Source organism: Barbatula barbatula (genome assembly GCF_947034865.1).
Source record: "Barbatula barbatula genome assembly, chromosome: 16".
NCBI lineage: Eukaryota > Metazoa > Chordata > Actinopteri > Cypriniformes > Nemacheilidae > Barbatula > Barbatula barbatula.
In genome coordinates, this window is record NC_136779.1 from 14,678,014 (window position 1) to 14,810,231 (window position 132,218).

Genomic DNA, 132,218 nt, shown 5'->3' on the forward strand with positions numbered 1-132,218 from the left:
GTATTGTGTGGGGTTACAGTTAAAGGTACAACATGTAAGATTTTTGCATTTAAATGTCAACGACGCAGTGTTGTGTAATTTGTTTACTCATGTGATTCCAACAATGTTTAAATCTGAAGAAACTTGCAATTTAACCAGTGTAATGTTGCAAACCCATTTGCCTTTTTATTGATGTTAATACGCGACCTTTAGTGGTGAAAATTACATATTGCGCCTTTATGGCGTCAAACTGACATTTCTGTAAAATCGGCCGCAACTTCTCAGCTTCTAGATCGTTATTATAACTTTACCGTTGTGGTTAGGTAATGATGCAATCGATTACTGGTTTTTATTTTCATAGAGTTAAAAGTGTTCCGCGTGAAATAACATAAGTAAAATATAGTTTTATATAGCATACAGTTGAAAAAACAATACGCTAAACAATCTCTAATAATAAGAGTGATCTAAAAGATGGAAATTGTATGCTATGAATGTAGAATTGTATAAACAACATAAACAAGCATCACAAGAAAATAATTACAAATCAGGGCCAAAATAATGTAACTGTGAAATATAAATAGATGTATGCTTCATCTTCTCATTCACATAATGTGTGTGCAGCTCTACAAAGAAAAAAGATTCACACAACAATATATTCTCGGACAGATGCACGATCCTCACCGAAGACCAATCACATTGTCATGATTTTAACAGAATGAATCCAGACAGGCTCTTCGGACGCTTCTAAAAGTCTACAATTATTTAATGAACTAGTAAATGACAATTTAACAAGGAAAAGTAACATTGCCATAAAAATAAGTAGTAAAACAGCACAAAGTTAGTAAATTACGTGACCAAACAAGTGAAGAGAAACTGGCCGGTATAATTGTGCAATATCATATCAGTAAAGATATTAGGAGTTAAAAACACCAATGGATTACCAAACATTTAACATTCTGTGGGAATAATAATCTGCATATAATAATTCAAGAATTCCGGTGTAAAACAATCTATGAAATACAGGCTACACAAATAAGAAGAGTTCTAATGTCTTAGAATGCAGATGCTGGGCGAGATTTTTAATACGACACAGACGAACATTCTGTGCATCTCCAGCGCCATACACTCTATATATGTGATACCTCTCTTTCTCTTTCAGTGCAAAATTTAGCTCATTGGCAGACAGGTGAATAAAGTTTCTCTCTTTCTTTATCGTTGTCTTGACCTCCACATAGATCTCGCTAGTGGTGCCGGCTTTTGGACCCTTATTTGCAAAAGTAAGCTTGAAGTCACAAGGCTGGCCGCTCTCTCCTTTTTCGTTGAACCAGGTGATTTCAATGGGCCCATAACCATCTCCGTTCTCTTTCCAGTGAGTGAGGAAGGAGAAAACCAGCTGCTCACCCCACTGTCCAATACAGGCTGTATCGTCAAAGTCTTTCGAGATCACCAGAGTTTGGGGCAGGGTGCAGTCCAGATTCAGATCCTCTAGGACTGCCTCTGGAGCCATCGGTTTGGTCCACACCGCATTATCTAGAGACATAAGTGGTCGCTGTAGGGTTTCACCTCCCTGGAACTGGCTTGATACCATCTCTAGTACTTGAGTTGTATTATGGCCTCTGGAAATACAAGAATTTAAAAATTAAGGGGTAGAAAACAACAACATTAGAAACAAACAGCAATGATCATTAAGAATACATACGTTGGTGCGGGTGTCTTTGGTGTGTCTTGTTCGAATGCTGAAGGTGTTGGGTTGGTTTTGTGGTGGTGGGGAGTTTCTTCCAGTTCATCTGCGTTTGACTTCAAAGGTTGAGGATGAACATTAGTCTCGATGTCCTGCACAGTTGGCTCTTCCTTCATATCTGTGCGACCAAGCCTATCTGTAAATGGGGTTAAAATAATAAACATGATCAGATGATCTTTTTTTGTATAATTCAAAATTTCTCATGCGTGACTCAACTCCAGGCAAAAGTCTCAAAATCAAATGATATAGATAATGAGCATTAAAGTTTGATTTTAAGCATTCATTTCCCTGTGATTTCAATCTTTGACATGTCCTTACCCACTCAATATTAAAGACATCAATGTTAGATTACACAAAATGTTCTTTACATTATATAGGATGATTTAATCTTGGTTTTCACAGACTGGATTCACATGTATATTAAAGTAGTAATATTGTAAAGGAGCAACATGAAGATTGCAGCGGCATCTAGTGGTGAGGTTATGAATTGCAATCCTTTTCTAGCACTACCAACTATGTTGTTATGTTTTTGCTACTTTGCAATTACATTTTTATTTATATAGCGCTTTTCACAATGTGCATTGTTCCAAAGCAGCTTTAAAGGAGAAAATAAGAAAAACTGAAAAACACAACAAAGGTAAAACACAGCACGGTACATGGTGTTTATAGAACAAGCAAATAATGTATTACAAAACACGCTCTGTAGAGCAGTATGTCCGTTTAGGGCTACTGTAGTAACAACATGGTGATTTCAAGGCAAGGGGACCCGTGGTGTGTAGACAGAAATATTCCATTTTCGAAGGTAATAAAAACAACGATTCATTACGCAAGATCTTTATATATCTAAACACATAGTTATGTATATGATATTGCATTTCTGACAATAGATCTTCCAAAACATTAAACACTGGACATTTAAATTAATACTTTCATGTTTTTATGAATCCACTCATGTAATGTTTCATGTAAAATGTTCTGCATAAAAATATATTTACGTAGATATTGCCTAAATATGTGTGTTACATTGATGCATTTTATTTGGACTCGAGGCAAAATCGCTATGTCACGATGGTTTGCAATAATACAAATGATTTGATATGTTGTTTATATGCATGTTGGTTATATGGTTACATTTTCAGTTTTTAACTTGATTTTAATGAAATTTTAATATATTTTACACACTTTTACTATACGGTTCCCTCATGTTTTTGATAGGCGCAATTCCTGTAAATACTGTCGCTGCATAAGCTTCCCTGTGGGCAGTGCAATACACGTGAATTTATTTATTAAGCTGATGGAACCGGCAAATGCAGAAAAGTCCTTTGGAAACGATTTCACACTCTTCCAAAAGCAGGGGATGGGTGGGGCATTGAATACCGACCTGAAACATTATTGAGTGTGGTTGTAGCTGCTATGAGGCTGCTCCAGTTAAGAGTTGATCAAATACTGAGACATTATGTATTAGGTTGAAAAACTACATAGTGTTGCATTAAAGCATAGCATTATTTAGAAATCTCACATTTTCTTTAATATTATGCGACCCTGTGTTTTAGTTCTCTCATTCAACATTTTTATCAATAAATACAGTGGCTGCTGTTTCAAGATGACTCAATAAGTAACTCAAGATCAACTATATTTGAATGCATCAAAACATCACCGTTTTTATTTTTAGCCTTTAATAGGACAGGATAGTGGAGAGTTGACAGGAAAGTGTTGGGTAGAGATTGGGGGGCAGAAGGACCAGCAAAGGACCTTTGAGACGGGAATCGAACTCGGGTCACCATGTGTGCACTGCCGCTATATGTCCGCACACTAACCACGGGGCTGTATGTGCCGACACAATTCTTACTAATCCGAAACTGTGCTGACCTGTTGTGCGTGAGGTGCTTTCACTGGTCCTGGGACCCTGAATGTGTTGAGGTCTTAGATCTGCGTGCACTGGAGGTTCTCCAGTTCGTTGATAGATGTTCATGTTGGATGAGCTCCTCTCCAATCCAAAACCTGAATGACCTGTCACTATCACAGGAGCCGGTGAAGGAGCAGCAGGAGGAGGCCACATCTTCATCACATCATCGACAGCCTGGCTGGCTAAATTCACCAAATGTACATGCTTTAGGATCTTGATCATTGTCGACACTGACATTTGACCACATTCTAAGACAGACTGTGGCAAAGGACACTCAATATTCATATTAATCTGTTAATTTTCATACGCGACTAAATTTCCAAAACATTATCTATCAACAGCATAATTTTGGGTATATTCATGATTCTCCCGCTGTCATCTGTACCTGAACTGCCTCCACCCGTCTTAATGAGAGAGGCTTTGGGTGGCCAGCACACCAGCCTGTCATCTTTATTCTGATCTGTCTGCATTTCTTCCTCCTGTACATCTCCGGATGGATGGACCACAGGCACTGCAAACAAACGCACGGCAAATAAACCAAACTCTTACTAATGAATGCAGTTGCAAACGCAAACTGTACCAAATAAGTATATTATACCGAAACGGTCGATTTTATTGTGTGTGTGTTATAAGGTTATTACAGTAGTTTTAAAATTTGTCCTGACTGACATGCAGCTGAGCGAAGAGATTGTGTGTGTGTGTGTGTGTTTCTTTGTAGATAGAGAGAGAGAGAAAACTCTTCCCCTCGCCCTGGCAACAGCTGCGCTTTCATGTCAGCGAGCAGAGCGGCAAACAAACCTCAATTAGCATATGTGCCCTATGTATGTGGTACGTGCATGTGCGAGGGAAATGATGAAATGAGGGCAAGCGGCGCAGATTAAAGTGGAAAAAAAAGAGAAATCAAAGGGATTAACACAGCCGTTAATTTCGCAGCTGTGCTTTACATGAACCGCTGTGAGGAAGAGCAGGAGACTCATGGGAACTCATTGTCCTTTTGGCTCATGTCAGAGACGTGTGCTGGAGCCTCACCGATGGTTTCTTTTTTGACTTCCACTTGCTTGGGTGCCGGGACCTCCCACAGTTCCTCATCTGGAGGGAGTTCTTGGGCGTTCTCCCTGTCCAGGTACTTTCTCAAAGCAGGTTGGTCCTGGGTTAAACACAAGACGAAACACACGAGAAGTCACGTAGACTCATGAGCATAAATCATCCTCTTGTACATTTAAACGGCTTTAAATAGACAATAAAACACCAACAAGTGCCACATATGCAGTATGTTGCAATATGTACGCCTGGATCATTATTGTCTGTTTGTCTGTTCATTTGCATTTTAATTTAGGTTTTTCAGTTTTTCAAAGCATTAACTGGCAGCAAATATTTTACACTTGCTTAATTTGACATGGGAAGTCATACTGGAAAATCATTACATTTAACAAATAAGATTTTAAAGGTTTCAAATTTTATAAATGTAAAAAATAATTGTAAAAATAAAGTCCATATAAAAAATAAAGGTAATAGTTTTGTTTAAGCTAGTTTTTTTTTTATTTCTAACAATTATTTATTATTACTTATTAATAAAGATGCACAGATTTCTCAGCAAATGATCGGTATCAGCCAATTAAAGCAATTTTTCAGAGTTTAAAAACATCAGACAATCGGGGCAGATATATCCCGCATTTGTGAACCCTCAGGGCCCTCTGTCTAAGTTGAGTTATCACTCGGCTGCGCTTGAACCTGAGGCTTGTTTTTCTGGCAAATGACGCAGGCGTATTGTAAGTTCCGGTGACAAAGGTGGCATTTTTCCTTTTGTTCCATTAGGATACCATGTCCTCTGTGTGGGAGATTTCATCACCGTCATTTGCCAGATTCAAGCAATTACAGGCTCCTCTTTGAAAGAACACATCATTAGAATGACATGTTTTAACAAGGATGCTCTGATCGCCGTACTCACATTTATCCAGGGAATAAGGCCCAGCAGAAAGCTTTCCAGCACTTTCCCAAGCTTATTTTCTGTGGTGAACAATTTCACCAGCTCTCTGCAAAAACACAAACAGTGATGAATAATACTTATTATAATACTTATTGTATATCTCTGTCGCAAGAACATTCTATAGCGGACATCATGGGACATCTTAAAAAACCAGACACTACACAGTAACATACGAGCTGTGTACCTGCAGATGTCCAGTTTGGCTGAGAGATGATCTTTGTGGATGTATAGCTCTTTTTTATCTTCTAGAAAACATATCATATCTTCACTTTCAAAGACTGGGTCCCCCTCGGACACCTCAAGCCTATAATGAATATACAGCTTGCCCACCTATAAAAATCCAATTCATATTTTATAGCGCCTTTTAATACAGATAATAATACAGGATTGAATATGCGGTATATAATACATTTGATACATAACAAAACCAAAAAGTTCCCATTCTACTCCTCTCTGAAAGAATATGATGCAATAACCAGCAAGTATCTAGGTGCGACAGAAACAGACCCAGCTCTGGGTTTGCATTCACAAGAATATACATCAAGTAGGGGTGTGCGATATTGGCAAAAAAGGATTTCTAGATAAAGTCCATCCAAACCATTTAAGAGCTGACAGAGACATTGCTAACCGTGCTGTGAATGTGCACGCGCAGTGCTTGACTAAAGTATTTGTGAACACCGAGTGCTGTTTTAAGTGGAGCTTAAATAAAAAATGTGTCACACTCGATAACATGATTTTGCACATCTCTAAAACAAGATTTGCAATATTATCGCACAACATACCTGTCCAAAACTCAGCGAGTTAATCTGTTTAGCAATCCCAGCCTCTATCAGCTCACTGTAAACGTCTTCGAAATCCACATGATGGTAAATGAACCTCTGGATGTATGGGACAATCTGTCGCACCAGGCTCTGCACAGAAGGGCAAGGCCTGTACATCTCAGTCAGTGGTTTGCGAGAAACACACTGGGAGAGTCTTTTCACCCCGCAGATCTCCAGAAACAACTCTCGGTCTGCTTCGCTGAACGCCTCTTTCTCATGCAGTTTACCTGAGGACAAAAAAAACAAAAATGAAATGATGTTTTATTAACAAAGTTCAGGAGGAGCACGTGCACATCATTATGCAGCTGCCAGCCATTAGACATTTGGTCTTCCGTCATATCAAATCAAGAACAAACCCCATAGTTAAATCGGAGTACTTCCTTCATTCCACATTTTTGCAGTATCCATCCTCCACCCCGACTCGTCACTATCCACCCCTCCTTTTACCCAGGGGTGGGGGGCAGTGCTCCGAAACACAGAGATCGGAGCCCTCGCTCTGGGCTTAGGGAAAGAATACAGACCCCAGAGCCCCTTCCCTTGACAGCAAGCCAAATACGCATATAGATTCTTAACTAAACTACTGGCCATTTAATTATTTGCTGAGGCGAACTCAAGAAGTTCTGAATGATCCTGATCATTCACAACAATTGCACAAAAAACATTTGTTTGTTTTCCTTTGGCTTATTAATGCTTTACCTTGATGTTTGGATTTGTTGGCTGCTCTCTTCATGGCAGACGGTAGTTGGAGCAGGCAAATCTCACGATGCGATTTAAAGATTTTCTCCAACTGCGGGCTGTCCACTATCATGGGCTTGTGTGCTAACTCCACCCAGGCGTTACTCTTGGTGGGGAACACTCTTTTATGAGAAATCATTTCTGTAAAGATGATTAAAACGTTCTCTTTATACTCCGAAAACAAGGATTTGCCAAATAAAACCAAGGTACAACTAGCTGTTTTTAGTTGATCTGACCTTTGAGAGAGCAGCAATAGTTGGGGTTCAGTTGTGGCTCTTGATCTTGTTCTCCATGAACTTGCATTTTACATTTATCAGCTTTAGACAAATAAAGGTGTGTTAAATGGAAACAAATACCAGAGTCATAAATAATTAAACACGTAAGCAGTCATAAATTCTCTTACCAAGTCTGGCAAAGATGACAGAAACGTCTTTGACAACATCCCCTGTAGCAAGAGGTGATGACTCACAAACAGCTTCCAAAAGGGCAACATACTGCTTCATAGATGGATTGGGCTCCACATTGAGAGACTGTAATTATATCAAAGATTACTAAGAATAAAGGTATTCTTGAATTAGTATTCAAATGCTGCTTGTGTTACGGAAAAAGGAAAAACCTGAAACATGCTCTTCATTTCATGCAAGCCAGTATAAAATGGTGCCAGTAGTTTAGGCTCCTGTATCCCGCTGTCAGGCTTTCGAACCAGCTCCTTGTACCTTTGAAACATGCCTGTCGGATCATTCCAGCAAACCTCTTTCAGATGGTAGAACCGCCCAGAGCACCATTGCTCCTTTCTTTATGCAAGAATGAGAAAAAAAATCAAATCTCCGAAAGGAGGTCTTTTTAAAAACATTTTAATACATTTTATATAAAGTTGGCAATTTTTGCAACCTGTTGTCCAAATACAGTCCAAAAACCAATGTGTGATTTTGTTTAGCACCAAACATTGTATTTCCATTGAAATTTATATTTTACTATAGACTGTTTCAACTGACATGTGTGCCTGGACTGCAGTTAACTTCCGGTCTCTGTCTTTAATTAAATATAATATAACTATTTATATTTTATGTTAATATTAATTAATATTAGTATTTTATTGCATAACAATAGCATTAAATAAACGATTTATAAAATGTTGTTGTTCATTTGATTAAATAATTTAATAAAAACTAATCGATTTAGCCAAACAGTAAATCATGGTTGCATGCAAGATTTTATACTATAATAAATACTATAATTTTGTACAGCCGCAGAAAAAAATGTAGACCATTGAATTTTTTTCCCAGTTTTTCTGAATGTACTATTGATGGGTGTGTGTTTAGGGAAAATAATAATTTGTATTTAATTCTGTGAATTACTATAAAATATTTCTCCCACATTTTAAATAAAAATATTTGATTTTATTTGCTGATGTTTTTTCAGTAATGCAACAGTCCTACATGTATTTATTAAAAGTTCCAAAAATGTTTTGGTCTTGTCGTGCTGTCAACCTTTCACATTGTTGTTGGATTACTTTGTTACTCCTGAGGTTTGATTGTGTTAAAATTCAACACACACATGGAATGACCACAATACATCTAGAAATGATGATTAAATGAAAATTTGGAATGGTATCTTAATGTTTTCCACGGCTATAATGACAAATTAAAATATTGAACAGATTATGTCAAAACTATGACAATTGTATTCTGCAACAAAAAACATAAGATGTGCCTCTAATGCTAATCAAAGTTCAAATAGCTGATCTCTGTATGTTACATGTGTTCATCTGACCTGTTATACTCAATGAAGACAGCAGGTGAGTGTTGAAACAGGTCTCTAAACTTGATGGTCGGACACTGGTCACTCAGGTAAAGATACACTGCGTGCATGTGCTCGACGGTTGTGGTGAAGTCTGCTCCTTCAGGCTCGACTGAGACTTCCTCTGAAACCTTAGTGCACCAACACTTCAGATATCCGATCATGTCTTCCACCTGCACATTGTGTCTCATTCCTGCACAAAACATATTTCATGTCAATTACAACAATATGATGATTTTATTCGTCTTGAACTACTTGGGTTGGTAAAGGTTTGTATTAGATGTTAAAAAAGAAGGAGTTAAAAAAGGCCATGGTGATGTCAGCCAAAGACAAACATTATATTGTACAACATTGTACTGATCAACAATCCGTTTTGCTTAGAATGATGAAAACATTGATCAACAATCCGTTTTGCTTAGAATGATGAAAACATTGAAAGGAAAATCTCAACTGACTTTAAAATCCCTAAATCTAGTAACTGTACCTATGGCTCTCGTGAATTCACTGGGTTTCATGTGGACATAGTCAACGTGCGATCCAAGTAGTTGATGTACTTCAGTAGAGTAGATGTAGACGGATTTAGGCTGTAGGTAGTTTACGTTCTGTCCGTCTCCCCACGGCGGCCTGCGTGTTGGTAACCAGGGCAGCTGGGTGAGATTGTGGTAAAAAGAGGAATTGGCATTTCTGATGAAATGTCCCTGGCTGTCCAAAACCATCACTTTGAGGTACTGCGAGTACTTCTCTCTGTAACAGACCAAGACAGACTCTCAAGTAAAAAGATGTAGGGTGTGTTAAGGTTTTATATGAATAAATGATAGATTGTCTGGGTCCACATTATATCATACAGTACAACAAGCACAGCAGGGAAAGAAGTACATTTGAAGGCTGAGCAGGTGGACATCAGTTTGCTTATTAATAGAAATGGAGCATAAAACATGGTGCTGTGATGGTCCGAGGTACACAGACGGTTGACACAGACAGAGGCTGAATGACTCACGCTGCAGCTAAAGGCCGGGGAAGAGGGGGGATGTGTAATGTCAGGAAGCTTAATTAAAATACATGGAATTTCATAAGCGCATTTGAGGCCACTAAAGTCAACCTATAAAAAAACTCTTGCAGCACAGTTTTGGTGTGACTAACGTTATGCGTTTGTTGGAGAGAACTATAAACCAAAAATAGAAGGATGCATGCGAGTCTGAAAAAGCATGGCACACATGCTAAAAGAGGTGGTTTTAGCCCTCCAGATGCCCACTTAAAAATAAATAGATTTTTTAATGATTTAACCTGAAATACTGAATTAATTGAAATATATATTTTTTTTATGAAAATATAGTATATTTAAAGCCACAATATGTAGATGTGGACCACTAGGCGAAACTAAATGAGTGGAATTATGGGACATGAGGTTTGCACCATCCAGAGGCGTATGGAGATCGCCCATCATGTTCACGGACGAGGTAATTGATGAATTTCATTTGATGTTACCGTAATGAATAGCTTGCAAGATACGTGGAATGTTATACTACGTTAGCCCGCGAATGATATTGGACTTTGTCAATTGATTTGGCAGTGTAATGCTACGCAGCTTAACGTGTTTAAAACAATCACACAGTCGTCATTTAAAAAGTAAACTACTTTTTTGGGCTTCCATACTCGGCAAAGTGTAATCGTGATCCATAATAACAGAACAACAGATGTGTCCCAGATGCTGTATAACCACTTCCGCATTTGCATGTTTCCGTAGTTTCTCCAACCGGAAACTCAGAATATTGCGGAGCACCAGATATTAAGTCACTGGTATGCGACAAATACAGGGAGAAAAGGGACGGGCCATTATTTTAAATAGGATTTTCTCTGGATTTGCACGTTCTTGGGAACATTTGCGATAATGTAAGTACACAACTGCATTGAAATACATCACACTGTGCAAGTGATTTTTGGATATTTCATAGGAAGCACAGATAACAATAAAAATAAATCATAATAATTATTGCATTAATTATTGCATTAACGCTTAAAATCCTCCCAAATATTATTTAAATATTTCCTCCCAAACAAAGCACTTTAAGATCATGAGATCGGAAAGGATTTAAAAAACACACGGATGATGACCTTGCCTGCTAACATGCAAATCCGGATGCTTTGCAGGCGAGAGCCACATTAACAGTGGGTTTGAACAAATTGGAGATGTTAGTAAAGCTCAGTAAAAGCATAAGTAAAGTGAATTTCTCTACAAGCAACTGTGGATCAAATAGGGTTAAAAAATAGCTTGCTGGCAGATGCTTTGGTAACTGGGTGTCTACATTCATAATGTGGCTATGGAAACACAAGCGGAAATCTGAATTGAGTAAATCAGATGAATCATGTTGTCTTTACCCTGCGTCCCAGTTGTCATCCAGCAGCTTTATAAGGGCTTGTCTTTGCTGCAATTTGTCTTGAGCTGAGAGTTGGTCGGCAGTAAGCAAGGTATGAAACTCTGCACAGTGCTGATCTTCAATGATATACACCCCATCTGCAGGCTTAGACCACAATTGACTCTCTTGTGCCCATGAACTGGACACCTGCGAAACAGAGAGAGATTACATAGGTCACCCAGACTCATGTGACTGGTGTAGATCAATAAAAAGAATAGATGGAAAGACATATGCAATCATTGTTTTTAATATTATGTCGATATCGGTATATTGTGACAGCCCTACACCAAACACTAAACCAGTTATTATTTAAAATGACACCAAGATGTCTTTTGGTATTAAAATGATGAAATTGGGCTAAACTGGGCTTTAAAAAAAGTGGGCTTTAGATTTTTCAGTGACCTTCTTCCTGAACTTTAAGGTGTGGATGCGTGTGTTATGCTGAATAGTTTAGTGCAGGGATACTGTCTGGCATATATCATTTACAGAAACTTTGGTCAATGTTTTCTCAGTTTTTCACTGTCACGTAATAACTTGCGTCTGGAATGTGTTGGCTGCTCTCATTTTGAAGGAAACTGACTCATATTTATAGAATATGTGTGCAAGACCTTATTTAAACACAAAAATTAGGAGAGATGATGCCATAAATGACAGAGGTGGATGTTTGAATACAAGAAACTTTGATGCTAACTGGATGTTGTAAAAATTAAGATTAAATTGACACTTTTATTGGATGAAATTGTTCATGAAATGGAGAGCTTTGTGATTGGTTGAAAAATGTCATCGGTCAGACATTGGTCTGATGTCGGTGCTCTGGTGTCAAGATCACGTATTGTTCAACAACAGTATTCAGCCCTCCCCTTTGACCCAATCCACACATAACAAAAGCTAACACTGACATGTTTCATTAGTTCGGCTCCCGACACACTAGTCAATGTGATGTACACAAACACACATAGTAATCCCCCTGCATGCACTGCTAACCATGAGGCTTCTTGTGTATTCTGTAACTCTGATCCAAGACCAGACCGAGTCTCAAGTCGTCCCATCTTACCAGTTCAGAAGCCGTGAAGGTCCGCTTCTCCTTCTTAAAGATAAGATTGTCTCTCACTCCCAGATCGCTGAGGAGCTCTCTCCAACCGTCCACATCTCTGTCTGCCCGCAGATAGCAGGGGTCCAGCAGGATCCAGTCCACACCTGGGGAAGGAAAATAATTGGTTGAGACTTAAAGGGCAGCAAACTTCAGCTCTGTGAATCGCTGTGTACTGCAGCGTCAGGGTTTCCATTCCATGTTCACTCCATCCTGTCGCATAAGTCCCAGTGTTCCCTATTTCATGCTTTCCTAAGTCTCTACAAAAGCTCTCTAGTTCTACGGTTGCATAAAGGGGAAAGTCAATAACTTGGGACGTCCATTGTCTATCTACTGCAAACTTAAACACATCCTAAAAGCTCGGAAAACAAATCAGTCCTTATACAGTATGTGGATATTTTATTGTTTAATGAGACATTTTTGTCATAATCCGCACCCATTGGTTAACGTTGTCAATATTGATTTGCAAAAGGTCACAGTGTTTACCAGGGAGCTTGTTGGGAAGGTCGATGTTTCCATATTCTTGAGAAAACTGAATCTTGCTCTCGGCGGGGTAGAGGAAGCCCCTGTTGGTCAACACAGGGATGGCTGTGCCGAGGGTCCTGTAATCCCGATCCTGAGAGTGTAGTTTGATAAACACCAGGTAGCTGGCGATAATGTCATTGGGCTTTTTCTAGAGCGAGAGAGGTTTAAATAAGTTTGCCAGACAAACTCATAATAGATGACAGCGCATAATGCACACATGCTAAACATTCTGAACGGTCACGCTTTCATCTAAAAAACCTATTAGGGTTTTGAGTAACATCAAAGTAACATCAACATGCAACAAAGTAACATCAAAATAAGGACAATGCTACAAGAATGATACAAAAATCTGTCGTCGTTTACTCATCCTCATGCCGTTCAAAACCTGTATACGTCTCTTTCTTCCGTGGAACACAAAAGAAGATATTTTGAGAATTTGTGTCTATTCAATGGAAGTCAATGGGGGATGCAATGTTTTTCTGTTACAATCATCCTTCAAAATATCTTCTTTCGTGCTCTGCAGAAGAAAGCAAGCCGTACAGGTTTGCAACGACCTGAGGGTGAGTTAATGATGAAGGGAATTTTATTTTTGGGTGAACTCCAGGTTAAATTCCAAAGGGGGTCTACCTTGACTAAGCTATGGACAAAAGTCAAAAGATATAATAAAGTGCAGAGGATCTAACCTCCCAGGACTTGCTCCTCAGCACAGGGTAGATATGCTTGTGTAGAACCTCTTGGGGCTCAAGTTCATGGATGTTGAGTCTTCGGAGCAGCTCCCGCACCTGTGAGTTCCCCAGTTCATCCAGACACACCAGCAGCTGTGGCTCTACGATACGCAAATCCTGGTACAGAGCCTTCAGATCTACAAGACCAAATAAACCCAGAAAGTCTTAGGGTACGTTTATGTGGATATTTGACGCAGCACAACCAAGGAGCGCAGAGGCTGGCATTATTGTTTGGGGAATACTAGCGCATGCGCTTTTGTTTTTAGGCATTCATACCCCAACGATGAGTGAATGTGCAAATTCACTCCCTGACATAGATGGCGCTTAATGAAAAACAGAAATAACCCAGGACACAAGGTGGTGCTGTGCAACATTATGCTTCTGACAATGTGTGCTCTGTGTTGTGCTTGAGGGCTACCAAGTCATGTTTCACTGTAACTTCAGCAACTCCAGGCACGTGAACAAAACCACAAATCTCATTGACTGGCCAATTTTTAACGTGGCGCGTCAAACAAAAGAAACCAGCCTGAGGTGTTTTTTTTAAAAGGACGCTTTTACGGCTGCTGTTTTGCGCGTCACGACGAGCTTTTACACGTATGCGTATGACACCATCGTTTTTAGAAAACGCCGCCTTCAGAGTTTACACAGAAAGGATAATGCCTTAGTTTTAAAAAACTTGCACTTTAAGACCTGTTTTCAAAAGTATGCATTTTCAGTTCCCCTAAACGCTGTTGTCGTGTAAATGAACCGCCAAAACGCATAAAACATTTTTCGTTGAAAACGGTCTAGTATAAACAGCCTCTTAGTGCACCAGCTAATGCGTGACCTACTTCCTGTGACTCCCGCTGAGACTGTTCAGGCTCAAATCCTGATGTTTAATTAATCGCCTCCCTGCTTTTAGCTGATTTTATCTGACATGGAGAGTCAGTCTGGCATTTTTCATTCAACTAGAATTCAGAGTGTAACCACCCTGGCTGAGTCTAAATCTGTTACGACATTTCTGACAGCAACACAGAAAAACGACTCTTAATATGCGTTTAAAATAAAGCAGGGCGAATTTCTCATCTGTCATCTGGGTTTCATTCATAAAACCTTGTTCTCTTTTTACTGACTGCAGTGACTCTCTCGTGTGAGTCACCTCATTGATGATTCAGGTAATAAGGAGATGAAGATCATTCATTTTGAAGACAGGTCTAAAGAAATCTGCGCGCAATGACGCCTGTTACCTATGTGAGAAACTTCTGACTATTCATGAGGGCAAGTTGCATTGATGAATTACCTGTTTGAGCTTGCGTCACATCACTGAGAGGGAAAAATACGCCCTCCGCACTTAAAGAAACAACAGTGCCGTTGGCTAGAGGGATCATGGGAACCTCTTTGAGAGACTGGAGAAGGGCCTCCATATCGCCATACTCCATATCCAGCGCACGGAAGTTACACACTAACAGTTTGGCAAGCTTCTTTAGGTCTTGTTCTGAAAAGACAATAGAGAATATAATGAGGGAATGACAGATAGAAATACTAGATTTGGTTTAGAAGAACTTTTGCTTTAATTTGCCAACGACAGGACAACATTCGGTAAACATACTGTAAGCAGTAAGGAAATCAACGTTTTCTTTAAAGGCTTCTTTTAGTGATCATTTCTGTCCTCATTTACTAAACCTTCATGACATTTCAGACGTCTTCCGCAAAACACAAAAGAAGATGTTGGTAACTGAATAATGGAGGTACCCATTGACTTTGGCAGTGGTTTTGTGACCACACAATAGAAGTGAATAAGTACAGCCATTGTTACCAACATTCTTCAAAATATATTATTTTGTGTTCAACAAACAATTTAACACAGTGCAGAAAACATGTGTCGTGTGTACCTGATTTAAGATGGCCATGTTGCACTAGATCTCTGGCCATTGCGCAGGTGACCGTAAGGATTTCTGAGGTTCTGAGGCGATGGACGCCCAGCGCAGTCAGGAGGGAGCCAGAAAGGCTTGACTGCAGCGCAGGATGCAGGTACGAGAGACTCAGGGACCTACACAGATCCTCTCCTCCAATGACATCCTGAATCAAGCGGTCCTGACACACGGCTAGCTGAGACGGCTGTTTGAATTCAACTCTGCCCTCTGTTAAGAGAATCATATCTGTATCTGCACTCATTCATTACAGTGAAAAAACATACAAATACTTCAATTCAAGGGGATTTTATTAGATGGCTCCTTCAGGATCTTAAATCTAAATACCATACTTTGTAGAACTAGACAGCAGTGAACTAAACACTATACTATGACATTATCTTAACAGCAGATAAAACTCACTTCTGTTTTATTTGACCAAGACATTATGAAAAACTGTTGTTTTTACAAATGACAGATGTTTGATTCTTACACAATGAATAGAATACATTTTGATTTAGGGTTAGGCCGCGTGTTCACCAAAGCATTTTAACACGTCTGAAAACACCAGGCGCTTATTTGAAAATGCCGGCTGCGAGAGCATTACAATTTTTTTCAGCGGAGACACTTTGGTTGTTAATTTTTATGTTGCAAGTAGTTTCAAATTTATCCGGAAGTTTGTAAAAAGCTGGTGGATGTCATCTGGTACAGAAATGAATCGTCCGAGACAGAAATATGAACTCCAGCATTGTTCTAGTTTGTGTACATAAACATACATACATACTGTGCATACAAGTAAGATGTGCTGATTGGTTGGTGTGGTTTTTGTCCAACCCCCCTGAACTGTAATTAAACGGCTCAGTAAAAATGACATTGATGAGCTCAGAGTTTTATTTTAGAGGATAAAACCGTTGCTTGGTGTGAATTAAAAACACCAGCTGCTGTCCTTAGGGGAAAATGCTTTCGTGAACACACCCTTAAACATAAGGATTAACTCTTACCGTTGTCCTCTTTTGCTGGGAGACACGCTTTGCCCTTTAGTAGCTGGTTGATCTGATTGGCTACTGGATTAAAGAAGTCCAGTATCTCACATGGCTGAGGGATAAACTGCAAGAAGTAACACAGTCCTTCCAGCCCACTGAACTCTGGGTGTTGCTGTGGGATTAACAAGCATGCGCACACACACGCACGCACAAACACGGCTGTGAATGTTTACTCTCATAAATCACAAAGAGTTGTAACACCATGTACTGTAGTCTAAATACAGACTAGTATGACCCCTTAAAATCAAAGTTATGAAATGTGGTGTAGATGTTGGTCCGTGTCTGTTAGTTTCACACTGTTGCACGTGTTTGCAAAATTGTAACCCTAGACCACAAAACCAGTGTTGAGTAGAACCGGAATGTTGCAGTAATAGCCAAAACTATATTGTAAGGGTCAAAATTATCGATTTTTCATTGATGCTAAAAATAATAAGGATATTAAGTAAAGATCATGGTCCACAAAGATTGGTTTAAATTTTCCATCGTAAATATAATATAATAATACTAACTATTTAGGATGCAGTAAAATCGCTAACAAATATGCCTGGAAACACGGTGTCATGATTCTGCCTTGACTTGCCTTGCCTTGCCCTGCCTTGCCTTGCCCTGCCCTGCCCTGCCCTGCCCTGCCCTGCCCTGCCCTGCCCTGCCCTGCCCTGCCCTGCCCTGCCCTGCCCTGCCCTGCCCTGCCCTGCCCTGCCCTGCATGACATGAATCATGACAGAACCACGTGTTTTATGTGGAGAGAAACATATTATTGTCAATCAGGACATAATATGCGTTCTCTCCAGTCTCGTCATTTGGCCCCGCCGCTCTCGTTCCTAGTATAGCTTTCCTCCTGTGTCTCATTACCCACACCTGCCCATCGTCATCTCTTTTGTTAGTCTCCCTATTTAATGCCCTCTTGTCTATTGTCTTGCGCTTGTTCGTTTTGCATTCATGTGTCTGTATCTCGTGCCTGTGATTGCATCATATCTCTTAGACATTCCAAGAGCCTGAGTTAAAGTGAGTTTTAGTTATTGATTAGTCTGTTGTTGTTTGTCTAGTGTTGTTAAATCCCTGTTAGTTTAGTTAAGTCCTCCTCCTCCAGTTCTTGTATGTTCTTTTACCCCATTGTGGGCTTTTGTTTTGTTCCTGTTTTTATACATTAAATCCCTTGTTAACCCCTTCATCCCTGGGTCTGCCTGCACTTGGGTTCTCCCCTGAGATCTCTCCCTGAGATCGTGACACACGGCTACAAAAACATGTGGTGATCACTCGCTGCTGGCTGCTCTTTGAGACAACATCATTACAGCGGTAAGCCAATAGAGAGCTTTAAAACAAACCTACAGCGTCTCTGGTTAACAACTTTAAAGGCAATTTTCTTAATATTTTGATTTTTTTGCACCCTCAGATTCCAGACTTCTGCCAATTATCATCCTAACCAACCATATATCAATAGACAGCCTATGTATTCAGCATTCAGATGATGTAAAAATCTCAATTTCGAAAAATTGACCATTAAAACAGATTTGTTTGTCGAGGGTCAATTAATTTATAAAAATACACATTTATTCCAGAAATAGAGAGCTAAATATTTTAGCAATAAGATTGTTTCTTACTCTAATACTGACTAATAATCTCAAGTAGCAAATCATTCATGGCTGTGATGTAAACTTTTAATATGGCCAATCCTATTTTTCATTTTTAATACGAAATAAATCAATGTAGAAGAGAAAACGGTTCGACGATTTCTAACATATTTGAGATGACGTCAATCTCAGGCTTGAGTTGAAAAGCAAATCTAATGTACATATTATTAGATATATTTGCATGAATGTTGTCTTTCACTTCTCTCTTACATTGAAGACGTCCATGGCATGAACAAACAGCTGTGGGATCTCTGAGCGGAGCCACTGATTCCAGGAGCTGTCCCTGTCCACATCCTCTCTGGAAGACGGGATGTCAAAATCACCTGCAAAAAACATGACTTTGAAAAACGTGACATTCAACTATAGAAAAAACTAGGAGTTGCGTATACGATCCTGAACCTTGGATGATGAAACGGAAACCAAAGCTGCGAAGTGGAAGAAAGGCAAAGACGGGCTGTTTTTGAGGTATCGCGTCAGGCGAAGACGAGTCGCTGAGCTGGAATGCCAGGGCTAGTTCTGTTGACTCCACATCTTCTTTAATCTGTTACAAACACAGATCCAAAAAACACTTAGCTCACGTTAAAACTGTGTGACATCACAAACATTCTGCATTCTATAACATGCATTTTCACATCAGCAAGTGTAGTTTTAAAAATGAAGAGGCTCAGAAATGTCGGAAGCGAGTTAGCATTTAGGACTTCGCTACGGTTTTTCGAATGGGTTTTTTTATAGCGCTGAAATTAGGTCTGTGGTAAAAAACTTAAAACATAGAAGCAGATTTCTTCACGGAGTAATTACATTTTTAATAAAGTCTGAAAGAGTTGGTGGTGGTGACATAGATATCGAGCAACCTTAAGTGATGTCTGTTTTGTAGCGTCGTGTTAGCGTTTTACTTCTGCCGATTGTATTTCGGCTTCAAAAGTAACAAATGTTGTGTTTATTTGTAGAGATTATCTTTAACAAAGGTTTAAGATGTTTATACATTTTGTCTATAATCACAGCGCTTAGTTTTTGCAATCTTCCAAAAGTCTATGGGGAAACTGCATAGGCTTTGGTCGAGGGAAGCAGCGCAGCATTTACTTGCGAGTTAGCTTACAAAATGCGTAATCCCTGATCCTCTCCATTAAAAAAACTAAACTTAATACATTAGCACATATCCATCAGGATTTGATTAATTTTATGTTCTTGCTGTTGAAGGGGTGGGTGGGTTTTCATGCCCCTCGCTACAATCATTAAACCCTGGAAACACTGTCTAACCACTACACCAGATTGTGTTTCTCCAGTCAGTAGAAAAGTTATGATAAAAAACAAACGGAAAGATTGTGTTTGTGAATGGAGAGCACAGAAAGTGTCAATTGTCACTGCACAAACCCAGACAAAAGAACCACATTCACTGCACTTTGCTAACAAGGCTTCTTGCATAAAGTTTGAATGAGACGATATTGTAAAACACTTTTACTCACAGGGGTATAAAGCAGCAGAACACTTGCGTAACACCCTTATCACAGCAGCACATTTGGTTAAAGCTGCTTGTACATGCTTGTAAAAGCAAAGGCTTGCTGAATGCCAATTTAGAAAAGGTGAAACTGGGACTACACAAAAGTTACAACAGCATCATTTTACCTTTAATTCATTTGAACATATGCTAACAAGTGTGTATAAAGGATCCAAAACTTGCCTTTTCAGGGAAAAGCATTTTCTTGACCACAAGCCAGCGCTCGACTCCACCCGTGTGTGCCACCTCCAGAACATTATGGCTCAAATCTCGGCGGGTCATGGCCACCGAAAGCTTCTCCGTCTTGTAAAGACAAAACAAAAGTTGTCTTTTATCATTTGGATGGCTGGGCATTAGGCGGTCACTGAAAGGAGCATTTATTACCTCATTGAAAATGTTGATAGAACGAAGACGATGAAGGAAAAGAAGAAGAGAGGGATGCACATCATGGAAAAGGTTCTTCGTCTGGTAGCTCTCTGATCGCAGAGGGAGGTGGATCTTTGTGGTCCATCTGAAACAAAATCATTTTAATAAAATATATTTTAACATTTTTGTACATCCATGCAATTTATGAGTGCAGTTGCTATAGTGTTCGGAGTGCTTTGGAATGCGTTGCTATGTAGTTGCTAAGGAGTACAGTGTTGTTTCTAGGATAATCCAGATTTCTCATGTGTCATACTGCAATGCCATTTTCAATAAATTTATAGAAAATTCTATAAATCATCCACTTGTTGAAAATCAAAAATCTGATTGCTTGTGAAACTAACAGCACAACTGTTGACACGCTTCACAATTTGATGTATTCTACAGTGTAACTTTTTAACAATTCTGTGATGCTAATTATAGTGGTAATACACTATTTATTATTATTATTTAATATATTATTACAATGTTTTAGTGTATATTTACCTAAAGTAATTTTTTATGATATGTTGGTTCATTGCAAATAAAAAAAAACTGTACACATTTTATTTCCCCAAATGTCACTGTCAGAATATTCCTAGAAAGAGAGAACTACGTTTGCGACGTTCAGCTGTGTTTGTCTTGTAATTTCTGCGTACGAGTAATAATACCAAAATGTATAAATGTGTTTTTTTTTTGAGTATCATCAATAATATCAAATGTATGTGATTTTTGTATTCAGCAGGTTAAACTTAATCAAGAAACTTTTTTTAAAAATTAGCGAAACACTTTTATCATTTTGACAACGCTTTTATCAAGCATGCCAGAGTGGAATATCAAAGCTTTTTTTATGTAAACATCTTATGGTCGTGTGATTTTTTAACCTTTTTTCAGAAATCTCCTTGGCAACAGAGCTCACAGGTCTTTCCCGGTCAACCCAGTGTGGTAGAATGTATCCCATGGGGCTGCTGGTCTTGTCGAATTGAATGTGGAAGCCATTGGAGTGGATCTCAGGACAGTTGGTAACTTTAAAAACCGATTTAAAGCCAATGCCCTTTTGCCCTGTTTCACAAAGTTGAGAGGTGTTAGTAAAAACATGCTGTGTGAGCACAGAGACAAAAACACACATTTTACAACGCATACTGCAGCTTCAAGCGAACGCATTCATTTATTTCACGTACCAATGTAGCCATATTTATGTTTTCCCTTTGTGCTCCTGCCAACATCACAGATGGCACGAATGTTCTTCTCCTCGAACCCACACTCGTTGTTTAGGATGGTGATGCAGTCTCTCTCCACCACGAAGGTCAGAGCTGGGTGCTCTCCACCATCAGGATAACTGTTATCATCAGCGTTCTGCACACAAAACCAATTTATTTCATAATAGAGTTTTTGCATGTGGTTTGTTCTTTGAAAAGATTTGAGTAGGGACCTGTATGAGCTCTAGGACGAAGTGTGTGTCCTTGCTGTATAGCTCAGTGGAGAGACGTTCCAGGCTTCGGCCCAGTCGCGCCTGCTGCTTTCTCATTAAGTTCTGACCCTCCTCGTTGAGCTCGACACCGATGCCAAACTCTGTTTTCCTATAAAAACATGTGGTGACATTAATACTGACCATAACTGTAAAAGTTGTAGCAATGTAAAGAAAACATTTAAGCTTGATTATACAACAGGACTGGTTCTCAAATCTGATTGGCTGAGAGCCATGAAATATTTCACCAGTATCACCACGGTTTCTGATTTATCTAAACTAGATAGTGATAGTGCTCTTATATCAGCGGCTGTGATTGCCTGCAGCCTCGTGCCTCTAACCTAAGCCATGCTGATATAAGAGCACTGTCACACTCCTACTCGGACGATATTGCATTATTAAAACATTATTGCGACTCTACTGTAAGTTTGTCGGATTTAGTTATTCTAGGTGTTATCAAAAGTCCTGAGTTTTGAGATCTTAGAGAGCGTGATGGCTTGTAGTGTGATAAAAGCTCTGTGAGGTAGGTAGGGGCTAAACCCTTTAAGGCTTTATAAGTGATTAAAAGAATTTTAAAGTCAATACGATACCTAATGCACTGTTTGACACGGTCAATCACCAGATACTGCTAGCAACCCTGTCATCCTTAGGAATCTCAGGCTCCCCTCTCCGCTGGTTACAATCCTACCTCTCCGGCAGTTCATTCAAGGTGTCATGGAGGGGCTCGCTGTCCACTGCTCACCACATGTTCACTGGGGTCCCTCAGGGATCGGTGCTTGGACCGCTGCTCTTTTCCATATACATGACATTCTTAGGACCCATCATACGGGCACATGGCTTCTCGTATCACTGTTATGCTGACGACACCCAGATCTACATCTCATTTCACCCAGAGGATACCACTGTAGCAGCTCGCATAACAGCCTGCCTAGATGACATCTCAGCTTGGATGAAAGACCATCACCTCCAGCTGAACCTGGCCAAAACGGAACTACTCGTGTTTCCGGCATCCCCCACGGTGCAACATGATCTCACCATCCAACTTGGCAATTCCACAATCACTCCCTCCGAATCAGCCAGGAACCTCTGAGTCATATTTGATGAGCAGCTGTCCTTCAATGATCACATTGCAAAGACAACGCTATCCTGTCGATATGCCTTATTCAACATTCGAACACAACTCCTTGTCCAGGCCCTGGTAATCTCAAGGTTGGACTACTGCAATGCTCTCCTTGCTGGTCTTCCTGCAAAGGCTATCAAACCACTTCAGCTGGTTCAAAACGCAGCAGCACGCCTCATCTTCAAACAGCCCAAAAGGGCTCATGTGACACCCCTTTTCATCTCGCTCCACTGGCTACCGGTTGAAGCCCGTATTCAAGTCACTGATGTTTGCCTACAGGACTATCACTGGATCTGCACCGGCATACTTTCACACCCTACTGCACTCCTACACCCCATCAAGAACCCTGCGTTCAGCAAACGAGGGGAGCCTTGTAATGCCTTCTCATAAGGGCATTAAATCACTCTCCCGCTCATTCTCCGTCACAACTCCTTCCGGGTGGAACATTCTTCCTAACATGATCCGGTCAACCACATCTCTCACAACCTTCAAAAAACTACTTAACACACCTCTTCTGTGAATTCTTGACTAAATAAATTACTAATAAAAGAGTACACTAACCCTCTTCTCTTAACAGGTAATGGTCTAGCTTTTGTTGAAACTAGTAACTTTGTATTAGCACCTATTGTACTATTGCTCTTTTATGACATAAAAGGTCATAAAAGCTGGGTATCATCTGCATAGCAGTGGATGCTAATTCCATGTTTTCTAATAATGTTTCCAATGGGCAGCATGTATATGGCGAATAGCAAGGGTCCTAGAACCGATCCCTGAGGTAATCCATAATTGATTTGCGTTAGATTGGATGATTCCCCATTTAAATGCACAAATTGATGTCTGTCTGATAAGTAAGATCTGAACCATTGTAGTGCCTGTCCCTCAATACCGGTATAATTGTGTAAGCAAATAGAAGTATGTTATGGTCTACAGTATCGAACACAGCACTAAGGTCAAGCAGGACTAGGAGTGAGATGTTACCTTCATCTGATGCTATAAGCAGGTCGTTTGTAATTTTTACGAGCGCAGTTTCAGTACTATGATGCGGTCTAAAGCCTAACTGAAATTTTTCATGCATCTCATTATTTGTAAGAAAGAGCGGAGAGGGAGATTTGAAATCGGTCTATAATTTCCTAGTTTGTTTGGGACCAAGTTAGGTTTCTTTATAAGAGGCTTAATGATGGCCATCTTAAAGGGTCCTGGGACATGGCCTAGATTAATTGACGAGTTGATAATGTTATGAATGGGATTGCACAGGGTAGTAATTATTTTAATAATTTAGTTGGTATGGGGTCTAATAAGCAAGTTGTTGCTATAAGTTTAATAAATTCATCCTGATTTAGCATTATATCAGTACACCTAGATTGTCTCGTCCAATCAGATTCAAGCTTCGGAAATGCATCTTTCATACGTTGCATCGGATATAGTTCATCGCAAAATTTTAATTTTTGTCATGATTTACTCACCCACTTGATATTTCAAACCTGTATGGATTTCTTTCTTTTGCAGAACACAAAAGATTATTTCTTGAAAAAAATGCATCGACTTGCTTTGGTTTTGTCTCCATACAACCGCACTCAAAAGGGACCAACAGTTTTCTTTTACTGACATTTTTCTTAATATCTTCTTTTGTGTTTTGCAGAATAAAGAAATGTCTAAATAAGATGAGTAAATGACGACTGAATTTAATTTGGGGGTGAACTATCCCTTTAAGTAAAACTAAAAGCGGAGTGTACCTGATGTCTTCTATGATGGCTTTGTGCTCATTGTCCTCTGGTTGAGCAGATGTCATCTGATCTTCATCCTGAAGGTCTTGGTTCTCCTCTTCCCCCTGCACACAGCTGTCTGTGACTTCACCATGCTCAGATACCAGCTCATACATCTGCTCATCCTCATCATCGTCTGAATGAAGAAACGTGTGAAAATGCTTTAAAGGGCTCCTTTATGTTCAGTTTTAAATGAAAAAATATAGGTGAACCTTTTGAAGAGTAGGTAGTAGATGAATCTATGCATACTAGATGCATTTGTTTACTTATGTTTAAAAAACATGAGTTTTGTTTCTTCCCAAGGTTTCTTTCTAATCTGTTTAATATTTTAGGAAGACGATTTGGCTTACTGGGGGATTTGTAAGGGCGCTTTTCTTTATAACACAAATTTGGAACGATATGAATTCTGAAAAGCACAACTCGTATAATGAACTGAAAAAAGGGAGTTTAGATGAAGGCTCTGTCAGCAAAGCTTACCTTGCTGATGGGCTCCTCCAGGGCTGCTAGAAGTGCTGAGCACTGTTTCTTCTTCATTGTCCATTTCATTCAGACTCAATACAGATGACATGTCACTCATGGAGTCTTCCACCACAGACTGCAAGGAAAACATTCCCCATCATAACTAGGAATTTCCAGTATCTATCAGCATGCTCTAAATGTGATGAATCTGCATCTTCACAACAAAAATATGTATTCTGCACATTTTATAGTATTATATCTCATACAATCATTTTGTTTGTTTGTTATTATGTTGTTCTTGCTGAGTGCACACAAAACTCAAGCTAATACATTTCCTCATGTGTGCAATTTAATGATTCAATCAGCCATAACCATAGGTGAATCAATCACAAGAGTCATTTGTCCAAATCATTTAAACAACCCGCTTCGTCACAAATATAGATTGCTTACTCACTCAATGAACCTCAAATTATTTTATTTGACTATAATATGAAACAGTTCCTATGTTTTCACAATTGTATGCAAGTGAAACTACAACTGTGAAGTAACTAGTACTAGTGCATGCATTCAAAACTCTAGCTTGATTTTTATTGATATAATTATTTATATAGAAATCTGTTGAAGAATTTCATCGTTACTGCCGAACAAGTGGGTTCGTGGCGCTTTGCAATCTCGTAAGAAACATTAAAGTAATTTACTGAACCAGAAGTAAAAATCAAACCTGCGTGAGTAAGGGCACTTCAGGAGCAGCTGGCAGAACAAGTTTGTTGTTGAAGTCAGTTCTCCACTCGGTTATACCCAGAAGCAGCCCCATTTGATGAAGCTTGTTCAGGTAGCGTGTGTCTGAAAGAGCAGCGTCCAGGAGGAGCGTTTTAGATTTGGCTTGACCAAGGACTTTAGAGAGGGGCTCCAAGAACACCTGAGAAATTACATCAGAGTAAAATAACTATAAGCTGCGTATCGCTGTGCATTTCAGACAAAAGAAAAAGAGAAGATATGGATAAATATACAGTACATAACATGGGATACATGCTTTTTTTTCTATATGTGAGCTAGTCTGGGAAAACTCACTTCAGGTCATTTATTGAGCTTTACGGTTTCTACATAGAATCATGATATCTTTAAAGCTGACTGGTCCCCTAAAAAAGAAAATTCTGTCATCATTACTTGTGTACATTTCTTTGTTTTGAGGAACACAGAGAAATGTATTTGTTTGCTTAAAACCATACAGTTCTTGGCCACCATTGACAACCATAGTAGGGACAACGGTAGTCAAAAGTGCCCCAGAACAGTTTGATTTCCTACATTCTTCACAATATCTCTTAGACATTTTAAAGGAATTTTTCCTACTATGGTTGTCAATGGTGGCCAAAAACTGTTTGGTTTCAAGCATTCTTACAAATATATTTCTCTGTGTTCAACCAGAACAAAGAAATTCATACAGACTTGGAACAACCTGAGGGTGAGAAAATGACAGTATTTTCATATTTGGGTGAACTGTTCCTTTAATAGTAAGTAAGGACAAGACAAAAACGTAAACAATAGTCAAATGATTGGTTAAAATGACATGACATGAAACCGTTTGATTAAATGAATAACAAGTAATCTTATGATTTACTTGATTAAGTTATAAATCTAGACGGTTTTCTCAGACACATGACCTGGCCGAAATTAACATTGTGTCTCTGTTTGGTTATAATTTAACAATTTATTCTATATTTAATTCATATTCATATTTCATTGTATATTGATTGTATTAAATGAAATAAAAAATACTTCATAGTTATAGATTCTCTGCGGAGGTGTATCAGAAGTTAAGTTCGGGCCATGCAACATTTGTTTATGTTGTTGCAGCTGAAACCCTCTAAATTCGTTGTGTCGGTGTGTTTATGCATAGGATTATAAATGCACTGCATCTGAACTAAAACTACAGAAACTATAAAATACAATTTTACAAACATCTGACAGGTGTGGAAAACACTTCTAGTAATCTGATTCTATTAATTAGACAAATATCGTACGATTAATCGCCTTGGATGATGCACCAGCCTATTCCCTAATCATAAACCAAACATGCTCCAGGGAAAGTTAGATCTAACTTCTCTTTGAACTTGGTAAATATGGCTGTGTTAAAATGGGAATGAAAAAACAGCAGTACAGGCGTTAGAGACTAATGATCTGACAAAGGAGTGATCTTCTAACCCCCTGAAGAATGTGCCCTGCTAAATGACACTTGGCAATGGTTGTCATGACAACAACCTAGATATAGCACTTTTTCTCCCTTACGGGAGCTTTGCAACCCACCCACCTGCTGCCAAGACATCATCTCGTGTCAGTTTCCTGTGACCAGCAACAAAAGTTATGACAGCAAATTTTAACTCCCTATTAATCTTTGACTAATACTACTGATGTCTCAAAACCTGGTGGCTTTAAGAATTTTATGGGAGTAATGTGATGACATATTAATTTATTTTGCAACTGAAAAGGGCAGCATTGCTCGGTACCTGCTGCAGAAGCTCCTTGCAAATTCTTGTAGGCATCTGAGTGATGCATTCCAGCACAAATTTGGCCACAGCGCTGTACGAGTAGCCATCTTCCCCTGGTGTTATATCTGTGTCCAATTAAAAGCACCAACAATATATAACACTAACTCCAAAATGTGTTTATGGGGGAAAAAAACAAGTCTTGAGTGGGATAAACACACCAGTTTAGTTCAAAATGTGAAGGACAGTGACTAGAACATGACAAAGTGTTGCGACACTTGCGGTGTGAGAAGAGCACCTCCTACCTTCATGTGCAACTGCTACATTCAATGCACTCTCCATGTGATTGGCTAGGAGCGCCGTGGGGGTGTTCAGTATCCCATCAGCCACCACAATGGAGACCAAGTGGCCAGCTGTTCCAACTGGATCCAGAGCCAGAGCAGCCTTTGAGAAGAGTGCAGCACCCGTATCAGCAGTGACCCTCAGTAACACACCGGGAGACACCTCAAGAGCAAGCAGCTCTGTCTTACCTGGATAAAAAAGTCGTTGGTAGCCAAAACACTTTGAACCTCACTGACTTCCATTGTATTGACACAAAACATTTTCTTCTTATTTGTTCAGCAGAATTCATATGGAGGTTTTGAATGCATTTTTATTTAAGTTTCTAATGGTGACCTACCACAGTACTTGTCGATGAACTCTTTGAGAGAGCCATGGTTGGGCTGAAACACCAGCTCCCACTGGCTCCATTCCTCCAAGTCCTGCAGTAGAGGGGCTGATAGTAGACTCGCCAGTGCTTTATCACGGCTCACCTCTCCTAGCAGACCAACCATACTCGGCCCACACTCGCTAAAAAGACACATAAACATTTAGTGACCTGAATTACTTTACCTTTGTGATGAATGTACTGTATGTGCCTTTTGGATATTTTGCTTCATAGAAGATAATGTGATGGTGAATGTGATTTTAAAGGGATACTTCACCCAAAAATGAAAATTCTGTCATCATTTACTCACCTTCGAGTTGTTACAAATCTATATAAATGTCTTTGTTCTGATGAACACAGAGCAAGATATTTGGAAGAATGCTTGTGACCAAACAGATCTTGGTCCCCATTGACTCCCATAGTAGGAAAAGTATCCCATTACTATTAAGTGTTTTGTTTGTTCAACTGAAGAGAGGAAGTCATATACTGCACATCTGGGATGGCATAAGGGGGAGGCAATTCATTTAATGTTAAAAATGTATCTGTATACATTTATATTAACCAGAACAACAATCAAGTCCTACGCTAAGTATTCACTAATGGGCAATTCCAGTGTTATGGATGTGACATTTTCAAACCTTGAAAATTAAATTCTGTTTGTATTTGACTAAACCCCTGATGGTAGACTTCAGACATCATGAAAATATCGGGCCACAGAAATCTCAGTGGCTAACATTCTTCGAAATATATTTATTTGTGTTTAACCAAACAAATAAATGTATACAGGTTAGGAGCAACGTGAGGTGGAGTAATTCATGACAGAATTTTCATTTTTGGATGAACTATCCCATTAAGGTTGACATTTGCATTAAATTCCCTATTCTATGCTTATATACCAAGTGTTTTTCTTATTTGTTTTATTTTGTTGCATACCAAATAGAGTTTCTTTTTTGTTGGTATTTTATCATTCTAAAACCTAGAAAACAGTAAAAAATATTACAATACATAAGCATTCTGTTATGTTGTCCTCGTGTTTTGAATTGGTTTATTCCAACCAGTATAAGATATGTAAACCCAATTCTGGTCACAGATTTGAAGTTATGAGTACTGTTAAAGTACTTTAGATTGTGTGCATTCGCCGTCGCCTTACCCAGAATTAATGGGGAGCAGAGGACACTCGTAACGCACAACACTGGTGATGGCATCTCCGCTGAGTTCTTTTTGGCGCTGGGTGCAATCCACAAGAAAACTTAGGGGCCCGTGACCAAGCTCCCGACTGTCCTTTATCTGGTAATGGTTCCTCAGAGCAGCCTCCACGAATGCCAACTAATTCCCAACAAGAAAGAAAAAAGATGTCAATACCCACATCCATTCCAAGTATACCAAATATTCGGCCACCGAAAATGCACTTGAGCTAAATGCAATTTGTTTTTATGAGAGAACATTTCATTTTACAACCTTTCAGCAGGCAAGTAGGCCTGTACATTATTACTCAATGTACACATGAGTGGGGTCAAGTTAAACAATTTAGCTTGAATTTTATTTTATACTGTGCATTGTTGCAATGTGCTAAATACATATTTGCATAATTTGTAATTGATTTATTTTTTGAAACTTTAATATTAATTTATGCAATTGCAATGCTTTGATTTTAGTAAAGTTAGTACACAGTCATAGCCAGAAACCATAAATGGTATTAATAATTGGCATAATTTCTTTCGGTTTTTGGTTTCGGCCAAGAATTTTCATTTCGGTGCATCCGTAATTCCAAGTGTACATTTGTTGCTAAATCTGTTTAAAGATTAGTTATTCTTTGCATGCCACATAATTCTGTAAGCAGGAGCTTTTAACTGTCATGCAAACTGCACAAGTCATTTTGACACATAACACGCATTGAAAACTCACATCTCCCTCGCCGCACTGTTTGATGAATTCAAACACATCCTGTCTGGATGGTCTGAAGCAATACGTTCCAGGGACCTGGTTGTCAATGGAAAGAGCGTGTCCTGCTGTCTCCTGCAAAATCTGCGAAAGAAAGGAAACCGGGTTAGTTGTGACGTGCAAATTGAAAGAATCCTGATCCCCAATGAAAATGAGAGGAAAACAGGAAGCGCACACCTTTTTGTTTTTGACAATGTAATCCAAAAAGGTTCCTTGCTGTAGCTGACTGAAATCTTTGAACTTGAAGTGATCGACGATCTTCTTCTCCAGTGAACGAATGAAGGCCAGAGTAGGTGTGTCCTTGAAGTTGGATACACAATCCTGAAAGTATCTCTTCACTTCAGCTGTGTAAACAAGAATAGAACAAAATTGAACAAAGACATATGAAAATGATGTTATTGATTAAATCTGAACAGGTAGAATTAGACAACTGCCTAAATTGATACCTTCAGTGGGGAGGGATGTGGTTCTTTCTTCCATAGATTTCTTCTCTTCACCTTTTGTCTGAGTTTTCTCTTTAGCTACCAGGTCCTGTGGGGCTTCCAATGAGCCACAGCATATGGCAAGCTGAAATAAGGCTCTAGCTAACCTGTCTCTTTGTATACACGTCAGGAACGTCTGAACACTCTGAGGACAAAAAAAAGACAACCAGTTGCTCTCTACACATGTCAGTTGTTAGATTAGGGTTGGATTAGTATGACATTACATTAAAGTGATGAGAACTTCTAACGTATTATAGTCCATCACGTGCACTACGCTCTCAGGTGTCAGGTCAGTTGGTAATACCTAGAATTTCAAAATCAAGTGCAGGCGGCAGATCCTTTACCTATCTAGCGCCTAAACTTTGGAACAGTCTTCCCCGCACTGTCCAGGAGGCGGACACACTCTGTCAGTTTAAATCCAGACTAAAGACGCATCTTTTTAATCTTGCATACACTACACTATCATAATATATATATTTTAAAGATCTAGGCTGCACTAGTTAGATCAACCGGAACCAGGAACACTTCCAATAACAACTGATGCATTTGTTGCATCAAAGAGTGCAGAACAGTACTCTACTCTCAGCCAGTCTTGTCTCATTGTCCCAAGGTTACTAGAGCGGGCAGGATGCAGTCCAAGGTTACCGGAACGGGCAGGGCGCAATCCATTCCCAGACCTGACAAATGCTAGACGAAGGACGTGGCGACTCTACAAAACTTCAGTCGCTATTAGATTATTAATGATAATTTTAAATCTAACTTTTTTTATTTTGCCTTGTTGTGCAAGCACTGTCGAGCTTGTGCAGAGGCAGCAGTTTTTGCCAGAGGGGAACAGGAATCCCCTGGTTAGGCCTGGTTTCCCTGAGGTTTTTTTTCTCCTCCAATGGAGTTTTGGGTTCCTCGCCACCGTTTGCATACGGTTTTGCACTGTTTTGCCTGGCCGGGGGGGCTGCTAGAATTTGATAGTCTTATTTAATTAACACTGCATATAGGAATTTATTGTGTGTCTGATATTTGACCTGTGTTTTGACTTCCATAACCTTTTATGTTTTACTTATAGTCAATGTTTTCTTGTACAGCTGCTTTGTAACAATGAAAATTGTAAAAAGCGCTATATAAATAAAGCTGACTTGACTTGACTTGATAAAATGAAAAATCTGTCATCATTTACTCATCCTCTTGTCATTTCAAACCTATATGACTCTTTCTTCAGCAGAACACAAAAGAAGATATTGGGCAAAAAAGTTGGTAACCGAACAGCGCCGGCACCCATTCACTTCTATAGTATGGACAAAAAACAATTGCAAGTCAATGGGTGCAGGTTAACAAAATTCTTCAAAATATCTTCTTTTGTGTTCTGCAAAAGAAAGTCATACAAGACAGAAATAGCACAACACTTATCCATATAACTGTATCAAAGACAACATGAGTCTTTACACTTAGCTTGTTATGAATAGACTAGGCAACCATAAGTCTTATTTCAAAACTATGTTGCTCACCTTAGTCATACTCTTACTAAAGATGTCTTCCGAGTTGATGAAGACTTCAAAGACAGCATCAGAGGCGGTCATATTAACATATTTTTTCCTAAGCTCAAGGCAGCCCGTCTGTGAGAACAGCACTGGTCCTTGAGCTGGTTCCAGTAGACTCTTCTTGATCTTAAACAGTCTGGTTTCCACCTCTTCCTGAATTTCCTTCTGAATAGTTTCTTTGGCTCTATCCATGCAGCTGTGGTCAGTAGCAGACGCTCTGTTTAATGTCTACAAACACAGCATGGAAAAGTTCAGAGAGAAAGTTATTTTTCAAACGTACATTAGATCTCAGTCAAACAAGAAACATATACAATAATGAGAAACCTGACTAGACAGACATCAGCAAAATCATTTTCTGAAAAACAAATTTTTGTGACTAGTCTCTCGGACACGGACAGCAGTGCAATTGTGTCTTGAAACACTTTCCTTCTGGGAATACTTTTTTCTATATTAGGTTCTTTACTGGGGATAACTGGTATTGAACTTATTCTTTGTCGATCATTTTATGTATTTTGCACATGTCCCCTTTGTTTCAACTTAGTTAAATGCAAAAATGTAAAGCTGTATCTTTAAAAAAATGAAATTTTATAATATCTTGTGAAACATAAATAAAGTCAGGGAAAAAATGTAAGTCTGCAAACGTCTTTATGTGCACACAAATATTGAAAGGCAGGAAGAAACATACCGAAATGGGCAGTCCAAGACTCTGGATCCTGATGCCGAGTTCATATGGCGATTCACAGCTGTACTGGTCTGCAAGGTGCTTGAGAAATTCAGCAAGGTCAACTCTTTGTGCCCTGCATGTTCTCCTGAAAATCCGCAGACTCTACAGGAAGAAAAAGCAGATTGTTACATTAGTCAGAGCAAAAACTATGTCTGTAGATGTGCCAGTCAGTGGCCAGATTGACTCACCCTAAGAATGTCCACAGTTTCAATCTGATGAATATCGTCATCTTTAGTACTTCCATCTATTTTGAACATGCGGTGAATAATAGGGATCTTGCAGAGAGGGCCTAGGTGAAGCTCTTCAAAGCGCTTTTTGTTCTTCAGGTTGGCCACGGCCTGACCCAGTTCATACAGTGTGCACACTGAGGACACCGCCTCCACTGACTAACAAAGAAAAGCATCATTACGAATAGTTATTTAAAAAATATAGATATTTTAGCGTTTCTTTTAAGAGGACTATGGATACCACTTAAAAATAAATTAAAGAACCTCATTAATTACCCATTCAAACACATTTTAAATGGAAAAAATAAGACATATTTAAAAACGTTTTAAAATGTAGTAATAAAGAACAACCGATAAATATATTTTAAAATGATTTTGACTGATATTTGCTTTTTTATCAAAGAAATTGGTAAATGCTTTAAAAAATGTAATTTACACCGTTCAGGATATATTATCAAATTTTTATTGTTTTGTTTTTTAATCAACTAAACAGAATTTTATTTAATTTTTACATTTGTATTATTGTTCTATTTAACAACATAATAAAACACAATACAACTGAGTTATATTTGTCTATTAATTAGTCCATTTCAAAAGTGATTATTAACATTTTTATATTTTATTGTTTATATTCTTAGGGCTGTCAAACGATTAACTGCATCCAGAATAAAAGTTTGTGTTAACATCATATATGTCTGTGTACTGTGCATATTAATTGTGTATTCACAGACACACATACACACACGCTATTTTGCACGTATGTGAATGTGTTTATAAAATACAAAAAAACAGTGCACAGAGATATATCATGTAAACACAAACTTTTATTCTGGATTCGATTAATCACAATTTCTTTGACCAGAAAAGAAGAAAACAAACACTCCACCCTTCACTGTTTATAAGAAACAACAGCATAAAAAAACCTGCCAACGTGTGTATTCAGTACACATGTATTCAGGATGATTGTATAACTTGTCTTACCGCAAGGAACATGTTGATCTCCTTGAGGGTGCGCTGAAGTTCTTGCAAAACGGGGAGTGGACGGCGAAAGTCGATTTTTAAAGCGGAAAAGGAGGGCACTTGTAAAAGTGAACACATCTTGCTAATCACCTACAAAAGAAATTATAATAATTGTAAATACTGACAACAAGCCAATGTGGATTATTTAATAGTAAAGACAAAACACACACACCCTGTCCATAGTAACATGCTCTCCATCTGCTGCAAGGGCTCTTATGACATCCTGGGCCAAACTGTTCACTTCATCAGCGCTCATGTCCTGTCTCCGTCTTCCAGCACAATATTCCTGCAGAGCGTCTGCCGCCCTCATATTAGCACTATGTTCCTCCCTCAGCTGGCTGTAGAAGGACTCATAGAAAACTGGTCCCTTACTCTCTTTCAACTTCTCTTCTGCTTTGGACCCAAGAGCTGGAAATTCCAGGGTGGAAGTTAGGAGTGGGGCGTTACAGTTTCGCAGTAATGGAGATCCTGTCCTGGACCGGACCACTTGTTCATTTACACCAGCGGGGATGGCTGTTGGTTGTACCTTCTTTTCACCTCCATTGATGTTCTGTGGTGGTTCTACAAGAGCAACGTCGACAGGATTTTAGTTTGAAAACATGGTATGGTGCATTACAAAACAAAAGATACTAACCGTCGAGGAACTTTGCTCCGGCTTGTCTGGAGGTATCTGTAAGCGGACCAGAGGGAAGAACTTGTTTAGCTGTATGGTTGTCATTTAACGACATGTAGAGTTTCATTGGCAGTGTTGACCCGAACAGCAGAAAAAAGCCATTCTGTAGTTCGGCAATAGAATGGCTAGCAGCTGGAAACACTTTAATAACCTCTTTTACTTTATGTAGCAGCTCCTCATGGGTCATTTCAGTACCTTCGTGGCCGGAGTCCAGATTTTTCAATGTGACAGTTCTCGCAGGTTTCTGGTCTTTGTTCACGCGTGTAGAGACAGCAGCTGCTCTGTGATCCTTATGGTAGACTCGTTCTTTGTCTACCAAGAGCTCATCTCCCAAAGAATCAATAAACATTAGGATTGAATCGAAACCAAGTTCTGAAACTGACAGGTTACGTCGATACTTTTGGCTAAAGAAATTAGACAGCTTTCTAAGAGGGATGCCATGTGGATTCTCCTGAACAAGCTCCACCACATCCTTAAAAACCCCACTGATACTCATGGCTGTTGTGAAAAAGAAAAGAAAATAGAATTAAAAGTCATGACGAAATATTTGTGACAAATTTGTTTTGTGGATAACATTACTTGTCAATACCTGTGGGTGTTGAAGGTTCAGGCTTAACGCATCCGTAGTATACCTGACCTCTGTTTACATGCAGCTGTTTGCTGAGAGAGTCAATGAAAGCTGCTATTGATGAGAAGCCTAATTCTTTCTTTTTTAAAGGTCTGTCATACGCCTGTCTGAAAACAACTGCTATTTTAGAAACAGGAATACCCTCAGAGTGTCTTTTTACCAACTCCACAACATCATTGCATGTTTTTTCATAGTCCGCACCTGAAAAATATGACAAATATGCCTTTGAGAAAATATCGGAAACACCTCTGATAATGCAAGATAAGTATTAGATTAAATCATATTGTAAATGACGCTAGATTTACAGTGCAGTAAGAAAATCATTTAGCACTGAATGGGAGTTTGAAGATGTCAAACATGATTTTCTTAAAAACACTCACATCAACAAAGTTTCTTTTCACCCGTTCAAAATAAGGACATGTTTAAAGACATTAACGTAGAAACTTTCACCGACATTTTAACACCATTTTGAAAAGATTTGTTCTTTACAAAAAAGGCCTTTATAATTCTTACTACCGTAACCATTTAAAAACTTTCCATCCCATAGCATGTATACTAAAAAAAGCAAAGCTATGCTGACTAAGCAAATTGTGATTAATCATGCATAATACAGGCATGTTATCAGCCAAGGACAAAAAAGAAGGAAGACTGCACTCACCCTCGCCCAACCTCAATCCCTAGTCTTTAATGTTACTAATTCAATGTTACATGATTAAAAACAGGCAACTGTTTGCCAAAAATAGTTATTATACACTTAGCAACATTAATACAAACTATTATAACTAACCAATTCTGGAGAATTTAGGAGATATAAGTTAAAATCTTTATTTGTTTAACACCTAAACAATATTTAATGAAATAGGTTGATGCTTTGTGCAAATATCTTATGTTTATGTCAAATAAGATGGTATTAACAAATGGCATCCCAGTTTATAAGAGGCCTACTTTTAATTTTATTGTAATCAGCAATGATTCATTCAACAATAATTAAACACAAGAAGTAGGGCTGCTCTATTATGAAATAAATTATCATCACGATTATTCTGGCCAATGTTGAGATCACAATTATTAAACACGACTGCTCACTAACTTTTAAAACAACATAGAACATTTTAAAACTTGGCTTTAAAAACTGTGAAGTGAACTGAAACATTTATGTAAGGAAACAGCACAGCTGAACCACTGTAAAGAAAAGGGGTGCACTGTGGATTTATACCACAAGAAAAGAGAGGATGCTTGCTAAATGGAATGCAGCAGTATACATGTTTTACCTCCATTATTCAGTTTTTGTAATTGTTGAAGGTCAAAATTGACGATTACGATACATTTTCGATTAATTGCACAGCCCTAACAAAAAGTGAAGAATACTGTGAGAATACAAGAGATATTTGGAAGAATGCTAATGACCAGACAGATTTTGCCCCCCATTGACTCCCGTTAGTAGGAAAATTACAATGGTAGTCAAAAGTGCCCCAGAACTGTTTGATGTCCTACATTCTTCAAAATGCCTTTGTCTGTGTTCAACAGAACAAAAAACAATTATAAAGTATTTTCCTACTATGGGAGTCAATGGGGGGCAAGATCTGTCTAGTAATTATTCTTCCACATATATTTCTCTGTGTTCATCAGATTTGGAACAAATAGAAGGCATTTAAATTATGACAGAATATTTATTTTTGGGTGGCTATGTGTAGGTTTATATTATTTATTTGAATGAATTTTATGTAGTTTTAGGTTGATATAGGATAAAAAAAGTCATTAGTAATAAGTCATTAAAACACTTTTTTTGGAGAGAGTCATTTACAGTTATCTAACTACGCTACTGAATATATAATTAGTAACTAGTTAATTACTTTTTGATTAATTACTTTTATACTGAAGAGGATGAGATGTCATGAATGCTTATTTTTTTCACTATTTCTTCATTTTTATTATACATGAATATATATTATGCATACATTTTCCTTTGAAGTCTTTACCTGTCAGCCTCAGCACTACGTTCTTCTTATGAAAGATCATGCCATCTTCCACCACCAGTTCCTCAAGAGATGCCACAAAAGTCTCCAATGATGGGAAACCAAGTTCAGCTGGCAAAAGCTTCTGTTTGAACCTCTCAGCAAAGACCTTCGCTAACTTATCAAGGGCAATTCCTCTAGGGTGCTTTTTCACAGTCTTGACAACTTTCTGACAAATTGCCCTCTTAGGAGAATCATCCACATAGATATCTGAAAATATACACAGTACGAACATTGAGTAAAATCTGAAACACGTAATAATCCCACCAAAGTTTTAAAATTGGCCTTTACAGCCATTAACAACAAAACCATCACTGAATAAAGACACTTTTAATGCATTAGCTAACATGAACTAACCACGAAAAATACTTTTTTACCTTAGTTCATGTTCATTTCTGCATTTACTGTATACTACATACAGCGGGTAAGATAAATATTGAACATGTCACCATTTTTCTCAGCAAATATATTTCTCAAGAAAAAATATTTTGGGAAATACATGCACATACTTAGCAACACAATGTATAGGATAATGCTTTGGATAAAAGCGTCTGCCAAATGCATTACTGTAAATATAAACAGACATTGGGAGGACAAACCTTGGGGGCCATAGGTATGGGTGGGACAGGAGGAGGGGACTTGAGGAGCGGGGCAAGACCGGCCGGGATCTACAAAAACCGGACGAGACTGGCAGGGAGTTGAGGAACGGGCGAGACTGGCTGTACCTACAAAAACCGGACGAGACCAGCGTGGACTTTGAAAAGACCGGACGAGAGCGGTGGGGACTTGGAAGAGCTAGGGAAAGGAAACAACAATGTTCCGGGGGATAGGAGTCCGTGTACCCGGGCGAGAAGAATTCTCTGCTCGGGAGAATGTAGGACGAGGGCAGGCAGCCCAAGACGGGTGGGTAGCGGGGTTGGGCTGAGACCCTGGGCTCCAGTCGGTTGGCGTTGCGCCGCCACACAACGTCAAAGTCCAGCAATCTCAACGACCCCATCTATCCCTCCCCAACTATCATCTCTCAGTGGGGGTCACCTGTGGCTTAGTGGTTAGAGGGCTGGGCTTGTGATCAGAAGGTTGCCGGTTCGAATCTCAGTGCCAGCAGGACTGAAGTGCCCTTGAGCCTTGAGCAAGGCACCTTACCCCTTATTGCTCTACAGTAATGTGACACTGTATAAAACTACTTGTAAGTCGCTTTGGATAAAAGCGTCTGCCAAATGAATAAATGTAGGTCTGTGTTCCCTTGGCGAATGCCGCAGAGGAGACAAGGCTGACAGGACCGTGCAGCAGTCATCGCTGCCTGCTGGGTTCGGTTTTGGTAGGTTTGTTCTGTCACGGTTGGATGGCGCAGGCAGGAAACGGTTAACAATTTTTTTTATTTAAACACAAACAAAAACTCACGATGGGGAAAAAACAGGAAATACTACGACTAAAAACAAAAACTCTTCCCACGAGATGGGGAACAAACTGAGCAAACAAATAAACCAAAGCAAAGAATAAACTAGAGGAAACTATAAACTTCAGGACCATGCAAACAATTCAACATGAACTGGAAGACAACAAACCTACAAGAGAGACAGAGTGCAAAGGGGCATTCATTAAGGGACAACTAACGAAGGATAATTACAAAAGGCAGGTGACAGATTACTGGAGTCAGGAGGGCTGGGATAAGAGACATGACAGGACATGTGGCGCCAAGTGACAACAAAAGCCACGTGTCTCCAAACATAACACAACAGAAACTTGAATGACGTGGTAATGTCATGACTCATGAAAGGAAGGACAGAGTCCTGACATCTTGAAGCTGTCATTACCAACAAAGGCTTTTGTGCAAAGTATTACATACATTTCAGCAAGCGTGTTCAATACTTTTTCCCTGTCTCATCCCATTTTATTACATATACTTCATTTTTGAACGTATTTTTTTTGTTTTCTTTGTATGTATGAATTATTATACAAAAAATACACACATTTTCAAATCAACAGCACATTGAGAAATATATTTGAGAAAAATGATGACGTGTTCAATATATATTTTAAAATATATAACACTGCACTGCATTTTTACTGAATACATTAGAAATAACAATCAGTTTCCAACCCATTTTGTTAAATATGTATATATAAACATGAACATACAAATCTATAAATCTATGAAGCTGTTTCCCTATAAACTAAGCAATTTCCTGTAACGTGAACATTATAATGTACATGGTGACTAGTTAAATTAAACTCTTTCAAACTCATTTTTAAATATATATAGAAAAAGACATAATAAAAGCATCTCACCCTGTGTCTATAAATCCACTCAATGAAAACCGTCCAAACTGAATGACAAATAAAACTCAGCTCTTTTATAGCATTCTCCTCCCTTCCTCATAAACCATTATACATCCATTGCATAATAAATGGAAACCGAAACAAAACATTCCAGCTATTGAGTCATTTATTTCTAGGAAACAGGGAATCTCTAATAAAACTCTAACAAAAAAGCTGAAATCAAACCCTATCTGTTTGTACCGACAAAATTAGAAAAGGTTTAAAATACCAGAGTCCATTGCAGCAATATGAGCAGCGCAGGAAGCATGTTGTGCGTTTTGTTTTAGTCAATATCTGAAGAGGGAATGAGCTACACTCTTAGGTTTCATTTTCCTGCTCACTCTCTCAGCTGATCTAATGCTTTTGTGTGACGAGAAGTCATGTGACTGAGTCTGTTCGGCATCAAGCTGGAGCCTGGGATGACACACTTGCATTTCCTGAAACATGATACTTTATAACAGCTGCTTGCTCTGACACACTACGCAATTGTTGATAAAAGGCTAGGGACAGTTTTTTACCTACTAAATCGCAATTATATACTTTACATAAAAATGAATACGTACTAAATTGTCAATTGGCTGAATCCATTTATCTTAAGCAACATTCATTAAAATAAGTGGTCAATCCATATGGTTTTACGTAACAATATGGGGATGCACACACATTTCCACAAAATTATAAAATAGTATTATGTGATCAGATGGGCAGGTTGCTTCCAAAATGACCATGGGGGCACTACACTCCCATTACATCGCAGGTACCGTAGAGATGTCAATGATGGGCGCAATGCATGTGTGACTTCCTCGTTTCATGGTCAGAAGAACCAGTTTCCAGTTGGGGAGACTCAAATAAGAGAAATGGAATATACACACAGCAGCGGTATATTGAAGTGCCGTATTTGAATGTTAAAGCAAAATGTTAACTATTAAATTATTTTCTAATGTTTCCATTTCTCTCTATTGAAGTCTCCTGAACAGTAAATGAGAAGCATACTGTAAATGAAAACCCAAACATAGTCTGTGGCGTAGAGGCTATGACGTAGGTCCGTTGCAGAAGTAAAAATTGGGCTTTAGACTAGTCTCCCACTAAAATAAATGCGTGACCTGTCTTAACTGAATATAACTTGCCCTGAAATCTCTTAAAATATATCAGTTCCATTGTTTTGTCTATTTATTCAAAGCAGTAATGTATTCTCCAAAGGCATTTTTATAAAAACGACAGAAGTATCTTAATTCAACTAAGGCAAGGTCCTGGCATGAGCGAAGTCGTGTCTGTGAAACCGGCCCAAAGTATGCTTATATTAAGGATAATGAAACTAAACAAAATGCATTACTTAAAGGGACAGGTCCCCAAAAAAATTTATTTCATCAAATGGAAGGGAATGATATCCTGGAACTGAAAATGACTAACATTCTTCCAAATATCTCTCTCTATGTTTTTATACAGATAACATGAGGGTGAGTAACGGATGACAGAATTTTTGGGTGATCTATAAATGCAAAAACAGAAGCACACGCACACCTTTACTATAAAGTGACATCAATTAATGCAAGCGTATATATTTTTAGTTCATACCTTGCAGGTTTCTGTGAACTGACACTAAGGATCTGATCATATTTTTATTGTAAATCCTTTCCACACAGATTCGGTCACCAAGCTGTTCAAAGAGGTCCTGAAGGCCTGCCAAACCATAACTGTTCAAAGGTCCAAATCTCTTGCCATAGACCCTCCTGTACATATAAGTCAATCTAGACACCTCAACACCCTCTGGAAAGCTCTGGATCAAGTTGACCACTTCCCTGTTCAGTTCTTCCATTGAGTTGCCTAAAAAAGCAACTAATTATATTACAAACACCTTTTGTCTGAACCAAACTGCATTTTTAGGCTCATTAAATGTAGAAATATATTTCTTTAGCCTCAAAGTTCACAACAAATACCAGCTTGTTTTATGGAGGTCATAGCTATGGTAACAAACTTAGGCTTAAAGTTCACAATAAAGGCCAGTTTGTTTTATGGAGGTCATTGCTATGGTAACAAACTGGAGCCGAACATTTTATGCTGTTACTATAGTTATCTATGTATCCAAATTATTTTTAAATATTTTTTAAAGAAGTTAAATAATATACCTTGTCATATTTAGTCAACTGGATCAAAGTCTAACAAAAAAAATGAAATGTAAAATACTTTGATTTGTTCCTGATGTGGAGGGCATTTCTTCATCATACAGGTGGGAAAAAGACTTCACGGAGGTCCGTTGACCTCTTTCAGGTCCACTTCTCATACCATGTCTGTCTGCCATTGTGCCCGAACGTTTATTTCTCAACTAGGGCAACTCACAACTGCGGTTTAAAAAAACACAGTTTAGATTATTTGACACAATTCTCCCATGATATGTTTGACACCTAAATGACTAAACTATCCCAAAAAGTAGCGTTATATAGCTATTCGCGAAGCAAAGAACAGACATTAAATGTCTCTACAACCAGACTGGAGTGAATGTCGACTAACGCTTAATAACTTGTGCGTTATATGAAATCACGATATGTCTCTTAAAAGCATAATGTGTTCTTTTAAATGCAGGCACACAAAATGAGAATGCAAGCGAAAATATTGCAAGCCCGTATTGTTTTGTAGGTAAAAGGAATACCTTAAAGAACATTGCATTTATCGACAAATTGGATTTAAAACGTAAACATAAATCAAGCAATAGCCCCTGCAGAGCGCGAGACGATTCCAAGCATGTTCTTCCCTCAACGTATTCTGATGTATTTGATATCGGAGCAGAATCACCGCCCTCTAGCGTTGTGGAGCCGTTCATAGTTCATAATTTTTGGACAGTTTTCTGGTCTCTCCGTTTTTCAAAAGTAGACTAAACGAAGCATATTATTAAGCTTATACATATAGACCTATTAAACCCTCAGTTTATATTAATAAAAGTTCATTTGAGTTTAAAAATGTGTATGTATGCTAACCTAGTGCCTAAAGAATTTATTGTAGGCTATTATCATTTTATGAGTATTGAAATGGTTTTCTGTAATTGTTTTACATTATTAGTTTAACATTAAATAGTTCACATTACTATGTATTCATAATGGAGTTTAAGAAAAAAATGTGGACATGATGCTTAAATAAATGAAAACACAGTCACGTAAAAAACAATCAGAAATATGAGTGAAGATCAAAGACACACCTAGATGATAGATTTATTGAATTTAGCTATTTTAGTCCCACACAAATTTAAAATTCACGTCTTTCGTTTTGTCTTTGTACACAGAGTTGAATCGCTGCTCTTGGGCTTCGGTGAAATGATTCTTCCAGTCACCAGCGATTCCTGACAAAAACACAAGAAAACCATAACTTTAATGAACGCTTCAATATTGGACACAAAGCAAATTATTTTTCTTTATAACAATCCTGCACATGTCAGTTGAATGATATTGGAGGATGTGTAAGGCATATTTTACCTTTCCTCAAAAATTCTGACTTTCTTTGGTTCATGAACTCTTCTGGAACCAGAGAATAGTTGGACATCTTGTTCTGCTTCATGTTCTTGAAAACACAGTGGTCAGCTATTTTCTCGATCAAATCTGGACTCAGAGACTTTCCGAGATACTGGGCGATTTTCTCCACAGATCCCTTCAAATTCTGTTCAAGGTTGTACAAAATATGCATAAACTTTATATATTACAGTGACAGGTATTATGAATAAAATAACCAAACTTTAATGTAGTAGGACTTGTGCTGTGTGAAAACCTACTTACAGCTATCATCTCTTCATAAAACACATACAATACGTGTTCTTCAGCGTTCAGCCAACCTTTCACATGATCGAACCAGGAACCAAACATGACTGTGGAAAAAGGAAATCATAACCCAAAATAGCCTTTTAAGGGTTTGGTCTAATAACTTCAAGGCAACTTCAAGGACAGAAGACACTGCTTTTGTTTGCGAGTAATTCTAGGTTGTAGACGTAGAGTCTTAAAGTGACAGTTCACCCAAAATGAAAATTCTGCATCATTTACTTACCCTCCTGTCATTTCAAATCTGTATGACTTTATTGCTACCACAGTACACAAAAGATATTTTGAAGAATGTTGTTAACTGGCCCCCATACACTTGGATTGGTTTTGTGTCTGTTCGCTTACCAACTTTCTTCAAAATATCTTGTCTTGTGTTCTGCAGAAGAAAGTCATACAGGTTTGAAATGACAAGAGGGTGAGTAAACGATGACAGAATATTTGTTTTTGACTTAACTCGTGAAAGACAAGTTGACTAGACTAAAAATCCACATCTTCATTGTGTGTTCATACGATACACTACAGATTTGCATATTGTCGCAAATATCAAAGAGCCAAAAAAAACAATGGAGTAAGATTGTCTTACTGTTGGAAAGATAAGGGGCTGGTAAAATAGTACCAGTATCACTTATAAGGATTATCACAACATTTGGATACTGTAACTACACGTTGTTGATCAACTGTAGAGGCCACATGTAAGACAAACATTAAATATTCGATCTAATCAATTACATGAATGTCATGTTAATAAGATATTAAAGTCATTGTGATTTAACATAGAATTTGTTCCACATAAACTCTTGGACCATGATGTTGAGTAAATGATGACTTAATACAGTGGATACCTTTTCCATCAAGGAATTTCTCCATGAACTCATCTTGGGTTCCTGGGTTCACCAAGAATGAGGCCATTTCATAGTAGGGAAATGAAGATGTGAACACGTCTTTTGGATTCCTCATAACATAAAGGACCTGAGGACAAGATGCATTTTTATTCATATAAACTGAATATATTATATATATATATATATATATATATATATATGCCTTTATATAACATTCATGACATTTTACCCTTGGCTTGACTTTGAAATAAGACTCATTCATCATCTGGCGATGATAGTGAGTTGCAAAGATGCGTGGACAGGGTCTTTGCCCCAGATTGAGCGTTATCGCCCTGTGTTCCTCCAGCCATGGTGCTCTGTCCCAGTTTGGAACAGTCATTACAGTAGTGAAATCTCCCTCACTGACTATCAGAGGCACTATCTCCTGCATCCATGTCGTACCTGTGAGAAAACAATGAATTACAAGTGGATTGTTTTTTTCAAGTTGTTTGAAAACATGCATCTTCATGATTTTATTATTATGTCTATTGTTTTTCAATACAACATCATATTGTATTTTCAATCAAAATGTGTTCACCATGACTTATTATTGTTTAAGAACAACAGAATACAATAGAACAATAAAATACAATGAAACAGAATTATCTAAAAGAATACAACAGAATTATAAAAGTTAACATTATTAAACATAATTTTAAAGTCTGGGAAATGTACCTGATTTAGGATAAGTGACTATCAGGATGTCATCGGGACGGAAAGTAAAGTCCTCATAGTATGTCAGACTCTCAGCAGGGTGCAAGTGCGATGGAAGGAACACTCCTTTATATACGGTGTACAACTCGGCTTCTGTCATTTTTCTAAACCACAAAAAATGCTATTTTGTTATACGTCTAACACTAGTTCATTAAATCCTCAATCCTAGATTTTGGGCTGAATAGCTTTACTCGGGCTCTTTACTCAGTACAACGGATAGCAAGAAACCCCTCCTCTATTGTCCTTGTACATTGACATAACTTGCAGTCAGTGCCAAAGTTCATTTAATGCTCTTCAAAGAGACAGGTAATGTATACATCGGTTATGAATGTACCTATGGTTATAGATTAGACAAAGTATTGCTATCAAAATTGATGTTTTTGAAGTTTGGAAAAGGATCAAGTGAATTTCTTCCTTAATCAGTGAACTGATCTTCCCCAAAAAGTAAAAGTTGTATGAAATACGAATGTCAGAACGACTTCATAAAAGTAAATCATTTACTCACCCCCATGTCTTTCCGAACGTAAACCTGTATGTCTTTCTCCTGCAAAACACAAAAGAAGAAATTTTGAAGAATGTTGGCAACCAAACAATTGCTCACACTGATTTTCCTTGTATGAACACATATCCCCCTTTTGTGTTCCACATAAGAATGAATCACCTTGTATTTCGTGTTTTTTATTTTTGCCATAAATCATCATTATTAGTCACCCTTTATGCTTTTCACTAGGTCTTGCAAGTATTTAACCCATAAAAGTACTAAACAGGGCTTGTAAACTTTTCACTTAAAAAGAACAGTGCTGTTTTTCAGGAAATGGAAAAAACAAATTTGGGTGTTCAAGGTTTTGTGAGGAAAAAAGATGTGGAAAAAATGCTATATGACAATAAAAATGGCGCTCACAAAAAAAAAAAAATCTCTTTTCAGAAATGTATTATAACTTGTAAACATAACTGTATACTCAAAATTACTAGAATGTTTTTCTTTTATTTATCTCTTACATGTCTGGATTTTTCTACTAATAAAAAGGTATTTAGTAGTAATTGTAAATATAAAGTTAGCTTTGAATAACAACCATTTTCTCTGCACATCAGCGATCAGTTCCAAAGTCCCTTTAAGGCCCTGGGAGAAACACAGGTTCAGATCAAAAGTCAACAGAAGGAAGGGCCTCAGATAAAATGTTATCAGACAAAACAGCATCAGACCAAAATGCATCAGATAAAACAACCACAAACCTCAGAAATATGTTACGTCATTTCTTATCGAAAACATAAGTGCAAGTTTTAGATGACGTTTTTTCATGAAACTTGATTGAATGTATTGGATTGTCAATCAGGACATAATATGTGATCTCTCCAGTTTCATCATTGGCCCCGCCCCTCTCGTTCCTAGTATGGCTTTCCACCTGTGTCTCGTTACCCACACCTGCCCATCGTCATCTCCTTTTTTAGTTGCTTGTTTGTTGTTCTAGATGCCTTGTTTGTTGTGCCCTTGTCATGATAGCAGCCGTGTTAAGTATATTCCAGTCTATGTGAGTGGTCGGTTTTAGTCTTGGTGTTTTGTAGTGAGAGTTCTTGTTTTGTTACCCCCTCGTGGGGTTTTCTTATTAAAGTCCTTGTGTTAACCCCTTCACCACCGCTGCCTGCACTTGGGTTCTTCCTCCACCAGGGGCCTGTACCATGAATGTAGCTGAACAAACTCAGGGTAGTTGGATTAGTTTTGGGTTGACAAAACCAAACCAACGTGATCAAGCTTTGTTGGTACTATCGAGGTGGAACTACAAGTGGTCCGTGTCCTTGCGTGCAACTTTTTTATGTAAGGCATGGGTACAGAAATATTGCAACAAATGTTCATTGAAGCTCCCGCATATTTCAATTTTAACCTGCGCGCGGACAAAAAAACATCCATTCAGGCAGCAGGAGCAAGAAAGTTAACCTTACATCTGCTTCATCATTTCCCTTCCGAGTACACATGAGAGGAGTCGCGTGCAAATAAAGTTCATTCTCATGTATTTCTGAACTTCTGTACAAATTTGTTAAAGCTGCAAACGGCTAATTTCACAGGCAAATGACACGCACCGCTTCTGCATTGTAAACTCTGACATCTTACGTGTTTAAAATCAATAAATGCACCGTGTACTGATGGTTCATGTCAAACAAGTTGCCCAAAAAATAACGCGGACTGCTGCATGTTGGTCTCCTTTTAGTCTGATATGATAAAAACTAGTTTTTTTCTCGCATTTCATGTGAGTGTAAGGGAAAGCCAGCAAATCTGTAAAATCTGATTTTACCTATATAGTAAACAATATTTGATTTTATATTTGTAATAGATATTTTTATATTAGTATTTTTGTTTGATTAAACCGTATAAAAAATAACTAGCCATTCTAACACGCACTGTGAGTCAGTTACGTTTCTTTGCTCACAGCTGATTGGTCAAACTTCAGTCTGAGATCTCGAATCCAGAACATAGCCTGCCCCGGAGCAGGTTAGCCGTGCAGCGTAAGATACCATGGCGACGAACACCGAAGAAAGCCGAGCTACTCTCATGGTACCTAAAACCCAAGGTTGGCACAAACTAAACTGAAACATAGCTGGCTAGCCACCTAAACCAGCTTCATGGTACAGGTCCCAGGTTCATGACACCACCCCTACTGCAGTCAATGCTTCAAGAACCACTACGCACAGACGTATGCAAGTCATGGGTTTCAGCTGTCACATTCCTTGTGTCAAGCCACTCTTGAACAACAGACAGCGTCAGAAGCGTCTCGCCTGGGCTAAAGACAAAAAGGACTGGACTGCTACTGAGTGGGCCAAAGCTATGTTCTCTGATGAAAGAAAATTTTGCATTTCCTTGGGAAATCAGGGTCCCAGAGCACACAATCCACTTTGCTTGAGGTCCAGTGTAAAGTTTCCACAGTCAGTGATGGTTTGGGGTGCCATGTCAATTGCTGGTGTTGGTCCACTGTGTTTTCTGAGGTCCAAGGTCTACGCAGCCATATACCAGGAAGTTTTAGAGCACGTCATGCTTCCTGCTGCTGACCAACTTTATGGAGATGCAGATTTCATTTTCCAACAGGACTTCAAATAAATCAACTTTTTGATAATATTCTAATTATATGACCAGCACCTGTATTTTACAGTTAGTTGCCCCGATAGACACAATCCTACATTTCATGGCAACACATTTGTTTCATTGTATTTGACATCAATTACCTCATACTTAATACATATATATTTTTAGAAAATATTATCTGATAACCATCTGTTTAAGTAATTTGATTCATTACCAAGAGCCAGCTAAACAACCTTAGTTGTTCAGAGAGTTCATTCATATGCACATTAAAAAGGAAGGTATCCCACTTTACTTCATGAAGACTATCCTGTATACATTGAAGGTTGCACAAAAGAACTGGTAAGATAGGTTGAAAACAATAAGCTTATTATTGGAATGTAGAAATAAGTTGTTTATTTCGCAGACCAGCTCTTTAAGTGATTAAATGACGGATTTCTCTATCAACCAGCCAACCCCTTTTATTATTTACCTGAAGTACTCCCTTAGATTAAGTAAAAATTATATATTTTAGTTTTATTTTAAAAAAAAATTGTTATCTGTTTTTAAGTTTTCATCAGTATTTTTTATAGCTAATGATATTTTTTAAGTAGCCAATGTGCTTTTATGATAAGTCCTTCAGTTAAGTAGAATTAAGTATATGGTCCAGGAAGCCTGATGTCCTCATGGACGCAGGGTCTCAGGGGGGTCATGTAAATCATTACAAATGGTAATGTGTTATTTTTGCTAATATGATGCAAAGAATGTATTAACAATAAATTATAGCTTATAGACGTTGAATACGTGCCATTGGCTGTTGCTTTTGAATATTCAATGACATAGTTCGGTGTGCCCTTTTTAATGTGTATAATAATTCATTTCTGACTCATAACTCTTAACTATTGTGTAATTTCTGAAGGGTTATCGTCGAGGAAAGTCCTCTGTGTTCTCAGCAGTAAATAGCAGGCGGCGCCCAGGTTATACAGCCTCACGTAGAGCTTCCAGGTGCGTCTGCAGGCATAGTGCTTATAATGTGGATATTGTTTTTTATTGTGTGGTGATTTCATGTAATGTGTAGTTGAAATACACAGTCCTAGCAGGCTAGGGAGGAAGTGAAGCTAATTGGAGTTAACTTGGAAGAATGTGCTGACCAATGACACAACTTTACTGACGCGTGCAAAGTTTTGGGTTGGCACTTTAACACACTTAGTGTTAAAGACATATCAGAAAATATTGAAGCATGCTTTTAGATTTACATAATTTTATTGATTCTTTAGGGAAGAGTTATTATTTATCTTATTATTGTCACCAGTGATGTTCAAAAACACTCTGCTTCATGTCACTGGTATGCTTGAATTTTTAATCCATGCAGGTATTTTGCTTACTTCAACTGACCATTTTAATGGATGTACAGTACAGCATAACAGCACCAAGTGTAGTTATATACCTTACAGACACATACTACAAGTAGAAAAAGTGTGAAAGGGTTACAAACTTTCTTGAAAGCAAAATTTCAGAATTTAAATTGTTAAAAGGTTTGCGTGTGCTGTTTCTGAAATAAAAATTCACTTTAAAAAGTACAGACACATCCAAAGTCACCATTTACACAGATGAATAGCCTACATAATAAAATGTGGCTGCACATGAAAACAATTCACATTTAAAACAGGTTTTAATACATCTGTCCACTGCATGTACAGGTCGTTGTTTAAATACTAATGAGTGTGTTTTGCTTCGCTACCACTAGATGGCAGTCCTCTAATAACTTAAGGAGAATATATGATATGGTGAAGGAAGCCTAATGTCCTCGTATGAGGACTCAGGAGGATCATGAACAAACAGGTTATTACAAATGGTAATGTATTATTTAGCTAATTTGCCACAAACAATGCATGAAAGATCAATTATTGCTTGGTATGCCGTCAGAGACTTGCCATTGGCTGTTGCTTTTGAATAATCAATGACATCTTTCCGAGTGCAGTTTTGCGCTGGGCACCCGAACGCCGAGCCTCCCTTGGCTGGATGGATGGAGGATTCAAAACATAGAAACACAGAAATTAATTTGTGACAAACGCTTTAAAATGTTTACGTTCATACACACACAACAACAACAAATGTGTTTGAATAGTCATACAACTTGCTCTCGCACTGTTCCAAAATGGCAGACGACCTCGCTTAACTTAAAATATATACATTAGGTGTGTGCACAAACATTTATTTAGCAGCAGTTTATTTGTAATCAAAGACACATTCAAACATATTTCCTGACAGACAGTGTTAAGCAGTGGCGGATCTAGACAAAATTTACTAGGGGTGCCAAGGAGGGGCCAGTGTTTAACCAGAGGGGCAGATTAAAAAAATTGCAACAAATGATATTTAAAGATTACAAACTTTATTTTACTTTACAATCATATAAAAATTTATTTTGTACAGTAGTGCAAGAGTGAGTTCAGGTGCAAAAGAGGTAGGGCCATAAAAAAAATGCATCCAGGGTACAACAATGTGCCATTTCCTATTGTGGACAGTTGAGTCCACACTTAACTTGGCATAACAATGCTGGATCAATTATACCAGTTTGGCCTGAGCTCCGTTTTCTGTCCCCCATCAAAGTGTTTGGGAATATATTCAAGATGGGCTGTACTGGTACATCATTCTCGGACTTGCTGATATCTGTAGAAAGATGTACAGTAAACACACATTTATTTACTTATGCATGTATATCTTCATGTATTTAAATTTATAAGCCAAGTATTTACTTAAAAAATAAACATTGAGCATTGTGAAGGCATTGTGTAGACCTAGTAGCAAGGATATTGACATTTAGATATTCGCTTCCGCTTCAATAAGTTTGCTTAGATATGAATACGTTTCTAAACATATCGAAACCAGACATTTACAAACTTGATTTTATTATCAATGTAAGGAACAAAAGTAACATGGTTATGTGCAAGAACAAGTCACTTATGAGATCAAATAATTTTTTCTTACCTGCTTCGACTCTTGCACCAGGACAAATTGTAGCTCCGCTCTCCAAGAGTAGTTGCTGAGCCGAGCCTGACCGCAGGCGGCTACAATGTTTGGGTGTGCTGCTTTAATTTACCCATGTAGAACGTTGAGTCGTGTTAGTTCCACTATTTGCGCTCGTATGTAAAATCATAATTAATTGATACTTTCTTTTGGTCAGCGCGGGGGGGCACAGGGGTGGCCGGGGACATGTCTACAGAGGAACGGGCCTCCCTAGGCCTCCGTGTAGAACCGCCACTGGTGTTAAGTTGTCCAGTCTTAATATTGTGTTTTTTTGCAGGTTCGTACAGGAAGTCTGGTAAACTGGTGTTCCTTGGTTTAGACAATACTGGAAAACAACACTTCTGCACGTGCTGAAAACAAACGAAAATGTGAAAAAGCTAAACAATTTTAAAATAATATTATTAACACTGATTAAATACCTTACACTCAGGCAACAATTACTAATGAAAAAAAATCTAATCCCAAACAGAAAACGAGAAAGCCTCCGAAATAAGAACACAGGTACAGCAGAACAATCTTTTAAGTCCTCTTGTAAGCTATGACGTAAAAGTTGTCCCGAAGCCCGGCCCGAGGGGCGTTAATAAGTTGGGGCTCATCGGGCCCGGGCTGAAATGCAGGGCTCTATAATACACACTCAAACTTCCAAAAATAAATTTGAACATGAGGAGCACCCTTATACATACTCACGTTCATACTCGACGTTCATCATTTATATCAATATATATTAAACCTGTCTGTAGTTTTATAAATGTGTTTGTAAATGTTCATGGAAATAAAATATTTCACACAGTACGCCACTGATAACAAGAACATATCTGCACATGTGACATGCACTCAACCTGTGAAGTCCAGTAACTGTAGGTGAGATGAGGGACATCTGGTGTTCACAGCTTCATAAGTGCATAACACACCTGCAATAAACAAGCACAAAACACACATAATATATTATAAACATATACGTGTAAATTATAGAATGGATTCTAGTGAATATAATGGTGAGATTAAGATCACATCTGAGTTTTATTGGTTTCTCTTAATTAGTCTCACAAAACAATGTCAACAAACTTTTACTAACATCAATTTACAAGAGGCCAGATCCAGAATGCAACCAAACACAGGAGCAGTGTTGGGTAAGTTACTCTGAAAAAGTGATTAATTACTAGTTACAAATTACACATTCAATAGTGCAATTACATCACTGTACAAATTACTCTCTCCAAAAAGTATTTAATTACTTTCTGTATCTATAGAACATTCTAAATGTGTTCTTGCGTGTTCAAAATTGGAGGGAGGCCAGTCAAAGTAAATCTTGAAGTTTTATTGATCAGAAGATTCAAAAAATACAACAGCCGTTGGGTTGCCTTAGACAAAGTGTCTTTACAGAAAACAACCCCGGAAAACAGTTCCGCATCATATTTATAGTTATTTCACGCCGTCTATCTTCTCTGTGGACCGGTGACGTGTTGCCTGGTATTAGTCCAATCAGCTCTCACCCCATCGTTCTCAGAATGTCTGCAAAACATTAAATGACAACCCACACACCCCAATTCTACCTAGCAACAACATAGTTTAAAAGGTCAGACAATGTAATGTGTGTGTGCATCTTTATGTTTTTCAGTTCCATGCATATATTTTGAGACCTGAACTGTCACTTCCTCTTTCTTTTGCATGTGACACCCACACTTCCTCTTTCAAGTGCGCTCAATATCAAACCTTAACTTTTCATGGTTAACTTCCAACACATTAAATGAGGTTAAGGGTTATCGTACGCAAGTAATAGAATAATAAAACACTTCTAAAAGTAATAATGCATATAGAATAATACTGCATATGAAGCATATGAATGAATAAAAGTAATAATGCATATGAAGCATATTAAATGTAATAGCACTTCTAAAACACATTAAAATCCCCACAATCCTACATCAATCTTGATAAGCATTGATTCAATGATAGACATGAAACGGCTTATTTAATTCCTTCAAAATAAATAAATAACTACACAAATTATTCTTATTAACTGACCAAAGTATACAAATGTGAGAAGGATACATTAACGCATACATTTGAAATTTAGACTTATAATGCTGAAGTCATTTCCACTATTGAATATATTACACAGTATTTAGTTCAATTACGTCATAAGTAACTAATTAAATTATAGAAAAACTAGAGTAATCACTTACTTTCTTTTTCAAGGGCAAAGTAATAAAATTACGTAGTAACTAGTTACACACAACACTGTGCAGGAGAAAGAACAGAGAAGAGCACAGCGTCAAGATGACTCTACACCGACACGTTCCAGACACGATAAGAAAATGAGGAAGATCAAGAAAATATTCTACATAAGAGAGCAAGAGGGAGTGATCTCAGATATTCTGGAGGACATCACATCTGAAACAAAGACTGAAAGCAGACGAAGGAGGGAGAAATAAATAAAGCAAAAGAGAGAGATGAGGAAGAAAGAGAGAAAAACAGATGATGCTGAAGGAATGAAGAGAGAGTCAACACACCAAAACCGCTGGTGATGAACGCATCTGTTCAAAACTCTGACTCTTTCCTTGATTTTCTTCGACCTCACAGGTACTGAAGCAAGGATTCAGAGAGTGAACGTATTTGAACACAAGAGAGATGCAGACTGACATCAAAACAAGTCCTGCACTTCACAGAAAGTCTAGGAAGGAATCCCAGGATGCTTCTCCATTGAATGTCGATACCTTGACACTTTGACTTTCTCCTCCACCAATAGATGTCGCTCCATTTACACCAGCTTCAGCAGCTGAGAGGGTAAAATCCCATCATCTATCAAGGCAAGAACTACTGGTGATATATGTTGATCTTCAAACCTCAAGTGCATTACTTGAAAGATCAGAGGTGAGACGTTCAAGGAGGAAACAGAGGAGGAATGTAAAACATCCAAAACTGTTAAACTTCATCACTGGCTTGAGAAAAGACCAAAGAACGACAGGAGAAGAAAATGAGAAAAGAAAGAAAAAGATCAGCAACACAGTTACTGCGGGAGATATTAATAAGAACAACCCCTCATATATCCCAATACTGCTTCTATAACTCACACTACTGCAACACCTCCTGCTCCTCATCGGCTCCTCATCGGCTCCCCAATCTTCCTCTAACCTTCAGTGTTATTTGCTAAAATGTTATATGTATATACAAATAAGCATATGTGCAATCAACTAAAAAGAAAACTCCCAGTTCTTCTTAACATGTGCAATGAATAAACGTGTCTTTGGCTGCAGATATCATGACATTTGTGTTTTCAAACAATCAAATGCTGCGTGGACGAACAGGTGATCCTAAGCGGAAGTTACTAGTCAGAAGATGATAGGTTCTCAAGTCAAACCCCAATCTGAGCGTTAACTAATGTGGGTCCAGACTACTGTATATGCACACTGTAGATTCAGGAATCAGTGCTTCTGTTGGCCCAGCAGCTAGCTCCACCCCAATCACACGCCCAGATACTGAACGTGTCATTTCTGCCAAGGCATTAGGGAGCATAATTTCCAATTTAGCTCAGAAAATAGGGGAGAGTATTTTGGCCAGCCTTAATATTGCGCACCAACCCAGCCCAGTACAGCCTAGTCTCTTCCTCACAGTCTGATTAATCGATCTAGTCTAAAGGTGATAGTTCAGCAAGATTCAGCACATCCACTTTTCTTCATGTGTGATTAACTTACCGTCCACGAATGGGAGGATATGATGTGAAGTTATTTAAGCAGAATGAAGTGCAAAACGTAAACTGATATTCCTGATCTCATCATGAGCAGACTGGCTGGAAAAGCGAAAGATGTTTTCAAGATGTCTGTACAAAGTTGTCCTGAACTGCGTGCCAGTGAAATACCAAGCGCAGTTTTTGACATACTGAAAAGCAACTTTAGTGAGTTGGCTTAATCAAATATGCCTATGGCTGATTTCTATAAGACCTTCCCAAGAACAGATGACAGTCCCATGGATTACTGGATATGTCTTAACAAGGCCATATACATTGCAGATGAGTGCTTATGCAGACGTCCCACGTCTTACAATGTCCTTTCAGTTAAAACCAACTGAGAAGAGGAGCGCAGACAAGGTCCAGCAGCGGTTAGACAGTTACTAGGGAGATCTAAAGGTCGCAGCACACAATGTCTTTGCCAACTTGCAACCAATGCACTACAACAGACCTAGATTCTGCTTGTAGGGTCTGTAAATCTAAGGAACACACTACGTTCATTGTAGATGTCACAGACTATGTTTCAGTCCTGGTCATTTCAAGAGTAACTGTCCCAAAGTGACACACTCAGACACCGTTCAGACAGACTGAATGGCCCATGTGATGCAAGGGGTAATATGGGCGAGCTGCAAGTGTTTTTGTGAACAGCTGCAAGTTATTACCAGAAGACAAATGTAATGTAGTCCTGGTTGGCCTTACAGTTCAGTACCGTATAGTTCAGCCGAAGTGTCCAGATTTAAGTGTCTAGGTACTTCAAGAGTTGGAACAGCAAAAAGAGACGAGTTCATCATCGGAAGCAACGTGATCAAATGCATGCTACAGAAGACAATATCTCATGATCTGCGAGCTTCCTGCAGTAATACCAATCCTGAGTGTGAGCAATTCCTTGAATTTCTGAGATGCATTTCCCGATGGTCTGGTCTTCAGCAACCTGATAAACTCGGTACTGTTAAACTCCGCATAGCAGTCACTCTACTTTCCAGGCGTGAGTATCTCGTATCTTGGGGTAAACTACCTGTGAATGTCCCCGTTTCCCCTGGTAGTACTGTGATTGTTGTACCTACCACTGCGCACTTAGCTCCTAAGACGGACGTGTAGCAACATCCATTGGATTATAATATTGGGGTTTAATCTGACTGCTGTTTGCAACAAAGTATTACAGCGGTCGATGAGAGCAAAAGATCAACATGAAACGAAACATAACAGGTTTGGGAGAAAGAAAAGGATTCCTGTGAGTATTACAAAATACAATGAAATCTAATTTCTACATCAATGGCTGAATGCAGAATCAGCTATTAACAGAAGGATATTATTAAGAAAGAAACATATGGCGTAATATCTTCTACCCAAACTAACATTTACATACCCAAATGCTCCCTAGCATTAACCACGGGGGTCACTCGCCATGTGCAGGCCCAATCCACTGCATGCGGAAAAACACTCATGCGCAGAACCTGCAACCGCAATGACACGCAACATTCACTGATCTTTTCTACAAGAGCGTAACAGATTTCTCTCAGAGCCACTTAGCACACGGAGCTTTAGAGTGTAACACATTTTCTCCTCAGTGCTACACATGCACGCACAGAGTCAACGTACCGCATCAGGTGAACAATAGAAAAATCTCTTAAAGGGCCATACACAAATTGTTTTACAGTTTTTCTCAAATGCTAAAACTCAAAAGCCAATCCTCTAAACCAAATGTCCAGTTGTCTAAACACATTTACTAAATATAGCCATCATTTTCCCATATCATAAACACATTTCACATGAAGACACAATTCACAAAACACAATCCTCCGTTCTCATAAATCTTAACACATTTTTCCTTGTTAAAACACAAGTTGCAAAATAACTCTGCTCATATTCTCAGATGAAAGCTCATGTGATGCAAAATGATTGCCACAGTCAGCAATATTTGAACACAATGAACACACCTGGCACCATTCATTACACACAACGACTCAAAATTTAAGACACTTGTTGCCAATGCTGTGACCACATGTATAAAAGCAAGTTCAGAGGGCACAGTTTGCTGAAGATTTGAGTCAGAGGAGGGAGAAGAGCTGGCTATGGAAGAAGAGGAGCAGGCCAACAAGGGAGAGGAGAAGGTCCAGGAGGGAGAGCAAGACAACCTCGCACCATCATTACAGACAAGATGCGAGCAACAGTCATTGACCATGTCATTGTCCATGGCATGACAATGGCTGAAGCAGGACTAAGTGTCCGTCCAAACCTGAGTAGGTTCACCGTGGCCACCATTATCAGGGCATTCAGACAACACAACAGGTATTGTCCTCTATTGCTTTCTTTGTCACAATACAATTTACAAGCCTATGAAAGTAGTCTATTTGTTTCAAATAAGTTGTTACTGTATTTGTAAAACATGTCAATTGACCACACGTTTCTTTCTTTAGAGTTGAAAGAATGCCACATCGAGGTGGGAGGGTTGCCATATTTACAGCGGCACAAGAAACCCTCATTTTGGATATGGTTCGTGAGAACAACCTCATCAGACTCCGGGAGATCAGAGACAAAGTCACTGCCGATAATGTCAACTTTGCGAGCATTGATGTCAGCTTGGCCACAATAGGGGGTAATATCACTCTTTGTGCGGCCATGGGTTTGGAGGGGCTTGTCCACCGGCATTCTGTCCTTTGGGTCTTACAACATCCAACGTCTCCTCACCTTCCTAGAGGAGCTAAAAGACATCCTCCTGGACCGCCCATCACATTTATGTGATCATTTGGGACAATATAAGCTTCCACAGAACAAACCAAATCAGAGAGTGGTTTGTACAGTAACCACCTTTTAAACGTCTGTGTGCACCATACTCCGCTTTCCTGAATCCTATAGAGGAGCTCTTCTCATCGTGGAGATGGAAGGTTTATGACAGACAACCATACACTAGATAGAACCTCCTAAGGGCAATGGAGCTGGCCTGTGTTGACATCCCAGTGGAGGCCCTCCATGGATGGATTCGCCATTCCAGGGCGTTTTTCCCGCAGTGCCTGGCAAGAGACAATATAGCCTGCGATGTGGATGAGGGGATGTGGCCCGATGCAGCTCAGCGACATGATGCCGCAGAGAGATTGTCGTGTGTGTGTGGTGTGAATAAAGTAAATAAAAAAACTTCACACCCTGATCATGTTTTCAAGAGTACTGTTGTGTGCAATAGATTCAGTTTTTGGATTGATTTGTGTTACAGTAGTGTACATGCAGAATTTACTATAGATTTATACTCTTCATATGAAACTCACAAATCTAAATGCCTAATGCTCTGCAGAGATCTAAGATCCATTACTGTAAAGTTTCTAAAAATATGCATTGGCAGTTATGAAACAAAGAACCTTCTCACAAATTGAGCATTGTGTTTTCAATTTTTTTGCTGTTGTGTGTAATGATGTGTATAGTGTTTACATTTTTGAAAGCTTCGAGCTGCTCTTTTGGTGTGAAAGTTTGAGTTTTGAAGTGAGAAGGTGTGGTTGTGTTTATGTAGCTTTAGAAAAGGGTATTGTGTTTAGACATTGGGGAACATGGAGGAAACGTTTGTGAAATGTGTTTTAGCATTTGAGAAAAACTGTAATTTTTACCACCTGGCCACACTCTCCCCTGCTGAGAATCATTGTCCTCATTGACTCAATACATACTCTTCACTTCTTTTACAGCCTCTCTGAAGAACACAGTACCAAGGCTTGTTAATACCTGTGAAAAAACTTCAGGGCTAACCAAAACCGAATGACAAACCGACCTTGGTTCGTTAAACAGGTTTGAATGCACACCAGCATTAGGCCGGCTGGTTCTTCTGGGTGTAGGCACTGGTCTCCTAGATACAGGGCTGTCTACCTAAGGAGTTTCTACATTCTCTGAAACAGGATAAGAGCCAATGACAGACGCATCCTCAACTGGCCGGGACATATCAACATTCACACCCTCTGCTTCCTCGAGGTTTGGGAATGTGACCTCTTCCAAACCAACACAATCTGAATCAGAACCCTCCGCTTCAACCTGCTCCACTCTGCTCAACCTGATACTCAGGTTGTGGAGATGCTGGACTGCTGTCTGTTACCACAGGTTCCACAACAGGCACTTCACAAGGACGCAAATCCACTCTGTGAACTCTTTTACTGGGGTCACCCTCAAGAGGCTCAACAGTGTACATAGTACCCTGCATTTCTTTTACCCGGTGCACCGTAGGAGCCCATGCATCCTGTATCTGGTTTCTGCAAACCGGTCTGTGACGCAAGTACACGGTCAACATCAACATTAGGACAGTAAAACTAGTAATTCAAGGGAGCAAGTCTCTCACAAGCTTTCTGCTCAGCAAATTCTCTTGCTCGTTCATGAGCTTTCCGGAGTCTGTTCTAGTGAATTACTAACCAATCCTGTCGTCTATCCACAGCTTGTTCCTGACCCAGAAGAGCATCTACAGGAAGACGTGGATCTGGACCAAATTACAAGACATAAGGCGAGTACCCTGTTGTCGCATGTGGGGTTACATTATATGCACAGACTAACTCAAGAAGGTACTCTGGCCACAGTCTCTTCTTTTCAGGGGGAAGAGTTCTCAAATCGTGGAGCGTCCGGTTAAACCGCTCACACTGAGCATTGCCCTGAGGCTGGTAAGGGGTAGTTCGCGTTTTTTTCACCCCACACAATTTACACAACTCCCCTATCACCTCAGTCTCAAAGTTTCTCCCCTGGTCCGAGTGTAACCTCTCTGTAATGCCATACTTCATGAACTACTCTCGGAGTAAAACCTTGGCGGTAATGTCTGCCCTCTGGTAGGGAAAGCCTGTGTAAACACATTCTCACGACCATCTGAGGCCGGTTCAAGCAGCGTAAAATCTACAGCCACTACCTCCAAAGGCCTTTACGCTAGAAACGGCTTCATCCTCGGCTGAGGCATCTTAGTCAAAATACACGTGAACACCCTTTAATCCACCTCTCTACATCCTCATACATTCCAACCCAGAATAATCTCTGCCTCAACAGGTTAAGTGAGCGCACAATACCCTGGTGTCCCATCTTGTCATGGACACTCTTCAGGATTCGTTTCTGCAAACAAACAGGCACAAGCAGCTGCTGACACTCACCATGATGAAGATCATTCGCAACTCTATAGAGCAACCCGTCTGACTCTGTAATACACTTCCTCTGCTTCAAAAGGGACAATACAGGCTTAGGCAGGCTGGGCCTTTCCTGATAAGTGCTTTCGGTTATTATCCCAGAATTTTCTGAAAGAACTGAGAAACCGGTCCTTTAGCTTTTGTATAGCCCGGGAGAGTAAACATACCTCCTAGAGTATCAGTCCCTTCTTCTCTCTCCACACTCTAAAGCACGAATTTGCCTCACTTTACAACACTGATCCCCAGCAGATAACAACTCTAAGTCCAAAGGCATACCCTTAGTTACCACATTGCAGATGGCAATACAGTCGTCGTATTCAGCATTATCAGAGTTTACAGGCTCCCCTGGTATTCGGTGTCTAGAGAGTGTGTCGGCGGCAGTATTCGGATGTAAGCTTCTCCTTCAGCAACTCAAAGGCTGACTGACACTCTGCTGACCACAGTAAGCAAAACTCAGGCTTCCCTAACTGTACCCTGCTGTTTTAGGCAGAAGTTCACAAAGTCGTGAAGAGGACCTGCAATCCCGGAAAACCCCTTCATGAACTTTCTGTAAGAACTACAGAAACCCCAAAATGATCTTAACTATTTCACTGTACTAGGAGTTCTCAATTGGCTCACAGCCTCAACCTTTCTGGGGTCAGTGCCAATTCCTTGAGCAGAGATCTGATGACCCAAAAACCAGACTTTTTTCTGCAGGAAAAACTGTACTTCTCAAGCTTAACCTTAAGCCCGGATTCCTTCAGCCTACGAAAAACTACCTCTAACCTCAGAAGATGGTCTTGAAAGCTAGAGGAGTATACTAGGAGATCATTCAAGTAGACCAACATGATCTTGAAGACCAAATCTCCCATGGCAGTTTGCATAAGGCGCCGAATAGTGGACGGACCATTACAGACTCCAAAAGGCATACTCGAAGAGAGTACTCGAATATACCAAAAGGTGTTGTGAACGCTGTCTTTGGTTGGTCTTGCTCACGAGAAAAACTGTGCACTTCGCAACACATCAAAACATTCATCTATCCACGGCAAAGGAAATGCATCTCGTTTAGTCTTTGAATTCAATTTTCTGTAATCAACACAGTCTAAGACTACCAGTAGTCTTTCGGACTAGCACTATTCGCGAAGCGTACGCACAATTGCTCTCCATTATCACCCCCTTCTTAAGAAGCTTGGTAATATGTTCTCTGACCTCACCATATTGGGTGGGTGGAAGGCGTTGATACGGCTGAGAAACTGGAACATCATCTACAAGATGGATCTCGTGCTGCACTTTATCAGAGAAGATATCCTCGTCAGTCAACGCAAACACATCAGAAAACCTAGAGAGCAAAGATTTTAACTCTGCTTGTTGCTTGACCGTACCACCTAGACTCAGCTTGTCAATGAAAGCTGGCAACCTATTCGCCAATACTGGTCTCTCTTGTTTCGAAAGATACCTCCTCCAATCCAGCTGAAATGCTCTGCAACTTTACTTCACAGCCAGCATTTGGATTGACCTCAACAGGGCAAAATGTACCCAGCCGGGCACGAGGCTGCAACCACACATCTTCTGTGGTGAGATTTACACCTGGAACAGTTAACAAGGGTTTTACATTGGACACAAGGGATGGTACCACGATCAACCTCTCAGGTAAGGGTGAATTTCCAGACTCTAACAGCCAGCTGGAACAACCCTCAGGTAAGGCAGATTCAATTCCTCGAATAATTACTGTTGAGACTGACAAGGCAGGTATATGCACAGTTTCTCTTCCAGCTACTCATGCAACACTTCGTTTTTCAAGTCTACCAGCACTCCACACCTGCTGAAAAACCTCTCTCCAGTCAGACCGTAACTCTCAACCTAGAGTGGTATCAAATTCAGCATGAACCAACTGCCTGTGCAATGAGTGCTGGAACAGCAGATGAACTCTGTGTATCTCTGACTACTAAAAACCCACACTCAGACAGTGTCATACCCATCGTCTCAACTAAGATCGAGATAGCCAAGGTTAGGGGATATAAAACCCATTCGCAGCAGTAATTTAGAGCCAACCAGATGTAGTCTGCATGGCTTTGGCTTCACCTGCTAAATGCTCTTCGAAGAACTGTTCTCTAATCGTACTGACCGGACGTCCGGATTCAAGCAAACAGGATGTGAAGGATACTGTACCCTCCCTGACTGTCTGTTTGAACTTTCTAATGCAGTTTTTGGCTATGTGACCCACCTTATTACACTTGAAGCAGATGGGCTGGCCATCATCTGTAAATCTGGGCTGCATCTTAGACTTGGGGCGACTCACAACTTCAGCATTAGTACAACAAAGAGTCAATTTCTGAACTGCTTCAGTTAGTTCACCTATGGCCTTTTACAAGCCTGACAGAGCTTTTATCAGACATACCGATAGCCTCATACCAATAGCCACAGCGGGCTTCTGCAGACTCAGAGGTTACATGCTGATGAAGGGCTACCTTGCTAACACACAATTTGGGGTCTTCGAGATAGCACGTGATTGCTTAGTCTCGTACCTCAATCAAGGTTACTTGGGGCTTATCCCTCACAAACCTACAAAGTTCTCTTTTAAGAGCAGCGTCTTTAACCCCTTCAACAAACTGATCCCTAATGGCAGAATTCACATTTGCAATGGCATCTGGGGACTGCTTCATGACGGAGTTCAATATCTGTGACAGAGTGGGAGTACATACGCAGGTCTTCAGCTTCTAATTGCTTACGAGTATAGAAACTCGGCAGTAACTGGGCCGGACTACGCTTCTCCCCAAATGCCTCCCTGAGGTAGGTAAAGAGGTCCTGTTTGCCGAGGTTGATCCCACTGCCTTAACCTAACCTCCTCCAAAGCAGTACCCTTTAACAAAGAAAGAAGAAAGTCTGCTTGATTTTCGGGAGTCTGGTTTCTGACAAGTAAATTGGCACATGGATATAGGACCTACTGGGCTCTCGACTTAGATCAGCTATCGCTGCTAAAGTTTCAGCATGTTTTCTACTCAATTCTTGGATTTATCACTGAACATCATACTCATCAGAATGCACATTCTGTCCAGTAGTGGAAGTACCCGGTGAGGCAGAATCTTTGTTTCTAGACTGTGACATGTTGCTAAAGCACCATTACAAAGTTTACAAACACAAATGTCCAGTAGATTGTTTGTCTCTTTTCAGTTCAAAGGATTTTGAATCCAAAAATTTCTGTAACACGGGGAATCGTCTTGCAGGTCACTCGCAACAAAGAGCAAGCCGACATTACACTCCTGGGCTCAGTCGAAGGCAGCGACACCTCGTCCAGCGATCCGGTCTCTTGGCCACTCTCAGCCAACGTCTTCACACTAGACACCCACCGCGCAGGTTATCACCTCCCCTCTACGTCCCTGCAACTCACCACTACCGTATTTCAAGAAAAATAAATAAATGACTAAGAGTAACTTTGTCAAGTCTAAGTCTTGAAGCCTACCTACCAAATGATGAATCTTAAAGACCTCAGGGTTTCACCCATGCGATATGCCATCTAAACATCGGATTGTACTGTAATTTGGTTAGTTAACATTTGCATTTGAGAGTTTTCCCTGCTGTCTAAGAACCCAATCATTAACACGTGTCTCATTTGTGGTCAATCACTTTGACAATTCCATGGCAATTTAAGGTTTTATTATACTGATAGGTCAGATGTCAATATTTGGTGGTTAAATATATGTATAAAGTCTCTCTTAAAGCACTTTAAAAGGGCTACTCCACTCAAAAATTTATATTCTGTTATTTACTCACCCTCAAGTTGTTCCAAACCTGTACAAATTTCTTCTGTTGAACGCAAAGATAGATATTTGTTAAGATGTTAGCAACTTACGTTTCTGGGACATCGTTTACTGTCAATTTTTTCAACTACGGTCAATGCACATGCACATGGTTTAAACAAATGCACTGTTAAAACAAAATAAATGGTGCTTCAGCCACAGATAAAATACTATTTAGAGAAACCCCAAATGCACGTTAACCTATGATATAGCCAAATGCATTCGATCATTGAGGTTTGAAGCAATAGCCTGATGTTTACAGAAAGATATATCAATTAAACAATTTTAGTCAGCCCTGATGCATGATAAGCCTTAGGGTAAATAACTTATTTCAATTACATAAACCATAATCAACTCTAAAAGTTTACTTTGGTTTATTGTTAATGTGGTTAAAGTAATCATTAGGAGTCATTCCACCGGACAAGTGGTCACCTAAACCCAGTTTGTGTTTGGCTGGTGTCTAATTAAGATTTTATTTAGGTTCATATTAAGTGGTATTCTTGTTTTACTATATAATAAATTGTTTAATAAAATGAAGGTACAAAAAATTCAACAATTTGTAGAATGGTCCTGTATTTACAAAATATCAGAGACAAGCTTAGCAAAGTAGCAGTTCTTCTCGGTTTCTTTTGATTTCTTTAAAACAATCTACAGCCACTGTATTGTTTGTGAATGTGTACTGGTAGTTAAGTTGGAGGGATCACAACACTGCACATGCGTAGTAACTTGTTTATTTTGTCAAATGGATGAAAATCCATTTGAGACGACAGACATTGGGCAGAAACATTTTAACAGCAAATTTTCTGCAGCATTTCACACTTTAACAACTCCAATAAAATAGCACGATGCGGGTAAATATCAAACTACATAGAACATACTTAAGATGGCTGTCTCACATTTGTATGAATAAATTTCAACATCAATTGTTGAGATAGATACAGTTGTCTTTGTAAAAAGGGGGCTCAAAAAAAAGGGTTTGTGTCGGAAGATAAAATAGTAGTCACTTGTGATGTGACAATTCTGCCATTGCTGGGCTGGATCCCTCTGAAAGTGTTGGTCATTAGGGGTGAGCTGGTTGCCTTGATGATGTAGACAGTTGTACTGAACAGGTCAATCTAAGAGATTTTTTTATACGCATTAATATAGACTTTCACACTTTGAAACCACATCATCAAAACTTCATGTACACTTACCAAATCTTGGCTGACTTTAATAGGGTCTTTAAAGATTGTCCATATCACACCTTCATTGCAGTTGGGTGTGGTCAAAGAACCAAGATAGCGGTAATATTTAGTTCGGTCAACTTCGGGGAGCAAATCATCCATGGATATATATTTGGTGATGCACACTTTATCGCCTGAGAAGTAGGTGAACAGTAAATTAATGATTTTGTATTTTTATTGCCATGTTGTCTGGGTTGGTCTTACTACCTGCATTGGCAATTTCTGCAAGATAAGATGTCAAGCTCTTCCAGCTCTTTGGCTCCCCAGTGTCATTAGTGGCCTGTGAATAGAGTTACACTTAAAACAGTATAGTTGAATTAGAGACTTTGTTAGGCAGAAAAGGCAACACACCTCAATAAAGAAACCAAGGGCAGCCAATACATTTGGATCATCTACTGCCTTGTTTACTATGTGCAACTGAATAAAGAGCAAACAAATAACAAGCACATAAGCAGCAATGATTGGAAAATGTAAAAACACAAAAGGGTCTACACAATTGCAACATAAAATTAATATTGTAGTGGCAGTGTGGTTTAAGTTGCATTACATCAAATTGTGTAACACTATTTGTACATTAAAAATATTGTAAACATTCTGTATGTTTTTTATACCTCCATGGGATATCTTTTGCCATCTACTGCATGTTCAGATCCAGGCATGGCACTGCCCTTACCCCAGTGAAGATGAAACTGCGTACTAATAAACAATCCTGGCAGACCGCCTCCTTCCACTTGCATTTTTTCATGATCAAGTGAAATCTGAACTAAAGTAACAAAAACAAGATACCAATCCAGAGAAACACATAGAAAAGATGACAGCAGGAAAATGCAACTTGCACAATAACAAAAGACAGCAGGACATCTTGTGCAAACAACTTAAACCCAGTTACTTACTTGTATAACCAATATTTTGAATTTCATATAAGGTTGTGTCATCATCATAACCAGTAAAGTTAAAAGACCTTAGATTAGCATCAGGCAGGACATTAGCAGTTACAATGTCCATTGGAGACTGTCGAGTGCCATTGCAGTCCCTCTCTGCAATTGTGGGCCAAACAGCATCCCCTGAAAACAAAACTGCTGATCCAAATACCTTCAAACGTCTTTTACAAAGACCATTATACGTTTCAAATTATCCCTTAATAAAAAGGGTGGACTTAGGTCAAGAATTGTTTTATTTGGAATACATACAAATAATGCATATCATAATATGAAATAACAGTCACAAGGGAGGATCTACTTACTACAATGTGGCAAGTGATAGCACCAATCTGAGGGAAGAACGATGAAAACACTTAAGTATGTCAAGGCAAAATATTAAAGCAGCAATTGCAAAAAGTTCAGTGACAACACTAACAATCACGTGTCAATCAGCTTTACTTACACAAAGAGGATGGTACACTGTGCAACAAGGGCAATAGACAAATGCCAATGCAGGCTATGAATAAAACGTTAATCTTGGAGAACAAATAAGCAAACATGACTATGTGGCAAACAGACCATATAACCACTATGTTGGGAAAATATTTTTAACCAGGTCTACTCAAAGCTAATCACAAACTCCTTTACTATTTTAGGCAATTAAACTGTAATGAAAACCCTCTAATATAGGACGTTGATTTAAAGATTCAGCCCCACTTGAAACCAGTTACTTTGAGTGACTTACAAATTATACTAGACAACTAGACACGGATTGCCAACTACTCTGAATTAGTCCCTTCAGGGTGTCAGCTGATTCATGCTAATTTGATTCAGGTGTTGCTGGTTGACAACAATAGTGATTACTTGAGGCAGTGCCCAAAAGCAGCCATGTAGAAAGCCATTTAAAGGCTCATCATAAGATACCACTGTAAGATAATTACTTCAGCTAGGTAAAGAGTTTACAAGTCTATATGATGGAACACTCAGCTGGTCCGGATCCGGGACTAAGAATGACACAGATACAGAAGTGCAGTTCACTCAAAGTCAAAGTTTATTAGGGATGGGTCGAAAATATATATATATGCATAAATGAGGATATAAGAGTACGCACAGATCCAAAATATACGGTCAACAGAAAGTCACAACATACTATATTTAATCATTCTTATCTAGGGTACAGAAGCAAATGTTAGTCGGTTCCTTGTGCATAATGTCAAGGTCATCGTGTTCTTGTCTCTCCCATCCCCCAAGTCTAAACTCTTAATGTCCTCCATTGATGTAAGCCAGGACACAGTAAAGTCTAAGGCCTAGGCTCTCATAGGAGAACCTAGCTTCTATAATCTCGCAACCACCTAATACATTTTTAACATGTTTTGTTTGTTTATAAAACATTACATAATCTAGAACACGAATGGGGAACTCCAGTCTTGGAAGGCTGTTGTCCTGCTGAATTAAGCACAAACACAACTGTCAATAAAAAATGTGTTTCAAAAAATAAGAGAAACTGGAAAAACAGGTTAAAATAACAGAAAATATGCTCTGTATTGTTCTGACCTCAAATGCGGAAAAGATTACAAGTTTATATTCGGTTTTTATAAACACAGCAGTAATCTTTGCCCAGGATTTCGGCTGTGTCGTATTTGTTGATTGCATTCATCATCGAAGCTTATTGTTTCAGGAAAGCAACCATAACTTTTCAAGGTAAGAATGGAACTACAACGATTACGTCTTATTAGAAATATTTGTTAATTTTATAATGCTACTTTAACTGAAATGAGACACCCACATTGATGTACAGTATGTGGACAAGTGCGACTTCCGGAGGATGCAGCGGATACTGGTCAGGACGTGTCCCCAAAAAATGACACATACGATCACTTTATTTACATGTAAAATAAAACTTGTAAACTTGGCTTTTGCAGCCTTTGAGGTATTCTGTGGCATTTTTCATAAATCTTAAAATTCTACATAGCTTTCTAACAAGAGCGTGCTTTTTGCACACAGTATTGCTGAACGATTCATGGCCCCTTTTAAGCCAAACCATGAAAGCCCAATGATCTCAGGTTAACTCAATCCAGCTGTACTAATCATTAACAACATGTGCCAACATGGAATCTGCCAGGTTATGATAAGTGCGATGACCACCACTTGCATGGGAAATGGTAAAAAGTGTTGGGGTGTTATGCAAAACTGCATAAAAGAGGAAAAACACAATGACATTATAAAAAACCTCACAGTAGAAAAAAATCTTTAAATAGGTCAGTGTAATTTATAACTACAAGATTAAACATTGAAATGACAAACACATTTGGATTGCACTTCATGTAAATGTAAGGCAACAACCAGGTATTTTCCAGGGAACAAAGAGGCTGCTTAATAAAAAGGCTGCTACAACTGGTCCCCGGCTGTGGGTCTAAGGAAGAGCTTTCCCAAGAGATGCACTGAATAATGGGTTGGTTCAAATTTCACATTTCTTAGTAGCTGTTATAAATAGACAAAAACATTATTTACAGTCTATTTTTAAAAGACCAAGAACAGTATAAGTAGTAAAGATTGCCATTGAGTAGAATATTTTTACATTTCCATTTTACTTGTTGCCACGTTCTATTGAAAAATAAAGGTGCTTCATTATGCAATAAAGGACTTATTTAGTCTAAATGGTTCCATAATGAAACTTCAACATTCAAATACCATTCTTTTTCACAAAAGCATCTTTTTGGCAAAACAATTTCTTTTGATTATAAAAAGGTAATGTAGATAAGGTCAGGCAGTAAGTCCTGGAACGAGTAAAGAGGTCTGTCGTTCGTGAACTAAGTTTTTCCATTTCCCTGATCACATGAGCACTGGCTAAAGTGATGTAACCTCATCGACAGCAACCTAATTGAAGTGCGTATTTCGAACAACGACAAACAACCAACCAGCGTTTTCAAACCACTGGAAAAATTTCGTAGTTCTGGAATGACTTAGCAATGTTTGAAAATGAGTGAAAATGTCCGCGTGGGGTGGTTCTTGGCCTCCACGTTGTGCATTTATATCCTTTCATGCACAGCTAGCTTTTGCAATCCCTTAGATATATCTCAGGATATAGATCCTCTATGGCCAGAAGATGTTGCAAATCCTCAGGCAATTGTTGTGGATAACCTCAATCTACTTTATATGACTCTCAACGACACACCAACATTCTGACCCATACCGCAGAATGGATTTGATATCCATTGAGTGAGCGCGTACAGGTCAGCCAGGTTCCTGGCGTTAAAGTTCACTTTTTCAAAAACAATCGACCCAGACAGTGAGTGACCATACATGTTTAAATTTAATCTGATATTTCATTGTCAAAAAGCAAGCAAACTAAATACCAAGTTACCTATCATTAGTAATGCTGTTAGGGGGACACAAGTCACAATGTTTACTAACAGTGAAGCAGTCTATATATACGGCACTAAGTTGACCTCCCTCTGTGGCATGCTCTGCCTGGCTAGCCATCTTCTTAATAAAGGCTCTTTTCTCTCTCCTGGCACTCTTCTTCACCTCCTTATCTTTGGATTTGTGTGACTTAATATCGCGTATCTTGGCCTTCAGTTGTTTCCTGTATTTAAAAAGTTTCCTCAATTTCAGTACAAAGTCCTGCTTGTTTGAGAATGCATGATCTTGGGAACATCAAGTCGCTTACGTTGCTGACTCTCTTGATTCATCTTGAGAAGTCTGAGTTTAATTGTACTCTTCACAATGTAGTGGTCACTGTTAACATCTGTACCTCAACACACTCTAACATCAATCTGGTTGATTGTGTTAACATCGGGAGATTTACAGAGTCCTTGTGTGAAATAACTGTGCATTTTAATAGTGCAAATCTCCAACCTTTTCATTCGTGTTACCCATTACCAGTAACAAATTATGACAGGGGATTTTAGGGACCACATTTTATCCGACACAATTATCTCGGTTTTCAAACAGAATAGTGTTTTACAAGGTGGTTTTTTTGCCCCATGCTCAATCCCCAGGACCAGGTGTTGTCCTAATCCTGGGTTCACACTAAACGAGAACAATCGCGCTCCACGCTCTTTATTTCTGGCGGGGAAAGTTTTTACTGTCACCGTGAGTGACGCGATCTGACAAATATGTTTAACCTTTGCGGAAAACGTGAGTGACGATTGTTTGCAGCAAGCACTGCCCGGTCTTTGCGTTGATCTTGTATGTAATTTACTTGTGCAAAACGCTTAATTCGCGTTTGGGGTGAACCCAGTGTTTGTCTGACTATTTACCTAAAACCAATCCAGCATGGATAAACCTAACAGGGATCTAGGTCCCTGTCGACACACAAGGGCATACAAGCCTTTCCACCATGGCAAGGTAAAAACACAAGAATAGGGAGCGTGCTCCTTTGCCATGGTGATAAACCTGTCATGGCATTGCTGATCAGTGTTTCTGCTGATGATACAAAGCCTCTTTTAAGCCAACCTATGAAGGCACAATGTTCTCAGGCAACTCATCCCATCTATACTAATCATTAACAACATGTTTGTTCAAAGAATGAAATTCGCCAGGTTATGATTAATGCAAAGATATCTTTTCGGATCTGTCATTTAATCTCGGCCACCACTTGCATAGGAACAGGTAAACGTGTCGGGGTGTCATGCAAAACTGCACAAAAGGGAAAAACTAATCTGAAGATAATTAAATAGCAAAAAATACCTTAAATCTGCTGAAGACAGCTTTCAAAATTGTCCACGAATTTATGCAAGATATCAGTGATCTTTGACACTGTAGATCACACATTTACATTAAAGCATTTAGCAGATGCTTTTATCCAAAGTGAGTTACAGGAGTGAGGAATCCACTCCTGTATTGACTAGAAAACTGGGTAGGGCTTTCAGGGTTGTCCCTCAAATAGTGCAGATCAATGCGAAGGGCTATTATGCTAACATTGGTAACCATATATCTAAGTCAACATCAATGAGATGTGAAGTCCCACAGGGCTTTTGATGTGGAGGTGTATAGAGGTGCATGGATGATACCCAGATCTAGAATCACTCAATGACTACAGTCCCATTGAATTCTAGAGCAAAAAAACTACTTCTGTTAAACTAAGATAAAAATGTTTATTCAAAAATATTGTATTCTTCCTTAGCTCAAGAGATTTGATTTCTTCGATTTGAAACCAAAGAAATTTTGCCCCCGATGATTTTCTGATATTTTTAACACCTGGTCTCATAGGAAATATGTTCCTCTGTACACTTTTTGCAGTGCCACAAAATATCCACCATCAGGAACATAATGTACCCCGCTATCACAATTTCCAACGAAAGTTACGTTAACAACACCATATTATATTATTGGCATTATATATTTAATTTAATCAGAAGTCGTATTTTGTGTACTTTTATTCTCGTAGGCACAATTTAGATGTGTTTGAGCATGTAGCTGAACCTTGGCCTTAAACCAGAAGTATGCAATATGTTATGCAATATAAAACAGAACACATAACAGGAAGATAAGCTACATATGCTGTTTATTAAAAAATTCCGTTCCCAGGCCAAAGAACAGACCTGAAAGTAATGGCGGAGCCAGAAGCGGCAGCCCCAGTGCAACCCTTGACACCCCTCTGGCTCTATTACCGCAAAATTGTATTCACTACTTATGTTGTTTGACATCAGATTTGTAAGACGATTTGTCATTTGGTGGCAGTGCTTGGACATGACGCCATTGCACACGAAAGTCAAGCAAGTCACTGTAACAGCAGTGCTTTATTAAAACAGAGATTTCAATTTAAAGACTGACGAAAGATAGAAAAGAAGCAATTGGAAAATTGAAAAGATTGCTGCTATTTGCTAAACAAATTGATTATTAAAATATACACGCTTGCTACACATTTGTGAAAAACTTTGGGAATTTAATTATTACTTGTACCTCTAATCAGCAATCCTACGATTTATTAATTTGTTGTCTTAATGCTCTTTCATCCAAGCTGTCAGTTCCAGGTTAGACACAAATTTTCTGTCATCGTCTGTGGACCCCCTAAAATAGCCTTGGCCACCTCATATATAAAACTGTTTAATACACAATTATTGAACATTTCAATGGTGTATAAATTACATATATCATATCCTTTCCTCTTTTCTTTATCCTCTAGTAATAACTTTTGCTTTGAAGGATGAGGTATACATGTAGTATGAGATAGGTCAAATGACTTACATCCCTAGCCATTACGATAGTTTACTGAAACGGCATTGGCTGTCCCTTTCCGTTTGCGTCACACGTTAACCTTGAGCGTACATGTTAATAAAACACGACTTGGTGCATGTTGTATTCACACAACAATATCATACGGCTTTAGGAGACTCGTAATGCAAATTGACCTGTTTATAGAAGGCATCTCAGCTTGGATGAAAGAGCACCTCCAGCTGAACCCGGTCAAGAACTACTTTTATTTCAGGCACACCCCACAGTGCAACACGATCTCACCATCCAACTTGGAAATTACACAATCACTCTTTCCTAAACAGCCAAAAACCTCGGATCCATATTTGATGATCAGCTTGTTAAGCGTGCGAATAAGGACTCAGATGCAGGAGGTGAAATCACAAAAAAAAGGGTTTATTGATTCAACTGGTTAGAAAACCAGTACACAGTGAGACGGGGCACTCCCGGCTTGAAAACAGCAAACAAACAAAAAAAACAATAATCAAGAGAAGGCAAGCAAGCGCCAGGTCCGTCTGGTAAAGCAGGGAAAACCGAATGGGAGAGATAACGTCCAAACCAGCTTCAACGAGACTGCTTAGAAAACAAAGAAACAAACCACAGACCGGAGACCAACACGAGAACAAAATCACAGACCATAATCCACAAGGGTTGGTCAGTAAAGACGACAACGCCACAACCAGTGAGAGAAACACCGTGGTATAAATAGAGATTGCTAAATGGGGAACAGGTGTGTGCAATGAACGAAATGATAATTAATAGAGATCGCTAATGGGGAACAGGTGTGTGCAATGAACAAACTGATAATTGGGTCAACCAGTGACCAGGCGGGAGGAATGTTGGGAATAAGAAAGGAAACCAAAACCTAACAATATAAAAGTAATAAAACCATAGAAAAAAAAGAGAACATAGTACACCAAAACATAACAGAAGCCCCCTCCCTAAGATGCCTCACGGCAGCCAAGGCCACTACTCACGAGACCTGAGAAAGCAATCGATCAGAGAGCGGTCCAGTATGTCCCGAGCGGGAACCCAACATCTCTCCTCCGGACCGTAGCCCTCCCAGTCTACCAGGTATTGGTGACCCCTACCCCGCCGCCTGACGTCGAGGAGGCGACGCACCGTGTAGGCCGGTGACCCCTCGATGAGACGAGGGGGTGGTGGGGCAGAGGTAAGGGGCTGAAGGGGGGACCGTTGAACCGGCTTAATCTTGGCCACGTGGAAAACGGGGTGAACTCTACTAAGAGCGCGGTGGAGCTTAAGGCGGACGGTTACCGGGTTGATGATCTTAGTGATGGGGAAGGGACCAATAAACCTAGGACCCAGCTTGCGTGCGGGGAGCTTGAGGGGAAGGTCTGAGGTGGACAACCAGACCCTCTGGCCACACACGTAAGAAGGGGCCTTAGAGCGATGGCGGTTAGCAGCCGTTTGGCTGCGTCTACGAGCCCGAATGAGAGCTTGCCTAGCAACTCTCCAGGTGCGGACACACCGCTTGACAAAGGCGTGGGCAGAGGGAACGGAGGCATCCAGCTCCTGAGAGGGAAATAATGGGGGTTGATACCCTAGGCAGCACTGGAAAGGAGAAAACCCCGTAGACGACACCGGCAGGGAATTATGGGCGTACTCGACCACGGCTAGTTTGGAACTCCAAGCTAGCGGTTCCGCGGACGCGACACAGCGCAGGACCCTCTCGAGGTCTTGATTGGCCCTCTCGGATTGCCCGTTAGTTTGGGGGTGGTAGCCAGAAGACAAACTGGCAGTTGCCCCCAGGAGTCGACAGAACTCAGCCCAAAATTTGGAGGCGAACTGGGGGCCCCTATCAGAAACCACGTCCGTGGGAATGCCATGGATACGGAAGACATTCTCAAAAACGACCGCCGCAGTCTCCCTTGCCGATGGGAGTTTTGGAAGGGGAATAAAGTGAACCGCCTTCGAGAATCTATCCACCACCGTAAGGACCACGGAATTGCCACCGGACAGAGGAAGCCCGGTAACAAAATCCATGGCAATGTGGGACCAGGGTCTCGAAGGGATGGGCAGCGGCCGTAAGAGTCCAGCCGGAGGACGGGTAGACGTCTTGTTGGTGGCACAAACAGGGCAGGCCGAAACGAAGTCGCGAGAGTCCTGAACTACCGACGGCCACCAAAACCGTTGCTTAACTAGCGCAGGGGTACGAGCAACTCCCGGGTGACATGCCAGGTTGGAGGAATGAGCCCATTGAAGGACCCTGGTTCGGACCGACTGGGGAACAAACAACAGACCCTCTGGGCACCCGGTGGGGGAAGTAACTCCCTTAAGCGCCTCACGAACTTTGGATTCCACCCCCCAAGTGACCGCCGCGACCACTCGGCCCGGAGAAATGACGGGCACGGGGTTGGCGGAAGCCGCTTGGGGCTCGAACTGTCGTGAGAGCGCATCTGGCTTCCCGTTCTTACTCCCGGGACGATAGGCGATAGCAAAGTCAAAACGGCCAAAGAAAAGAGCCCAGCGGGCCTGTCGAGAGTTCAACCGCTTAACTGAGCGTATGTATTCTAGATTCTTATGGTCGGTCCAAACCAAGAATGCAATCTTGGCGCCCTCCAACCAATGGCGGCACTCCTCCAACGCGAGCTTAACGGCCAATAACTCCCGATTACCGATGTCTTAATTCCGCTCCGAAGGTGTAAGTCGGCGGGAGAAGAACGCGCAAGGATGTACCTTGTCGTCCGAGGAGGCGCGTTGGGAAAGTATCGCCCCTACTCCTGCCTCCGAAGCATCAACCTCCACTATGAACTGGCGAGACGGATCAGGGCTGACCAAAACAGGGGCAGATGAAAAGAGTGATTTGAGCTTGGAAAACGCACTCTGAGCCTGTTCGGACCATTTGAACCGTCTTAGAGTGGAGGTGAGCTCGGATAGGGGAAGGGCGATCTGACTGAAACCCCGGATGAACCGCCGGTAGAAATTGGCAAACCCCAGAAATCGCTGGACGTCCTTGCGACTCTCGGGGGTTGGCCAATCCGCAACTGCCTCTACCCTGGCAGGATCCATGCGAATACCCTCGGGTGACAAGATAAATCCCAGGAACGGAACCGACCGTGCGTGAAACTCGCACTTCTCAACCTTGGCGAACAGGCGGTTCTCGAGTAGTCGGCATAAGACCCGTCGAACGTGCTGGACATGGTCCCGTTCATTCCGAGAAAAAACCAGAATGTCGTCAAGATAAACGAAGACGAATCGGTCCACCATGTCTCGCAACACATCATTGACAAGTCTTTGAAAAACCGCCGGGGCGTTAGACAGGCCAAAAGGCATCACCCGATACTCGAAGTGACCCGTGGGTGTGTTAAAGGCGGTCTTCCATTCGTCCCCCTCTCTGATCCTAACTAAGTGATAAGCATTGCGTAGGTCTAACTTCGTAAAGATAGTTGCGCCCTGCAAGAGTTCGAAGGCAGACGACATCAAGGGCAAGGGATGGCTATCCTTGACGGTGATGTCGTTCAGCCCCCGATAATCAATGCAGGGACGGAGAGAACCATCCTTCTTCTTTACGAAGAAAAACCCCGCCCCAGCCGGAGAGGAAGAAGGACGAATAATGCCAGACAACAAGGAACCTGATACATACTTCTCCATCGCCTCCCTCTCGGGTCCAGAAAGAGAATACAGGCGGCCCTTAGGTGGAGACGTGCCAGGTAACAGGTCGATCGCGCAGTCGTACGGGCGGTGTGGAGGCAGGGAAGCCGCACGGGATCTGCTGAAAACCGCTCTCAGATCATGATAAACCGGGGGCACCCCAGTTAGTACCACCGATTCATCCTGTAACAGGGGAGCAGAAGTTAAAGGGGACAAAGCAGAGGACAAGCAATTTGAGACACAATATTCACTCCACTCTGAAACCAAACCTCTCTTCCAGTCAATGTGCGGGTTGTGTCTGGCAAGCCAAGTGTGCCCCAGAACAACCGGAGCAGAAGGTGACGGGATCAGGAAAAACTGAATCGTCTCCGTGTGGTTGCCAGATATGGTGAGAGTCATAGGAACAGTGACAAATCGAATGTTGGTGAGCGGTGTACCGCAAAGCGTTTGGGCTGAGATCGAGTGCCGGAGTGGGGTGAAAGGGAGTCTCCACCTCCTGGCCAACTCAATGTCCATGAAGTCACCCTCCGCTCCAGAGTCGATGAGAGCCCGTACAGAATGGCTGTCTCCCTTCCACTGAATAACAGCCGGGAGAACAGTCCAGGTGCGAGTGGACAGACAAGTAGAGGTAATCCGGGAAGTCGTGCCCCCGGGAGACATCCTGCTGAGCGGGCAGGAGGCCGCTGCATGTCCGGGCTTGCCACAGTACAGGCACAACCCATTGGTGATACGACGGCCGCGTTCCTGCCTGGAGAGCTTGGCCCGGCTGACCCGCATGGACTCCTCTGCAGGAAGCGACGGTCGAATGGGTGAGGGGTGTCCATCAATGGGGAAACCCTTAGACTCCTCCACCTGCTTATATCCCCAGCGCTGTCGAGAGCGAAGACTCCGGCGGAACTCTACCCGCAGAGCGAGGTCCACAAGACCGTCCAGCGTTGGTGGAAGTTCTAGAGAGTAGATCTCGTCCAGAACACGATCCGCCAACCCATGGAGGAACCGGTCCCACAGGGCTTTGTCGTTCCAACCACACGATGAGGCCAAGATGCGGAACCTGATGGAGTATGTCGACACCGACCCGCTACCCTGCTGCAAAAGTGACAAGGACCGGGCTGCCTCGTTGCCCAGTGCAGACCGATCAAACACCTTCCGCAGCTCTTTGGAAAAATCCTTGAACGTAACACAACACTCATGCTGATTGTCCCACGCGGTTGTTCCCCACTCCCTGGCAGCACCCGTCAGGTGCATAATAACGAATGCTACCTTCGACTGCTCGGTAGAGAAACAAGAAGGCTGCAAGGAGAATGTCAGGGAACACTGTGACAAAAACGGCCGGCATGCCGTAGGCTCACCAGCGTAAGGAGCCGGAGGAATGAGGCGCGGCTCTGGTAGACGGAGAACGGATCCCTCCGTTCCGGTAGGTACTGCACTGGTTGAAGCAGCTGGTTGGTCGGCCTGGGTCCTGTCAAGGTGTTGAGCAATGGCTACGAGTTGTTGGGACATGGCGGCGACGCCCTGTCGAATCGCCACTACCTCCAGTTGCTGACGTCCCAGTAACACTCCCTGTTTGATGACAGCAAGACGAATATTCGGATCTCCTGCTGAGTCCATCCTTGGTGGCGTTGTACTGTTAAGCGTGCGAATAAGGACTCAGATGCAGGAGGTGAAATCACAAAAAAAAGGGTTTATTGATTCAACTGGTTAGAAAACCAGTACACAGTGAGACGGGGCACTCCCAGCTTGAAAACAGCAAACAAACAAAAAAAACAATAATCAAGAGAAGGCAAGCAAGCGCCAGGTCCGTCTGGTAAAGCAGGGAAAACCGAATGGGAGAGATAACGTCCAAACCAGCTTCAACGAGACTGCTTAGAAAACAAAGAAACAAACCACAGACCGGAGACCAACACGAGAACAAAATCACAGACCATAATCCACAAGGGTTGGTCAGTAAAGACGACAACGCCACAACCAGTGAGAGAAACACCGTGGTATAAATAGAGATTGCTAAATGGGGAACAGGTGTGTGCAATGAACGAAATGATAATTAATAGAGATCGCTAATGGGGAACAGGTGTGTGCAATGAACAAACTGATAATTGGGTCAACCAGTGACCAGGCGGGAGGAATGTTGGGAATAAGAAAGGAAACCAAAACCTAACAATATAAAAGTAATAAAACCATAGAAAAAAAAGAGAACATAGTACACCAAAACATAACACAGCTGTCCTTCAATGATCATATTGCAAAGACAGCGTGATCATGATGATATGCCTTATCCAACATTTGAATGGTTAGACACCATCTCCCGTGCAAGCAGCACAACTCCTAGTCCAGGCCCGAGTAGTATCTAGGTTGGACTATTGCAATGCACTTTGCTGGTCTTCCTGCAAAGGCTATCAAACCACTCCAGCAGGTCTACACCCCCTCAAGAACCCTGCGTTCAGCGAACCAGCGGCATCTTTTATTGCCTTTTCACGAGGGCAGTAAATCTCTTTCCCACTCATTCTCCTTTACAGCTCCTTCCTTTGTCCGGTCAAACTCATCTCTCACAACCTTCAAAAAACTACTTAAAAGCCATCTTTTCTGTGAATACTTGACAAATGACAAAACAGGTAGTGGTCTAGCTTTTGTTGAAACTAGTAACTTTGTATTAGCACCTATTGTATTATTGCTCCTGTATGACATATCGCTTTTTGATATTGATTGTTTTTCACGTCGGCAGAAATGATGTTCGACTCCGTCAATCGGAGATCAAAAATGATAATATTAAACTCAATGATGTTCCTTCCTCCAAAGGAATGACATCAATGAAGATGTCCAGTCTGGATTTAGAGCACATCACAGTACAGAGACTGCTTTGATCAGAGTTACAAATGATCTGCTTTTGGCGTCTGACCGAGGTTGTATGTCCTTATTGGTGCTGCTAGACCAGGGCTCTTCAATAGGCGGCCCGCGGGCCACATCCGGCCCGCAAATGATTTTTTTTGGCCCGCTTGATGCAATAAAAGTGTATTCAGTTTCATTTGGGTTGGCATGACATCACCGCACGAAAACACACGAAGCACTCTGATCTCACATAGCTCTCGCGGTACTCCATCAGCCAATCACAATGCTGGCGCGAAAATGCAAACGGTTCAGGTTCATTGACAGCTAGTGACAAGGGTTGACAGCGATATCATGGCGATTGTAAAAAAGAGAAAGGTAGACACAGAATATTTAAAAGCGAATGGATTTAACAGTTTTGTTTTATTTTGCCTGACCACCACAATGCAAAGCCAACGTGTTTATTATGCACAAGACCGTGGCGGTCTGCAAGAATGATAACTTGAAACGGCATTTCGGGGCATTGCGCAGAAATTTCAAATGCAGTTATCCGGAACATTCTGAAAGCCTGTAACCGCAGCATTCTTACGTGTGGCTTGGAACCTGGCAAAGGCCAAAAAACCGTTCACTGACGCCGAATTAATTAAAACCTGTGCAACTGACATGGTGGATAAACTTCTAAATCACGACGCGAAAATAAAGAAAATGGTAACGGAGCAGGTTCCATTATCTGATTGCACAGCAACAAGAAGAGTGGAGCCATTGGCGGGTGAGTGCCTGTCTAATCTGTTATAAGACATAAAGAAAGCAGAAGCCATATCACTCGCAATAGACTCCTCTCGCGAACTAACCGACATTGCACAGCGGTGTTTGTCCGATTTTTTTATGGGAAGGATTTCCGTGAAGAGCTGCTTTGTTTGCTGCCGATGCATGGGCGCACAACCGGTGAAATACTTTTTAACGAACTAACGGAGTTCTTTAAAAAGGCCTGATAAGCACTAGCTTCATAAATCGGTGTTGAAAAATGAAAGAGACGATGGATGCAGTCACGAGGCTGGTAAACTTTATTCGCGAGAGCTCGAGTCTGCCACATCGTCGATTCCGAGCTCGTCGTGTGCTGAAAAAAGTTTGTGAATATATTGTTACTGTTTGATCAAAACTGAGGAAATAGAACTAATAAAAAACATATTTATATTGTGATGATTTTTTTAAAACAAATAAACAACTGTAAAATAAATAAATAATAATGACAATAATATTAATAATAGCAGAACAAACATTGTAGTTATCAAATTATAGTCGGTGGCCCTTGACTTTTGTTAGTAGAATTTGGCCCTTTGTGAAAACTAATTGAGGAACCCTGTGCTAGACCTTAGTGCTGCATTCGACAACATTGACCACAGCACACTCCAAAAAAGACTCAAAAATTGTTTCTGCATTAAGGGCATAGCTTAGAAGCGGTTTAGATCTTATTCATCCAACTGTTTACAATATGTAGCATTAAACAATGAGGTGTCACGGAAATCGCAAGTCAAGTACGGTATACCACAGAGCTCCGCTTAGGGCCTGTTTTCACTGTTATACTGATGATACGCAACTTTATATTAACTTGTTGCATGTTTATATGGTTGGGAAGTGGGTAGTTTTAGGTAAGGGTAGTAGTAGGATTAGGTGCTCTAAATTATCTTAAGTACAAATAATAAGTGTTTATAAAATGGTTTTAGGGGCAAATCGTGACACTGACGCGCATTCTCTAGCAGACCAATACAGTTATTATTTTTAGTGCTCCTCCTTTCTCAAAACTTTAGCAGTATGTACCTGATGATATGTATTTTGTGGCGCTGCAAAAAGTGTACAGAGGTACGTGTCTCCTTTGATTTTTAAAGTGTTGTATGCTGTACCACCATCAACTTTGATTCCTCTTAAACTGAATGATAATAATTAGCATAAACACTTGTGAACCAACACATAAAGAAATGTCACAGGTACTCAGGTAAACCCATTTGTATGTCTTCAGACCATTGTGTCCTTATGAAGTGTGAGATGAGCAAGCTATACTGTACACTGCCATGATAAAGACAAGTACTAGGAGAATGTTTTTTTTAAAATGCTCAGTTTGGGGTTTTATTAAACAAGAAAGAAAAAGTAAAAATGACTAAATTTACATCTTCGGTAAACCGTCCCTTTAATGTTGTGATGATTATATACATGTATACATACATACATACATACACACACACGTACACACACGTACACAAATGAAATTAATTTTGTTATTGAACAGCATTACATTTTTATTTTTATTTAGATGGGTGAGATTTGGAGTCTAATGTTAACTATTCAACATTTATACAGATGATATACTATTTCTTCCTGGTGGAACATTCTTCCCAATGCGGTCTGGTCATCCACATCTCACATGACCTTCAAAAAACTACTTAAAACACACCTCTTCAGCGAATACTTGACATACATATGAAAAAAGAATAATAAAAAAATACCTACACTAATCCTCTTCTCTCAACAGGTAATGGTCTAGCTTTTGTTGAAAACAAGTAACTTTGTATTTGCACCTATTGTACTTTTGCTCTTTGTATGACATATCTCTTATTGCTCCCCGAACTCTTCTAAAGCGTCTGCTAAATTACTAAATGTACATGAATACAGTATACATGCTGAAAAGATCTGAATACAGAATTAAGCTGAATACAGTACACAAATAGCAGACTTTATGATTTCAGCTGTTCAATCTCATAATCAACAATGATTTCAATCTGGTGTCATACTGTTTAGTACAGATTGAGTGTTCAAGATGGGGAAAAACGGTTCAGTCAAGAATCATCAACCAATAACTTCGGTTTTGTTTTTCCAAATCAATACATGAAGAAATTTCAAATTCATGTATTTTATTTTATGTTTGATGAATTTTAACCATACACATGCTCATTCCACATGATAAAATAAAAACAAATCATAAAGAAGTGCGCACCTTTTTTACTCTACTGGCTGTGTTTAAGATGGGTAAAGACATGCAGCAGAAATAAGCCCAGTCAAGAATCATCAACCAATAACTTCAGTTTGGTTTTTCCAAATCAAAACATGATGATATTTCAAAGTTAATTTATTTTATTTTATGTTTGATGAATTTTAACCATATACATGTTCATCACACATGATCAAACAAAAACAGATCATAAAGAAGTGCGCATCTATTTTTACTCTACTTGCCAATCCACAGTATTTACAGCCAGCAAATAAAGGGAAGTATTGCTAAAATGTAGAAAGTAGATGCAATCACAGGTGAAGATGCTGCTGAAGCCACCTGTGATGTTACAATTCTACCATTCATGTTTTGAACACCTCTGAAATTATTGGCAATTTTTTTGCTTGTGTCTTTGAATTGTACTGTTTTGCTGAAGAGGCGAATCTGTGCAGAAAGTCAGTGTCTTTTATTTCAGATAAACCAAGGACTGCAACATTCTCATATAATTACATGATTTTTATTTGATCATAACTGACTTACCAACTCATGATTGACTTTGATAGTGTCTTTAAACACTGTCCAGATCACTATTTCGTTACATCTGGGCGTGGTTAGGGAGCCTTCATAACGGTAATACTTAGTCCTGTCTACCCCTGATAGCAGGCTATTCATTGTAGTTTTATTTATGATGTCTGTTGTTGTAGCACCTAAATATTCAGCAAGTGTGAGACACCACTGATCAATTTATGTTTTATAAATTATATTGATTATGAAAGGTTAACATTACATACAAACAGTACATACAGTACACACAAACACACACACACACACACACACAAGGTTCCCATTAGCATAAGGAAAATTAAAATACTACAGCAGACAAAATCATTTGCTTACTTGAATTGGTAATGTTTTGCAAAAATGATGTTAGGATCTCCCAGCCTTCGGATTTGCTTGTTACATTGGATCCCTAATGGTTAAAAAAGCTACATTCAATTCATGCAATATATGCATATAAATTACCAAGCACATGTTTTATGATTATGCATCTGCCTTCTTGTGGAATAATAAATATGGCATTGCTCACCTCAATAAAGAAACCCAGGACAGCCAATCCTTTGGGGTCAAGAGCGTCTATCGCAGCTTTTGCACTACCATTGTACTTTGAATGGACATTCACAACATGCAGCTAAGAAAAAGGATTAAAGTTAAAAATGTTGTTATAATTGCTTCCAATGTTTCCTCATCTGTAAGTCGCTTTGGATAAAAGCGTCTGCTAAATGACTAAATGTAAATGTAAAAACAAGGACGAATCTATTGTTCACTGAAATATATATCACATGATTCTTTTCCTATTCATACCTCCATTGGGTATCGCTTGCCATCCACAGTGTGCTCAGAGCCATTCACAGAGCTACCGTTACCCCAGTGGAGATGGAATTCTACACTGGTGTATGCCGCTGGAAGGTCACCCCCTTCCACTTTCATTTTATCACCATCCAGGTTGACTACGACTGAAAAGGCAATAAAGCTATTATTATTATTATTAGGTCAACCACACATAGTGATAGGTTCTTGTGTCCTCTTTTCTTTTGTTTTCTTTAAAAACGGAGGATAAAAATGTGAAAATTTTGTATTGCAGCATTTCTCATGTTACTGCCTCCCTAGAATTTACTTTGTTGCAGTATTCCTCAAATCCCTGCTGGACAACAACAAAAAAAAGAAATGTTTCGTAATGGTTTTTTTCTTTGTTACCTAACACAGTTGCCATATTCCTTTTGTTGGCATTTCTCGTGTGCTTGTACATACCTCAGCCAGAACAAAAGCGAGGGCACTCCCATCAATGTACTTTGATTTTTCGGCTTAAGGAAGTCGTAGGCAGTGCTGCACAGGAATTGCTCAAGAAACATTTTTCATTTTGTTTTTAGACCACTATATCACAAACCAAGGGCCCTATTTTAAAGATCTAAGTGCATGGTTTTCATATGCCGAGTTCACATCAGGATTTTGAGTCGCCGACAGGTGCATATATTAAGCATGCCAAATATGTCATGGGAGTCTACGATGCGTCACCCACTCGCTCAGATCGTGTCTTTGATAATTCACAATGCTTGATTGTCACTCGCGTGAACCAGCACCGATTTTTTTCTGATTTCGGAAATGTACTCAAAACCTGTCGCCGACTGAAAATTGGGGCAAAAATCATTCAGTGTGAACTCAGCATTCCCTTTCTGTCGGTCTCTCGACATTGTGTCGAACCGACAGATGGGGTTCGCCCCTGAGAACCTATCATCTTCTGACTATTTTGAAAAGGCGAATGAAATTTGCATGCCGGGCTCCGCCTCCGGATATCCGGGTATAAAAGGGGAGCCGGCGTGCTCATTCATTCACCTTTTGTTCTTCGGAGCCTTCGCATCTGATGACATTCTTCGAATTGCCGAATTCTACGACGTGGTGCAGCGGAGATTCCCCTGGGCGTCCTGGCAGTTCCAGAGGTATTTTTCTAAAAGAGCAATTTCCTCAGCGTGGCATTGCCCGCTGATCTCTTGGGTGCAGTACACTCATCGAGGACGGGGACGGACACGGTGGTTGCCGCAGGTGTTCGGGGGTCCGACGACTGTGGCAGCCTCGTGGATTCGTCCTGCCCGCACTGCGCGCGGATGGCTATTCAGACGTTGCGTCACTGCGGGCGGATGGCTATTCAGACGTTGCGTCACGGTGGCTGTGTTCTGTAAGATCCAGCCAACACCTCGTTTGCTTCCCGTTCTGTGACCGCAGCGGCTACGGCCCTGCCGTCAGCGGCGGCGAGCAGTGAGGATGATGTGGGGATTATCGTGAGCGTTAATCCGTCAGCCGGCCGGCTCGCGGACCGCTCGCGCCCCGTCTCGCTTGTTTAGCAGTTCCCCAAGGATGGTCCTAAGCCATCTTATTCCTCAGCCACGCGGTCGGACACGAGCCGTGGAGATGAGGTGTCTCTTGCAACATCGGAGCACGACCTGCTGACATCAGACTCTGGCAATTCCCTGAAGCTCCCTCCCTTGGGAGGTCGAGCACAGTTGAGAGCAGACGTCAAGATGTCAGCCATGCTCGCTCGGACCGCCGTGAGTGTCGGATTGCGGTGCGCCCGTGCCCGGCTCAAGTGCCAAGTTTTATCGAGCTGCATAAGGAGTTAAGTAAGACCTGGAGCGCCCCCTCCGGCGCGCTTCCGTCTAGCTGACTCTATCGCCCTCTCTTCCCTCGAGGCGGGGAGGCAGCTAGGGACTATGTCAATGCACCCTGGGTGGAGCATGCAGTCGCGGGTATCCGCAGACGGCGGCCACCTGGGGAGCTTGACCTAGACTCACCGTCCAGGGCATGTAAGGTCTCGACATCTCTGTGTTGAGGCTGGCAGTGCCGTGGGCCAAGCTGCCACCACTCTTACGCCATGGCCATCCTGCAGGCCAGGGCGCTAAAGAGAGCCCCACGGGGTAAGACCGACCCAAGTAGTGACGCCGCCGACTGGCCCTCCGGGGACCACGGTGGCAGCGCAGGCTGGGTCGGACGATGTCCACATCAGTGGCCCGGAAAGACGCCACTGACTCAATCTTGCGCAGGTGGGCGATGTCGAGAAAGGCCACTTTCCCGACTCCCCTCTCGCAAGGTCGGCTGATTGGGGACGCTGTCAAGGACTGCTCCAGCAGCCTTTTGACAGTGTAGAAACAGACCGGCCTGCTGTGACCCGGCCGCCTTTCGGCCGTCGAGGTCTCTTACGTGGTCTGCCCCCAGCAGCCCCGGCCTTCTCCAGCGTCGACTCCGGTTCTGGTGCCCCCGCAGGTGGCCCCCCGGAGGAAGACGTCGAGAGAAGGACCACCTAGAGAGATTGAACCATCGGGCTCGACCCAGCATTGGTAGCTGGATGGTCGGACTGGGGCGGTCCCTGCCGCGTCCCAACACCTTCTGGGCCCCTTCGGGGGCCTAGTGCCCGCCTTCTCACAAGTAGAGGTCTCTCTCTGGGTCCCACTTGCAGCCGCTCTCACCCTCTGAAAGATGGTGTTCGGCAACTCGACGTTGCGTCGTGGCGGCACGCAATGGCGAGTATAAAGCAGCCCTCAACACTCTCGCTTCGACGGTGCGTCGAGCTGCGCCATCGCCTGGCAGGTGATTTAGCGGAGCTGTTCCCCCCGGGTGGGACCAACCCCCGCGGGTTGATGAAGCAGATCGTAGCCCCCCCTGTGAGGTCCCTGGGTGCTTGGTTAGCATTTCAAACCATCATGGTGGCTGGGAGTGTGGTCCGTCTCGGCATTCGATCCAGTTCGCCAGACCTCCGCCGGACTTCGGGCATCCTCTTACCTCAGCAGAGGCAGGGATGTTCCCGTGCTCCAGGCCGGGGCTGCCACCCCTCTGGCGAAAGCGATCGAACCGTCCCCTCGGCCGAGATGTCCAGAGGCTTCTACAGCCGCACTTCATCATCCCCAAAACCAGGGGTCGCTGCATACCTTGAGCAGCACCTTGCAAGGGTGCCGTTCAGGAGGCGCAGAAGCGTGTCCTGGTGTCTGTCAGACGCCAGGAGTGGTTCATGACAACTGACCGCATTCTCTCATGTCTAGTCCCCTCGGCACTGTCGAGGGGCTGGCATGTCAGTAACGGTTCAGCCGGGAAAAAGAGCAGCTCTCCCTGGCGCAGAGCTCCCCTTTTTCCTGGCAGAGAACTCAACACTGTCTCCATGACGGCGTGCTCGCTCTCGAGCATGCACAGTCAGTGCTGAGCTGCTTGAACTTTCAGGCAGCAGCCAGCGGTCCCCTGAAATCAGTTTCAGAAGCTCCTGGGCATGGTGTCCTCGGGGGTGGCCTGTCCCCCTCGGGTTGACGCACATGGGACCGCGACAGCACTGACTAGAGAGATGAGTTCCCTGGAGAGCGTGGCGCACTGGCTGTAGGCGTATCGTCATTACGCCTGCTGCCGTCGCATCCTAACCCCGGGCAGGTCTTGAGGCCGGTCGTGGTAACGACAGACGCCTCCCTACGGGGTGTGGGTGCGGTGTGCAACGGGCGCGCAGTGTCGGGTCGCTGGACGGGCCCCCGCCTGCGTTGGCATATCACTGCCCTCAAGTTGCTAGCTGTCCTGCTTGCACTGATGAGGCTCCGGCCTCTCGTGCAGAGCCAGCATACTGGCCCGGACAGCACGACCGGCGTAGCGTACTAAACCTCAGGGTGGCATTCGCTCGCTGCAGTCATCGCAACTCGCCCAAACGCCTCCTCCCGTGGAGACAGCAGGTGGCAAAGCCTCTGCATGTCACACGCCCACCGGGTGTCCTCAACCAGACAGCCAAGCGCTCTCTCTTCAGTTGACACCTCGTGGGAAGTGGCGACTCCACCCCTGCGGGCCGGCTTGGGTGTGGTTTGGGCGGGCACAGGTGGACCTGTTGCCTCCCTGAACACCACCCAGTACCGCTGGGCACTCCCTGGACGAGGCCCACCCCTCGACACGGAGGCCCTAGCGCGCTGCTGACCGCGGGACAAGCGGAAGTACGCTTCCCCCCAGTGAGCTTCATTGCGCAGGTCCTGTGCAAGGTCTGGGAAGGGAGTATCAAGTGCTGCTAGTTGCGCCTACGGGCCCAACTACACTTGGTCCTCGGAGCTAATACTCCTGACGACAACTCCCCCTGGCCAAATCCCCTGGCGAAGGGCCTACTCGCAGGGGATGGGCACGTTGTGGCATTCGAGACGGATCTTTGGGTCTGGCTCCTGGATGGGACGAGGAGTTCCTGGATGATCTACCCCCCACAGTGGTGGAGACTATCACTCAGGCAAGGGCCATGCCCACAAGGCTGGATGCCTTTAAGTGGCGCCCCTTCTCGTCCTGGTGCTCTTCTCGAGGAGAAGACCCGCGAAATTGCTCGCTCAGGAACGTGCTGTCCTATTGCAGGAGAGGCTGGGGAGTAATCTCCCCTTCCACATTGGAGCGTGGGTACCCGCTGTCGCGGTTATCACGTACCAGTTGCTGGTGAGCCTCTGGGGCGGCATGACCTGATTATTAGGTTCCTCTAGGGCGTGAGGGGCTAAGGCCTCGTCCGCGCCCCGTACCCTCTTGGGACCTTAAGGTGGACCTTTGGGTCCCCTTTTTTCGGGCCCTGCGGAGAGCCCCCTTCCTCGTTCTGCGAGGGGGGTTGGCTCTCCTGCTGGGGCTCGAGTCCATCCAGAGGGTGAGGCACCTGCAAGCATTCCGTGTCCACCGATTGCCAAAATTCAGGCCCGGTGACTCTCACGTGATCCTGAGACCCCGGCCGACTTACGTGCCCAAAGTTCCGCGGTCCCCCTTTGGGAACTAGGTGGTGAACTTGCAGGCGCTCCCACACCAGGAGAAAGACCCAACCTGTACGTGGGATGTCCAGTAAGCGCATTGCGCCTCTACTCGAACCACACGGAGGGCTTCAAGGCCCTGAGCAGCTCTTGTCTGTTATGGAGGTCAGCAACAGGAGTGCTGTCTCCGAGGAGAGTTGTCGCGCTGGATCGCACACGCCGTCACTACGGCATGCCAATCCTAGCCCGTGCCCATTTGAGTGACGGTACACTCCGCTCGGGGTGTGGCCTCCTCGTTGGTATCGGCTCAGTGCGCCTCTCTGGCAGACATCTGTAGAGTTGCGGGTTGGGCTACGCTATACCTCGCAGAGGCTTGCAACCTCCGTGGGGAGTCGGCAGCTTGAGTCTTGCCAACAGGTGAGACCAGCAGTCGTAGGGCGTACGCCTGCGCATAGCGCCATTCCCCTTCTTAGGTGGATCAGTGCGCTATGGGCTGCCTCCCTTCTTTCCCCAAGGGTGAAGAATAGGCAGTCCGTCCATCCATCAATAAGCACTCAGGGCGGCGGGCTCGGCGGAGCAGCCCTGCCGCCTATGGCCGGGTATCAAGCTGAGTTATTACATATAGCTCTAACCGGACCTAGTGCCCCACACGTAGTAACCCCCCACTAGGGTGGTTCCGTCTGAGATGTCGTCATGAGATGGTTCCCCGCGTGGCAACCCATGACCTCCCCCAGGTGGACATCCACCTTGCGGCATTCCGCACATACCTCCCATGAGTTCTCCCCTATTTGGTGAGACCATGTTGGTGTCTCCACTGTATTCCCCCCTATGGTGGGAAGTGGTCTCCGTAGCGCACGTCCACATTGAGGGAACAGCGCTTACCCAGTAGCCCTACGGTACCGGACGGCTTCTCGTTTAGAGAACAAGGCCTCCGTCTGTGGTGGCCGAGGGCAGGGGCTACTCATCTTTGCCAAAAGCTCTTGGAGCCCCTGCCTGCCCACTGGAAGGTTACAAATTTCGCGATAGCGCTCACGTGTGGCTCGCCCAGGCCGGTCAACGTCGCTTTGCTAGAGATTGTGACGCGGCTTAGTGCTGTGGCGTTTTCAATAGGAACCCCATCTGTCGGTTCGACACAACGTCGAGAGACCGACAGAAAGGGAACGTCTCGGTTACGTATGTAACCTCTGTTCCCTGACGGAGGGAACGAGACGTTGTGTCCCTCATCCCACAACATTAGCCGTCCGCTGCAGCGATCGTGAGATGCTCTCAGGCTCCTCAGCACAAAAGGTGAATGAATGAGCACGCCGGCTCCCCTTTTATACCCGGATATCCAGAGGCGGAGCCCGGCATGCAAATTTCATCCGCAAATTTCATTGGCCTTTTCAAAATAGTCAGAAGATGATAGGTTCTCAGGGGCGAACCCCATCTGTCGGTTCGACACAACATCTCGTTCCCTCCATCAGGGAACAGAGGTTACATACGTAACCGAGACGTTAATGAGTGTTTTTTGGGCGTGCAGTAAACCAATCAGAGTCTCATATCTCATTCCCTTTAAGAGCACCCCCAGCAAACACGTGTATGTGGGGCCCACATGGGTTGTAAATGGGCTACAGGGGTACAGACTGGGCATGGGCTCAAAATGGGCATCTTATCTGGGGCCCACTTGGGCGACCCAGATAGGACCTACATGGGTGAACCCAGGTGGGCTCCCCACGTGGTTTCTAGTTGGGTAATTCATGTGAAATGTGTGCATGGGTTTAAAATGGGCTACAGTTATGTCTTTTCACAAGGAGTATTATTTAATTAATTTGTTTCTTTTTCTAGCCAAATTTAGTAGGTATAGCCATGGGCTCAAAATGGGCATCTTATCTGGGGCCCACTTGGGCGACCCAGATAGGACCTACATGGGTGAACCCAGGTGGGCTCCCCATGTGGTTTCTAGTTGGGTAATTCATGGGAAATGTGTGCATGGGTTTAAATGGGCTACAGTTATGTCTTTTCACAAGGAGTATTATTTAATTAATGTGTTTCTTTTTCTAGCCAAATTTAGTGTCCACAAATGTACATTTCGAGGAGACAAACCTATATAGGTGTTAAGGCGGAAATCCTATCTAATTCAATGTAATGTTTAGAAAATATAAAAGTATTTTGTTACTTAGTGTTAATTTAACATTTTTAATTGTTTTATTTTGATATTGCTATAATTTAAATATTGTGTTTGGTTTTTTTATGTATTTGAATAATGTACCCAACATTTATATTTGAATAAAAAAAGAATGGTCTTCACTGCGCAGAACCATTGGCGTATGTCATCAAAGTACCGCGAGATGCAGCCGCAGAAAGATCCGGTGAGATTTCCTTTAGCAATTCCCCTCCCCCTATAAGTATTTGAATCGCGCCGCCAGCATTTACCTGCACGTCCACAGACTTGGCTGAACTTTGCCTGCAGTTTATAGAAGGTAAGAATTACAAGTTAAACAAATATATATATATACACAATGTATATACTCTTTAAGTATGAAAATACTGTTTCATTATGGTTCAAAAACTTAGTTTTGACACTTGTCATGATCGAATGAAGACAATATCGCGTCATATTTTTCTTATTTCTGGCGCCAATGCTAAACGATAATGCTGTAAATTATGCCTTTGTTCCCAACGCCATCTAATAGTTCAAGACACGAAAAAGCTTATACTTAAACTACAAGTTTGGCACCATGCGGTGTTCTCACGATCGAGGAAGATTAGCGTTATAACAATTAGATCAGGGCTCATAGCAGAGAAGCTAGTATACTCTAGTGTATAAAGCAGCTTGGGACAGATCTCTGTCAATAATGAACAAATAGGCTTTAACAATACATAAAAATAAAACATTATTTCATATTTATCATGCAAACAAATCGTTCTGCAAGGGCACATGGAGAAGATGGGTAAAAGACTCTTTAATTTTAAATCTTGATGTTTGGCGCCAGAATGCTAACCTGACACCCGTTGTTTTAACTGTGAAAAGTGGAATCATGGTTGAGTAATTATTGTCTTTTCACAGGGCTGTTGGGAGAACGATTATAATACACAAAGTTGTAAATGTACATATGTTTTATAAAGTTTGAATTTATATTTTATGTATGAATGATGTACGTATGATTCAAAAGAAGTTTTAAATTGAAATAAACCTTGCTTAAAAGCATACACTGCTGGTTTTGATTCATTAAATACCTTTAGGATTTTTATAAGATAAATGTTTGGATTTAGCGTAAAATAATTTAACCCATACAAACTATACAGTATATACAAATAAATTAGCCCATATGTATACTAACTGTGGCCCATAGGAGACCCATATAAGACCTAGCTGGGTCCCATCATTAACCCATCTAGGCATACACCTGTAGACACCAAATGGGAGCTATCTGGTTAACCCAAGTGGGGCCTGTATGGTGTCCATTAAGGGCCCATCATAAGCCCATGTGGGCTAACACATGTGGGGCCACCATGGAAACTGCGGACAAAATTAGCTGGGTCCCAGTTGGGTTGCCCAGGTGGGCCCCAGATATCAGCCCAAGTGCAACCCATTTGGGCCCCACATGGTTGTGTTTGCATTGCTGATTAGCTATTTATACGGCGGAATTTGCAAAAGCAAAGACTGGACTACTTTCCAGAAACTAAACGCATCTGCACATGCGTGAGGTTAAAGCAGACCATCTACAGGAGAAGATGTTTTTTTTATCTTTATGTACACAATATTCATCTTTTATATTGTAATCCATTAATTTTTTATATTTGGCATGTTTGTGTGCTGCTGCGCTTCCCTCTGTGTAATAAGTAAAGTCAGAGCGCCTTGTGGACCTGGCCAGAGGCGCATTTTCTACTACTTTAAATAACATTGGGGCAGTTTTCGTTGGTGAATGGCGTAATATTTTCAGTTCCTCAAAATAGCATCACAACAATGCACCTGAAAACACCTCTTTTTTAGACCAGCACCTTCATGAGTGCAAATGCATTTGCTATTCAAAACAACGCAGCGCAGAATGGGAAAATTATAAGTGCGTCAGGCTGAAACTAGCAAAAACACCTGTGCCCGGTGTACGATAGGGCCAAAAAGTTTTTTTTGGGGTTGTGTGGGAAAGATAACCTTGTTCAGTGTAAAAAATATATACTTATGCACTAACAGTTTTCAAAAGTTTTTAGGTCATCACAGCATCAGAAGATATTCCTTTACTTTGTCCTTGTCTAAGAGGTGACAAGCATAAAGAGAAATGTGTTTACCCAAATAGACCCAAGGCCAAGGCCTTAGAAAGCAGGAGGAAATTCCAACCTACACTGATAATGGATAAGAGGAAAGCCCCATCTATGGACTGATCTGTGGCCGTTCACTCTGTATGATAAATTGACCTGCTAGCAAGAGGCATAACATTTTTCAAAGACAAATTTGGCCTCGTTCCGTATAAAAATTCCACAAAGTCTTGTCCTGAAAAACAGGACAAGAATGGATTTCTTCATCTCATTTTGGTGACAAAATGTTTTATAAACAAGGCGACGCTGTATTTGCATTTTGGTTAAAAATGACAGAGGGACCTACATCTTGGGTGGCTTAGGGGTGAGTAAATAAACAGCAAATTTGTGGGTAAACTTTTACTTTATAAACAGTTAAACTGGTAATTGTATTGATTTTATGGGAACTACAGTTTAATGGTCTCGACTTGTAATACAGTATATATAATCTGGCAGATGGGAACCAATTCAACACAAATGTATAGTAATATAAATTAGATTTTTCTTTCTATTATGGCTTCTAAAAATCTTTTCTCTGCAAAAATGTTCGCCCTTGGCTTAGTTCGTAAGCTCTTAAGAGCATGTTCTACAACGGTTTTATAAATGTTCATTATTGTATAATGTGCTTTCCCCCCCTGAAAAGCACTTAACACTCGCACTGCGCAGTCACTTAAAAAGTATAATCTTTGTAGTTTAATTCTTACCATGAAATATAATGGTTGCTTTTCTGATATACTAAAAAACTTGAAATAATAAACTTCATGATGTATTCGGTGGACAAATTTGCTTAGAAGGCGCTTGTTTGTGTTCATGTGTTAGGCTATATTTAGTTTAATTGTGACTTTTAAAAAATGTATTCAAATGTGTTATATTTCTTTTTTGAGCATCTTGTAAAAGGCTACTTCATTCCATGTGTATAAAACATATCCATTAGTACAATTTCTTTTGCACATCCTAGGGAATAAACACCAAGTTACAAAGTTAAAAATCAAAAACCTTATTGTCATGTTTCAAAAGTAAATGGCTAATAGTACACCATAACTTTTCAGATCTTTCATATGCTCAAACAACAGCTTAAGTAAAAAAAGTAAAAAAAAAATCTTATGAAAATTACATTTCCCAGTGTGAAGCTCACCTGAGTCACCAGTATTTCCAATTGAAAAGAGAGTGGAGTCGTCATCAAAACCAGTAAAGTTAAATGAGGTAAGTTTGGAATTTGCCTTAACTTCTGAAGTTACTATGTTAATGGGAGATTGCCCTGTTCCACTGCAGTATTGTGGTTCAATTTTGGGCCAGGTAGTAAAATCTATTACAAATGAAGATGAGGGAGTCATAAGTTAATTAACAAGAGTTATTAAATAAATAAATACATACATAAATACACACTTACCGCACGTTGGTTTATGGTAGCACCATTCTGTTCAGGGTGAAACGACAGGATTAACAAATATAATCACTAAAAAAGACTGTTGCTTGTTTCATATAAAATATTTTAGCCTTTACTGTACTTTTATCATTTACGCTGCGGTGTAATTTATGCAAGATCACGATCATCTGTGAATTCTTTTATAGTTTTGATGTGTTTTCATATTGGACAAAGTGTGTTTTGGCAGGATGAAAGTAAATTTCTTCATCATAGTCTTCAAGTCTTGTTGGTAAACACATAGCACTACATTTAAACATGTCAGCCACTCCTAGCAACTGTTAAACAGGCTTCGAAAAAAAATGTACACAGCGCGGTTAGTTGTAACACAGTGTTACAATTAATCCCAATGGGGTGAAAACAAAGCAAATTCGATTGATCGGAATAATAACTGAAATAACATTATAAGAAAATGTAATCCATATGCATTGATATATAATAGAAGGAGAGTAAGGTGAAGGATGGCTGAATGATATAGACAGATGAACGAACAATATCCACCTATATTGTTGAGTTATTTGTGTTGAAACAGAATTTTCTATTAAGTGTTACAGCTAACCCTCGGTTTCCTTTTAAATAAATAGAATGGAAACAGAAAATGTAATGAATAAATACATTTATTTGATTTGCAATATATATTGGATACTATAATCTTATAGAGCGCAGTATAGTCCTCGGTTTAGAAATATAAAATCATTACAGTGAAACCAACTCTCTTAACAATAATAGTACAATATTATATATATATATATATATTTAAGTGGCTTAATTTTTTTTGCTACTACTTATGTTTAATGAATACTTTTTTTAAATCTGGTAGGCTTGTTAACTATTGTAGGTTGTATTAGCGTTTAGTGGTAAATAATGACTATTAAATATTAAGTAACTGACCGTTAAACATCACTATGCTATTTACTAATTTATTAATTTATCTTCCTTATTCGTTATCAACTACAGTGTTAAGCATGAAACCGTATTCTAAAGTTTAGCGAAGTAAATGATGCAGATACTCACTCACTGACGAGTCCAAACTGTAAGCCGCGTGACACAAAAGAGCCGCGCATAGCAGGAAAACGATCATCTAAATAAAACAATACATAGTAAAAGTAAAAAACTCGTATTATATCCAGATAGCAGAATGGTTATAATATTAAAATTAATCTTACCGATAACTGATTGTTTTTAATTAAGGTTATCGAATTAAATGTGACACCATTACCGTGTTTACCTTGCAGGTTTTAAGGAACAACTGTGTGTGTGGAGGAATGGGATGGATTAGTTCCATTGCTGACTATTAATACTCTCAGCTGCACACCTGTGGGTGTGTCACTTTCATTTGTGTCCTCAGAAGCACTGGAAAATCGTCGTGCTCCGGAACAATTGTGAATCCCCGAGTGCATCTAAGAAGACAGAGAGCTCACCAGAGAATTGCACCTAAACTTAAAGGGACTGTTCAACCAAAAATGAAACTACTCATCTACTCACCCTCAGATTGTCCCAAACCTGTATACATTTATTTGTCCGTTGAACACAAAATAAGTTAATTGGAAGAATGTCAGTAACCAAACAGATCTCATACCCATTTACTGCCATAGTAGGGCAAATGAATATGGGGTCGATGGGGAATGATATCTGTTTGCTTACTGACATTCTTCAGAATATTTTCCTATGTGTTTAGCCGAACAAAGAAACGTATACAGGTTTGGAACAATCTGAGGGTGAGTAAATGAGAACATTTTTGGGTGAACTCACCCTTTAAACACTCCAAAATGTTTGTATTTATTTTTCTTTAATTACTAAACTAAATTACTAAAATAAATACAGTACACTACAAATTGTATGACTGAACATACATTAATAAAGTAAAGAATAAAAAAGGTATATACTGGTAAGTTTTTTGTTTTAACAAAGGATGTGTGGTTGTTGCTGAATTGCTGGATGTAAGTTACTCTGCATTTCAGGCAGCGTAAATATATTATGTTTTAAAGAGAAATGGCCAAACAACTTGGTGCTTGTCAGTGTCTTGGTCTTGTGTCCACAGTGTCACACACCGCCAATCATCTATTCCAACAATTGCAGAAGGCAATACTCAAAGAAACTGAAAGGCTGATCTGCTTACAAATTGGGTTGATTAGCTCTTCACTTTACCTTTCTCCAATTGAAAGGTTAATTAAAAACAAATTTGTCCTTATTATTATTATTTTTATTATTAAGTGCTGGCAAAGCATGTGTAGGCTACAATACACATTTTGTCTGGTTCACAGCTAGATAGGCCCAAAAATATTTAAAATTAATTTGAAAATACCACCCAAAAGTGTATAAAATGTGGTTCAACAAACAAATACACAAAAGCAAATCCAGCATTATGGATGTGACATATAAACTTATAATTTACTAAACCCTTTTTGATATAGTTTAAACATCAGAATAATTTCAGTCTATGCACAAGAGACTGTTTTATTATATCATCATATATTTAAGGTCTATAAAACATGTCAATAATACTGATGCTTTGAGTCATAGAAAAGTCTGTAGACTAGTCTGTTAACTGAGAATTTTTTGTACTTCTATGTTAATAAAATGTTGGTAGGCTGGTTTTCACATTGAGATTAGCTTAAATAATATTACATTTTAGACTGGTACAGTTATATATGGTATATGCCATACACATTTTTAGTGATTGTTGGTGCATTTGACCAGTATTATCATACTTGTAGTCACTGCAGCTTTCTCTTGTGTTCTATTGAGATGTGCAATAATTGCGATGATCTGAAACCATCGCGAAGAGGTCAAACAAGGTGAGACGATTATTTAATAATCGTGACAGCCCTATGGATAAATGACATGGTTTTGGGGAGACGACAAACTTTCTTTGAATTAAAATGTACAAACCTGAAGCAATCTGTAAGGGTTACAGTATGTATGATTTTGTCATGTCTTTTATTTTGAAGTTTTGTAGTCATGGTTTTATGGTCTCTGTAGTCTTTTGTGTTTCCCTGCCCTTGTTTCCTCTGATTGTCTTGTGTATATACCCCTGCATTTGCCATAGTCCAGGGGCCGTTTCAATAAGGACCGACGAACACTTTCCGCTCTGTATACGGTGGATTTTCTAATTTGCTGAAAATGACTTGTTTAAATTAATAAATAGATAAATGTACCAATAAACAAACAAATGAATCAGTAAACGAATTAAAGAACAGAAAACAATTATTAATAGGTTCTCACTCCGCATCAGTGCTCTAGTGATGGGTGTGCGATGTCTTGGTGTATAGGGCACTTGTTGGGGTGTCAGATTTTCATGTTACAGTCAGACTAACCACCGGTTCGAACCCTGCTCAGAGCATATTTGGGTCGGAATGGCAAGTCTTAATGAAATGTTTATTACCTTTACCACTTCATTTGTTCATTTATGTCTGTTTTTAAATAATTTCTTTATTCATGCACTCTATTAAGTAATTTCTTATCTTCAATAGAAAACTAGCATTTGTGAGAAAATGTAAGGGAAAGAAAATGCTTGATGGCTAAATGTATTGATGTAAAGTGGATGAGATATATTTTTACATATCTAATGAACTGTAAAGAAAAATGGTACAGTTTTAATAAAAATGTATGTGGAAATGACAAAATTCCACTCAGGTCCAACAAACTCTGGGTTTACTAAGGAAAACCTGCTCCCGACCAGGTTAGGTTCACAGAGTAAGTTACTATGGTTACTGACTCTGAGTATAAGTTACCCCACTTTCTTGGGTTTGACATACTTTACTTTCTGAAACGGAAAACCCAGAGTTCCCTTTTCTATCGGTCTCTCGAAGCTGTGTCGAGACAGAATGGGGCTTTGAACTTGAAAACCTATCTCTGACTTGAACTTGAAAAGGCCAATGAACTTGGCGAATGGCTTCAGCATGCCAGTCTCTGCCCCGTACATATGGGTATATTCACCTTTTGTTATTCGAAACCTGCGCTCTTTGATGCCAAGTGAAATTTCAACCCAACAGATTGCTGGACTCAGGATGCGTGCAGCAGAATCGTCCCCTTACTCGGCGAATTTTCAGCAGAAGCTGAGGTGTCTAAACAAGCAATTTCTTTCTCTCCAAAGCGTGCTGTCTTTCAACATGTCTCGCCACTGTGCTCGTGGATGGGGAGAGACACGACATCTGTATCACATTCCTGGGCATCCGGCATGCTGAGATGGGGTTCCTGGATACCTCCTGCCTGCACTGCCAGCAGATGGCTATCAAGGTGTTGCGGTCATGGGTGGCTGTATTCTGCCTGGATATGTGATGCGTGTGGCAGAGAAGGTTCGCTTTCTCGATGCACACTAAATGCAAGGGGGGCTGTTCGGCACATCTTCTCCTGCCATGACCTGGCCACCTTCAAGCCGTTGAGGTCCCATACAGCTTCTGCTCCCCAGCCCCTTGGGCCTCCATGACCTTCCTGCAGACAGGAGTTCCACTCTGGCAGGTCTCAAGTCGCGTCATAGTCAGGAGCTCTGAGCAGCTCTTTGTCTGGTTTGGAGGTCAGCAGAAGGGGAGGGCTGTCTCCAAACAGAGACTGGCACATTGGATAGTGGACGCCATCACTACGGCTTACCAATCCCAAGATCTCCCTTGCCGCAGTAAGAGCTCACTCCACTCGGGATGTAGCCTCCTTACCTTTTCCACTAGAAGGTTACAACTCGTGAGAAGCACTCACATGTGAATCGCTCAGGTCAGTCAGTGTCGCTCCATTAGAGCTTTTGAGGTGGCTCAGCACCGTGGCGCTTCGTATAGGGACCCCATTCTGTCTTGACACAACATTGAGAGACCGTCTGTAACCTCTATTCCCTGATGGAGGGTATGAGACTTTTTGTCCATCCTGCCAGGACAGCTCCCAGGTTCCTCAGCACAAAAGCTGAATGAATGAAGCACGCCATCTACCATTTATACCTGCATGTACAGGGGGGGGGGGGAAGACTGGCATGCTGACGCCATTGCCAAGTTCATTGGCCTCTTCAAATTCAAGTCAGAGATGATAGGTTCTCAAGTTCAAACCCCCATTCTGTCTCGACACAACGTCTTGTTCCATCCATCAGGGAACAGAGGCTACAGATGTAACAGAGACCCTCATTGCAGGGTTAATATAGAGTAACAGTTTTCACTAAACCTCCTTTCTGAAACCGGCCCCTGTAAGAAAACCACAACATAATATTAAACTTAAATTCCGCCACACAAGTTTGCAAAAAGTTAAACGTTTAATTATGGTCAGAACAATAATCAATTCATACTTGAGATAAAACAAATAAAATAGGCCCATGTAATGGTAGTGATGCTGCCTTCAATAATAAGGTGGCAGCTACTTAAGGGGTGATTCACATTTTGTGTCTTCTGCATGCGCAAAACCTGTATATTAAATGTAGACAAGCGGCAGGTGCGTGCAAATAAGGAGCGACGCAGTCGCAATGAGCATGTGGTGCAACACTCCCGTTTTTCACCGCATCCTGTTGAAAATAGTTCAACTTTTCATAATGCAGAATTTTTTGCACGGGTTAAGATGTGAAACATCGACCCTAAAGCAACTTTTAACAACACATTGTATCAAATTGTTATTGCTTCTTAGGACACATAATGCAGACATTGTCAAATCAGAATAATTCCAACACTCAATTATACATGGATAAATACACACAGTGACATGTACATTTAAAAGCATGTAAAAAGAAATTTGTTTGTGCAATGTGTATTATTTAATATTTATACTTAAGACATTGCTAAGTAAAGAGCCAAAAGCAGTTTCATGTCAGGATTGTTAGGCTTGTTTTGAAGTGCTATCAGACTTGGCAACCAGTAATCTAGGCTTGTCTCCTGATGCCTGAATGAGTTCCCTTCCACTGCAGAAGAAGAAAAAAGGTTCCTTAACAAAATAAATAAACAACATACAGTTATACACATTTTAGCAATATAAAATTGCCTAGGAATAACCTTGGTGCATTTTAACAAATTGTAAAATGCTAAGGCTATATTTGCTAAATCTACAGAAATTCTACTCACGTCGTGTAGTCCACCCCTACGAGGCTTAGTCCATTTACTGCTAGAATACGATCCCCCTTTTTCAGTCGCTGCGACAAGGCAGCAGGAGAATCTGGCATCACTGAGTTGATGTACATTCCATTGCCTTTAAATGGTGTTTCCTGTGTAAAGAAAAAAACATTTGTAATTCTAAGTAAAAAATAGCAGCATTTCTTAGCGATATGGTATTTACACTAACCGGATTAATTTTGGTAGTTAGTTTGGTAGTTAAGTAGTTAGATGCTATTGGTACTTATTGTAAATATAAATAAATATTATGCAATAACTGGAATGACCACAATACATCTAGAAATGCTGATATGAAATTAAAATTACAAATTACAGCAGAATGTAAATGAGCATTTAGTTTAGTTTCAGAAGATAAACGTGCTTCCTTTTAGTCAGCATTTCAGTATTCTAATGTGTTCCGGGAATATGCATTTTTTAAGTGTTTATATTCAGGTCATGGTCACTTTAAGATCGCGCTGTTCTTATTGTCCTTTTGCGTTATCCGTAGGTGAGAAGTGAACACTCACGCACGTCATGCGCGTTTCTGCAATTTCCTCCAGTGTGTAAAATTGACGGTGCTTCTTATCTGTCTACTTCTCATGTCTGGCGTAGCATCGTCGGTATTTATACTTTGTTTTGTGAGATTATTCTGGAAGAATTATTTGATATTTTTGACAATAATTTTAAGTTTGTAAAGTGTTATCTGGGGATGGTTTGAATGCACGTCGACGATGTATATGATAGCTCTCACGTGTTCATTGTTAACGAGCTGCACGGTAAAAGTGCTATAATGTCCTGAATGTAGTTCACATGTATTTCTTGTTAGTTTAAAAAAAAAATTTGACCACAGTAATTGTACAATTTTGCCTTTACTCATGTGTAATTTGTCATTGCTCTTTTGTGTGTTGCAGTTTCACTATTTTCCTTGTAACTCCATTAAACCTGTGGAATTAAGAATTAATCTTCAGAGTCTTGGTGTTGGGAAAAAGTTAAACTGGCTGTCAGGATATTAAGCAGACATATCGAGGACGGCACAGTGAAACGACGGCTATCAAGCAAGGGAGATAAAGCAAAGCAAGTTGGAAGCTACCCAAACATGTCTGCACACGCATTCAGTGGACGATCAACGGACCATACTCTAAAGTCAAGTGCTACTGGAGCAGCGCGTGCCACAGAGCTGCAGGCTAAAGAAGAGAGTTCGCATAGAAATATAGCAGCACAGGAGAACCCATACAGTGCATCAATAAGGACACGCTCGCAAGTATGTTGTTCCGTGAGATCCAGTTCATCATCAGTGGGGTCTGCAGCTGTCGGAGCAAGAGCGAGGGCCGAAGCAGCAAAGGCACGCCTATGCTATGCTGAAGAGAAAGCAAATCTGAGGCTACAACAAGCTAAGTTGGATGTGTCTATAGAAATGCTAAAAATTCAAAAAGAGACTGCAGCAGCCATTGCTGAAGCAGAGGCATTTGAAGCTGCTGCTGATTTAAAGAGTGGGAAACATAGTTGTGACCTGAGCAAAGACACTGTTCCTTTAGAAACCTTACAACGTACAAAGCAGTATGTGCTTGATCAACTAAAAGAAAGGGATTCAGAACTTAAGTCATGTGAAAACGGTGACACACCAGCAAATGGGCAGAGCGGGTCACCAACCACAACGTGTCACCTCCACCACTAAAGCCTGTAGCCAGTCTCTTCTTTCCGCACCAGAACAATACAGCTCCACATCGTCTCATCTCACAGCAGCCTAACACCCCCACATACGAAGAAAGACAAAAGTCATTCAGTAGGACATTTGGAGACGTTCGTCTACCTCACTTCAAGTCCAATGGTGAGCATGCTTGGCCTACACACCACTTTAGAGCACAAAATCATGACACTCAGCCTCCTCTCGCACACCATGCCATACGGCCAGACTCCTATGAATGCAGCTCATACATAAATGATGGCAGCTCACACATAAATGACTTTGTTAGGTATCTAGCCCACCGTGAGCTTGTGGCTACAGGCTTGCTTCAATTCAATGACAAACCCCAAAACTACAGAGCATGGAAGTGCTCTTTTTTGACTGCTATCAGAGGCCTTAACCTGCAACCGAGTGAGGAGATGGATCTTCTGCTAAAGTGGCTCGGGAAGGAGTCAGCCGAGCATATGGAGCAGATAAGAGCAATACACATCAATCGGCCAGAAGCAGGACTCGCCATGGCATGGTAAAGACTAGAACTAACATATGGCTCGGCTGAAGCAGTAGAAACTGCTCTGTTCAAACACATTGACAGCTTTATGAAAATAATAAACCGAGATGGACCTAAGCTGACAAAGCTGGGTGATCTACTAATGGAACTGCAGGCCGCTAAGGCTGAAGGAGACTTACCAGGCCTTCCTTGACACTGCGAGAGGCGTCAACCCGATCGTACAGAAACTCCCGTTTCGTCTCCAGGAGAAGTGGGTGATAGCTGGTGCAGCCTACAAGCATCAAAACCAGGTGAGCTATCCCCCCTTTTGCTTCCTTGTTGATTTTGTCATCCAGTAGGCTTGCATTTCCAATGATCCAAGCTTCAGCCTCATCACAAACACAGACATAGCCCCAGGACAGAGAAGATAGTGTGGAAGCCGAACAGACAGCGGGAAGTCTCCGTCCACAAGACCGAGGTATTACCCAGAGCCACATCTGACATGGGTGAGCCTCCAACAAAATCTGACGACAGCGAAAAAACTGTGTTTGTTGCATAAAAAGCCACACCCTCTCCGTAAGTGCCGGGCGTTAAGAGAGAAGCCCATTGACGAGCGCAAAACACTCCTCAAAGAAAACAATGTGTGCTTTAAATGTCTGTCTCACATAGCAAAGAATTGCAAACTCAATGTCCAGTGTTTTGAATGTAAGAGCAATAGGCACAAGACCACGCTCCATCCTGGCAGCAGGAGGATGGCCCTGCTAAGCACGGTGGGGAGGGGGATGAAGCTTCAGCGCAGTCTCAGGTAACCAACAAATGCACGAAAGTCAGCGGAGGTAAACTCACAGACACCTCCTGCTCGAAAATATGCCTTGTTAAAGTGTTCCCAGCTGGCCATAGAGGAAAAGCTGTGACGTTGTACGCAGTCATGGACGAGCAAAGCAATAGGTCACTGGCTCGGTCACAGTTCTTCGAAATGTTCCATGACCAAAGTACTAGTGCTCCTTACACACTGAGAACATGTGCTGGAGTGAAGCAATCAGAAGGGCCAGTGGCTATGAAGTGGAGTCTCTAGATGGAGCTGTTCGCATCCCGTTGCCAAGTCTCATAGAATGTAACGACATACCGAATAACAGAGAGGAGATTCCAACCCCCGAAGTAGCTCTTCATCATGCTCATCTAAGGTCAGTTGCTCACCTCATCCCAGACATTGATCCTCAAGCCCCAATCATGCTTCTCTTAGGACGGGACATTATCAGAGTGCATAAAGTCCGCAAACAGGTGAATGGCCCTCACAACATGCCTTACGCACAGAAGTTAGACCTGGGGTGGGTTATTGTTGGAAATGTGTGCCTAGGTAATGTTCACAGGCCACTGACAATTAGCACGTTCCACACGAACACCACAGAGCTGCAACGGCCCACTCTCTTTGACGCATGCCCTGATGTGTTCCATGTGAAGGAGAGGTTCAGTGACACCCAAGCCACAAGTGAGCCTCCAGCATATCCTGAGGACCAGCCTATCTGCGAAACCGACCACCTTGGATGCACAGTGTTCAGGCTGACCAAGGATGACAACCAGGTGGCTCCCTCCATTTAAGATACAAAGTTCATGGAGATAATGGATCAGGGACTGCGAAAAGACTCGAATAACAGTTGGGTGGCTCCATTACCATTCAAGAGACCACGGCTCCCAGACAACAGGCTACAGGCGCTGAGGCGTCTTATGTCTCTCAAACGTAACTTTGAGAAAAAGCCTGAGATGAGAGACCACTTTCTCTCCTTCATGGGCAACATGTTTCGGAACGGTCATGCCGAGTAAGCCCCCCTCTCAGCCCGGATGAAGAATGGTGGTACTTACCAACGTTCGGGGTGTATCATCCAAAAAAACCCAAGAAAATCCGGATGGTATTCGATTCCAGTGCCCAATATAACGGTGCATCACTCAACAACGTGCTGTTAACGGGACCTGACCTTAATAACACACTACTGGGAGTGCTGATTCGGTTCAGAAGAGACGCCATCACAGTCACAGCCGACATAGAACAGATGTTCTATTGCTTCCGGGTAAGAGGAACAGACTGTGACTCCTTGCGTTTTCTCTGGTTCGAGAATAATGACCTCTCAAATCCACGTCTTCGGCAACAGCCCTTCGCCTGCAGTGGCTATTCATGGTCTACACAAGTCGGTCCAAGGCAACCAATTCCACGTCGACCCAGATGTGCAGCACTTTGTGTTGCATGACTTCTATGTCGACGATGGGCTGAAGTCCCTGCCCACAGTTCAAGATGCTATTAGCCTGTTGAAAAGGACACAGGATGTGCTCTCCAAGTCAAATCTGAGACTTCACAAGATTGAAGCGAACAACAAAGAGGTCATGGTCTCCTTCCCATCCAGTGACCACGCGAGTGACCTCAAAGACCTTGACCTCGATGCAGACGTGCTGCCGATGCAGCGCAGCCTCGGCCTTGACTGGAATCTCAAGACAGACTGTTTTCTTTTTAATGTCTCCAGTGAGACCAAGCCTTACACACGGCGGGGTGTCTTGTCCACTATCAATAGCCTCTATGACCCACTTGGATTCGTTGCCCCGTCACAGTCCAAGGCAAGGCTGTCCTGCGAGAGCTCATGACGGAGAATGGTGACTGGGATGCGCCCTTACCTCCTGCCATGGAAGATCCCTGGACGTCATGGAAAGCCTCTCTGTCCAAGCTCGCTGAGCTTTCCATCCCAAGGCGCTACACAGAAGCCTCACCATCCGCAGCGGTAAGAAGAGCACTGTGTGTGTTCTGTGATGCGTCAGTCAAAGCTATCGGTGCTGTGTGCTACCTGAAAGTGACAGACAGTAATGGCAACAACCAGATTGGATTTGTAATGAGAAAAGCCAAGCTGAACCCCCGCCCTGAACACACAGTACAAAGACTTAACTCTGCGCAGCAGTGCTTGCTGTTGAGTTAGCAGACCTGGTCTCAGCAGAACTAGACCTACAGCTTGATGCCGTAACGTACTACTCGGACAGTAAAGTAGTCCTGGGCTATATTTGCAATGAGACCAGGCGCTTTTATGTCTATGTCAGCAACCGAGTGTTTCGCATCCGAAAATCCTGTCGTCCAGACGAGTGGTGTTACGTGCCTACAGACATGAACCCTGCAGATCACGCAACACGTTCAGTCCCTGCTAGCCAATTGAAACACTCCAACTGGTTTAGTGGGCCCAAATTTCTCTCCAAGCCGGAGCCCAGCATTTATGAGAGCACTTATGGCCTTGTTGACCCGAGCTCAGACCCAGATATCCGCCCTTTGGTGTCTGCCTTAAGCACTACAGCCTCAAACCAGCAACTGGATTCACAACGCTTTGCAAAGTTCTCTACCTGGAAGTCCTTAACTCGTGCATTCACTCGCCTCATTGACATAGCCGGTCATTTCAAGACAGCTCACAGAGAGAACAGTGCATGTGAGGGCTGGCATTACTGCGAAGCTGAAATCACAGTTGAGGAATCAGAGAAAGCGTCAGCTGTAATCATCCAAGCAGTTCAAAAGGAAGTCAACAGTCAAGAGATAAAGTGCATTCAAAAACATGAAAGGATGCCAAAAACAAGCCCTCTCAGAAATCTGGACCCGTTCATTGACACACTCGGCCTTCTCAGAGTGGGAGGCCGTCTTCATTATTCAAGTGTCGATCAGAGCGAAAACACTCCACCGATTATTCCTGGCCAGCATCACATCGCCACTTTGCTTATCAAACACCACCACAAGCAGGTCCAGCATCAAGGCCGTCACTTTACTGAAGGGGCGGTCCGTTCAGCTGGCCTTTGGATAGTTGGAGGGAAGAAAAGAGTGAGCACCATCATTTACCAATGCATAACATGCAGAAGGCTCAGAGCTCCACTCAGTATCCAGAGAATGGCTAAACTGCCAGCCGATCGTCTTTCAACAGATCCTCCATTCTCTAATGTGGGTCTTGATGTGTTCGGCCCATGGACCGTCTCCTCACGCAAAACCAGAGGCGGCTGCGCTCAAAGTAATAGGTGGGCAGTGATTTTTACGTGCATGAGCATAAGGGCTGTGCACATTGAAGTCATAGAATCCCTCGACACCTATAGCTTCATTAACGCGCTACGGCGCTTCCTTTCAATGCGTGGGCCGGTCAAAAACATTCGTTCCAACCGCGGCACAAACTTCATTGGTGCCTGTAAGGAACTGAAGATAGCCTCAAACATTGACAGTACTGCCGTAAAGACTTACCTCTCAGACAAGGGTTGCATCTGGTCTTTTAATCCCCCTCATGCATCCCATTGGGGTGGATCATGGGAGAGAATGATAGGGCTGGCAAGGAGGATTCTGGACGCAATGTTCCTCCAGCTGAAAGACAAGCTCACCCACAACGTGCTGGTTACTTTCATGGCAGAAGTCGCAGCTATCATCAACGCCAGGCCACTTCTTCCAGTGACTATGGACCCTGATGACTCGTTCATACTCACGCCAGCTGCTCTTCTCACGCAAAAGCCGAATAGTGTGCCTGCTCCTGCCCGTGTACAAGTCCCAGTGGAGGCAGGTTCAGCAGCTGTCCAACACCTTCTGGGACCGCTGGAGGAAACAATTCCTCCCAACACTGCAGGCCCGCAAGAAATGGCAGTCCTCTCAGCCAAACATTCAGCCTGGAAGCGTTGTTCTCCTTAAGAACAGCCAAGCACCTAGGAATGAATGGCCTATTGGACTGATTACTCAAGCCTTCTCTAGCAAGGATGGGAAAGTACGCCAGGTTGAGGTAAAGATCATCAAACCAGGCGGGTCTAGCCTCTTTCTCAGGCCAGTCAATGAAATTGTTCTCTTTCTACCTCCAGAAACACACTAAATTGACTATTTAAAAAAAAAGGAGAACTGTGCATGGACTGTGGGGTGACGTGTGTCCACGTCAGATGGGGAGTGTTCTTTTCTTAACAAATTACAGCAGAATGTAAATAAGCATTTAGTTTAGTTTCAGAAGATAAACGTTCTTCCTTTTAGTCAGCATTTCAGTATTCTAATGTGTTCCGGGATTATGCATTTTTTAAGTGTTTATATTCAGGTCATGGTCACTTTAAGATCGCGCTGTTCTTATTGTCCTATTGCGTTATCCGTAGGTGAGAAGTGAACACTCACGCACGTCATGCGCGTTTCTGCAATTTCCTCCAGTGTGTAAAATTCACGGTGCCTCTTATCTGTCTACTTCTCATGTCTGACGTAGCATCGTCGGTATGTATACTTTGTTTTGTGAGATTATTCTGGAAGAATTATTTGATATTTTTGACAATAATTTTAAGTTTGTAAAGTGTAATCTGGGGATGGTTTGAATGCACGTCGGCGATGCATATGCTAGCTCTCACGTGTTCATCGTTAACGAGCTGCACGGTAAAAGTGCTATAATGTCCTGAATGTAGTTCACATGTATTTCTTGTTAGTTTAAAAACAAACGTTGACTACAGTAATTGTACAATTTTGCCTTTATTCATGTGTAATTTGTCATTACTCTTTTGTGTGTTGCAGTTTCACTATTTTCCTTTGTAACTCCATTAAACCTGTGGAATTAAGAATTAATCTAATTTAGTCTTGGTGTTGGGAAAAATTTAGCTGGCTGTCAGGATATTAAGCAGACATATCGAGGACGGCACAGTCTAGTCATATTTTCCACAGCTGTAGGTTTCTAAACAATATACAGTATATATTTGTACAATATAAAAATCATTATGTCAATGGAGAGTCCCCCGGCCCCAACGTATACAAATAAACGTTTTTAAAGCCCCACACCTACCCCTAACCTGTCACGGTCCCGCTTCTCTCAGTCTCGCTTTTGTAGTCTTTTCTATTCAAGTCTTTTCTATTCACCCACGTGTTTTGTGTGGAAGCACATGGCCATTGTTTATTCTTGGTGTGCTATGTGCTCTCTTGTAAAGTCTCCTGACCCCGCCCCCTTGTTTCTTCATTAATTATCTTGTCATTTTTTCATGCTGGTCACCTGTTTTTCTCATTATATCATTATATATCATTATATATGTTTGTTAATTAAAGTTTTTGTTTTCCTGAAGTTGTCTGTGCCTGGGTTCTGTCTCCTGCAAATCTTGAGGGAACGAACCAGTCAAAAAAGAACGTGTTTAAACGTGGGCGTTATGTCCATCGACTCTTCAGCCTCCCGGTTGCATCACCTCAACCAACCCAGGCTCTGTGTTGCGACCCAGGAGGAAGGGGAGGAGGAAGAAGGGAGCTTCCGTCCTTCAACCACAGCCTTCTCCAGGAAATTACCCGGCCTCCCCTGTGCCAGCCACCAAGTCAGTTGCAGCCTCCCCTGTGGACGGCCACCGAGTCAGCTGCAGCCTCCCTATTGCCGGCCACGGAGTCAGCTGCAACCTCCCCATTGCCGGCCACCGACTAAGCTGCAGCCTCCCTCTGTTCCTTGGCCAAGTCCCCTGCTACTGTCTTTATGTCCTCACTGAAAAGCTATCCCTGTCCCGGGGACCCCTGGACTTCCCCTAGGCTTTGGCACTCCCATATTTGTTTCCCCTTTTTTCCCTGGACCTTTCCTGCCCCAGCCATTTCTCTCTGTTTTAACCTAGCCCTTATTGGCCAAGCCCCCCCCCACAAGGAACTACCCCTCCATCCGTGCCCTCAGCCAAGCGTCTCTTTCCCAAATCCCTCGCCAAATCTACACGGACATAAACCTTCTTCTACACCCCCTGGTTCAAAGACACCTTCCCCACCATGCCCTTGTGAACTTTGCTATTCCCCCTCCCTTGTTTGTTGTTTTCATTGTTTCACCCCAACCCCTTTCATCATGTATTCTTGTCTGCCCTTGTGAATATTTGTCATGTTTGGTGGGGTCCTGTGTGTTATCCATTCAATATTGCTTTTCTAGTCTTCAAGATTGTGACAGACCCACATGCTTTGTGTGGAAGCACATGGCCATTGTTTGTTTTTGGTGTGCCACGTACTCTCCTGTCTTGTCTCCTGACCCCGCCCCATCGTTTCCTCAATAATTATCTTGTCATAGTTTCATGCTGGTCACCAGTTTCCCTCATTATTTTGAGATCTGTGGTGTTCCTGTGAAGTCTAGTTTTTTTGTAGTCAAGTCTAGTTAGTCAAGTCAGGTTTTGTTTCAGTTTATTGTCTAGTTCAGTCTGCCTTTGTAATTTGTCAAAGTTTATGTTGTTTTGACCCCTACATGGGTTTTATTTTCCCCTGTTTATTAATTAAAGTTTTTGTTGTCCTGAAGCTGTCTGCCCCTCACCTGCCCATCCACCAACGCAAGACCCAGACCACATGTTCCTCTCTCCAACTCCAGCACAAACACATCTTCGTCTTCACTCTCACCTACAAACAGACAATCCATCAGCCTGAAACTCATAAACTGACAATTCACTCAAAAATAAAAATTCTGTAACCATTTTCTCACCCTCTTGTCATTTCAGACCTGTATGACTTTCTTGCTCAAAACACAAAAGAAGATATTCCGAAGGAAGTCAGTTACTGAAAAGCAGCGGCACCTATTCACAAAATCAATGAAAGTGAATGGGTGCCAGTTAACAACATTCTTCAAAATCTCTTATTTTGTGTTCTGCGGAAGAAATAAAATAATAGGGGGTAAATAATGACAATATATTCAATTTTGGGTAAACTTTCACTTTAAGCTATCCTATCCACTTCATTATTGTCTATACATAATATGATACACATCAACGCATTTGCATTTACTTTTTTAAATACTATTTAATCTCAGATGGCTACTTCAGCGTTTTTATGCATCATAAGAGTACTGGCACTGTTCCCAAAGGTAGGTTACCTTCTAAGAGAACTTACTGTATTAAAGCGCTTTGGGCAGATTTTAAAGCAGCGTTGAATGTATTGTTTGCTATTATGCATTGCAACAGTCTAATATACTAACGGCACAATTTGTCAATTATTATGTTTAAAAATTCTATGCATTCCTATAAATGTTACCTATGCTATACACAAATTAGCTTTTTCTCCAAAGAACTGCTTGCAAACGTTGTATCTTTGGCCCTGTCCACACAAACACAGGTATTTTAAAAACCGCTGCTTCTTCGATGCAGTTTGGTCGTTTTTCCACACGCAAACGCAGTACCCGGTCACTGAAACCAAACTTTTTTGAAAACTCTGGCCAGGGTGAAGATTTTAAGAAACTTTAGACATTTTTTGAAAGGAAGAAGGAAAAACTCTGTTAATAAAAATACCCATGTAGTGTGGACTAGGCCTTAGTTGCTTATGAATCATACCTGCCACCATGTTAACATCTTGGTCCCATTATGGAAATGTACAGTACGATAAATGTATTATAAAGTACACTAAACCCTGTTACCTTCCTCTTGTTTGTTTTCAACCGTGTATTTGGAGTCCTGGTGGTGTGAAATTGTCTCTTGCTGGTCTTTTTCAGAATCCATCTGCTCAAGGTTCAGCGGTGTGTTAGGTGGGGTAAGTAAACATGTTTCGTCCAGTTCTGAATGCTCCACTCTGCTGTGATGTGACTCTTTCTTCTGTAGCTCAATATTCTGAAGCCTCTTTGTCACGTGAGCTTCACAGGAGCTCCAGTCATTAATTTCAGCATTAGGAAACACTATCTCTGTATGCCCACGCTCAAGATGAGCTGTTGGGTGAACTTCCATTCTGGTAAGTTTGGCCTTCATTGGTACTGCTGAGGCAGGCTATAATATGACAAAAAAATGTTTATTGATTTTAAAGACCTTTCATATATTTGGCAGATGCTTTTAGCAAGATCGACTGGTACATTTGTTTCGGCTGTGTACCTTAGACGGTTCATCTGGACCATATTCTGAGTCAGGGAGCTTTTTGATCAGCCTTTGGAAACCACCCAGCTGTTTAACTAGACCAGTTTCACTGATTGGTCTTTTTAGATCAAGCACAAAACCATCAGCAGGGAGTATGAGAGGTGGATGGTTATCAAAGCCTTCCAGGATATCAACTGTGAACAACAACACCACACAAAAAGCATTGTGTTTATTACATTCGCTTTAAAAAAAAGCTGATGCATTGCTGAAATTTATCCCATTTATTTTTTACAGGAATCATAGAAGGTATAAGAAGATTCAGTAAATTCTAAACTAAGGCTATGTGTCCACCAGTTGTGGGACAGCTCAACACCTCTCTACTTTAGTGTACAGTGTGAATCCTGTGACCCCAAATACTTAATAGATACTGAGAAAAGACTGTTGTGACGATTCTCTAATGTTTTGTTCTGGTTTAGTTATTTTCCTGTGGCCTGTATCACAAAGCCGGTTTGGGTTCTTCCCAGGTAAGTTTGCGTTTAGTTTTTAGCATACTCTGATTTCGGGCTCAAGAAAGTTTTGTCGCAATGACAACTAAGGCTACACGGCTAACTCCACAGCAGGTTTTATTCTGGGTAAGAGATCGCAAACCAAAGTTGGACCAATCTGCTGTGAGAAAATTATGTATATCTGGTGCAGTGAAATCACTCCCCATGTTCCGTATCTGAAAAAATGTTAGAGAGAAACAGACCAGAGTTGACAAGAGAAAGTTTATACCAAGTGCTACAGTTGAACCTGATCTACACCTGGTTGGGTTTGTCTGGTTTTGTCAACTCAAAACTTACTCTGCAACTCGATGTTTGTACACCTTTTTATTCGCGATACAGGCCACTGTTCTGCCTGAGTTCCCTCATTTGTAGCTATGGTTGTTAACGTATATCTTAAATACATAACAGAAACAGGTGTGAACTAACACCTGTTTCTGTAATGTATTTAAGCCCTGTGTTTTAATGAATTCATTATCAGGTATTGTTTATGGTTACTTGTGCTTTGTGTTCCTGTGTTTACGCTTCTGTGGATTTATTAAATTACCTACACCCGACACCTGTGATCTTTAAAATTAATGAATCCTGTAACTCATGCGTATATGAGAAATGTGAGCAGTTTTTCTAAACAAACTTCTTCTTGCAATGTGAATATCTTCATATAATACTCTATTACTGGTTCTGAGAGCAGTGGTGGTCTCATCACTAGAGGGAGTCCATGCTGCAGGGCACGAGCGTCGTGAGTTATACTCTCTCAGAATGTGGTGAAGCTGAGCTGGGTTCAGTGCATTATACTCTTTCCGCAGAGCACTCCAGGACATCTGCATTGACACAAAGACAGTTTCGACATATTATTCATGCTGTTCTGAAAGCTGATTTTTTTTACAGATTCAAAGGAATAGTTTGCCCAAAAATGAATAATTTCCTCATTTCTAGGTTTACTATTTCTTTAAGAGATTCGAATGTTTACAACTTGATCTTCATACTACAGTAAACCAAGCACATTGTAGGAATTGAAGAAAAACTAAACATCTTCAGAGTACTGTTACTTTTCATTAATACTTAAGTGACAATGTTATGGAAAGGCATCAATTACTTTTAACACATAATATCAGAAACGTCCTTGCCTATTTTTATGAATCCAAATAAAAAAACTATGTATTTTGCTATCCAAACTTTGGATTGGATTGTAATTTGGCCAACATTTATTATTTGCATTTAAGTTTTCCTGCTGTCTAATTTTCCTAGCTTTAATACAACATTCTTATATTATGATTTTTAAGGGTCAATAATCACTGTAGCTCAGTGGTAAGATCATTGTGTTAAAAACACAAGGTTGAGGGTTCGATCCACGGATTGCAGATACCTATGTATAAATGTATAGGATAATGCAATGCAAGTCGCTTTGGATAAAAGCGTGTGTAAAATGTAAATGTAGTCCGGCCATAACTGTCCATATTCATAAATGGACACATGAAACTATTTTGTGGTCTATTAAGAGCTATTCCCTCCAATTGTTTAGTATTATTGCTTCTGCTTTCTACATTTTAAAATGTCTCATTAAAGAGTTTTTTACAAAGTATGTTGTCTTTCAAAAAATCTTTAACATATCAATTTTTCCCTCTATTGAAACAGAAAACCTGTGCATAGACTGATATGTTTCTGATATCTAAATTTTATCAACGGGTGTAGTAAAATATAAACGGATGATTCAATATAGGTAATAAATTAGTTGAGATATTTTTGACTGTAAATGTCACATCCATTACACTGGAATTTCCCACTTTTGGAAGTCCTTATTTTACATCCTAATAAATAAAGTACCACACATTTGCATGCAACCTCTAATATATTTTAATTGACAGACCCAATTTGTCAAGACAAACTAAATCCAATAAGCCTTAAAATCCCTCACATAGTTAGTTTAGCATTTCATAATTTCCTTTAGCAGGATGTCCCCTTAGCCAGATAATTTGTTATCCTGACATGTCAGAAGTCGATGTGGCTTATCCTGCATCTTTATCTACTACCATGAAAGAATCTTTGTGTTCACAAAGCTTCATCCTTTAATGAGTAATACTTCCTGTTAATTATTTCTGAGGCCCAAACTAATTCCTGATGCCCAAAGAGATTGTGATCAAAGAGGAATTCATTTGTAATAAGATGGGAATGCTCAAAATTCTAAACACCAAAAGCTGTTTTTAAACTATTGGGAACATTTTATTTTTTATTTACTATATCCACATACCTCTGGAAAAACCGCTCAAATATGTATCTCTAACCTGTAAAATATTTTCTTTGGGCGTGGCTAGCAGATTGACAGCCGAGGAGAGTTTGACAAGGTAGCTGTGCGCCAGATTGTTCAGTCCCGCTCCATGTGCCCAGTCTATAAGCAAATCCAAATTAGCCCTGATCTGGACCCCACGGGACCACTGGTAAAAAGTTCCCCCCGATCCTTCATGCAAGACCAAACACAAAGACAAAATGAGCCGGTGTGATGACAGCACAAATAAGCACTCATGTGACAGATCTGCAGTGCGTGCTCACCTCTCTCCATCAGCAGATTGAAGAGCAAAGCATTGATGAAGAAGAAGAGGTAGGCAAAGAGTTGCGAGGTGATTTCTGGGTGCACCTGGAACCGTCTGACTAGGTGCAGTGTTGTCGTACAGATTTCCAGGACTCTTCTGACCTCCTTTGAGACCTGCAGCTGTCCACTTTCGGAGAAAGGATTATTGTCCAATATGCCTGAAAGAACCGGGTACAGCATCTGAGGAACACAGAGAAACTCATCTATCATTACAGTAAATAATCCAACTATAATGTCTAAAATTAAAAGACAGTTGACCCAAAAGGTATCCATTGTATGGACACAAAACCACTGAAACATTTCTGTTTCACAAAAGAAAGAGTCATATACAGGTTTTGAATGACATGAGGGTGAATAAATGATGACGTGAACTATCCTCAGAGCTGGATGCAAACTGGTTCCATTTGTTTTAAAATACAAAACCATATGCCAGCTATTAACCTGTCAAGAGACTTAATCTTGTTTTAACTGTCAGGACAATTCATGTGAGGTGTGTGTGTCGTTTTCAATCTGTTTCTAAAAGGAAATGTAACTAAAGACAAAATCATTCACATAAGTCTTATCAACAGAGAACTAAGGGCAACAGAACAGGATGAACTTCCTTCTCCTAAGGAGGACACAAAATTCACCTTTCTGGCTGGACACGCTCACGTTCATCCAAAAACATCTGTGATAGGATTCTTTAATCATTCACTGTCCAGAGGTGCAGGGTCACTGAACGAGCCCTTTAAAAAAATGATAAAATAAGTATTTTTTCCTCAAGTCTTTCCCATTATCCTGAACCCTGTCCTGAAAAGGAAGCATAATAAAGATCCTGACGGTCCGGAGTAAATAATCCAACTATAATGCCTAAAATAAAAAGATAGTTGACCCAAAAGGTAGATGACTCTATGGCTTTTTATCAGCTAAGATTTTTTGAAGAATGTTGGTAACCAAACAACACTAGCCCCCATTGACATCCATTGTATGGACAGAAAACCACTGAAACATTTCTGTTTCACAGAAGAAAGAGTCATATACAGGTTTTGAATGACATGAGGGTGAATAAATGATGACGTGAACTATCCTCAGAGCTGGATGCAAACTGGTTCCATTTGTTTTAATATACAAAACCATATGCCAGCTATTAACCTGTCAAGAGACTAAATCTTGTCTTAACTGTCAGGACAACTCATGTGAGTTGTGTGTGTCGTTTTCAATGCTCATGCCTATCTGTTTCTAAAAGGAAATGTAACTAAAGACAAGATCATTCACATATGTCTTATCAACTGAGAACTAAGGGCAACAGAACAGGATGAATTTCCTTCTCCCAAGGAGGACACAAACTTCACCTTTCTGGCTGGACACGCTCACTTTCATCCAAAAACATCTGTGATAGGATTCTTTAATCATTCACTGTCCAGAGGTGCAGGGTCACTGAACGAGCCCTTTTAAAAAATGATAAAATAAGTATTTTTTCCTCAAGTCTTTCCCATTATCCTGAACCCTGTCCTGAAAAGAAAGCACAATAAAGATCCTGATGGTCCGGAGACACACGTGTTTGCCATGTAATGACGTCTCTGTTACTAACAACACTCTATATTCAAGAAATAGCCACATAAATACATTTCCAGTTGGTTGTGGTGATAAACGGTTGGGTAATCCTCGAAGAGCAGCATATTACCCAGAGAACACTGGACCGCCTTCAAGATCAGCGTTAAAAGAGAAGTCTGTTGGTGTTTGAGATGTGCCTGCCGCTGCGCAGCCCCCACTCTCCCATATCAACGGTTCTTTATGTGCCACACATCAGAATAACACAATGCCGGCTTTGTTCGGCATAATTGTGCCCAGACAGTTGCATGCGGTCTACATTTGGCACCATCATATGTATATATATTTGAGGGGACGAGTCTCACGTTGACACCATCTTGGCAACCGCTGTCCTTGTTGGCAGTTTGCTCGGGATACAGCTAACATACAGTAGAGAGTCTCCACCCAAAACCATGAAGCGTTTAGAGGAAAAAGTGAGCGTTCGGAAAAATGGAAAAGCACTTCCCCTTTTTAATCTAGAAAGTAAAGGCATTGATGTGTCTGTGGAGTGTTCAATTGTGAAAGATGTTATGTTGTAAACTTTGAGTTTACATCAAAAGTCGTACATGAGAAGGTTCAATCTGTTAACATTAGATACTGTAACATAAACATAAAAAACAATGATCAATTTCAACATTTACTAATACTTCTCACAAAAGTTTACTGGTTATACTGTTAAATACTGTTAAACATTAAATGATTGTTATTTCATGATAGATATATCATATCATATCATATTACAACTTAGGCCTAGTATTACAAGTTCAGTGATAGTCAAATTGAAGTAACTATATACTGTTTCATAAGACGCGTGCGCCTGGCCCTAAGTTAACTATTTATTTTATCTTAAGTTTCTTTAGTATTCATTTCTACTAATATTTAATGTATATTAATTGTATTAAAAGAACACTACTCAGCAGTTATTGATTCTTCGTGGAGGTCTACCAGAAGTTAAGTTTGGCCATTTTGGGTCAGTTTGCATTTGTTGTTGCCAAAGAAACCGCCTATAGACCTCTTAGGATTAAGTTAACAATGCTGGTCAAGAGGAACTTCCTATTTCAGTTTCACAAACCTTTGAACAAAATACAACCAACAGAATATTTCTAACCGATTTAAAAAGTTTAACAAATATCTTTAAGATTTATTGATATGTGTAAGATTGAATAAAATACTGAATAAATAAAAAACTGAAAGCGGAAGTGATTCTGGACCAGTGTGTACATCTTGAAAAGTGGTCTAAAGACTGAAAATCTTTCCCTTTTGTGAGATTACTGTAGTTGAACGCCACACAAATGCAAACCAGATTCAAAATAACACAGAAATCTATAGATTTTTTAGATAATCAACTAACCAAGCAAGTTGTTTTCATTTGTTGTTTTCATCTTTTTGAATTCAAATGTCTATAACTAGAATAAAAATAAAGAACTCAACTCACATTACACAGTGTAAAAAAATGTTTTCGCCCGAACTTATTATAGTTACGATATATCCGTATACTTTCAACCAAAATGTTCACATATTTTAACAATAATTTTTTCAGTTGTCACTGTTAGAAAATTCAAAAAATTTCTGTATCACAGGGAAGGTGGGATAAAGCAACGATGGCTGGCTACGTCTGGAACTTGGCTCGTGAGGACAGTATTAGTCATAAAAGACAAAAATGATCCCTATCCCTTTTACAATTCTCAGTTATCTCTGCAAGTTCATGTCCAACACTGAGTATCATCAACACAATGTGCAGTTATTTATCTAAGCCCACCAGCAGCTGTTTCCATCTCAGCAGGACAAGAATCACACGAGTGGCCTAACAAAGTGAAAACAGACCCTGTTATTGTCAGTTTGCTTTACCAGACATGTTTGTTTTTAATCCAGTTTTCCTATTGAAAATATTGACCCCAAAACGGAGCATTGGCACCGCATTAACAAGAAAGGGACATTTTGCCAAGCGCTTAAAGTATAAAATGTCATTTTGGGTGAAAAGGACATTTTGTGCCACCAGCGTAAACCGCACTGCTTAACCTTTTCCTTGAAAAGGATTGACTATGATGAAAAACTTCACCGCAGTGGAAACAGAGGAATTTTTGCTCTCAAGAATAATTTCCCATGACTGCAAATTTGAGTTTGATTTTAATAATAAATGCTAAAAGCGTTCATTTACAATATAAATAATAGTTTCAAGCTTACAAACCACATATTTTACACTGTCTTGTGGTTACCAACATTCTGTGGTTTGGCCTTAATTATTGTGTAGCTATTGAAACACAAATTGTTCTGAGAAACACGATTTATGACATGAATTATGACAGAGGAAAAGTCTAATGTGGGTTGTTGGCCAGGGATTCGTTTCGCATGTCGGTTTGCATTTCAATAAACCTAGCCTTTTTTCCGTAGACAATCCAAAATCTGGACATTATATTCACTAAATCAAATCCCACACCCTTGTAAACATCATGTCTTAGCCTGACAAACAATGTCTCGGAACAAAGGTGAATTATAATTTCCCAGAGGGAGCAAAGATTTATGGATTTCCCATACAGAATACAAAAATCAATCCTAAATCCTACTTTAACAAGTGAAATTATGTCTGAACATTCAAGGAGACAGAGAGTGGGTTAAGAAGTTCCACATTTCTTGGAGAAATGTGCTTAATGGGTATTCACCGCAGACATTATATTATTGTGTGCTGTCCTTTGTGAGCTCAGACATATTTAACAAAGCCACAGTACATTTTTAATAAAGACTAAAGTTTAAGACTTCATCTTGGATTGGGAGGTTTGATTCATGGATTGGGCTGTTTGAGTCATGAAGATCTCTCATCATTTACTTAACTTTATGTAATTTCATAACTGTATAAATGACTTTGTTCCGATCAACACTGAGAAAGATATTTGGAACAATGTTAGTTATTTTCAGTTCTGGGACATCATTGACTACCATAGTAGGAAGAATTAAATGTTAGTCAAAGGTGCCCGAGAACTCTTTGTTTTCCTAAATCCTACAAAGTATCTGGTTATATGTTCAACAGAACAAAAAAACTATCTATTTTTCAATCTTTTTGTCCTACTATGGTAGTGGATGATGTCCCAGAACTGAAAATGTAAAACATTCTTTCAAATATTTTTCTCTGTGTTCATTGAAACAAAGAAATATATACAGGCTTGAAAGAACCTCATTTCTAAAATATATAAACAGCAGACAACGTGATTGGGTAAACAAAATACTTATTCAACATGTTTGGAGCAAGATGTAATCTAGTGCCACAAACATGTTTTTTCTTTATTTACCTACAGCAATGTGTATATTGTTTGTATCCTGCTTTGATTTAAATTTACAATCACTTTAAAAACACCACCATAGACTTATTCAGTAGAAGAAACTGTAAACTCTCGGTGGCTGTAGTTCATCTGTCACTCAATGGACGTTGCTTATCAGCAGACAGCACTCGCTTGCTAGTGTTCTTAAAGGGAAGAGAAACTTTGATAAGAACCAACGCTGGAACCACTCTGAATGCATCTGACTTCACTTCAGCTTTTGGTTTGTTTCATAGAACAATCACTCTGAAACACAAGGTAAATTCCAAAAGGATTTTCTATATCTGACTCGTGACATGGAGCAAAGCATGCACTGCTAATATTACAAAAACACTAAATGTCAATACAATTTTTTACTAAATCTGTTTAAGACTCACATGACCTAAACGCACAAGAATGATTCTGTATATCTGTATATGTGGCCCTGGACAACCTTATTGGTAAATGTTTTCAAACTGAGAATAAATAAGCTTTCGATGGATGTACATGACAAAATCAGGCCGAGATATAACTATTTAAAACTGTGGAACTGGATATAACTGGAATTTGAGGGTGCACAAAAAAATATTGAGAAAATCGCATTTAAAGTTGTTAATCAGAGACGCTGTAGCAAGCCGTTGCTAAGAAGAAGAAACCAGTTTGTCTTAACGCTCTCTATTGGCTTACTGCTGTCATGACGTTGCGAAAAGTAGATTAACCCGAAAGCTGAAATTCTAAGCTTTACATAGATACCAAACTTGAGTGGATACTGTTATTCTTAAATAGCGAGCAGCAGAGAGGTAGGATATTTGCGGAATTGATATATTTGCGGTATTGATACATTTGCTGTGTTGATATTTTTGCGGTAGAAAACTTACAAAATATCTTCATGATTTTTGGCATGAAAGAAATGTAAATAATTTTGACCGATATAATGTTTTGTTGGCTATTGCCACAAAAATTCCTGTGCTACTTGATACAATGTTTATGGTCCAGGGTCACATATTATTTGACAGTTCTAAGTACGAGACACTTCAATAGTACAATACCAGTATTATACACAAAGTTCATTCATATCCACATGCCAAAAATATACATCATGGACACAATGAAGAACAGCATCTGGAAGCATTTGGGATCAATGTCGCAGGTCTCCTAATACCTGCAGTTCTGCACACTACCACATTCAATGCCAGTGTTTTTCTAGGCCTGTTGGTATGTGGACATCTGATAATATGTAATTCATCAAATAATGTTGTATTGAATGGTCACAGTGCATTTTTAGTCCTTTGGCTAAGACCAGAGTTTGATTATTTTTGTAAGTACAATCTGTAAAATGATCGGTGTGATCATATGCAACATATACGATTTTGTGGTGAAAGAGATATGTTGACCCTGTTTCACTGCATTGGTAATAAGTCTCTCTATTGGCTGACATACAGTGGTTTGTAATGTTCCAAGTGGAAAGATGTTGGCAAGTCTGACCTTTGTGAGATAATAGACACACTGCTGGAAGATGAACATGATGACCTCTTCCAGAACCGTCATGGCCTCCTCACTGGCAGATCGCGCGGAGGACAGGCGTAACTGCAACACCGCTGTAAATTATTAAACAGAATTACAGATGAAATGATATTGAACTTGAAATTTTGCATGACTTATGGAACATTTCACAAAGAAAATGTTTTGTTTGTAGATTTTATTTTAATTATTGAGTAGCTAGCTCTTGCCATATAATTCACAGTAACAGCGGGCCATCAAGGTCCAAAAAACACACAAATAAGAAGCATAATTAATAAAAACAAGTGCTTTCTTAAGATCACTACACAAGTACGCAACATAAACTGGGACAAAAAAGGGACAGTTCATTGGATCAATCATCATTTACTTACCCTTGAGTTGCTCCAAATCTCTATACATTTCTTGGTTCTGATTTACACAGAGAAGGATGTTTTGAAGAATGTTTGTAACCAAGCAGTTCTTAGACCCCATTGACTACCATAGTAGGAAAAATTACAACGGTAGTCATAAGTGGCCAAGAACTGTGTGCTTCCCGACATACATCAAAATATCTTCTGTGTTCAACATAATTGTTTTTACTATGGTAGTCAATGGTGGCCAACTGTTTGGTTACAAACAGTCTTCGAAATATATTTCTCTGTGTTCATCAGAATAAAGACATTTATACAGACTTGGAACAACCTGTGGGTGAACTGTTCCTTTAAACTTCTGTGTTCCACAGAAAAAATACCAGCGGACTTCTTTGACGATGAGTTCATTATGTGTTTTATTAAGAAGGTACTGAATTTTGAGATTTACCATTACAATCCTCTTCTTCCTCCTCCTCCTGTTGAGAGATTCCATGTAGCAGACGAGGCACTTCCTGCTGAATGAAATGAAGGAGCTGGATGGAGTTGGCCATCCACAGGACGAGTGGTTCCAGACCCTGGATCAGCGTGTCAGTGCTTGGATTTAGATCTTCTGGGTCTGACTCACTGCTGTTAACATCAGAGGAGCAAGGGAAAGTCTGGCTTTAATATGTGCTTCGTCACACATATGGAAATACAATTCCACTAGTTGAACATAAATAGAAATGGTAAACTCTTACATTTCAGGTTGCGAGGCTGCAAGTTCCTTAGCCTTCTCCTGTGTTAAATGATAAAAGTTTATACGGTTACACTGTAAAAACTATAGTCATATAGTCATTTTATCAGTTACTCATGTCATTTCAAACCTGTATGACTTCTTAATGTAGAACACAATAGAAGACTTTTAAGAAGAATGTTGGTAACCAAACAACATAGGCCCCTGGAAGCCCATTGACTTCCATTGCGTAAAACCCAAACTTCTCAGAGACATTTCTCAAAACAACTTCTTATGTGTTCCACAGAAATAAAAGTCTTATAGGGTCTGAATGCAATGAGGGTGAATAAATCATTACAGAATTTTAATTTTGAGTGAAGAATAACTTTAAATGGTTGTGAAATAGAATATTTTTGCATCTTTAACTGGATTTTTGAGGTGTGACACATAGTTGAATGTTTACAATTATGTAACCGCAATCTAAAGCAATTTATAAGGTGCATATGCATTTTCTAGTATTTGTTGCAGGCAAGCCACTGTTTTTTTGGAAGTATCCAAAATTAAAATTGTTGAAACAGTTAATATTAATATTGTTATTCATAACTTTTTTACTTTGTTACTATTTACAATTCAATTATTATAATTATCAATTTGAGGACATTTTAGGTTTATTTTCATTTGTTATAAACTGTATAATGGCAAAAATACAGTTCTAATTTTCTGAAAAATCATATTCATTTCATAGCGTAGAAATACTAACAATGGAATAGGGAGCCCATCGCATAAATTATATTGCTCAATAAACCTACCCATACAACGGTTTGAATCTCATTGGCGATATGTAACAGTAGTCTGCGAAGAGCAGGCATTGAGAAATGAATGGCAGACTGCTGGAGACACAAGCACAGCAGGAAGGATGCGGTCAGTTTGTGCGCACTCTCGTTCTGCTCAACCGTTGCAAATATCTCCTTGAGGACCCTGGACTCATGTTCCACATCATACGCCAGAACCAGTTCCTCTCCCTCTGAATCCGTAAGACAAGGCAAGCCATTACTGCAAGACTTTCTCTCGTTTTCAGATAACAGAAACGTTTTACAAAGAAGTGGTTTGCATGTATGTGATGTCTCATTAATCCAGGGCAAGGTGACAGTTGGAGAAGTTGTGACCCTGGGTGAGGTGGGGTCTTTATACATAAAGAGGTAATGATCGCCTATGCCGATGATGTCTCCTGATTGCACCTCAACATCTTGGGTGATGAAAACTCCGTTCCACTTGACTCTTGCTCTAGTAAAGGGTTTCAGTAGAGTCAGGCCTCCTGGGGTTTGGTCCGGGGAAGGATGGGTGTCTAGACGCTGGACACAGCAGTGCTGGGGGAGGATATCAGGAGCCCAGAGATGCTGGTGTTCTGTATCAACCTCACGCTCACAGCATTTTTGCTCAACGTGGCGGCCGAATACTGTACAGCTTCTTATCAGGGCGTAGATGACAAAGTCCTGAGGAAGTAATCACATCATTGTTGTGAGGTGTACTGTGTATACAGTATATATAATAAATAAATATAAATATTGTATTTAAAAATTCAAGATGCTAGGATGTTTCACTTTGGCAAATAAAAAACATTTCTTATTATTATTGTGAAATTATTAAAAAAATTCCTTGTCAACGATTTATTTTAGCAATAAGACTGCCGCATAATCAATATCTTATTAATACTCTTATTATGCGATCCAATTCATATCCGTTCTCTATTCGCAATCACATTGTTTCACAACTTTTTAGATAATACAACACAGGTGACGTCAATGTTGCATGGAACAAAATGAACCCATATCCCTTCCATTCCATTGGAAAAAAACAGAGTGTGTCAAACAGAGGAAAATGTCATAAAAAATGACAACGTTTGCAAAAAACAGACTAAGTGTTAATACTGGACAGGAAGTGGTGTCCACAGTAGGGTGTCCGAAGGGTGGACACATTTCCTGACAGATTAGTTGTGCTCACAGGATGATGAGTAAATCAAACACACACACCGATGTAAATACTTTCCACATTCTGGTGTACATTTTATATGATATGTACACTATACATATGAATAAAATACGATAGAATGGTCCCAAACATGTAAATGTAATGTTTAACCATAATACAGCCATATAAAAAATATTTTGATTATTGTAATTTTGTACAATAGGCTAAATGTTTTACATGCCTTTCCCCTTAACAATAATTGACTAATACAAAGGAAAGTTTGTTAGTAAAAAAGTTGTTACTAAAAAATAGTGATCAAAATAGTTTTAAATTAGTTTAACAGCAGTGATTTAGTATTAGCAACAACTGATCAAATAGGTGTCGTAATTGATTTATGATTGTTCATAACTTTTTTAATTTCCACTGGTACGCTTTTAATGTTGATTAATAATCTCAGCTTTCTTTCTGTTTTCACTGAAAATGTCAATTTTATGCATTTGACATACAGCCACTTAATACGTTAAGTAACCTGAATATTATATTTCGGACAGAGATGGCGATATAGAGGCAAGCATGTTTTGGAAGAACTATCGCTAGGCATTTATGGCATTTGTATCCCCAAAAAGTCAACAAACACCAGGGTCTTTTGGGTTTTGTTGAGTCATTTTAAGGTTCTTTAAAAGCATTTACAATGAAAGGGGACAAAAGCTTCATAAAAAAAGCATCATAAAAGTGATCCATTCACCTCAACTACTCCACTTCTTCTGAATTCATTCAAAAGCTTTTTTTGACACACAGTGATTATTCGCCAATTATCTAACTCTTCAGAGACCTCTAAACCACCGTGACGGGATCATTGAGACACTGTGATTATAAAGCTATACAGCTAAATCAGCAAAATTCCGGAAACACAGAAGCTTGTGTTGGATGGCATATATAAGGCAAGAGGGGGTAAGGAAGTGAGAGGGGGTAGAGATATAGGAGGAATTTGTCTTACCTGTGTGTAACTGAAGCCCTGCAGAAGCAGGAAGTAAGGAAACTCAAGGGGTGGGTGAATGGAATACTGTGTGGAGTTGTCATCGCTGCTCTCCGTCTCCTCCCTTTCATTGGCAGGACAGTGTGTTGCTTTGTAGGCCTCAGCTTCAGGCTCCTCCCCCTGCGTTTGGTCCTTGCCGTTTTTGAGGGCTTCTCTACAGGACCGGATGCACGGGCTTTGCGAATCAGCTGTTACGTTTGTCTCGCTTACACTCCTGAACAGATTGTGTCTGCTGTCTTCTGCACCATCACTCACACCCAGGTCCAGCAGAATAGATTTCCCTCGGGAGCGTGTCTTCTGCAACTTTCTCGCCTGTGCATTGATGCCTGGAAAATATTTATGTTAATATGCAAGATAATATTTGGTGGAAAGCAACCTAAAGGTCCAGTTTTTAGATTTTTGGAGGATCTATTGACAGAAATGCAATATAAGAGTTTATTAAAAAAAACATAGCTTTTTGTTATCATGTTTTTATTTTTGCTAGTTTGCTGCATTTCTGTTGTAGTTATGGCATAAATCAAAACAAACCAACAGGAGTTTGATTGATATTTATTGGAATGCACAATAAAAAAAACATGATATTTGAAAAAAATATATTTTTGGAAATAAACTCTTCATATACATAACTATCTCTTCAGATGAGTATACTGTACTTCTGTTTTAATAGACTGAGAATGAGGTATTTCTATCTACATACTCCACAGCTCCCCTTGCATGGAATTCGCCATGTTGTTTCTACAGTAGCCCTAAACAGATAAACTGCTCTATAGTGCGCGTTTCGGTAATATGTTATCTCTTTCGGCAAAGAAGTGGAAACGTGATGACATCATAGTCCTGTGGGGGGGGGGGTTAAGACGTTGATTGCAATTGGGACCCTAAAATCTCCACATTGCTCCTTTAAATTAAAATTAATTCGAAATTTAAAAAATGCTACTTTAAGGTATACCTGCAGTCACTGTGTCCTGATCTTTGGAGCTGTTTTCTTCTACAGTAGACTTGCGCTGGATCTCAAATCGACGGGCATACCCCTCTTTGGGTTTCCAGAAGGACTGCAGCAGGAGAGGCTTTTCATTGTCCCCTACCACACGAACACATTCAGTCCTCCAGGTGTGATCTCCAATACAGCCAATCACATCACATAACACATAGTCATCACTATCTGCTTTGCTTAGGCAGTATCTAAAAACACAAAGGCAAATATAAAATATTATTTTTAAATCGGTGTAATGCAAGGTCTTATAACACATTTCAACGTGTACCACTGAACCACCCTCAAAATATTTTTTTTGAATTTGAGCGCTATATTATCTTCAGGGCTTATCTTAGAGAGTATAACTTTCCTTCTTCTGCAGAACACAAAATAATATAGAATATATAGAACGTTTGCATCCAAGCAACACTGGACCCCATTGACACAAAACCTTGGGACAATTCTCTAAATATATATTTTTTACATTAAACAGAAGAAAAAGTAATTTCGATGCGTTCCTTCTCAAATCTTGTATCTCCATATTTTTTGTATTTTTTGCCATAAATCACCCTTTATGTTAGTCACATGAGTTCTTCAAATACCTAACCAATAAAAAGTATTAGAAAGTGCTTGTTAACTTTGACAACACAGTATTTGATCATTTAAAATGTACAGTGTTTTTTTCCATTTCTTGAAAAACCGCAAATGTGGACATCCAAGGTTTTGAATGGACAGTAACGATATCGAGGATTTGAAAGACATGTGGGATTTGGGAAAGATATGACAGAATGTTGGTTTCTGGGTAAAATATCCATTTAAGTGCCACCTAAGAGATCTAGATCCAGAGCTTGCACTGAAAGGAATTTATTTAAGTGAAATGTTTCACATCTCTTAATCAGATTAGAAAAACATGCGGTAACAAGGGACTTTAATCCATGTGTACAATAGCTATTTTGTGCATTCACCTATAATGCTAATCTGTCACCAAATCCTTTACACTATTCTTTAAAGGGACAGCACAACAGCATTATGAATTTAAACATAAGCAAAACCCTAGTTATTCATATTTAATTTCACCCAAAACCATACAGTGTCCTGCCCAACGAAATGGACACTTAAGCTATTTATAATGTAAACTTTTACTGCATTAGATCAAAAATATAAACGTAGCCTCTTTAAACAATATTAAACCTTTTCTCAGAACCCGTTATCAAAAAGTAGAATGTTATTGACAATATTATTTATATTTTATTCATGACAATAAATTTTACTCACCTGGCTAAAGCCTCTTTGACAAGTTCTTTGGCACTGGAGTGTGTTGTGGCCAGTACACTTTTATAGTTGGCACCTTCGCAAATCTCAGTGCCAAAAATCTTCAGAATGCCTGGGGCCGTGATATTATTTGACAGTTCGGAGGGATCTTCAGTCACCAACACTTCATCTCCGGAAGGAGCCATCTCTCCCGAACCTCTCCGTGGACCGCGACTGAACACGGCAGACAGACGATGCTGATGGCGACGGATCTTGCTTTTGGCTGGTTGACGGATGCCCGCACTCTCTGTGGCCGTGCCACTGGATGAGCTTGACCTGGAAAGAGGGGACAAGATTGATCGCTCAGCGCTCCAACTGATTGGAGCGACCATAGATGCAGCAGTGCAAGCCTGACTGTGGCCACCAATGATACTTTAGACCCATGCTGTTTTACTGTGGATTGTTGCTGTCGAACATCAGAATTGTTATGGCCAGTTGTTCTTTCATAAACAAATGGCTACGCCCATAAATGAACAGAAGAGTTGCTTGTAAACATGAAACCGGAGAGACAGAGAAACGTTTTACTTTGAAGTACCCCCATGTACACTTTTTACACCTGATCCTATAATCGGATTATTTAATCCAGTGCCACGTTTTAGCCCTCCCTGCTAAAAATACTAATTTTCGGTTCCCATAACAAATAACAATATTAAAAGCATTACAAGATGCCATTATGTATTGTTTTGGGGGCCATTATTAAAATTTAAATGTTTTTTATTGGTTCCTTTCCACCAGATAAAATGCCATCAATAAAACCTGACACATTAGTAGAGACCATTATAATTTTCATTCAAATCCAATACATTTAACTCAAAATATTAAAATCCATGGAAATTTCTGTAAGTAATGGAAACCATGGTTAATTTTTGTATGGTTTGTAATATAGAACTATAACTTAGTACAAGTGTAATGACAGTGCAGCAATATGGTTTAATATAAAAACGACAAAAATGGACTTACTGGACTGATCCATTGCTTTGCTTCCTTGCGACCCTTGTGAATTTTCCCTTTGAACCGCTGACCGGTAACCCGGCAAGTGATGCTGGAGGACGTTTAGATGTCTGAGAGCTCCGCTCGTTGTCTATCATCGTTCCCGGCTTTCAGCGCTCGTCCCCGATGTTTTTTCGGCTAAGTAACGGTCCCGTTAGAATGCCTGGCGCGAAGCCGCTCGAGGAAACAAGTCATACTTTGAAAAGAAAACCTGACGACAGCATCACAGGATCAAACTGAACTTTCAAAATAAGTCCTGTGTTACAAAAAGGAACCCACACGGAACTTTCTCGCCTAGTTGATGGGCTGTCACCAAAGTGAACTGTTTATGTACAGCCCTCAGCGTTTTGGGGCATCAGCGCGTTCCCATAGCTCAGCTAGAAATGTTCCACGTGCCGATGACCGCACAAAAAAATCCATACTCCCATACGCATACCCATAAAAAATGCTGCCTAAATAGTGAGCTTTAAGCCACAGCCCTGAAGTGAAAGAGGACAACCGGCGCCTGTCTATTGTTCCATAAATTACGCTGAAGAATACTCAGAATACAGAATACTCGTTTGACATGTTTATTAGACATCTGTAGCAATACCTTGGTATTTTGTGAGTATACAGAAGGCTATCTGTCTATGTACAACGGTGCAGCAGCCTACTTTTAACACAGAAAGAAACAAAGAATGAAATTGAATCACCTCATGTCGTTCCAAACTTTACGATCGTTTCGTAAAACACATAATATAAAGAAGCTGATCTTTTTTCCACCGTAACTAACTCAACATGTCCTGAGTTTGTGAGTTTGTGAGGAGAGTAGCCCAAGTCACAAATGTGTGAAACAACAGTAAAGTAACTAAATTATGAGTTTTGGGTGAATTTTAAATACTTGACGCCTGCAAAGTGCTTGGAATCTGGAAAACAGTCTTCATCTAGTGGTCAGATTGCGCAACAGCCACAGCTACATACAACAGATTGTATTTCCTGGAAGACCGAAATCATAAGACTTGACAAAGACAATTCTGTCAAAAGTTTACATACACCTGGCCAGAATCCTCATTCCTCATTTTGTAAGTTACTTTGGATAAAAACGTCTTCGAAAAGCCTAAATGTAAATATTTAAATATAAATGTATATAAATGTGCAATAATTTGTGTTTGACATGTAATGCAATACTGTAATGTAATAGTGTGAATATTATATATACACTGTTTATCCTGTGAATATAGAGCCATTCCTAAGAATACTTACTTTTGATCGTTCACTTGACATCTGCTGAATTTACAAAATGTGCATGTCAAAACCTGTCTATTAATTATAGCCTAATAATGATACCTCATTATTAATGCTGTACAGTCCTTGAAGGCATTCTCTGCCCAAAAATGAAAATACTCACCCTCTAGTTGTTCCGAATATGTATAAATGTATTTGTTCCGTTGAACACAAAGAGAAATATTTTGGAATAATGTCTGCAACCAACGGTTCTGAAGCACCATTGACTGCCATAGTAGGAACAATTTGAATGGTTGTCAAAAGTGCCCCAGGACTATTAGTTTTTCTACATTCCTCAAATTATCTTCTTTTGTGTTCAACAGAACCAAAAAATTACGAATTAATTTTTCCTACTATGGCAGTCAATGGTGCTTCAGAACTGTTGGTTGCTAACATTATTCCAAAATATCTCTCTTTGTGTTCAACCGAACAAAGAACAAATAACAATAAGAAAACTTGTCACTATGCAAGAACTAGACAGGACTAGGCATTCAGGAAACAAGGACCAGAGGCAAGCACTGTACATCAACAAAGCAAAATGAAACCGCACAGGACAACAATCACAAGGGCATTAAATAGGGGAGCTAACAAGGATTAATTACACTAGGCAGGTGGAAGGGATAATAAGAGGCGGGAAGCTAGACAAGGAAACGAGGGGGCAGGGTCAAGACACAACATGTGCTTCCACACAATCTGCTTCCACACAAAATACATGGGACTGTCATGATCCTGCCACAAGACTAGAAAAACATGACAAAGTGAGGCAGAATCATGGCAGTATACCCCCTCCTCCAAGGGACACCACCTTGGACACACTACGAACAGGACTGACTGGGAGATGGATAGAAACCAACAAAATATGGTAAATAATAACAAAGGCAGAAAAGAAAAAACAACATAAGGGTTAGGGTGGAACAACAAAATAACACACATGGGAGTGGGACCACAAAGTTCTGGGGAAAAGGTCCAATGGGGTTGGAGCCGGGTGGGGAAGGAGTCTTTGGCTGAGGGGACGTCGGAGAGGGCTGAGAGCGGGGAACCCATATGGCAGGGTTCCTCAATTAGTTTTCACCAAGGGCCAAATTCTACTAACAATAGCAAGTCAAGGGCCACCGACTATAATTGGATAACTACAATGTTTGTTCTGCTATTATTATTATTATTGTCATTATTATGATTATTTTTTTTTTACAGTTGTTTATTTGTTTTAAAAAAAATCACAATATAAATATGTTTTTTATTAGTTCTATTTCCTCAGTTTTGATAAAACAGTAACATTATATTCACAAACTCTCTTCAGCACACGACGAGCTCGGAAACGACGATGTGGCAGACTCGAGCTCTCGCGAATAAAGTTTACCAGCCTCGTGACTGCATCCATCGTCTCTTTCATTTTTCAACACCGATTTATGAAGCTAGTGCTTATCAGGCCTTTTTGATGTCCAACCATTGAGGGAGCCCCGTCAGTAATGACAGAAACAACTTTGCTCAAATCTAATTCATTATTTTTAAAGAACTCCGTTAGTTCATTAAAAAGTATTTCACCTGTTGTGCGGCCATGCATCGGCAGCAAACAAAGCAGCTCTTCGCGGAAATCCTGTGGAATTCCACTCGCGGAAAACACCGCTGTGCAATGTCGGTTAGTTCGCGAGACGAGTCTATTGCGAGTGATATGGCTTCTGCTTTCTTTATGTCTTATAACAGATTAGACAGGCACTCACCCGCCAATGGCTCCACTCTTCTTGTTGCTGTGCAATCAGATAATGGAACCTGCTCCGTTACCATTTTCTTTATTTTCGCGTCGTGATTTAGAAGTTTATCCACCATGTCAGTTGCACAGGTTTTAATTAATTCGGCGTCAGTGAACGTTTTTTTGGCCTTTGCCAGGTTCCAAGCCACACGTAAGAATGCTGCGGTTACAGGCTTTCAGAATGTTCCGGATAACTGCATTTGAAATTTCTGAGCAATGCCCCGAAATGCCGTTTCAAATTATCATTCTTGCAGACCGCCACGGTCTTGTGCATAATAAACACGTTGGCTTTGCATTGTGGTGGTCAGGCAAAATAAAACAAAACTGTTAAGTCCATTCTTTTAAATATTCTGTGTCTACCTTTCTCTTTTTTACAATCGCCATGATTTCGCTGTCAACCCTTGTCACTAGCTGTCAATGAACCTGCGCCGTTTGCATTTTCGCGCCAGCATTGTGATTGGCTGATGGAGTACCGCTATGTGAGATCAGAGTGCTTCGTGTGTTTTCGTGCGGTGATGTCATGCCAACCCAAATGAAACTGAATACACTTTTAGTGCATCAAGCGGGCCAAAAAAAATAATTTGCGGGCCGGATGTGGCCCGCGGGCCGCCTATTGAAGAGCCCTGCCATATGGGCTGGCCAGTGGGGCCCCCGGAGGGGTAAGTCTAGGGGGGAGTAAGGGTAGCCGGCTGAGACAGGACGGGCCAGGAGGTGACAGTGGGAGCCCACTGAGGCAAGGCAGGGTTCCAGGGACAAGGAGGTGCTGGTGGGGTAAGGTAGGGCAGACAGGGAGGGGGCTGAGACCAGGGAGGAACAGGACTCGGGAAATACATAGGGGGAGCTGCAGCTGACCCAGTGGTCGGGACAGGGGAGGCTGCCACTGACACAGAGGCAGACACTGGGGGGCTGCAGCTGACACAACGTCCAGAACAGGGGATGGTGCAGCTGACAACTATGCAGACACCGGGGGCACTGCAGTTGACACAACGGCTGGAATAGGGGATGCAGCAGCTGCCTAGATTGTTTCCTGTTGTTAGTTAAGATTTTTTGTTTTGATTTATCACGTACATCCTGTCTATGTAACCTCTGTCCTCCAGACCAGCTCGCTCCACCCCCTCCTGACCTTGGCTTTCTGACATCCTCTGTGAACAATGGAGCTGCTGAAAGGAAATGGAGCAAGACCAAGAATCCTGCTGACCTATGGGACTACCAATCGCTACTCTCCTCTTTTTGCGCTAGTGTCACCACAGCTAAACACCTTTCTATAAGACCAAGGTAAGCAGTGCACCTAACACTCGGCAGCTTTCCAAGACATTGAACTCTCTTCTTTGCCCCCCTCCTCCCCCACCCACTTCATCTTTGACTGCTGATGACTTTGCTGTATTTTTCAAGCAATTCTCAGCACCTCAGACCTTGGTACACTCTACCTCACTTCAAACATTGATCTCTCCCCTTTCGCCCAACTGACTGACACTGAGGTCACCAGATTTCTCTCCAGCCACCCCACCACCGGTACCCTTGAACCGATCCCCTCCATCTCCTACAGGCCATAACCAGCACACTCACTCCGGCACTCACACACATCATCAACACCAGCACTTTTCCATCCACATAAAAACAGGCCCAGGATATGCCTCTACTTAAGAAACCCATACTGGACCCCTCTACTGATGACAGTTACAGAGCTGTCTCTTTTCTCCCATTTATTGCAAAAAACACTGGAAAGGGCAGTGTTCAACCAGATATCTTCCTACCTATCTTAGAATAAACTACTGGATGACAAGC

General features: G+C 40.7%; 5 protein-coding genes and 1 long non-coding RNA gene across 10 annotated transcripts; all 6 read right to left on the bottom strand.

Annotated features, from left to right (window-relative positions):
- Nucleotides 1-716: 716 nt before the first annotated feature.
- On the bottom strand, nt 717-42,505 carry LOC306905596 (uncharacterized protein). 2 transcript variants are annotated; one of them, XM_079476305.1, is made up of 49 exons: nt 42,391-42,505; nt 41,928-42,082; nt 37,389-37,634; nt 35,371-35,610; nt 34,977-35,279; nt 34,743-34,778; nt 34,281-34,669; nt 34,070-34,198; nt 33,050-33,247; nt 32,823-32,963; nt 32,105-32,365; nt 30,570-30,750; nt 30,301-30,467; nt 30,088-30,207; nt 29,333-29,508; nt 28,156-28,325; nt 27,782-28,006; nt 27,498-27,604; nt 25,715-25,912; nt 25,012-25,129; nt 24,505-24,670; nt 21,616-21,763; nt 21,365-21,539; nt 21,068-21,245; nt 20,166-20,292; nt 19,965-20,084; nt 18,686-18,827; nt 18,497-18,609; nt 16,614-16,767; nt 15,595-15,843; nt 15,003-15,197; nt 13,682-13,860; nt 12,960-13,146; nt 12,438-12,580; nt 11,346-11,530; nt 9,454-9,713; nt 8,943-9,162; nt 7,786-7,963; nt 7,573-7,699; nt 7,406-7,486; nt 7,131-7,310; nt 6,396-6,661; nt 5,798-5,943; nt 5,575-5,659; nt 4,656-4,773; nt 4,012-4,137; nt 3,590-3,808; nt 1,679-1,856; nt 717-1,595 (listed from the first exon to the last, which is right to left on the bottom strand). In XM_079476305.1, the coding sequence occupies exons 2-49, from the start codon at nt 42,040-42,042 to the stop codon at nt 1,004-1,006; spliced, it is 8,757 nt and encodes a 2,918-aa protein (XP_079332431.1). In that variant the 5' UTR covers nt 42,043-42,082; nt 42,391-42,505; the 3' UTR covers nt 717-1,003. The 2 variants fall into 2 exon arrangements, with proteins under 2 accessions (XP_079332431.1, XP_079332432.1); XM_079476306.1 differs by lacking the exons at nt 41,928-42,082; nt 42,391-42,505 and adding an exon at nt 39,714-40,087.
- A 60-nt stretch (nt 42,506-42,565) lies between these two features.
- LOC306905418 (sulfotransferase 2B1-like) lies at nt 42,566-46,477 on the bottom strand. 3 transcript variants are annotated; one of them, XM_079476004.1, is made up of 9 exons: nt 46,372-46,477; nt 46,212-46,258; nt 45,644-45,682; nt 45,100-45,242; nt 44,615-44,826; nt 44,386-44,512; nt 43,505-43,593; nt 43,208-43,388; nt 42,566-43,074 (listed from the first exon to the last, which is right to left on the bottom strand). In XM_079476004.1, the coding sequence occupies exons 4-9, from the start codon at nt 45,236-45,238 to the stop codon at nt 42,965-42,967; spliced, it is 858 nt and encodes a 285-aa protein (XP_079332130.1). In that variant the 5' UTR covers nt 45,239-45,242; nt 45,644-45,682; nt 46,212-46,258; nt 46,372-46,477; the 3' UTR covers nt 42,566-42,964. The 3 variants fall into 3 exon arrangements, with proteins under 3 accessions (XP_079332130.1, XP_079332129.1, XP_079332131.1); XM_079476003.1 differs by lacking the exon at nt 46,372-46,477 and having other exon boundaries at nt 42,695-43,074; nt 46,212-46,361; XM_079476005.1 differs by lacking the exon at nt 46,212-46,258 and having other exon boundaries at nt 42,718-43,074; nt 46,372-46,455.
- A 4,081-nt stretch (nt 46,478-50,558) lies between these two features.
- Nucleotides 50,559-53,725, bottom strand: LOC306905842. Its single transcript, XR_013787779.1, has 4 exons — nt 52,290-53,725; nt 52,054-52,125; nt 51,176-51,564; nt 50,559-50,857 (listed from the first exon to the last, which is right to left on the bottom strand). It is a non-coding gene; the product is annotated as an uncharacterized lncRNA (long non-coding RNA).
- A 10,635-nt stretch (nt 53,726-64,360) lies between these two features.
- LOC306906078 (carbonic anhydrase 4-like) lies at nt 64,361-66,867 on the bottom strand. Of its 2 annotated transcripts, XM_079477179.1 has the most exons (8): nt 66,453-66,867; nt 66,313-66,339; nt 65,963-66,133; nt 65,681-65,832; nt 65,421-65,486; nt 65,277-65,349; nt 65,040-65,203; nt 64,361-64,961 (listed from the first exon to the last, which is right to left on the bottom strand). In XM_079477179.1, the coding sequence occupies exons 1-8, from the start codon at nt 66,547-66,549 to the stop codon at nt 64,809-64,811; spliced, it is 903 nt and encodes a 300-aa protein (XP_079333305.1). In that variant the 5' UTR covers nt 66,550-66,867; the 3' UTR covers nt 64,361-64,808. The 2 variants fall into 2 exon arrangements, with proteins under 2 accessions (XP_079333305.1, XP_079333306.1); XM_079477180.1 differs by lacking the exon at nt 65,421-65,486 and having other exon boundaries at nt 64,563-64,961; nt 66,453-66,662.
- A 13,928-nt stretch (nt 66,868-80,795) lies between these two features.
- Nucleotides 80,796-94,886, bottom strand: LOC306906077 (carbonic anhydrase 4-like). The gene is made up of 9 exons (XM_079477178.1): nt 94,804-94,886; nt 94,590-94,656; nt 93,543-93,569; nt 93,288-93,458; nt 82,965-83,116; nt 82,690-82,791; nt 82,500-82,572; nt 82,143-82,309; nt 80,796-82,046 (listed from the first exon to the last, which is right to left on the bottom strand). Exons 1-9 carry the CDS (start codon nt 94,858-94,860, stop codon nt 81,861-81,863), a joined length of 1,002 nt encoding a protein of 333 aa, XP_079333304.1. The 5' UTR covers nt 94,861-94,886; the 3' UTR covers nt 80,796-81,860.
- A 3,903-nt stretch (nt 94,887-98,789) lies between these two features.
- Nucleotides 98,790-127,769, bottom strand: radil2b (Ras association and DIL domains 2b). The gene is made up of 16 exons (XM_079475811.1): nt 127,391-127,769; nt 126,395-126,706; nt 125,096-125,328; nt 124,111-124,475; nt 121,955-122,638; nt 121,171-121,208; nt 120,882-121,060; nt 120,048-120,160; nt 113,664-113,883; nt 113,399-113,571; nt 111,793-111,937; nt 110,593-110,768; nt 110,148-110,490; nt 109,059-109,141; nt 99,602-99,741; nt 98,790-99,441 (listed from the first exon to the last, which is right to left on the bottom strand). Exons 1-16 carry the CDS (start codon nt 127,516-127,518, stop codon nt 99,360-99,362), a joined length of 3,414 nt encoding a protein of 1,137 aa, XP_079331937.1. The 5' UTR covers nt 127,519-127,769; the 3' UTR covers nt 98,790-99,359.
- Nucleotides 127,770-132,218: the final 4,449 nt, after the last annotated feature.

Excerpts from the sequence above, each read along its gene's own strand:
- LOC306905596 (XM_079476305.1), bottom strand. The coding sequence starts at position 42,042 with ATGGCAGACAGACATGGTATGAGAAGTGGACCTGAAAGAGGTCAACGG. Across the intron at positions 9,714-11,345 it reads GATGACAACTGGGACGCAGG|AGAGAAGTACTCGCAGTACC; the intron begins GTAAAGACAACA and ends GGTCTGTTACAG. Across the intron at positions 7,700-7,785 it reads AAATGAAGAGCATGTTTCAG|TCTCTCAATGTGGAGCCCAA; the intron begins GTTTTTCCTTTT and ends ATATAATTACAG.
- LOC306905418 (XM_079476003.1), bottom strand. The coding sequence starts at position 46,351 with ATGCATTTTGGTCTGATGCTGTTTTGTCTGATAACATTTTATCTGAGG. Across the intron at positions 43,389-43,504 it reads TTTATGAAGAGATGATAGCT|AATTTGAAGGGATCTGTGGA; the intron begins GTAAGTAGGTTT and ends AACCTTGAACAG. Across the intron at positions 43,075-43,207 it reads GTCAGAATTTTTGAGGAAAG|GAATCGCTGGTGACTGGAAG; the intron begins GTAAAATATGCC and ends TGTTTTTGTCAG.
- LOC306906078 (XM_079477179.1), bottom strand. The coding sequence starts at position 66,549 with ATGTTTGCTTATTTGTTCTCCAAGATTAACGTTTTATTCATAGCCTGC. Across the intron at positions 66,340-66,452 it reads CAGTGTACCATCCTCTTTGT|ATTGGTGCTATCACTTGCCA; the intron begins GTAAGTAAAGCT and ends TTCTTCCCTCAG. Across the intron at positions 65,833-65,962 it reads TCAAAATATTGGTTATACAA|TTCAGATTTCACTTGATCAT; the intron begins GTAAGTAACTGG and ends TTGTTACTTTAG.
- LOC306906077 (XM_079477178.1), bottom strand. The coding sequence starts at position 94,860 with ATGGAACTAATCCATCCCATTCCTCCACACACACAGTTGTTCCTTAAA. Across the intron at positions 93,570-94,589 it reads CAGTTTGGACTCGTCAGTGA|AATGGTGCTACCATAAACCA; the intron begins GTGAGTATCTGC and ends CACCCTGAACAG. Across the intron at positions 82,573-82,689 it reads TCCTGGGTTTCTTTATTGAG|GGATCCAATGTAACAAGCAA; the intron begins GTGAGCAATGCC and ends TTTAACCATTAG.
- radil2b (XM_079475811.1), bottom strand. The coding sequence starts at position 127,518 with ATGATAGACAACGAGCGGAGCTCTCAGACATCTAAACGTCCTCCAGCA. Across the intron at positions 122,639-124,110 it reads AGGGCTTCAGTTACACACAG|GACTTTGTCATCTACGCCCT; the intron begins GTAAGACAAATT and ends TTACTTCCTCAG. Across the intron at positions 113,884-120,047 it reads GTGTCTATTATCTCACAAAG|ATGCTGTACCCGGTTCTTTC; the intron begins GTCAGACTTGCC and ends TGTGTTCCTCAG.